Below are 144,179 nucleotides of genomic sequence, written 5' to 3' on the forward strand. Positions count from 1 at the left end.
TATCTTTCCTTCTCCAGTTTTGGAATGTCTCCTTCTGCGCAGATCTTCTGACGCAAGAAAATCTCATGTGATTGATAAGCAACTGCCCCACTCCACTCTGGGCTGATTTTTCATCAGCAAAACGAAGAGGTTGGATCAAGTGATCACTTAGGCCCCATCCTACTCTTAAATTTGGTGATTCTGATCCTGTGACAGCCTTATACACCTAAGGGACTGAACTTTTTCCTTCTACTGGTCACATATTTTCCTGCAGCCAGAGTCTTGGAGCTAACTTGGACCACGGATGATTGTAGAAAATAATAATACCTGCACAGTTTCTTAAAGTTTGTAAAATGATTTTACATGCAGTCTTTCATTTGGTCCTTAGAAAGATCCTCTCAGAAAAGAAAGTCTTACTGTCCTCATTTTACAGAGCCATGCTCAATGGGAAGCAGAACTTTCTAATCGAGCTGGGTGAAGGTAGAAGGGTCTACCTTCTATCATTGCTGCCAAATTACAACCTGAGGCTGGATGATTTCTGTCCAAGATTCTGCAGAATGAATGGTTCCTGCATAAGTAGGAGGTTGGACTAAATGACTTCTGAGACTCTCGAAAGCTTGCAGAGTACAACTTAGAGTTCTTTGTCCTAAAAAATCATTCTGGGACCCTGGTTTGCCTTGGTCTGTGAGCTGTAGAATCCTGTCATAGCTTCTTTTCTTAGAGTGCCCATTCTCAGCAAATGATGAAGCACCAACTTATTTAGAATCTGGGGACAGGAAATGTACTTTTATGGTACAAACACAGTTTTTCTTACCCATGCCCCTGAATACAACTGGTCAAATTAGTTCTAAGTCTTAAGAATGTCTCAAAAACCCTTTTCCTGCTCCGTCTCTGGTTCCCTGCCTTAGTTCAGGCCATCATCACCTCACCCACAGACTCTTCCAGTAGCTTCCTTATGGACTCAGTCTCTTCACTCTTACTTTATCCAGTATACCCTCTACAGAGCAGATAGAGCCATCTTCAGAAAGCACAATATAGCGCCATGCTCCTCTTTCTCAATAGCCCCCAACTGACCACATAAAACAGTACCAGCTCTTACCATTGCACTGAAAGCCCTGCAGCCTCATGTTCTGTGACTTCCCCCTGCTCCACACCACCCCCTTACACACCCACACAACCTTTTATGCTTCTGTAATGACAAACTATTGGTATTTTCTGCACACTGGTCTACTGTGACACATCTTTGTTGCTCTTCTTATATTCTTCCCTCTGTCTGAAATGCCTCCATTCCTTTCCAGTCTCCACCTTACATATTAGAAAAATTCCTATGTGTGTGTTTTCACACATAATAGGTTTGCCTAGGTATAACCTTTTGTGAAGCTTTCTTTTGACCTCCTCCCTAACCCACATCATCTCCTACAGTTAATCGTTCTTTCCTTCATGTTACCTGTGTGCCATTGTTATGTGTGGCTTTACTACAGCATTTGTTACACTGCACTGAAATGCAATTACTTCTGCATCTGCCTTCTCCACTGTTCTTGAGCAAGTAATACTTGTCTACAAATCCCAACACATGGCACAGTAGATCTGTTAAGAATTTGTTGAACTGATGTGACAAAAGGATCTCACAAACATGTCTATCATTTGCTATTATGTTGAACTTCGTATTATAGTGCACGTGAACACCAAGTTCTACAGTGGAAACAGGTAAACACTTGAGACTGTTCAGTAACCTTAAATTAAAAGGGACCCAGGGCTAAGAAAAAAAGACTTAGAATGGAAGGGGGGAAATTTGAACACATAAATTCCTATCACTCTTTCTGCTTTTGTCCTGAAAAGCTTCAGTCAGGAAGCTGGTCCTGAAGAACACTGAGGCTCTCGTCTTGGTCTTCCAAAATGGAAACTGAGGTCAGAAACAGAATCATTCAATTTATTCACTGAACATTTACTGAGGATATACTATGTGCAAAATATGTTGTAGCCCTGGGATAATCCCAAAGGGACATTTTGCAGCTATAGTGAAATAATATGAGTTTTAATATATGGAATCACAGTTTATTAATATGCATAAGAAGCCTCGTTGTTTAGGGTTATCCTACATTATGTACAATGATTAGAATAAACTTTATATATAATTGGAACAAAGTAACAGTTTATACATATTGAGTACTATGTTTTAGGACCTATTCTAAGCACTTCATTCATTCAATAAATATTTATTGACAACTGGGCTAGTGGAATGTCTCAAGCGGCAAGGGCACCTGTCTAAGAGTGAAGCCCTGAGTTCAAACCCTTGGTACCGCCAAAAAATATATATACATATATTTATTGACCAACTAATGTTACAGGCATTTAGGGATTCAACAATAAACAAACACAAAAACCTGTGTTCTCTAGGTGTTTACATTTTGTAGGGAAAGACACAGTAAATAAGCAGACAAAACAGAATTCCAGATGTGATAAATGATACAGAGAAATGAAAACAGAATGGAGACAGGAAGTGTTAGAGGTAAAACAAACAGGTTGTTTACTGACAGTTTTCAATGCAACTTCATTGATGATAAAATTTATATGGGGGGTAAGGATGACTTCAAGGATTTTTGTCTTAGCAAATGGACAGATAGAATTATTATTTGTTGAGATGGCAGATTGCAAAAAGGCAGCATTGGGGAGGGGGTGAGGATCAGGGGTTTAGTTTTGACTGCGTTATATTTGAGATGCCGACCAGATATCCAACTGGAGATGGAATGCAGCTAGTCAGGGAGATTGATCCAAGCTGGAGTTATAATCTGGGAGTAGCCACCATATGGATGATATTCAAAGCCATGAACCTGGAGGAAATCATAACAGAAAGTAAACACAGAAGAGCAAGGGAAAGACTAAGCACAACACTCCAGGGTACTCCAACAGTTACAGATTGGAGAACCGAGGAGAGATTGAGAATAAGTAACAGGACAGCGGGCTATCATGCAAGCCAAGTGAAGACTGTTTCAAGGAAAAGGGATGATAAATCATCCCTCTGATGGGGAAAATAAAAGAAAACCAAGAACCGATTATTGCATTTAACACATGGACATATGAGAAGCAGGTTGCCACCCACAGTAGTGTGCCATTTAGGATTCCCAACAACTCTGTGTGGTTGCTATCACTATTATTCCTGGGAGATGAAGACTGAGACACAGGAAGATAAGTAACTTGCACAAAGTCACACAGCAAAAAGGCAGCAGAATTGGCATTTGTAGTTAGGATGTGTAGTTCTGGAATATACCTTACCTGGGAAAACAACAAAATAGGAGAGAGACCTTTTGTGGGAAATGGATGGATGATAGAGAAGACTGGGAGGTTTTTGACCTGTGATTATGCCTGAGCTTTCTTTCTGTTCCTGTTGTTCAGAATAATCTGCTTCACAGCTTTTGGTTCCCAGCCAGAAATAAAAGGGACCAAGTGATTTTAAAATTCCATTTTCACAGAGACTTTTGGGACACTTGTAGCACATGACTAGCCTGGCTAGCTCAGTTGCACAGACTGCAACAATTGAAACCAGGGCGCCAATGCATCCCTCAACAAGAACAGGTCATGTTTAAAGAATAACTTTCTCTGTGGACATAGGCTAAGTTTTTGCCCTGGACAAGTATCTTAAATGCAAGTTCAATGTGATAGTTTATCTCCTAGAAAAATAATCATGCATTCTATTACCAAGGTATCAAGATCTCCGTCCTGTTCAAAAAGACATGCTATTTTGAGCAGGGCATAGTGCGCACATCCTTAATCCCAGCACTGAGGAGACTGAGGCAGGAGAATGGCAGGTTTGAGAACCACCTGGACTATAAAGTGACACTCTGTCTCAAAAAAAAAAAGATGTTATTTTCTTCTTTAGTGCTAAAGAGAGATATAGTTTTACTGCACCTACATCATCATAGGAAGGTTTCATCCTCAACAGCTCAGAGTTGAAAACTAAGATGTATATTTGGGAGAATAGAGATCTGTTTGTTAGAAAAATGAGATAGATTATATTCTGGAACCAGTCAGATGAATACTAAATCTGCACAAAGCATCATCAAAGGATCAGAGCCAACTATCCAGGGATATCTTTTAATAATTCTGGGAAAGGAAGTGTTTGAAATCAACTGTTGAGGGAACACTAACTAGTAACATGCAATCTACTAGGCTTTGGGCAGCTGATGCTGATTATTAAAAACCTCGACATCATCAGGCATGATGGCTCACACTCCTAGTCCTAACTACATGGAGGTGAAGATTGGGAGGATCATGGTTTGAGGCCAGCCCAGGCAAAAAGTTCAAGAGACCTCATATCAACCAATGGCTGGGCATATTGGTGCACACCATAAGCATAAATGGGAGGATTACTATGCAGGCAAGACTGTATTTCAAAAATATCCAAAGCAAAAGGGCTGGTAGAGTGGCTTGAGTGGTAGAGCAACCTCTTAGTGAGTTTGAGGCCATGAGTTCATCCCCAGTACCGCCAAAGCAAAACAAAACAAAAACCATCAGGTGCCAATCATAGTTTAAACTTCCAAAGTCTCACTTAATAAATTTGTTCTTCAGGTAACCACGCCCTGGAACCTGTGGCCAAATTCATTTCTACCCACATGGACTTAGGTAATGAGAAATTCATAATAAGCTTAAGATTTGATATAATTATGGGTGGTCAGTTTTAATTTTCATTCTCTAACCAAATTCACTAAAGTGTTTTGACCAAATTTGGCAATCTTTGTTAAACCTAGTTATACTTGAGATTACGTTGATGAATATTCTAAAATTCTCATGGTTAGAAACTATACTTAGCTGTCTTTTCGCATCTCACTTAAATCACAAATTTTCCACAATCCCCAAAGTCAAAATAACTATTTCTTTATTTTTGTTGTAGTACAAGTACAAGATTTCTTTCAATTCATGGGCAATATAACTTGTGGTACTACTCAATTGTCCTTTCACTCCAGGTGATATCTAAGGCTTGCTTCAGTGTCACCATCTATAATAAATGATGACTCGCAGCAGAAAGAAACATGAATTCAGACATTAGAGATGCCATGTAGTCTTTTAGGATCTACCTTACTCTACCATCACCCCAAATATTAAGAAATTATGTGTTAAGCCCTAAGATAGGTCTTGTTATTTACCTCAGATTCTTTTCAACTCCTGACCAAGTCGGGCTCAGTTAAGGTCACATCCACATTCTCCTTCTCCTCTATACAGATGTGCCATAAATAATTCCTGCCAGTTGTTCTCACTGTTCCATGAGGTCAAAGATCTGATGGTCAGACAACAACCAACCAGCCACCCAGCCACCCGGTCACTGCAAAATTTATGTATACTCAGTTTTCCCTTATTCCTTTTTAGCCAGCCTGGGTAAGGGTGGGAGGGAACAAAACAACAACAACAACAACAACAACAAAACCATGGTCCTGTAATGTAGCAACAACTTAATTTTTCTAGACAGATCCAAGGCAGGTTCTTAAAAACTGGAAAGGAAATTTGACCAACAAAAGAAACTGATCAGAAGATTGAGAACATAATATGACAGTGTGCCAATGACTGGTAGAAAGGCTTTTGACAGCTTATGAAACATTTCAAAATTATGTCCTATAAGCATTTCCCCCCTTTTTGATCACAAATAGCCCTTGAATACAAGGAGCAAAGAGACTGAGTAGTTTAAAGTCTGGACATGCCAGCAGGTAATACAATGCATACAGCCATATCCACTACCACAAAGGCTGATTTTCCCAAAACCTCCCCAGCAGTACATGAATGAAAATATGGATTTTTTCTTGCAGCACAGAGCTTAAACATAATCCTATTACTATCCTAGGCACCTATTAAACATGATTGAAACAACGCCCATTGGAAGTCCTAAAACCTTAACCACCAGTTTTACTTCTAAAATAAAGTAAACTGCCAAAGTTCTGATAAGAGTGACAATTTATATTTTAAGCAGTACAACTGGAATTTTCTATAGCTGTAGACAAAGGAATTCTTACCTAGATAAGTAGAAGAGCACCAATAAATTTAAGGTAGCTTATGCAAGTTAGGCACTAATGAATGTCATCTTCTGTTTTGTCATGAAAAAAGATCTTTCTGCTGCTAAAGGAGACTGATTTAGATTATGAATAGCTGTAGTGATTTGCAAAAATGGCTCCAGAGAGATAGAATGAGACTCCATATACTCATGGCACTTGAGGTTTCTGCCCTTTTTGTTGAAAATTAATTTGTCCTGTGGGTTATTGGATTCCAGCTCAGCCAATGTATATTGCTCAGTCATCACAAATTTACTTAAAATTTAGTGTGGCTGAAGTTCATTCAACAAGACAAAAGTCTACAGTTGAAAGCTTCTAAAAATCTTTTTAAAAAACTGGCTAGCAGTGTAATTGAAAGTGCTGGCGTTTAAGTAGGCTCAGATAATGTTTTGCAGGTATCAATATATACTATATTACTACACTAGAAATAGATTCTTCACTTGTTTTCCAAGAAAAAGCAATAGGGAGGATTTATCATCCTTTGATAAGAGGACATTTTGGTTGAAGTTTCCACATTCTGAAAACATATAAATGCCTAAATTCAGATTAGACTCTGTAATACATACCACAATATTACATTCATTCACATATTTTCTTAAATTTTAAAACAAGTATTTTTAAAGCAAACAGATTATACAACTGCTATTGCTTCCTAATCATAAAACATTACACTCAAAAAAAAAAAAAATTAAAAGTGCTCACATTCAACTCTTACCACAGGCAACTCATTTCTTACTTAGAAGGCTGCAGCCCAGAGGCCTCCAGACTGGGAGGGCCAGCATCACAAGAGTCACACTTCATTCAGCTAGAGCATCAGGGTACAGATTGCTTCCTTTTTGACAAAAGGAACACTAGTTTAGTGGCCATGCTCCTTTACCAACAAGAATGAGAGGAAAAGAAAAGGAGGTATTCTTCAAAAGGGCTATTGTGAGAAAATGTAAAGGTGACATTAAAAAAGAAAGAACTAAAAGCTAATTGTAGGAAATAGTCATTTTTAAATTAATAATTCACTTAAGGTGATTTTCCTTAATATAATCTATATTTCTTGCTTTTACACATTTAAATAATATATAACATATCAAACACACTTGTTTTCCTTTTGAAATTCTAGATGAATTTCAAGACTTATTTAAGCCAGGTGTGGTGGCTCACATCTATAATATCAGCTAACAGGGAAGTGGAGACAGAGGAAGATCACAGTTCCAGCTCTGCATTTCAACAAACAAGCCAGATTTGGTGATGCACACCTGAAATTCCAGCTATGGGGGAGGCATAGGTAGGAGGATCCCAGTCCAAAAAATAGCCTGGGCAAAAAAAGGTGAGACCCTATCTAAAAATCAACTAAAGCACAAAGGGCTAGAGGCATTGATCAAAAAGGAGCATCTGCCTAGTGAGCACAAGGCCCTGAGTTCAAACTCCAGTACTGCCAAAAATATATATATATTTAAGAGTTAAAATTACACCAGAGAACCTCAACTGTAATTAGGAACATCAAGTAGCTCCTAATTAAATTAATGATTCACAGGCAGCAGCAAACATTATTTGTTCATTTCATTTATAGAAGAAAGATTACTAGATAATAAGACTGCTTTCTATCGAAATGTTATATTACAGAGTAATCAAGAACAAAACCTAAGGGGTGGGGGGGCGGTGAACGTCTGTAAGACACAGGGCTAGGGCTATAAAGACAGAAGTAGGAGGGTGGCCTGGGCTCCAGAGCGAGTTGGAGGCCAGCCTGGACTCAAAAATTAAAATTAAAATTAAAAAACTTTCAAGAGAGTTAAACCTAACGTGAAAACATTAGTCAGATGTCATCTGATTAAGAAAGCAAATTGGGTTAGCATTTGGTGTAACTTAAGCCATAGTTTTGGACTTTTTTTGGATGGCAGGTTTTGTTTTATTTGTAAAATCTGATCTACAAATGAACTACACAACCAATAAAGTCCAAACTCTGAGAAGATCAGCACTTTGCTTGAGGTACACTCACACAAAATGAGATGCTGGTACTAACCAAATCAAGACACAATGAACTGGAAATTTCAGATTAATAATCCTCTTCCAGAGGAGAACTAAATAACTTTTATAGTTTTATCTATAGGTATTTGTTTCTCTGAAGATTTATGGTCCTCCCAACAGATATACATCTTTCACTTTCCAGATTAAAGAGAGATGATTTTAAACAGTTTTCTGACTGGCATAATCTCAAATTGCAGATGATCTCAATTTTCTAAAAAAAAAAACATGCTAAAAGTGAACTTGCAAGTCAAATGAAAATGACTTTGCGCATGTCACAAAGTGCACAGGGTCGGGGGGAGGTGGAATATCAGCATATAGCTAAACAAGTCTGACCTTCTATTACCAATCCTGAGCCCTGAGCCCTACCCTGTGTCAGCCAGATACAATCTCTACGTGTTTAACCAGGAATTAAACTCTTCATGCTGCTGCTGCTTTAATTGATTGATGCTAAAAGTTTAGAAAATATAACCTAACCAGTGATTACAAAGCGCCTTTAACCAAGCCTTCTCCTTGGAAAGCAATGGTTTCAATTGAAACTGGCAGACTACATTTTTAGGTTTCAAGCAGCTCTGTCATTCTACAAGGAATGTGTCTGCCACTTCACACGATAGCTTGAGCCGAAAGACATGTACTTTGAATCAGAGAATCAATAGAACACTTAATGGACAATTAGGAGAACAGCTGTAGGACTGTCAGAGACCCATCTGTACACAGCTCAAACAGCAAGCCTGGACAGGGCCCGGGAAACAAAGTACACTGCTCTAGGGCATTGGCCCCAGTACAAAACCTCCCTTTCAGTTCTCATTTAATGTTAATATAGTGTTCTTTTTCATTACAAATTTTAACACGTGTAGAAAATTATGGAAATTGCTTAAGCCATTTGTCAACTTATATCATGTGAATTGATCAATAAATTTCACTACTTTGTTGTTAATGTAGATAAATTTTGGCATTTAATTAAGCTCCAGCAAAAATGCGGCCACTTTTAATTTCAGCAGATGCTGTCGTTTCATTTGTAATACATAACTACAGGGGTAAATACAACCCAGTCGTGAATTATCACTAAATATTTATAGACAACATAGCAATTCAGAAAATAGACACAAAAGATTTTTACAATGAAACAATTACTGTGTACAAAATCTGATGTAGGTGGTGATGAACTCTAATAGGAGCTGTGAACAGAATCTTAATATCGTAGCTCCACAGAAGAATTACATATGTACATTTTCTCTTAGGAGCCTGCCTCTACAGATGAAGTCTCTATTCAGAAACAATTTCACATTCTTTTCAAAGAATCATTCCAGGTGGTAAAAGATAGTTTTCTAAGTTTGTGGAAGTATATGAAAATTATTAAAATTAAAAAGCTATCCCTTTATATTTCTGCCTCTCAAATTTGTTTGGACACAATTTAGGAGGCTTCTCTTTATGGGTAGAAGGAAAATTTTGTGATGCTTATTTTGCACATGATTTGAATTTGGGACAGAAGGCTGGTCAAGAGGACACTGGGGTGGGAAACAGATACAAGATGCCAGACAATGGAAAATGAACTTTTTAGGCTTCCTTCATATGGCCTGAGGGGCCCCAAGATGAAATCCTGCTCCTGACAGCCAGAAGCACCACAGTCTTACCCCTTTGTGGCATAGTCTGACATGATGAACTGCTGTATCTCATTTGAGAGGGAATAGGCTGCCTCTTGGTGATTTTGCTGGTGCCTTCAGGGAAAAGGGATTCAAAATCACATTGCCATCTCGCTGAGCTACCTTCCCACCATTGTCTCCAGGCTTCAGGAAGAGGGCTTGACCAGCTGTGCAATGACTTGTTTTCAGCAGAAAAGCAGGCCTGGGTGCTTGAGTATAAAACCTTTGTAAGCATTTAAAAAAATAAACTTTCAGAAATCAAAGCTGATTCCTCACTCCTGTTTTTACAAATGTCAAATTGGCCATCACCGCTGAGGCTGTTTGGCGCTTTCTGTGGCTCTGGCACAGCAGCACCTGGTCAGAGATGGTTCTCTAAATTCCGACTCTATTAGAGAAATTAGAATTAAGCAGCCAAAGGGAAAATGGATAGGGTCTTCTTGCCGAACCAAATTACTCATCTAAACTTCCAGCCAAAATTCTCTTTCTGGCTCACTCTCTCATGTTCATATTTCTTTTGATTCCAAAATTTAAATTTCCTAGGATCCAAAGCCTATTTTTACAACCCTAAAGAGTAGAACAGGGTGGAAGAATCTACCTCATCTCTAGCACAGTTCACGAGGAGTTTTCTCAATCTCTGAAATCAAGGTTTCCATGAAGTACTACTACAAGTGTTTTTCTGAGCCATATATATGTATGACTTTGGGGGAAAAATAAGTTATTGCTTAAGCTAAGGAAATACTGGCATTTGTTGATTTTTGTGTGGACACTGAAGAGTTAATAAAATTAAGTTATAAGATTGGTAGAAAAGCAAAAATTAAGATACTAAAAAATTGACATTGTGGTAGATTAAAGATTGTCACCAAATTCTTTGCCATTTCTCCCAGAAACAAATGAAGTCTCTTTTCCCTTCTATTGAATCTGTGCTGTTCTCATATGTTGCTTTGTTCGACAGAACATGTCAGAAATAACATTGTGCCAGATCCTAGCCCAAACCTTCACAAAGCCTGGAAACTACTATTTTTGCATTTTTCAGAGCCAACTGCTGTGCTGTAGAATTATTCAGGTTAGACTATCAAATGGTGTGAAGTCACTTGGAGAGTGGTCCTGAAAAATGAGAGGCCATTTTGAAGGTTCAAGCTGGATGAATGACTATAATTTTGCTACATGGAGCAGAAGAACCTCATAGCTGAGCACATCAACCCACAGGGTAGTGAGGAAAAACAAATCCTTCTTAGGTTAAGACAGAAGGTCTTAGGGTGACTTGTTACACAGCAATAGATAAGTGAAATTGAAATTTTATAATAAAAACCACCCTCCTTTTTCTTTTCAGATCCTGCACTCCTTTTGAAAGCATGACAGCTGGCAATCAACACCTGTTTTCCTATGTCACTTGTAGAACTGATCCAACAACAACAAAAAAACCCCAAAGAGCCAGGATACTAGTTGGAGGGAAGGGGAAGAAATATTTTTGAAAAGATGCTTAGACTAATTCTCTCTATTAGTTCCGTATTTTCCTCTCTATATAGTTTCACTCAATAGCCCAACTCTACATCCGGGCTCAAATTGGATACCAAAGGAAAGATAGTTTCTGGAATAAGAACTCCCTCCCTTTTTAAGACTGTACCCTTAAAAATCAACTAGTGACCCAATTTACTTAAATAAGGGAAGACTTTTTTAAAAAGACATCAGCAGATGCTCTGTTCTATATATGCTTTATATTAAAATTGCCAAACATAAACTCTTTAAAGTAAAATTTCTCTCAGCTAAAAAAACAAACTAGACTCCAGCAGTAGCTGTGTCATATGTAGCTGTGTAGCTTGAGCAAGTAATTTTATCTTTTTGTATTCATTTGTTTGTTTCCTCATCTATAAAAAAGAAGACATTACTTAGGCAGATAGGAAGTTCTCTTCAAGGCTTTGGTTGCTTCACAGGGCTGTCAGCTTGGGACAATGGGCTATGAGTGACCAACCACTAAAAGGAACTTTCTGTCTCCTCCAGTATCTGTGAGGTTTGAAAACTTCAAATGTTCCCTGTGGGGAATCACGAGCATGCATGCACGCATGTGTGTTGTCTTGTCTTGAGACCTGTGTGGTTTTTCCTACATCATTAAATAGCAGTGCATGACCTGTGCAGCCACTGCCTCTTAGCCTAAAAAAATAAAAAAGAAAACATTAGATTAAATGATCTTTAAGGTCCCTTGAAACTTTGCCACCTTTCAAAAATATCATTTTTTTTCAAATGGCCCCAACTCTCTCTTAATACCGTAGTATCAACTAGAAAGTCCTTCTCTGTTGCCCAAAGCAGAAATGAATATATCCTTTTTTTTTTTCATTTTTCTTTTATTATTCATATGTGCATACAAGGCTTGGTTCATTTCTCCCCCCTGCCCCCACCCCCTCCCTTACCACCCACTCCACCCCCTCCCTCTCCCCCCCTCAATACCCAGCAGAAACTATTTTGCCCTTATTTCTAATTTTGTTGTAGAGAGAGCATAAGCAATAATAGGAAGGAACAAGGGGTTTTGCTGGTTGAGATAAGGATAGCTATACAGGGCATTGACTCACATTGATTTCCTGTGTGTGGGTGTTACCTTCTAGGTTAATTCTTTTTCATCTAACCTTTTCTCTAGTACCTGTTCCTCTTTTCCTATTGGCCTCAGTTGCTTTAAGGTATCTGCTTTAGTTTCTCTGCGTTAAGGGCAACAAATGCTAGCTAGTTTTTTAGGTGTCTTACCTATCCTCACCCCTCCCTTGTGTGCTCTCGCTTTTATCATGTGCTCATAGTCCAATCCCCTTGTTGTGTTTGCCCTTGATCTAATGTCCACATATGAGGGAGAACATACGATTTTTGGTTTTTTGAGCCAGGCTACCCTCACTCAGAATGATGTTCTCCAATTCCATCCATTTACCAGCGAATGATGACATTTCGTTCTTCTTCATGGCTGCATAAAATTCCATTGTGTATAGATACCACATTTTCTTAATCCATTCGTCAGTGGTGGGGCATCTTGGCTGTTTCCATAACTTGGCTATTGTGAATAGTGCCGCAATAAACATGGGTGTGCAGGTGCCTCTGGAGTAACCTGAGTCACAGTCTTTTGGGTATATCCCCAAGAGTGATATTGCTGGATCAAATGGTAGATCGATGTCCAGCTTTTTAAGTAGCCTCCAAATTTTTTTCCAGAGTGGTTGTACTAGTTTACATTCCCACCAACAGTGTAAGAGGGTTCCTTTTTCCCCGCATCCTCGCCAACACCTGTTGTTGGTGGTGTTGATGATGGCTATTCTAACAGGGGTGAGGTGGAATCTTAGCGTGGTTTTAATTTGCATTTCCTTTATTGCTAGAGATGGGGAGCATTTTTTCATGTGTTTTTGGCCATTTGAATTTCTTCTTTTGAGAAAGTTCTGTTTAGTTCACGTGCCCATTTCTTTATTGGTTCATTAGTTTTGGGAGAATTTAGTTTTTTAAGTTCCCTGTATATTCTGGTTATCAGTCCTTTGTCTGATGTATAGTTGGCAAATATTTTCTCCCACTCTGTGGGTGTTCTCTTCAGTTTAGAGACCATTTCTTTTGATGAACAGAAGCTTTTTAGTTTTATGAGGTCCCATTTATCTATGCTATCTCTTAGGTGCTGTGCTGCTGGGGTTTCATTGAGAAAGTTCTTACCTACACCTACTAACTCCAGAGTATTTCCTACTCTTAGAAATGAATATATCCTTAACTGAACATTCTGTCCCTGAATAATTGAGATGGAGCCTCAAAATGGATACACATTCTTCTTTTCTTTCTTTCTTTCTTTCTTTCTTTTTTTTTTTTTTGTGGTACTAGGCTTGAACTCAAGGCCCCACACTTGCTAGGCAGGCCCTTTTTTGTATTGGATATTTTTTGAATATCCATTCTTCATAAAGTTCATGAGAAGTCAGTTCATGTTTTGCTTGTGGAAAAGACTTGAGAGAAACTAAGAAAGGGCTTTAATAAACATGGATGGTAATAACTTTGAAATGCATTCGTTCTTATGTCTGACATTGAAAATGCTGACAATGGAAATTATTTTTACTTTGGGTGGGTCTTCAGTGAAATCTTGTAAATATTCACTTATACATCTTTGCCTGTCATATGTAAGAAAGGAACAATATGACTCATTAATTCCACAGGCAATTTCAAAATTTACTAGTTTCAACCACTTATAGAATCAAACAGATCTGGAATTGAATCCTGAATGTATCAACTTACCAGCTGGGCATCCTTGGGCAATTTGCTTAATCTAAGTTTCAGGGTTCTTCTCTAGAAAGCAGATTTCTGTTTGTGGCATAACACTAAGACAATGCATATGAAGTGCCTAGAATAGTAAACATTGAATAAATATGTTGCATTTATAATGTGAGCTCCATGAAAGCAAGAAACTTGCCTATTTTATTCATGTTTCTTTCCCAATTGCCTCAGGATGTCTAAATAAAAGATTCTTACTCTGGTCAATTAGCTCTACCCTCTTCCCATGGCCTTGTGAGGCTGTTTACCTAATAGAGATTATTTGGTTTGAGTTTCGTTCCCTTTAATCTCCTCTGCTCACTACCAACAAGGTAAACCATCTAAAAGACAAAAAAAAGAAATCAAAGGTATAACTACTACAAAGGTCACTGACTCCTAGTAAATAAAAAGTTATAAGTAGGAATTAAAGCCAATGATGGCTCATACAGAATGGGAGAATCCCTGATCATACAGTGGGTATCTTTGGAAGTTGGGCTAACTTAAAGCCACTACATTGGCAACCTGCTTTTTATAGGTTTTTCAAACAAAGATTTTGGGTTATAGGAGATCCCTGTGAAGTAGTTTATAATTCAGTCTGACAGAGGAATAAAACAGAGATAGGTTCCAGACAATTTGCCACAGGTCAGTCAGAGACCAAACCAAAATTAGAATTCACACTGCTGAATTTCCCTGTTCATTATTCAAGTATTGACCATACTTATTTGCCTCCCATATTAAGAGAAAATCTGATCAGCATCATGAAGCAATACTATAAAACAAGGTATATAATATGTGTTCTTAATCTTCCTTCAGGGAATTCAAGCTGAATTTGCAACACGTCAAAAGAAGAAATCTTGTAAGATCCATGCACTTTCCACATATTAATTAATTTTTTTGTTTTTTGTTTTGTTTTGTTTTGTTTTTGCTACTGGGGATCCAACCCAGGGCCTTGGGCATGCTAGGCAAACACCAAACCACTGAGCTACATCTCCAGCCCAAGACCTGTGGTCTTAAAGATCAGTGATCAAAGCTTGCTCCCTGGTCTTGGGCAGCTAACCTACTGCTGCCCAGATGGAGTACACTTCCACATGAACACAGTTAAATGTGGCAAGCAATGGTTAAGGATCGGATTCTTCCGGTCCCAAACCTATGCCAAATCAGCCATCTCCAAGAACAAGGAGCCAGTACATTTGATCTCTACTTATGACAAAACCAAACAAAAAGATTCACTACAGACCAGGCTTTCTAGAATGACAGAGTTAAAACATGGCTATTTGCAAAGTTAAAGCCAATGAAGAAAGAAGTATGATAGAGCAGAAAAAGCAGAAAAGAGAGGTGGTGAAGTCTGTCAGAAAGGAGGCCAAACCACAAATACAAAAAACTGGTATTGATTACATTTTCTAAGTATTTGATACCACACAGTATGTAACATCAATTCATATCAAAACCAACTGACTATGGTCTTTTGCCACTCCTAGTCTTATATGCAGGAAGCTAGGAAATGAGTAAGTGACATAAAATGGAAAGACATAGTTTATGAGAAGTATTACCACAACTATAACTAGTGATAAACTTGAGTGTCTGTCACTCTTGTACCCAGGAATGGATATACCAAATTATCTAAGGATTTTCAGATAACTATAAATCTTTACCTTCATATCAGTATGCTTGTAGCTTTTGATGCAATTTTAAGATTCTAAGACTGGGTCTACCTAAATGTAAACAATGATAACAATTTTGGTGTTTCTTTTCTTTACAAGCTAATATTAAGAAAGTATCCTTCATTTTGTGGAGGTCAGGTTAACCACAATCAAGGTCTGTCTGTGGCTTGGGAAGAAGCTGACTTGAATAAGAGATGTGGGTTTGGTTCAAATTCCAAAGCATATCAAATAACTTTAATAGATCACTGAGAGCTGAATGCTATTTCTTGATACATTGATGTGTACATGGGCATAAAAATGTATATTTGAAGTATATTAATACAATTCTATCTCAACACATTTAATTCTTAAATGCTACATATACTTGTTTAATCTCCCATTTTAAAAGTAGAAAAGGTTAGATTATAACATCAGGTTAGCTCTCTTTGAAGCAGGTAATAATTAAGTTGATTCACTGTTGCAATTACTGTCAAATCCCCCTTAATTACCAGAGATTTTATAGCGGCTTCATTACACGTCTGCTGTAATGCATTGTGGCCCTAAGGAGAGGTGTTGCAGGAAATTCTGCATAGCATGGATAATTCTAACCTGCGGTTACAGCTTCCAGCAAAAGCTCCTGCACTGAATTTATCTTTTTTTGACATTTTCCCTGTTACTCATGCAGTTATACAGAGGTAACATTACTAAAATACCTAGCTAATTTTGAAAGTTAAAATTGATTTCTCCATAGATATTAGAAACAAAACAAAAAAAGAGAAGGATGGAAAAAGGATAAATTAGCCATCAATTATTGCTGAAAAAGCATTAAATTATGCTTAATAATGAATTCGATTGTGGCATTCAAATAGATAGTAGCTCTACACATCTATAGATCTTCTATTTCTTCTTCTTATGACGTTTTATATGATGAACAAGACAAAAATTATTAATGAATCCCAAATAGATAATCTTGCTTTTTTATTTTTCAGTGATGTCCCAACTAATTTCTGGAGGAAATAATCATTAAAATAAAAGGTCATTTTTTTAAGTTTCCCTATCACTGCTTGTTTTCATTGGAAAAATCTTTACAAATCAGAGCCTGTAAATTGAATAAAGTTCAAAACAGATAACTGAATGCCTCTCAAAGATCCCTTTTTAACCAAGGAATTTACTCCACAGAATATATTAGATTCAGAAAGGGCTGCAGTGTCAATGACACTATAGGCAGCTGTGTTAACAGTTAAGGGCCTGGCTTTGTACAGCAATACAGTTATTAAATTTCTCCAGAGACCATGACTCATTAATCAAATATTCATACATCTCTGTAAATACACACTGAACAGAGAATACCCTCAGAGCCCAGCATCCCCATACAAGTGCCCTTTCATGTACCACTGACAAAATCCTGAGAACATGTGGTCATGCTTTGCATTTCTAATGTACTATGTACTCTTCAATACTCTATTTCCTAAAAACAGAACACAAATGATCTTACTGATTGCAAGTGCTAGATGGTTACAATTAAAATTATTCCACTATTGCTTCATACCATCTTTTTTTAAAACAAGGACAGTGAACTGATTCTTCTGTTCTTTGTTTACCATCAAACAAGTAATTTTTTCCCAGGCGGATGAAGGAACCCAGGGCCATGCTCCTATTAATACAAGAATTTGTATTAGCATGAAAACAACAAATCACTACTTAAACTAGAGAGGCCAAATAACTTAACATATTAGCAGACATGAACTTGCTATATTTTGCAAAGTCCTCAGTCTGTTTTATGCCACTGGGAGTGTCCCCCCTATTGTATAATAACAAAAGGTCTTTCTCAATTGCAGCCTCTGGAAAATTGGGGTCTGAAGGCCAGGCAAAGAAAAGAAGGCTCAAAATGTCACCTCAGAAGGCTGCTAGGATCAGGCTCCTCACCTCAGGGTGGGCAGGATGTGCCACAGGAAGGAAGAGAGAAAAGGAGCATCTTACATAAACTTCCCACTAACTCCTAACTCTAACCCAGTTTCCAAAGCAATAGGGCTTGATTCCCAATGTTACTTAAATAGAAGTCTTTGCCACATGCCTCCTCATCTCTTCTTGTCCCCTCTAGCATGCTACTCAGACTGTGTCTTTACACTGTTTTCGAAAATTCTGTCAAAAAGTAGGTCTAAGACTTCCCTCCTTTGGTCTCCCTGTTTTCATCCCATTCTCCTCAGTCCTCCTCCACCACTTCATGTGTCACTTTCTCTAGCCTCTTCTAGGTCCTTTGGAACATCTAATTCAATATGGTATTGGGAAAACTAGAACAGAGTCAAGAGTGGCTTAAATCCCAGATCTGCATATAAGTTATCTTAATGTATCTGACTTCCAATTTTGTCATCTGTAAAATGGGGATGATAAAAAAAATCTTCTTCCCAGAAATTTTGTGAAGATTAAACTAAACAGTTATATTTTATCAACTATGAGTTAAGTGCCCAACTAGTGGCAATTGTTGCTATTGGTATCATCATTGCAGTCATGAATCCTCTATCTTTTCACATTGACTCAAACTTTTCTTTTTCCTGAGAATATAAATTCCCTCCTAAACTTAACCAGCATTTCCATTAAAGTTCCTCTGATTGAAGAAACTGTGCATCTCCGCTTCCAGATGCTGGCTCATGCCACCTACTTCAAACACTCAAAATGCCCCAGCCCCAGATTTCAGCCTGAGATTCTACTTTTCCTATCATTCTCCCAACCTTCTAGTTTCCAAACTTCTTCATTTTAAATCATTTGGAAATCTGTAAAGCCTATGGGACTCCTCAGAAAAAAAAATTAAAAACATAGAGTTAAAAAGAATAGTTATTAAAATATTTTTAGTCAGGCACAGTGGTTCATGTCTATAATCCCAGCTGCTAGGGAGGTGGACGCAGGGGTTCAAGGCTAGCCTGGGAAAAAAGTTTAGTGAGATCCCCATCTCAATCAGTAAAGCCAGGTATGGTGACATGTCATCCCAGCTACACAACAGGCATAAAAAGGAAGAGGAACCTGGCAAAAATGCGAGACCCTTTCAAAAAATAACTACTGCCAAAAGGGCTAGGGGATGTGGCTCAAGTGGTAGAGGGACAAGAGAGTTGAGACCCTAAGTTCAAATATATATATATAATATATATATATATTTATATTTATATTTATATTTATATTATATATATGGTTGTATATAATAGAAATGGATGATAGATTTGCTTCTTTATCAACACATTAATAAATAATACAATAAGTGCTACCATAACTTCAAAGCTATGTAAATATTTTAAGACATCTGCATAAATTACAACATAAAATATTTCTGACTCCCATTAGGAACAAAGTCATGGTTACGGCTGATACTACATTCCTAATAAAGGAAATATTATGTTTAAGTTAGATGTTAGTGAAAATAAACATCTAATTTTTTCCTTATCCAACTCATGAACCCCTAAATTCTGTTCATGGGTTCATCAGGGTAAAAATTCCTGTACTCTTTCTTAGCACCATATAAATTCACCAAGTTCATGCACAGATTTGTATCTATATAAAACGAACTATAAGAGAAGGCTTCAAAATCCTCTTCCAATGTGAAATCTTTAAAGTGTTAAAATTAAGCCTCAGTTCTTCTGGTTTCTCTACCATTTGTTTTCCCTTCAGATCACCCTTTCTTTTGTCTCTTCTAGGCATCTACTTATGTAAGTACAAATTTCAGACCAACACTCACATGTGACCTTGCCATGTTTCGTTCTAATCACGCACTCTCCATGCACATCATTGCAGGATGATGAGCACACTTGCTAAATGACAGCAGTGCTCCCCAGTGTCACAGCCAGCCACACGCACCTCAAATATGCCCTGTGGAGATAGGCCACGTACCAACCTCTTTCATGCCTATGGACCCTGACTCTGGGTCTTTGTGCTGTTTCCTATTAACTCAAATACTTATCACATCCTTGCCTGCCTTTAAATCATAATAAACTTTTAGGATTCATCTCAAATGCCACCTCTTCCATGAAGACTTTCCTAATCCCTATAACCATGTTGTCAGATATCTTTTGAAACCAAACGTAATTTTACTTTGCAGAACTTCAGTATGTTTTTTCTTGTTCTACCACATGAGGTTTTTTTTGTTTGCCTTTTTGCATCTCTTCACCATCCTTAAGTAAATTCCTGAGCTCCATAATGGAAATGACGTCATTTTTTATGTCTCCATGTATTCTGTAGAACCTTAAAGATATTCAATATTGGAACAGAATTCAGATATTTTTGGTTTTTGTTTTCTAAATCTGTATCCCCATGACAGTTCAACAATAACAAAGAAGACTTTTAAAGTCTTTTCAAATCTTAGAGAATAAAATATTGAGAACACTTTGAAAGACTAACACATACTGAGTACTTACTGTGCATCAGGCAATTTCCTGTTTTACATCTGTTTCCTCATGGAATCCTCACTACACCCTTAACTGTTACTATGCTATGGTAGCTACCGTTACCCCAGTTTATATTAGGTAAGTTGCCCAAAGACAAACTGCTGCTAAGTGATATATATAGTCACAATGTGAGCTGAACCAGGCTGACTCCACAGGTTAAGCCATTCATTATGCCATCTCCACTGTGGAATACTGGAGTTTGACAGAGAAATTAAATATCTGTTTTTCCCTAATTATAAGGATTCATAATTGTTTTTCCAGACTAGTAGCACTGAATGAACATGGAAAGCATTACTTCTGAAGCACTTGTTCTGGCTCATGCCATGGTATAATAAAATCTATCAGAATTTGATAGGTTCTTATATAACATGACCAGAGTCGTAAGAGCTGTATTTCTCATGTTTTACTTTCAAAATACTTATCTTCAGTGTTTTGGGCCAATTTTATGCTACATAAAAATTTAGTAGCGCCTTATATTTTAAAAATGAAAATTGGAAAAAATGAAAAAATTTGCAGAAATTGATAAAAGTCCTGAAATTCAAATAAAAATGCACACATCGAGAATCAATCTTGAAAAAGAACAAAGTTGGAGGATTCACACTTCCCAATTTCAAAATTTACTACAAAGTTACAGTAATCAACCATGTGGTACTTGCATAAGGATAGATAAATGTAGTTCCTGGAATCCAGGAACTACAGGTGTAGCTCAGTGGTAGTGTTTGCTTAGTATACACAAGACCCTAGGTTTAGTTCCCAGCACCAAATGAAAAAAAAGTGAATCCAGAAATAAATCCTTACATTTACGGTCAACTGATTTTTGAGAATAACGCCAACACCATTCAACAGGGAACAGAAGTCTTTTTTTTTTTTTTACAAATAGTGCTTAGACAACTGGATACTGACATGCCAAAGGATTTATCTCATTCCATAGACAAAAATCAACTCCACGTGAGTAATGGAAGAATGAATAAGGGAACTAAATGTAAGAACTAAAACTATAAAACTCTTAGAAGGAAGTATAGCTATACACCTCTATGATCTTGGATTAGGCAGTGATTTCTTAAGTATGATACCAAAGGCACAACCAAAGAAAAATTAAAAACAGAAAAACTGGACTTTGTCAAAATTAAAACCGTTTTGTGTTTCAAAGGACATCATTGTGAAAGTAAAAACAACCCAGAGAATGGGAGAAAATATTTGTAAATCATACAACTGATAATCAGAATATACAAAGAATCCTTACAACTCAGTAATAAAAAGGACCCAATTTTAAAATAAGCAAAGGATTTGAATATACATTTCTTCCAAGAGGACATAAAACTGGAAAATAAACACATGGAAAATCTGGTCAGTGAGGAAGTAGAAAAATTGGGAGTCCTATGCATTCCTGGCAGGATTATAAAATGATATGTAGCCACTTTGAAAACAGTTTAGTAGTTCTTCAAATAGTTAAACATAAAGTGTCTATATGACTATCAATTCCAACTCCTAGGTACAGACCCAGGAGAAATGAAAACATATGCCCACACTAAATTATGTTCATGAATGTTCAAAGCAGCATTATTCATAATAGCCCCAAAGCAGAAACAACCCAAATGTCCACCAATTGATGGATTTTTTTTAAATGTGGCATATCCATCTAATGGAATATTATTCGGCCACAAAAAATGAAGTGTTGACACATACGACAATGTGCATGTGTGTGGTAGAAACATTCAGAGATGGGGCCTAGTGGAAGTTAGATGTTAGGGGTAGGGAACCCTGGCCCTCCTCTTTCACTCTCTTTGCTTCCCCATGAAGTGAGTAACTTACTCCACCATGCACTCCAACATACTGCCTTGCCCCAGAGCCAAAAGCAATGGGGTCAACTGGCCTTAGACTAAAACATCCAAAACTGTGAGCTAAAATGAACCTTTCCCCTTTTCAATTATTTCAAGTATTTTGTTATAGTAACATAATGCTGACTAACTCAATTGGCTCAATAAAACTCAAAAAAAAAGATCTCAGACCTAGGTAAACATTAGACATACATAACCTAATGCCACTAAACTACTTTAAGTAGCAGGTTATGCAATTATTGGATTTTATATTATCATTTATTTTGTAAACATGTCACATAAACAGAGAAATGAAAGTGATAAAACTAGTGACAAGGAATGTTGGTCTCATATGTTCCATGATTATTATCTGCATGACAGAAATAGTCATTGGCCTCAGTGAAATGCTCAGCTATGTATTCCAATAGAAGTCAAATTTAAGTCAGTTGAATATATATTCTACTACAAAATAACAAAAGTAAAGAATATACATGAAATGCTAGAACTATATTATCAAGATCATCAAAATGAAACCTCTATGATTAAAAATAATTGGATAGTTTTGATATTGATATTTTTATATTTAAAATTCCCTGGGGCAGAATCGTCCTTAAAACATAGCTTATTAAAAACAGATGTTGTTCAATTCCTTCACATTCAATTGTCTCAAAAGTTTACAGGAACAAATTACATACAAAAATAAGAGTCTCTCTAGGTACAGACATGGGTGGCAAGCATAAAACTAGCAGAACACAGTAGGTCTGGTCTAGGAACCAGTGACGAGTCACAGGAAAGAACACCATGCAAGCCAGAGGCATAAAATAGTGCTGGTGTGTAAATTAAAATATGAGTGAATAAGTGTTTGCCCGCTCCATCAAATAGAACATGGTTAAACAAGGAGAAAGCCACATTCAACCTACCGAAGCTGTTTAGAGAATGTGAACATGAATCTAAAATAGAAGGGACTATAGAAAAATGAAAGTAACACATTGGAGCAGAAAAGGTATGGGTGGAGTTTTTCCTATGGTGTATATTTAAAATACTTAAGAAATACTTTAAATGTGTATCTCTCCATTAAAACCCTCTGTTCTAATTAGACTTCCTGACCTGAATCATTATGTAATCATCCAAATCCCAGGACTCATATTAATTATCCTGTTAATCCTAGATCTAATCTCTGAATCTTAAATTCATTAGCTATATTTTAATGCAAGCAAACTGATCAGAGCAGTGCTGAATTTAGCAAGCAATATGTAAATATTGGCAAAAGAGATGCACATTGCACAACAGGGAATAACACTCACACAACACACACTAAAACTGTGCCTCCTGGAGCTACATACCACAGCAGCCCCAACCCACTGTCTGTACTCAGTCTGTATTTATTTCCTTCCATGCCCACATCCAATTTAAAACCATCTTAATCTGCAAGCCCTTTTAACTCATATGTTTTTATCTGTATCAGTGTATTTGCCTAGACATTCAAAACTTACTGTCAATAATTCTTTCTTTTGTTTTTAGACTTCTATTTCCTTTCTTTTTCCTGTTTACAATTTTTAAAAACCATGCTTTTCTCAACTTTTATTAATTTATGCTATCTTAGTATAAAATGTTTATATTTATGATTCACTTAATTTTTAATAGTTTAAATGAAAGATAGTTCTTTATAAAACACTTCCTTTATTACGCATAGATGACAATCTTGGAAGACTGAGTTTCTAAATTTCTGGAGGAATGGTTAAAGGGTAGCACAGTAAAAAAGTAATTTTTCTATCTAATAACAAATATGTATTTTGCATATTTAACATATTTTTCTTATCATCATGAGAGAATAAGCAGAATTTTATAACTGTAGTTGTGAACGTTTTGGGCCATTGCTTGCCACCAATAATGTCAAGGAAGACTGTAAAAAAGAGAGAAGGAAATGCTAACTCAAAAAATGTGTCTGCAATACCAACTCTAAATATAATATTTTTCAAAGTTTATAGGCAAGGAGAAAGCCTTTAAATAACTATGAAAGCCACACAAAAAGGCTTAAGATTTTGAAACTGACTTAAGATTTGAAACATAAAATGATATAAAATTTATATTTTAGAATCAATAGGATGCTTCCCATTTTACCTGGTCTGAGGTTTCACCCTAGACTATCCAGTATAAATGCGCAAGTGAATAGCATTCACTGAGTTGTGACTGATCAACAATAACACTGAAGCTATAGAAGATATATCATAAATACTTATTCTAATTTTGGAAGACATTTGCTCTTCTTTTTACAGACAATAATAATTCCTTTTCTTTCCAAGAAATTGCTTCTATAACATATTCTACAAATTATCAGTTTCATTCTCATCTTTTATCTGTTGTAATAACAATATTTAGTGATATAATATTTACAAATTATTTCTTCATGATCTGCCCTTCCTCTTGTTTCCTGTTTGGGGAAAATATTCACAGAATATGTAGTCAATATTACTTAGATGTCAAATGGAAGCTACTGAAGGTGATGTGTGCTAAACCATGAAAATGAAACTTCTCCCTAGTAGAAGGAAATTAGAGAAAAAGAGAAAAACTGGGTTAGTGGGACTTAACTGGGTTAGTGTTTTCTGGCATGGAAAACAATAGGTTTCTAAATTGGATAGATTATACAAATAAGTTATTTTGCTCTTTTTTTTACTTTAATTCCTCTAAACCAAGTTGGAATCAACATATACATTTATGTTTGCCATTGGACAATGTTAGACCTAAGGTTAAGAGAACACAAAAGTGAACTAAATTTTTAATCCTCTGAAGTTATCTTCTCACTAATACAGACTTAGTGAGAGCTGGCTTAATGTAAAAACAGAAAAATGAATACCTCAGGGAAATTTTTATACATAGTTATATTATAAAGAATCTTTTCATTCACGCATTCAGCAAATGATGACTTTCCAACCTGCCTGACAGTGATTAGTATACTGACAAAAAGAGATTCAAAGTGTCAAATCTAATGAAGAAGAGACAAAAGAAACCTTCAGTATCAAAAAATCCCATCAAGAATTTTAAAAGTTCATTTCTGAAATGTTAATGGTAAAATCCAGTATCTTAATATTGATATCTAAATGGAAGACCCACCCCCACCATGATTCTAACAGGACACCAGAACCTCATCCTTTTTGATGTTTCTTTATTCCAGGTTGAGTAAGTTTACTTACTAAACTTACTGGCTCTTTGAACTTGAAATGAAATCTGTATTCAAAACAAAGTGTGAAACTAGGATATATAGTACTTCTGTTCCAAACCTAATGATCTGGTTTTGTTGCAGCCTTCCCAATAAAAATTAGCCTAAGTTTTGTCTAGTCCTCAGATGAAGTCAAATTAGTAAGTAAGCAAGATAAATGCATTGGCCTCTCTCAATTTTCATTCATGCATTCACTCACACACATATATCACTGAATATTTATATATATATATATATACTGTTATGCTAATAAATTGGTTTTAAACATTTATTCCCAATGATGTGGATGATTGTATTGTAAAATTTACTTGTTTTGTTTGTACAATCATCTGAGTACAACATTTTCAGTACAATTCAAAGCAAAGAAAGTTGCTGACTCCTCTCACTTTACCTTTGTCCAGGTGCAATTTTGTCTCATTCCAAAGTCTACTTAAAAATGACCCCTATATATGCTGAGAAAACAACAAGGCTATTCTGAAACACTGAGCTTTTATCTAGTTCTTATAAGCAAAAATTTATAATGATCCATTATAAATTTCTGATCCATTTGAAGGTACAAGTGCTCTCATTTTGATGTGTTTACTTCAAATCTGATCCTGCATATCCACAGTAAAACACAATAGCACAGATGAGATGACTGCAGCACATAAAATCCGTGCACACTGGCTTCTTCTTCCTACACAGCTCTGGCATTCTAGGAAAATTAGTATTGGACTTAATCTGTCCATATTTTATCTAAGTAAGGGAAAATTTAGATTTTAGACTATTTCAATCCAATAAACCATCCTTACTGGGAAATGTCAAACCTGATCTCTCTCATCAAGCATACTAAAGCAGTCTGCCCACCTCTGTTTCAGCTTTAAATAAATAGGGTTTTCTGATGGAAGAGATCAATGACTTTAGATGATACAAGATTTTATGTCTTTATAATAAGTCACCTTTCCACAATGAAACACAGGGGGTCCATAAAATAAGTTAGTATTTTGTTTTAAAGCAACAATACTATTTGTTTTCATTATAAATAAACAGAATTCATTGGAGATAACGACTTTTCAAATGAAAGGATTAAAATAATTCCAACATTAAAACCAAAACAAAGGCATAAATGTTCTCATATCTTTATTATTCATTTTATAATCCTGGCTTTATAACTCTTGTATTTTTATATCACAAATTTGCCTTTAAGTAACACAAAATACACATAAGGCGATTTACCTTGTGAATGGTCTCAACTCCCAAACACCACTGCACTGCTTTATACAAATAGCAAAAATCAAAGGGAAGAATATTTACTGATGTCTTTCTTGGTATTTATCATTAGATTTAGAATCTATATAAGTTGAATTCCCACAAAATTTCATTCTGAGATAGGAAGCAAACACTACTACTGTTTTAAAATTTCCTTAACCCAATTTGAATGGGCAGTTGCTATTAATAATATAACCTTTAAATATATGAAGAAAACCAATACTTATACTCACTCCTCATAGAAGGCTCAATAGCAAGCATAAGAGCAGCCATTATAAAATTATATTATTGCTAAGTACTACCTTAACTCAAAATTCCATTTATAGAATTATATGCACATCACAAGTAACAAATCCTATTTAATTACCAAGATGCACAAATCCTATTTAATTACCAAGATGCACAAATCAAAAGTGTATCCCCTGGCTACATCAAAAGCAGGAGGCTATGTAGCACTGATGACTCACTCACTGGTCTCCTGGTCACAAACAGGCTTTTGAACTAGGTTAGTCATCATAGTCTTTGAGGAGGCCAACCAAAAACCTCCAGGAGGCCAATGGACTCAGGTGGAAGACTCTGAAGACTAAAAGGCTTACAGTTAAGGTAGTGTTTCATTAGCAAATCTTACCAAAAGAGGAATGCAGCCAGAATCACTCGACATTTATTAGAAAGCAAGATTCATCAAATCATTTCTCTTTCAGAAAAATATCTTTAAACTTTTGTATTTTCAAATGTTCTCTTTTAAAAGAACATATAAAATTAAGATATTTGTAAAAAATAAACAGTTTTGAGTGTACTTGTTTCTCTTCATTTTTTTCCCATTCAAATGAGTTCTCAACAAGCACAAATGTGTTAGTTTTTAAAGTAAGACAAATTCTTCTGTGCTAAATCTTTTTAATCTTTTCTTTTCATCCTCTGAGAAAAGGTCTTCTTCATTGGATGCAGTAGATGTAAAATCATAGTCTCTGGAATGGCCATTTACAAAAGTAAACAAGGGATATTTTTCCTTAGAAGAAATTTTCAGTATCTGTAAGAGAAAGTACACAAGAATCCTTATAGATTGTAATAGTGCACATGAGGACCACACGACAAAATCTAACATTTTATCCCTGCACCTCTCATTAGCTTGTCTTGTTACATTTATTCAGTGTTTTTACTGGCTAAAAGATTAAAGTGGAGCTATAGTTTATTTATGGGTAAATACATGCTTCTTCATTAAGACTAGGTCATTAAAAATTAAGTATATGATCACTCCCACTTCCAGTTCCCACAAAGTCTTCTTGTCACATTACTTTGAAGTCATACTAAATAGTTAAATTGTAAAGAGGACATGGTGGTGCATACTTATAATCCCAACACTCCAAAGGCTGAGGTAAGAGGATCAAGAGTTTGAGGCCAACCTGGACTACGTAGCAAGACCCTCTCTCAAAAAAAGTTAAAAAAAAAAAGTCACATGATTTATCTTCTTTTGGTAGTAACAGACAATAGAACAAAATGGTAACATTGACTACGGTGAAATATTGTGAAAAGCTGTTTGTTAACCTAACACAGATAAAAGAAGCATTAAACGAGCTAGAGGGTCCATTCTAATCCCAATTCTGAAATTTACCTCAATGTGACCCTGGACAAATCACTTCACCCATCATCTATAAAATGGGCCAGAAGACATTCAATTTCCCTATTTCAGAGAACTGTTAAAAAGACCAATAGAAATAATGTAAAGTTATTTAAAATTAAGGTTGGCCTCTTCAAAGATTCCTATACTAAAAAAATAATTTGACTAAAAGATTTCTGTAATAGTAAAGTCAATGTGAAAAATCGTGTTTGCCTACTTAATAATGATCCACTCTTTATATATTACCTTCTAGAATTGTGCTATATACAAAAATAGCAAACCCTAGAATTTTATGAGGATACCTACAATCTTTATAGTTTACAAATTTGGGTTCTGATGGCACTCTGTAAAATTTTAAATCTTTCTATTAAATGAATTCTATTGAAATATTTAAACAATTTCCAAAAAATTAATAAAAACTTTAAATAAAGAATGTTTTGACAGATTTTTTTTTTTTTTGAGACAGGCTCTCACTATGTATCCCATACTGGTTTTGAATTTTTAATCCTCTGCTTTCTGAGTCCTGGGATTATAGGTGTATGTTCTTTTTTTCTTTCCTTCGGGGAAGAAAGGGGGAGCAGTGGTGAGTTTTGAACTCTGTCTGCTTCATGCTCCACCACTTGAGCCATGCCTCCAGTTTTTTTTACTTTAGTTTGGTTTTCAGGTAGGGTCTTGTGCTTTTGCCCAGGCCAGCTTCAGACCATGATCCTCCTACTTCTACCTCCTGAGTTGCTGGGATTGCAATTATAGGTATGCGCCTACCCCCCATGCCCAGCCCAGAAAGACATTTTTCTATTGGTAATTAGCACCACATAAGGATGCTGAAAAGTTTATTTGGGTTACAGAGAACACTGAAAAAATATCAACAGTGCTTACATGTATCATTAATCATGATGAGTTACATAGTTTTAAAATGGTAATTTTAGAGGTGAAACTAAATTTTCTTAAATATCAATGTTCAACCAAAGAATCATCAAATTCTTTAGATTCTCTTGAAGCATGGCTTAAATAAATAGGCAGGCCCAGAATACAGATATAATGTTAAATTAAAACTGTTCAATGAAACATTTAATATAAAATACATATTTTAGTTGCAGGGAAATGAACCATTTAAAAAAAATGAAGTACTAAAAAAGTAGAGGTGATGAAAAACAGATCTTATAATTTATATCATGCTTCTAGTTTATACACTGCTCTAATTTATTTTATTACATCCTACAAAAAAAGAAAGAACGGCAAAATGTGGAAAATAAAAATAAGAGGCAAAGAGGGCTGGCATCTGATGAATCATCTTTCATCACCAGCCAATAGTTGGAATACAGTCCAAAATTGTTTCATTTTACATTCACTTAATGTCACTTATAAAAGTCCAGTATCTAATGGGCAAGTATCCACATTACATCATTTGCAGATCAACACAGTAGCACTAACATTATAATGTCTCATTCTTTCTTTCAAGATCAAGAAAGAAGTCATTTAAGTATAAGACTAAGTTGCTCATCGATATCAGATTTAAATCTGTGCCCAGGGGAAAAAGTCAGAAACGTTTACCCTTTAATTATAAAGCATACCTACATTTTCCAAACCTTCTTGCAATATAAAAGACTTCTTATGTACAATATTTATTGATTCAAGTTTTGAGAATAATCATTCTCCCAATTTTTCTCAGTTTATTTAAAAGAATTTTAAAGACCATCAAATGAAAAAATATACTAAAGGTTTATCCAAATTAGTTAAAAACACATGTACACACAAAACCTGCACACACACATTTATAGCAGCTTTATCCATAAGTGCTAAAACTTGGGAGTAACAAAGATGTCCTTTAACAGGTGAATAAATAGTGGTCACCCAAATAATGGAACATTATTCAGTGCTAAAAAGAAATGAGCTAAAACCATCAAAAGAAACTTTAAGTACATAATGTAAAGTGGAAAAAGTCAATCTGAAAAGATCACATGCTGTATGATCTCAACGTATGACATTCTAGAAAAGGCAACACTATGGAGACAGCAGAAATATCAGTGGCAGTTGAGGATGGACACTTAGCTGGCACTACCTCCAAAGAGATCAATTACTACACTTATGGAAGGGATTTTGTGCGCAGTGGTTCAAAGGCCACCAGGTAGACTACAGACAATGACAAAAGGTGCAGTCTCTCCTTTTACAGATTGAATTCATCACAAATTTACCAAATCAAGAACTCCAGATAGGCCTTCAACCTGCAGATCATGAAAAATATGGTGGTGATCCACAGAACTCTCATAAACTGCCCACCATTACCAGAATAAAAAGTGCAGAAAGACCTCCATATTGGGAAAAAGATATAGTAAAGATGCTTGGATTACAAGCACATTCCCCTCAAGTTCACAAGAATATCTCTTCAATGAATTCCTTTCAAGTGAACTCTAAACACTTGGTAAGAATCAAGCCCCTAACTGCTGCCACAAGGACTTTCAACAGAAGAGAATATGTCAAGAGCACTGGGGAATTAGTAAAACAGTGTTAGCTAAAGCCCATGGAGCAGGAAGAAAACTACTGATGTCACAGCAGCTTCATATTAAGAAATGAAATCCTTTTTATTAGCATACACTAGTAGTACAAAGGGATTTCACTGTGATAACTGCATAGATATGTACAGTGTACTTTGAACAAATTCACTCCCTCTATAAGAAAATCATTTGTATTTTGGGCAGGGGGGAGAAATGACCCAAGCCTTGTATGCACATATGAATAATAAAACAATAAAAAAAAAAAAGAAATGTTAGACATGGAAAAAAAATCATTTGTATTTAAAGTTGATTTCATTAAAATATATTTTAAATACGCCCCCCCCAAAAAGAGATCTGTGGCTCAGAAGAGAAAAGGATGAATGGGCAGAGCAAAGATGACTTTTATGGCAGTGAAACTATTTTGTATGATACTGTAACAGTGATATGTGTCACTATATATTTGTCAAAACTCAAAACCCATGGAACGCACAACACATACAGTAAACTTTAATGTAAACTACTGACTTTGGGTGATAATGATGTGTCAATTCAAGCTCATCGATTGTAACAAATACAATACTCTGCTGTGGAATTGTTTTGTGGGGGGGTGTTTGTTTTTTGGTGGGACTGGGGTTTGAGCTCAGGGTTTCGTACTTCCAAAGCAGGTGCTCTACCACCACTTGAACCACACCTTCAGTCCATTTTGCTCTGGTTGTTTTGGAGATGGGGTTTCACAAACTATTTGCCTGGACTGGCTTCAAACTGTGATGCTCCCCATCTCAGCCTCCCAAGTAGCTAGGACTGCAGGCATGAGCCACTGGCACCCAACTTGTTGTGGAATCTTGATAGTGGGGGAGGAGGTATATGGAAACTCTACTTTCTACTTAATTTTCTTGTGATGCTAAAAACTCAAGTCCATTAAAATATATTGGTGGAGAGCTGAATAAAAGGATCAAGGAAAGCAATAACCTACTAGCATGTAAACATAATATAGAAAATAAGATGTAACTTTAAGACAAATAAAAATGGAAATGCCAAAGAAGATTTAGAAGTTATCTAGCTCACTCTCATTTTCTAAATGGAAAAATTCAGACCCAAAGGGTTCAAATGACAACATGATCACTAAAGATGACATAACAAGAGCAAGAATAACCAACTGGTAGTGAATTGCTAGAATATGTAACTTCAATGACTTATCAATGTGCCTTTCAAATATTTTACATAGTTCTGAATATCATACCAAGAATATTTTTTCAGGCTTTTTTTTCTTAAAAAAAGAATAACCACTGATTTGAAATTTTGATTCTGAAAACTATTTTAAAAAGTGAAGTTCAGTTGTCCTTTTTTTAAATAACAATGGCTGCATTGACAAAATCTTAATCTTCCCAAAATAGGTAATAAAATCTACATGAAAAATTCCAAATTAGATTATGTATATGTGATATGATATGTCACTAATTAAGACCCTATGTAAAGTAAAAACTAACATAAATTATTTAATAATTTAGGGAGGTGTTTATTATATGATCCTAAAAATAATCCTGTGTAAAAAGATGTATATAAAACTTAATCTCAAGTATGATGAAATAATTTTAAATATGTATCTTGAAAAAACTAGAAGGAAATATAGCAAAATATTAACAGTTGTCTTAAATGAAAGAATTGATTTTTTATATACATACTTTTCTTTGACAGTTACTGGGGTTTGAGTTCAGGCCAGGAACTCATCATGATCCTCCTTATTTGTGCTTCCTGAGATGATAAGCACATACACCATACCCAGCTTTTGCTGTTGAGATGGGGTCTTGCAAACTTTTTTTCTGCTGTTGAGGTGGGGTCTGTGGGCTGTAATCCTCCTAATCTTAGTTTCCCAAATAGCTTGAGATGATGATAGGCACATGTCACTGTGCCCAGCTACTAGTTGAGATGGGGTCTTGCAAACTTTTTGCCTGGGCTAGCCTTGAACTGTGATCCTCCGGATCTGTTTTCCTAGTAGCTAGGATTACAGTCATGAGCCACTGGCAGCTGGCTTCTTTTTTTATACTTCTAGTTTCCAAAACTTTTAACATGTATTTCTTCTTATAAATTAGGAAAGAGCCATTTTTTAAAAATTCAAGATAAATGAATTTACCATCTCCTACCTGATTTTCAAAAGTGACTCCAGTGGTTTGCTCCAACAACTTTAGAACAGACAAGTCTAAACTCTGTTTTATTTTAATAGCATAGCTAAAGATACACTGAAGCTGCTTTATTACCTAAAAAGCAAATTGTAGATTTCTTTCTAGAAGGTCAGATATTTTATAACACTTTTTCTATGTACTGAATTGACAGGTTTCAGAATTTACCAAGGAAAAAGCAAGAGGACAGAATTTAAGCAATTGATTCCATCACAAAGCTAATAGTTAGAAAAACAGCAAGAGACCCAGGAGATGATCTTTTCTTCTCAAAACAAAACCTTTTCCACTAGTGTCTGCCACCATTACACCTCAGTATGGAGCAACCTACACCCATGTGGTGGATGGTCACCATTACACCTCAGTATGGAGCAACCTACACCCATGTGGTGGATGGTCACTACACTGGAGATATATACAATGTAAGAGTTAGGTTCTAAAGTTAGCCCACAATGTGAAAATCAAATATAGTCAAAATCACTTTTGAAAAGCCCTTCAATTGTCTAAAGCATGGTATGCATAATCTTATGCATACAACCCTGCTCAGTAACATGTAAATGTACAATATAGAGTAACATACAGTAAACTGAGCATGGTGATGCCTATAATCCTAGCACTTGGATGGCTCAGATAGGAAAATCAAGAGTTCGAAGCCAACCTAGGCTACATATTGAGATCCTGTCTCAAAAAAAACAAAAAAGAAAATAGTGACTTATATATATTAATATACAATAAAGAGTACACACAGAAAAATATATTTTATCACTCTCTTTACTACTCAATTTTAAATCATTGTAGCCCAACTTTTAATCCTCCCTGTACTGAAAATACTCTGTTCTAGCCGTCAAATAAAAGGTCTATTATTAGCTCCTATATTCTTATTCCTATAATAATCAATACTCCTGAGCATTTCTTTCTTAAAATATCACTTCCTTTGATTTTGTAGTATTTTGCTTTCCTATTTCTCCTCCTAAACAATTCTTTTTCATCTCATCCTTCATCAACTCCACTCATTTCTGGATTTTTTATATCCCAAAATGTAGCTATTAATCAGTTATTGATCCTTTATCTCCACTATATATTAACTCATTCTATATTCTCTCCCTTAAAAAATATTGTCTGCTCTCTTAGACTAGGGGCATAGCTCAAGCAACATATGTATGTATGTATGTATTATATATATATAAAACACATACATATATAATATATAATATATATACATATATAATATGTATATAATATATATTACATATACATATATATGTATATATATATAATCTCTCAGTTTCAACCATTTCTCTGTTAGGTTTTATTATCATTTATTTTATACAGATGAAGGGAGTAAAATATTGAAGGATTAGATAACTTCTCTAAGACCACACAGCTAGTAACTGACAGAGCCAGAATTTGAGCACAGGTTATCTGGTTCTAATATGACTACTATTCTATACTGCCTCCAACATTAAGTAGAGGTACATTGCAATATCAAATCAAATTGATCACAGCAAAATAAAATGATCATTTCTTCCTTCCCAAATTAGCTCCCTTCTAGACTTCTGTATTTCCATCAATGGTAACATCATTTAAATTAATTTGTAGTAGTTTTGCATCAAGTGACAAAAAATAAAACCAGCAACAAAGGTTTAAAATACTAGGAACTGTTTTATTATCATAACAAAAAGTCTGACATTAGCTTTGTGTAATATCAAATGAACAGTTTCTACAATGTTCTTGGCCTTACCCTCCTGATCACAAGAGGGTTGATAAAATCCTAGGTATTTAGTTTGCATTCACAGCAAGGGCAAGTGGATATAAGAGCAGTGACAGCATTGCATTTACATCCCATTTCATCAGAACATTCCAGAAACTCCCAGCACACATATACTTCACTGACCAAACTGTATCTAAATAAATGGGAGACTACAAAAATGAGTATTTCTGTGAGTATACCATCACCCCAAACACAATCAGGACAAGTAACCAGTGATGTTCATATACCATTCAGAGGTGAGAACAATGATAAAAATAAGAGAATCATGTGATAAGCAAAGTCTTCTTTAGGTTGTGTGGTCAGAAAGGGCCAAGCTGAATCCTGAATAACAGCAACATGCCAGACATAAAAGCCTGGGTAAAGAGCACTCTAGGTAGAGAAATCAGTTGGTGCAAAGGCCCTAGGATGCCAGCGCATATAGCATATTCAAAGAACAGAAAGGCCATTGTGGCTTAAGGACAGAAGAATAATAGTAACAGTGGTACACAGGGTTAGATCTCACAGGTCCTGATAAGCCAAATCAACAAATAGTTCAGGCTTCATTGTTCCCTTAAATATTTAACCTCATAACCATTCTACCATAAATTTTCCATAAACTCTGTTTCTACAGAGTTTCAATGATTTCTACAGAGATTGGATGATTTTTTTATCATCCAATCACCCTTCACACTCCCTTCCTGATTATGTACTCTATCAGCCCTTAAAGTTCCATTCCAAATCCCACTGACATTATCTCAGACTGCAGCACCTATTCCCTTCTCCAAAGTCCTACACATTGATCGAGTGTAGTATAAGGACTGCTGATATGGACTATGGAACTAGGCAGTCTCAGCTCAAAACCTGGTTGATACTTATTAACCCTGGGCAAGTTACTTAACCAGACTCTCATTTTCCTTAGTTGTAAGATGTCAGTAGTGATAGCATCTATACAACAAAGATGTTGTGCAGATTAAATCAGTTAATATAAGTAAAGTACTTATAAGATTGCCTGGCATCTAATGTGTTGGCTTTATCATTATTACTGTCATTATTATTGTAATATTAGTCTTCTAGCATTTATTAAGTATACTCTTGTACAGTCACTTATCTTCAATATCCATTTCATGTCTTCCAACTAAACTATAAGTCCCTGAATAGCTTAAAAGAAACCAGAGTTCCTGTCATTAGATCCCAGAAGGAAAAAAAGACATATGAAAGAAGAATATCCTTCAGATTTTACTTGAGGAATACAGAAGGAGGAGGACCTCTAGGAAATATAATCATGAACATAAACCTAAAACACTAACGTGATTTCAAAAAGACGTTTACCAAAATAGTGATGGGCATGGGAAACTGTGTGCCACTGGAGAAAATGGAAATGTTTAGCCTAGAAGAAAAAGCAAACTTATTCTCTTACTCTGTGAGACGACAGAATAAAATTCACATGGAGGTTGATTCTAATCCAATATAAGAAAAGCTTTTTTTGTAAAACTATAGAAATGATCTAAAAATTGAGAAGACATCCATGAAACATCAGTAGTTCTCTTATTACCTGAAATAAAGATTAGGTAGCCTATTGTCTGGAATATGGATTGATGTATAAATAAGAAACTATATAATGTAGTGCACATGAGCACATATTTTTGAGTTACTATCTGAAGTTTGAATCTCAGCACTACCATTTATAAGTTGTGACCTTTGTGAAAATTACTGAACCTTTTTAAATGTAAAATTCCTAATTTGTAAAGTGAGCATAACATTACCTACCTCAGGTTTGTGTAGACTAAATGAGATAATGTATACAAAGTGCTATGCATGGTACCTGACCTATGGTGAGAACTCAACACATGTCAGCTTTTGACTGAATGATGTCTCTAGCATTCAATGCTATAATATAAACTTTGTTTTGTAACTGGAGGACAACTGGCCATATGCAATCTTTTCCCCCTAGGTTGACATTGTTTCCATAATTAAATGATTACTTTCCTATCATTCACATTTTTCCTTGCAATTTTCTGGCCTCAGACACCAACACTAGTAGGTAATATACTTATCTTTGAAAAGGAATATCTTATTTGATAATAATCACTAGGGTGGAAACAGGTGAGAAAAGGAAGGGAAAAAAGGGTGTGAGATAAAATATTCTACATCAGGCCATTTACAAGACAGAAAAGCAGAAAAGATACAACCTCAATTTACAAGATGGGAAGGAGATGTGTTGGCAGACCTAAGGAGAATGAATAAGTTCATCTTGCAGAATTTGGAAAGGAATGGTATATAAAGGTGCAGGCATTATGGAAAGCAGAGGTAAAGACAAAAAATTAAAGAAACTGATTAAAAACCTACACAGACTAGTTTTCTTCACCACCCCCAAGCCAAACCCCATATAGGAAAATATTTATTCTTTGAAAAAAATGAATAAAGATATGGATGGTGGTACATTAGGCATAGTGATGACCTCAGAAGGAACAAAAGAAACAGAAGAAAACTTTTAAAATTTCCTCAGGAAAAAGAGAAAACACATCCTTAAAAAAGAAGAGACTACTGTGCAAAAGGAATATTAGAAAAATACAAATAACACTTATAGACCTAATTTGATAACTGAAATTTAAGAAAAGTAGAAGAGTTAGAGAAAATAAGTACAAAATATGAAACATGAAAAGCAGAGGGAAAAAAGATAGAAAAATTAGAGAATTAAGAAGGTGCAACAGCTATATAATAAGTGCTCCAGAAATAAGGAACAAAGAAAACAAAAGATAGGAAATAATTTTTTTCAATTTCAAAAAAATTTTCCCAAACACAGGAAACAGGACAATCAGTGAAAGGAATATAAACTGAGACACATAAATGGAGCTTCAGAATAGTAGCTCCATTATTATGTAATAGTATTATTAATACTATTAATTATTAATAGTATTATTAAAAATAATAGTACTATTATTATGTAATAGTACATAATAATACATAATAGTACATATTTAGAGCTACTATAAACTAGGCAACAAGTCTATTTAATCTTTAATCTTCATAATGATGCTATAGAGTGGTAAATATTATTTTCATTACACAAGAAACCTCACATACAGAGAAGTTAAACAGTAAGTTCAAGGATATACAGCTATATATATGTGTGTGTGTACACACACATATACGTATATATACATTATATGTTACTATTATGTATCATAGAGTGCTGTATATTATATATAGCACATAGCATTATATATGGCATTAAATATGTATAGCATTTTATATATAATACACACACAGCAATTAGGTTGCAATTGGGATTCAAACCTGAAAACTTTTGGAGAAAAAAAAAGTTCTCATTCAGAGGAAAAGAACTCAGAATGGGATGCAGCTTAGAAACTAATTAGAAGGCTATTTCAATGTGGTATCTATACACAGTGGAATTTTATGCAGCCATGAAGAAGAACGAAATGTTATCATTTGCTGGTAAATGGATGGAATTGGAGAACATCATTCTGAGTGAGGTTAGCCTGGCCCAAAAGACCAAAATCATATGCTCTCCCTCATATGTGGACATTAGATCAAGGGCAAACATAACAAGGGGATTGGACTTTGATCACATGATAAAAGCGAGAGCACACAAGGGAGGTGAAAGGATAGGTAAGACACCTAAAAAATTAGCTTGCATTTGTTGCCCTCAGTGCAGAGAAACTAAAGCAGATACCTTAAAAGCAACTGAGGCCAATAGGAGAAGGGGACCAGGAACTGGAGAAAAGGTTAGATCAAAAAGATCTAACACACGCACAGGAAATTAATGTGAGTCAACTCCCTGTATAGCTATCCTTATCTCAACCAGCAAAAACCCTTGTTCCTTCCTATTATTGCTTATACTCTCTCTACAACAAAATTAGAAATAAGGGCAAAATAGTTTCTGCTGGGTATTGAGGGGGTGGGGGGGGATAGGGAAGGGGCGGAGTGGGTGGTAAGGGAGGGGGTGGGGGCAAGGGTGAGAAATGACCCAAGCATTGTATGCACATATGAATAATAAAAAAATAAAAATTAAAAAAAAGAAGGCTATTTCAGTTAAGGATGGTGTCTCAACAGGACAGCAGCAATGGAGTTGGTGAAAAGTGATCTGACTCTAGATACATTCTGATTGTATAATTGTGCATTGGATGTAGGAGATACAAAGGAGGTAATGATAATGACAAGGCTTTTGGCCTGAACAGACAGTACAAACTTCCCATGAACTGAGGTAAAGAAAACTATAAGTAGAACAGGTATGAGACAGATAATCAGGAGTTTGATTCTGCAAATGCACATTAGACATGCAAGGGATGTTGAATGACAGTTGGCTATATATGTATATATATACACACACACATATATATACATATATATATACATACACACACACATATACATAGTCTATAATTTGGAAAAGATGTTTGGGCTAAAGACAAGATCTTGGTTTTAGCTGACTTAGAATTGTTATTTAAAACTGTACAACTGGATGAGATCACCAAGATAAAGAAGTGATGAGAATAAAAGACTAAGCCCTAGGGTACTCCAACATTAACAGATTGGGGCCAAAGAAACTTAAGAAAAAGCAACTAATTATTGAATAGTAAAGAAACCAAGGCAGTATGGTGCCCTGGAAGTCAAGTAAAGGTGTATGAACGTGAACTAGGTGTCCACTTACATTAAATACTTCTGTTAGGACATGTGAGATGGAACCAAGATTTGACCAATGGATTTAGCATCATGGGGTCATTAGTGACTTCGCAAAGGAGTTCTGGTAGAGTGGCAGGTGAAGGCACTCAAGCGCTTGTTGACTAAATGAATGACTATACTAATGAACTACTGATTTTTTTTCCTCCTAGTCACCTAGATGTAAAACAGACTTGTCTGTGAGTGCTCCCTTTTCCTTGACCCCAAGTCCAAGTGGCTGCTTGATTTTACTAATTCTACATTCACAATTTTCTCAAATCATTTTCCTTCATCTCCAATCCCACAGCTTCTGCTCTAGTTCAGGTCTTTGATGAAGGGAATACAAACCAATAAAGAAAGGGTAGACTTTTTGATAAGGGACGCTGAAACAATCATTTATCCATGTGAGGAAAACATGTATGAGTTCTAAATGTGAAGCACAAAACTTATGGGGGAAATGTAGAATGTGTTTATGATCTTTGACTAGTAAAGTTTTCTTTAATATTAAACTTTAAAACCATAAGGAAAACAGAGTTATCAATTTGACTGTATTAAAATTAAAGACACCATTAACAAGTAAAAATAATAGCCTAGCAGAATATATTGGCAGCACATAGAGCCAACAAAGTTGTAGAATCCAGAATTATAAAGATTTTCTTCAAGTTAAAAAGTCCTACGGAAAAACAGAGAAAGCAAATGAGCAAGAAATTCACAAAAGAGAAACTGAACGGGCAATGAACTGGAGGAATGCTCACAGCACTATCAGAGAAGAATACATGCTAGAACTACAAAAAGATGCTATTTCACAGCCACGAGATTGGTTAAAGTTTTAAAGTCTGGCAATCTCAAGTGTTGTTAATAGTGAGAAGCACTGGAAATTCTTATTCTTCCTATGATCACTTTGGAGAGCATTTGACAACATCTAGCAAATCTAAAAATATGTGTACCCTATGTCCAACATTTCCATTCTAATGTATTTGCTGTATCTAATGTAATCCTAGCTAAAGTATTAGGCATACACAAAGAGTGATGTACAAGAATATTCTTTAAAATATTCTTTACAATTTAAAAATAAAATAAGCAATTTTAGGGTCTCAGAAACAAGCTCATGGCAATCAACAACAAAAAGTTTAAATAAAAAGGAATATATTGTAGAAGTGACTACTATCTAGAAAGTTTGATAACTATGCAAAGTAATATATGTTGTTTATGGATATACAATGTATGGGAATTCAGGTTAGAGTTATCAGTGGGAAGGGAAAAAAGGAATAAGACTAAAGAAAGATACTCACTTCAATTACAATGTAAGTTGTTATAAGCTCAATGGTAGAATAAAGGCATTTGTTATATTATTCTTTATATTTCTGCTTGAAATTTGAAAATTGATGTAATAAAATTAATAATTAGTATGCACTTCTTCAGCCTGGTATTCAAGTCTCTCCATAGTAATATTTTAATGTAGTTTCCTAACCTGATCTTTCACTGATTCCCATATCAGTATATCCTAAACCTTGGACACTTAACACAATCACCTTATTTTTGTTATATATTGCCATCTCTATTATGACTAAAAAATATTTTCCTTTTCATCATTTATAACTTAAGTGGCTTTGTACAGTCAATAAAAATGGGAAGTCACATGTTAAATATGCCAGTTACGATTTTTCTAATATGAGTATAAATATGTATATATTAAAATGTGTCTTAGCTTCACCTGAAAACATCATCAAGTATCACACTTTGGGTTGCAGCATCTTACACCAAGTGGCTCTCTTGGTGTACAAGACTGCTTGGGAGGCCTGTTAGAAGTGGAGGTTCCCAGGCTACACCCTTAGGGATTCTGATTCAGGTAGTCAGAAGGCAGAAATCCTGTCTGGGCATCCATCAAATTGGACTATTTGCCATTCTCTAGATGAGCTCTACAGTTTGCTTCTCCTGTACCTTCCTTCCTATTATTTCCTCAGATTGAAGTACTCCTCCCTCTCAGTAAGCCAATGGAAATTAAGCCCACATTTTAAGGCTCATCTTAAATATCACCATCACAATAAAGTACTTTGACTTGGATGTGACATCGCTCTCATTTCAACACTCTTCCTTCTCCTATCAATTTATTTCTATTTCCATATGAATGCTTACCATATTCATTGTAATATATGTCTACTTGTCTTTTTTCCTCTCCTCAAGCATAAATGTTACTTGAGGGCAGAAGCTTTATATCTTGTTCAAAAGTTCAGATTATATCTTGGTCATTTTATGCTTTGTATACAAGTTAGATGGATACTTGCTGGATTCTGCTAAACACTAAATTAATTTAATGATTCTTATTAATTTTTTAAATCACACAGCATAAAGAGAATATTAACAAAGTTTTACAAATTAAATGTGAGACTCTAGACTGCCTAACTTCATTTTCAAAATGAGAAAACTGAAGGTACAGCCTTATGTAAATACTTTTTTAAGTTGTTTTAATTTTTCAAGAGATGAAAATATCAAATTCAGATTTTAAGAAAAAAAAAACCTGCTTTACTTACAACTACCCAAGCAAAAGTAATGATCAAGTTATTAACTGACAGAGTTTTTGATACTGCTTACAAAAAGCTACTATCTTAAAAACAGCAAAGTTAATTGATTCTTATAAAATTCTCAAGTTTCAGAAGACGTTTCAGCAATTTCTCTTGCTTTAATAATGCATATATTCTTAATGCATTAAAAGCAATAATTTCTAATTATTATTCCAGAGTAAAAACCATAATAACTATTTTTAATCAGAGAACATCAATATGTAACTCATTTATAAATATGTTGTTTAATTTCGTAATAATAATCTGGTTTATTTCTATTCCAGTAGATTGCTCTGCTGTTCTAAACACACTTACTTTAAACAGAAGATAAACTAATGAAAACAGAGAAATGGGACTTAATGGAAAATGTTCTTCGACATCGAGGTGTATCACAGTGTGACCTGCATTTATATATTTTAGTAAACCCCAAGAATTATCAAACCAAAATACACAAATGTAAGCACTAATTTCAAGCATTAAAAGAAGGAAAAAATGGAGGCTACATGTTTTGCTCTGTTCACTTGGCTTTCCATGATAACAAGGAGAATGAAAAGAAGACAACTGTGAGAAATGAAAGGGTCTCACATGTCTCATTTTCTCTTCTTCTCATTTATTTTTCTGTCACATTCCAGTTAAATTTCCCTTTTTTACATGGTAGAGTAAGTAAACTAAACTTATTTTATATGAGATTTTTTCATTCTATTTTTACATTGTTAAAATATAAATTCAGCCTAGTATGTCAATTTTCTTGAATAAAATTAACAAGAAGTAAAACAGTAATAAAATTACTACTATTCCTAAGCACAAGTTAAAAATTCAAACAATGAGCTAGTATTGGTTCTACTTATAAAAAAAGGATAATCTCTAACTATTGTTACTCACAATCAGACTCCAATTATACTTACCCTAAAGGTATTTTTTTTTATTTCCTATACTAAACATAGGCTATTAAGGCTCTGTAAGTGTTTTAGCAGTACTCAAGAGCCAAAAACATGCAGAAGTTTAAAGGCAATAAGAAGTTAAATAAACCTATTTTAAAGATCCTGTACACAGAATAGATCAGACTAGACAAGCTTATTGGAAGGTAACAACACAGCTCACTTGATAAAGCAGTTCTGAGAAATCCAAAACTACCATGTCTTTAAAAAAAAAAAAAAGCAGCAGCAGCAGCACTTGGACTAACAAGAAATAATGCACAATTTGGCTTAATCAAATACTTCATTAATTTTTTTCTACCCCTAAGGGTTGCCCTTTAAAATCCTCTTCAAATAGAATATAACCTAATTGCTTGCCCAGGTCTACAGTTTGCAGGATTTTTATTTCAACAGTGCCACCTAGTGGAACAATAAATACTTTCAACTTGTTACTGGTTTCATTTGTCTTTAAAGGCTAACTCCCCAAATGAAAAGTTTTATTTTCCATCTCACAAAATTCCTAATAATATTAACATTAAAGGAGAAATTTTAGTGGGCCATGGTGGTAATCCCAGCACTCAGGAAGCTGTGGCAGGAGGATTGAGAGTTCAAGGCCAGCCTGGTCTTTATAATGAATAAGGTGACTAGCCTAGGCTACATAGGAAGAGCCTGTCTCAACAACTCTCAACCCCAATAAAGGGGCAAATTTTACAAAACATCAGAAGTTACACATTTTTTTGTCTTTTTTACAGGCTATTTATAGCAAAAATTAGGTCACTCACAAATGTTATTATATAATATTTGAAATAAGGTACCTTAGTGATTTCTTCAGAAGCTCGTTTGAAGTCCTGAACATTTCGACAGTAAAATCCTATTGTACAGCTAGGATCCATTTTTCGAAAGGACATCTTTTTGGGAGAAGGGCAGTGGAATGTCTGAAATTTTTTAAAGTTGTTTAGGATTAATTTAACTTTTCTTGATGGACTTAAGTATACACAAGAATATTATTTAAAATTTACTATCTAGCTTTCTTTCCAAACTATAAACACATTTCCAAATGATATTTTAGTTCTTTCCACTTGCCTTCTCACTCCTCTCCACACTCCCCAAAGCTTTAAAACACAAGATTCAACATTTTGTATATTTAATTCACCAAATCTCCACCTTAACTGACATTAGTGTTATTCTGCAAAAGAAAGCAAGAGTGGTATACATTTCTATGCTAACACAGAAAGGGAAGAGAAACAGTGACACTGAAATAGCATTTCTATGAAGCAGCAGTCAAGCCTATCTTGTCAGAGATCTTTTAATGCTAACAAACCTTTTCATAAGGATATCAAGGCCTTCTGAGCCAAGATACAGACTTAGGTAAATGTCCTGCACTGACAAAAACTCACCTGGCCAGTTTCAGAAATTGACAAAATTAGCATACAATTGTATACTCTTCCAACTTGCTCTTCTGATATGCTTTACTTTACGTCCTTGTCTAGTCCCAAACAAGGCACAAGGCTAAGCAAGTGAACCCACCCATCATGTCCTTGCCCTCTTTCCCCATCCTCCTATCCCTTTAAGTTCATGTCTCTAAATGGTCACAGTGTTCTACACATACAGATGGGCTAGGCACCTGTCTTACTTTCTCTACTCTTGCTGATGGAATTTCGCTACAAGTAGGGTGTGGAACCTTTAGGGAATACAAAAGAAAGAAAAGGACTATATAAAAGCTTATCATTCCAAACTTCTTGTTCTTCACCACAATAGTACAGTACTATGTTTAGAAGACACTTTTTAAAGTGCTTGAATTCTTGGATATCATGGCCTTAAAATCATTAATGTTATCAAGTTAAAAAAAAGTCTATGTAAAAATGTCGGACAAAGACTATATGTTCATATTTGTTACATCTGCATAAACTCTGTGAGGATATACAAAATTTAATGTTTGGGGAGAGGGAGAGAATTAAGCAGATGGGAGACAGATATGGGAAATTCTTCATTGTGCATTTTAGGTTTCTGAATTAAAGAATAAGTTCAATTAAGAAATAATCTAGGCTGGATTTGAATTTATAAATGTAGTATTTCCCTACATTCAATGCCTTAAAATTAAGGGACTTTAACTTGAAACTCTCAATTAAAATGTACCAAAGTAGGCCAGGTGCTATAGCTCATCCCTGTAATCCCATTTACTCGAGGCAGAGATTGGGAGGATCATGGTTCAAAGCCAGCCCAGGCAAAAAACTAGTGGAAACCCCCATCTCAACACAAAAGATGGACATGGTGATGTATGCTTGTTATTCCAGCTCATGGGAAGTCTAAGTAGGAGGATGACAGTCCAGGCCACTCTATCTCTAAAATGACTAAAGCAAGAGAAAAATGGAGGGGATGAATCAATTCAGGATACAATACATATGTACATGTAAATGTCATAATGAAACTTTCTGTATACATATCTTAAACAACAAACAAACAAGCAAACAAAAAGAATCATCAGGAATTAAAAAAAAATAACCAAAGTAGAAAGGGCTGGAGTGTAGCTCAAGTGACAGAGTACCTGCCTAGAGTTCAAACCCCAGTATTGTCTAAAAAGAAAAAAATGCAGAAAAGTATATAGACTGTCATATTTCATATTTGTTACATTCATGATGAATCAATCAAAGTCACTCTCTTTTCTCTCCTGTAGCCTGGTTACCTCATTAGTGTGCCATATTATCACCAGAGTAGATGCAAAATGCACATATTCAAGTTGCTTTTCTCTTATGAATAGTCCAACTGTATATTAGGTTCAGATCAAATAGTATGACAAGAAATATAGACCAAACAAATGAATTTTCAAAACTCTGACTTCTACAAAATATTTAACTAACACTTACTTTATATGTAAGAGCCAACCTAGCTAAACCAGAACCTCCAGGGTACTAGTCAACACAAGTATTGTCTTATTAGACTTTTCCTAATATTGTTTGACCTATTTTGTTTTCAAAGAGATTAAAGACAGGTCTGGAGAAGTAGAGAAAAGCTAAGTAAACATGTTAGGTACAATATACAGGAGTACATTAGGGTGTAAGATATTGTTCTGGATGATATTTGCAAGAAATTATTCTACATACAAGGTATCTAAAAACAGCCATGTGCCCAACTTATTCCAAACCAACAATGATGAATATTTAGTTTTTAATTACTTGAAGATAAAGAAGAGAGCCAAAAAGTTTGTATAAGGACCATTAACATATTTTTCACTCATCTAAGAAGGTGTCTTGTGCATAAATAAATGGGACCTCATAAAACTAAAAAGCTTCTGTTCATCAAAAGAAATGGTCTCTAAACTGAAGAGAACACCCACAGAGTGGGAGAAAATATTTGCCAGCTATACATCAGACAAAGGACTGATAACAGAGTATATAGGGAACTTAAAAAACTAAATTCTCCCAAAACCAATGAACCAATAAAGAAATGGGCAAGTGAACTAAACAGAACTTTCTCAAAAGAAGAAATTCAAATGGCCAAAAAACACATGAAAAAATGCTCACCATCTCTAGCCATAAAGGAAATGCAAATTAAAATCACACTAAGATTCCACCTCACCCCTGTTAGAATAGCCATCATTAGCAACACCACCAACAACAGGTGTTGGTGAGGATGAGGGGAAAAAGGAACCCTCCTACACTGTTGGTGGGAATGTAAACTAGTACAACCACTCTGGAAAAAAAATTGGGAGGCTACTTAAAACACTACATTGATCTACCATTTGATCCAGCAATACCACTCTCGGGGATATACCCAAAAGACTGTGACACAGGTTACTCCAGAGGCACCTGCACACCCATGTTTACTGCAGCACTATTCACAATAGCCAAGTTATGGAAACAGCCAAGATGCCCCACCACTGACGAATGCATTAAGAAAATGTGGTATCTATACACAATGGAATTTTATGCAGCCATGAAGAAGAATGATATGTTATCATTAGCTGGTAAATGGATGGAATTAGAGAACATCATTCTGAGTGAGGTTAGCCTGGTCCAAAAGACCCAAAATCGTATGTTCTCCCTCATATTCGGACATTAGATCAAGGGCAAACACAACAATGGGATTGGACTTTGAGCACATGATAAAAGCGAGAGCACACAAGGGAGGGGTGAGGATAGGTAAGACACCTAAAAAATTAGCTAGCATTTGTTGCCCTTAACACAGAGAAACTAAAGCAGATACCTTAAAAGCAACTGAGGCCAATAGGAAAAGGGGACCAGGAACTAGAGAAAAGGTGAGATCAAAAAGAATTAACCTAGAAGGCAACACACAGGTACAGGAAATTAATGTGAGTCAACTCCCTGTATAGCTATCCTTATCTCAACCAGCAAAAACCCTTGTTCCTTCCTATTATTGCCTATACTCTCTCTTCAACAAAATTAGAGATAAGGGCAAAATAGTTGTTTTTTTTTTTTTTTTTTTATTCATATGTGCATACAAGGCTTGGTTCATTTCTCCCCCCTGCCCCCACCCCCTCCCTTCCCCCCCCCCAATACCCAGCAGAAACTATTTTGCCCTTATTTCTAATTTTGTTGTAGAGAGAGTATAAGCAATAATAGGAAGGAACAAGGGTTTTTGCTGGTTGAGATAAGGACAGCTATACAGGGCATTGACTCACATTGATTTCCTGTGCATGGGTGTTACCTTCTAGGTTAATTCTTTTTGATCTAACCTTTTCTCTAGTACCTGTTCCCCTTTTCCTATTGGCCTCAGTTGCTTTAAGGTATCTGCTTTAGTTTCTCTGCGTTAAGGGCAACAAATGCTAGCTAGTTTTTTAGGTGTCTTACCTATCCAGGGCAAAATAGTTTATGCTGGGTATTGAGGGGGTGGGGGAGAGAGGGAGGGGGCGGAGTGGGTGGTAAGGGAGGGGGTGGGGGTAGGGGGGAGAAATGACCCAAGCCTTCTATGCACACATGAATAATAAAACAATAAAAAAAAAAGAAGGTGTCTTGTAGTATACTAAAGCACTGCTTAAAGTTTTCATGTAGGAACCAATTACTAACTAGAACAGGCTTCCTTCTATTTCACTGTATTGCCTCAATCATCATAGATAATGATAAACACCAAATTGTCATTTATGGTTATTTTGGTATCTACAAAGAACTTTTTAAAATTATTCACAAAAGCAGATATAAATCACTGATCACTGAAAACTGAAATTGCTATTTGGTTTTACTGCATAAGTACTAGAACTACAGAAAGATATTTTATATCACTTAAATTTAAAATTATGTTGCATTATTCACCAAATATTCTGAAGTCAAACTAGCATTAATTTGTAATTTAGAATCATTTCTGTTTATTGTAAAGCAAGTTAGACTTTCAAATATTTTCCCTTCAAATATTTTCCCAAGTGTCATTACAGGGCTATGTTCATTTTGTGATAATTCTTTAAGCACTGCATGTATGATTTCTCTTAATTTTTAAAAGTTTGACATTTGGTAAAAATAGCTTCTACTTTGCATACACATTTTGGGAGTGTCCACTACATACATTTGCTTCTGTGGCAATGAAATATGTTTCTGAAAAAATGGTCAAGATTTTCTTTAATAGTATAAAAACCCAATAGTAAACACTAACTTTGTATAAACTAATTGTATATACTAATATATTTATAAGATGTCACAAGAATCAAAAATTAATACAAACACATATAATCAAAGCATTTGAAACTACAAGAAGAAAGGAGTTCAACAGAAGCCTTTAGAGAGCTTAGGACAATGCTTTGTACCTAGCAAAGGCTCAACAAATGATAGCTTCAAAAGAAATAGATTGGTCTGATTTGTTTTCAAAATGTTAAAAGTTCAACTTTAGAAACTAAGAATTTAACAGTATAAGAATAATAACAAAAGTATATAATCTATTTAAATCTCTTCTTTAGTCTTAAATATTCTACTTAAAATTTCATAATCCTATTGGATTTAGGGCACTCGTTTAAAATATCAGGACCACAAACAAGAACTTACATAGAATCTAAAAGATCAAGATTTACTCTATTGACCAAAAGAAGTATTGATCAAAAATGTTGACTACAAAAATGATTTTAATAATTGAAGTATGAGGGTGGTTTTAGAATGCACATATAATATACTATATCAGTCACAAAATTTCAGTAGCATATACATATATGCTACTGTCTTGGTTACATATATATATAAACTATATATACATATTTATATATATAAACTATATATATATATATATATAACCAAGACAGCAAAGCATGGCTGATTAGTAATATAGTTAAAACATCCTTACTTGGAGCATTATAAACGTAACACATGGTGAAAGCAGAGAGTGAAATTTCATTCCTGTGCAAAGATAAATAACTTGCTATAATTTAATACACTAATAAGAAAATTAAAGGGCTATTAACCAAATAATCTAAGATAAATCTCTTCATCAAAGAAAAATGAAAAACTTATAAGAGAAATTATCCAGATAAATCAAGATATTCTGCCAGAATCTCAAAAATATAAAATCTCAAACCATTAGCGTTCTAATGTATAAAGAATAGTTCTATGCATTTAGGTTACCCAATTTCAACAAATTTTACTTTACAAAGTAAAATCTTAAATCTACTCTTCCTTTCCATTGCCACTACTGCCATGCCACTTCAAGCTTTTGTTGCCTCACTCCTGGAGGGTTGCAATGGACTCCCAATAATGAGTTGCAAACTTTCTAATTTTTTTGGCAGTCGTGGGGTTTGAACTTGGGGCCTACCCCTTGAGCCACTCTACCAGCCCTGTTTTGTAATGGGTTTTTTTGAGATAGGGTCTCTCGAACTATTTGCCCAGGCTGGCTTCAAACTGCAATCCTCCTGATATCTGTCTCCTGAGTAGCTAGGATTACAAGCATGAGCCCAGCTAACATTTCTACTCTTGACCGTGCAGACATAACCAGGATATTCACTCATCTGCCATCTATGCAAAGCCTCTCAAAGTATCAGATGGATAGTCCCTCTCTACTGGCCAAAATAATTAAAACCAATAATCTTTTGTTTTGCCTACTTTAAATAGTACTAAAATACTATGAACAATTTTCCATCTGAATTTCAAGTGTCTACTGTTTTAAGTAGTCATTTGGTCTCAGATATATTAGAGATGCAATTTAATCAGTACCACAAAACCACAATGCAGCAGAAACAGAGTTACAATGTGGTTCACATGGCACAATTCTGTGGCACCAGCCCCATTTCACTCAGTCATCTGGTAAATATTATTAAGTTCATATGCAAGATATTGTGGAAGAAGGAAGAATAAAGAAACCTGATCTCTAGCCTCAAGGTGTTTCCATTTTAGTTGAGGTAATAATTTACAAAGGATGCTAGGATGTTTTATAATGTATCTTTCTAAACCACATTTCAATCTTGAAGTTTATTTTCATAATCGATCCCTAAAAACTATTAAGTATTGATGCTAACTAGAAAGCTACTAATACAACAAAGCATTTAATCAGATTTCCAACTTGTCAAGCCCTTGAGGTATTAGTGATCTATACCATTCAAGTAATTAAAATTATTCTATAAAATCCCTTTAGTAAAAGCATCAACTAACAAAAGAAAAAAAAAAGAAACAATGTAATAATAATTACATGTCTCATCTACAAACGCTCAAATTTTCCTGAATTAAATCTTGGGTCACAAAATGAGCTATATAAGGGGAAAGAAGATAAGAAATAAAAGCTAAAAAGAAAATTTTAGAAACTCAACTAAGTTATTGAAAACTTCTTAATTAGAGGCTAAGACTTTTTTTCTTGAGGGATAGATTTAATTACTATATTAAGCAAAATAATTTAGCAGATAATCTTATTTTGTCACTCTACCTCAAGTCTATCATCTTTTCTCTTTTCTTTTCCTCTTTTTTTAAAAATATACCTAACACTTTCAATTCTTTAGCACTGTTTAGCTGTCTTTCTACAAAACTACCCAGAGGCTTAATTATTTATTTTAGTAGGGCTAAGGTAACTAACAAGTTAGTGACTAAGATAAATAAAGAAGAAGGTATATTATAAATTAAGATTCAGCAACAAAGTACTTAACCTTTGACCACTGTGTTGACTATGGTTTTATAAATCAGTAAAATATCAATTGTTAACTTGTTATTGTAATACTACAAATGCACAGCTACCTAGAACATCTTTAAATAATTAGTTTGCTTCATCTGGTAAGAAAACAATACCAGCTCTCTATACACAGTACCTCAAGAGGGAAGTCCTTTATGCTGACATCCACAAAGGATTGGCAGTAATGAGGATCCATGTAAATCAAACTGTCATCTACAAGGACAAAACAGAAGACAAGTAATTCAAAAACACCTTCTTATTACACTGCTTACAATCCAATTTCTATGTAGAACAGCTAAAAAAAATCTAGGAGACACAGCTTGCCAGACTGATATTCATTGACTGAAACATAGGTTTGCACAGGATAGATTAACTTGCATAATCAAATATGCTTGTATAAGCAGAATTTTTTATAAAGTGATGAGACTGTCATTTAATTTTTGGTGATAAAATTACTTTCACAAACACACAATTATATTCTACAGTTTGCATATGAAAAATGTAACGCACTTCTTTATTCTGACAGGAAGAACATATTGCTTGTCATTTTATCATCAACTAACACCACTAAAACTGGTAAAAAGTAAATATGTAAATAGCAACTGCCAGAATGTGGCAGCAATGTCTTCTGAAGTTTAGTGAAACCAATAAATTATGCCTTGTTTATGCAATAACTGAAATTAAACATACATTTTACAGAATCCAATTATCTCATGGACCAAATGACAAATGAATGGCTAGGGTAGGACTGATGAATGTATAAGGTACTCATTTTGCTCTGTTAATCTTCCTATTTCCACATGATCTCTTATTAACTTTCTGACTTTTAAAAGAAAACAATGAAGAAATGTATTTTACTGACTCACTAACCTTGAAATCCAGCAAAGTAATATGACTGCTTAGGTTTGCCACCAATAATTCCCACACAATATTCAAGACTTAAAACACCCTGCCAAAAAAATTGATGCAGATTTAGATGAAGACAAATGGTAATTACCTAAACAGCCAAATTCATATTAACAATTTTAGTAGTTACAAACTTTTTGCCAACTATTTATCTACTACTACTTGCCCCACATTCTGCACTCGTCTTCCTAACTGCCATCTCTTCCTTTAAAGTTACGTAATATTAATTTAACTAAGTCAAATATTCTCATCGGTACGTTGCTTAGCAACATTAGACAACTACCACAGAAAAAATAAACACATGAAAGCAATAAAATTCATGCCACAGTGAAAACGCTTGGCCTTTCAACTAGTTAGTACAGCCTCACTGTGACCAATGTAATATTCTCATCAGGCTTTTGAAATGCTAAAACTAGTTCTTAAAACCTTTTTACTGTTTTCATTGAACTTTGAGTCTCAGAACCTCAAACTGAAAAGCACTCACCTTGACAAATTATTTGTGTACTTAAACATAAAGAGTAAAACAACTTAATACAAGGAAAATGACTATTATTTTTTATTTAAACCCTGTTTATCTTACAAATCAAAAAATATCAGGGATGTTTCAATAAATTATTCAGAATGTGGCTCAGCATACTAAATATTCTAAAAAAAAACTCCATAAGTTGAGCCAAGTAACTGTGCCTTTTTTTACAAAAATAGGCTTAGTGGAGTTAATTTAAAACATTTAGAGGAATCAATCAATGTCTTATCAAAAGTTTTGCATTAATTTTGACATGTTATACAATACTAATAATGGTAAATATATGTTATAAAAGTCCAAAATTATTAAATAGTTAAACTTCCCCTCTCTTTAATGTATGTTCTAAACTCCACAGATTGTAAGTATGTATATAGATGGATCCTAACTTACAATGTTTTGACTACAAATGGTGTGAAAGCTATACACATTCATTAGAAGCCATACTTTGAATTTTGGATTTTGATATTTACCTAGGGTACCAATATATAATATGATACTCTCTTTTGAAGGTAGACAGTGGCAGTGAGCTGCAGCTCCCAGTCAGTCAGGGGGATCGTGACGGGTAGACAACAAATTCTCTATAGTATTTGTATACTGTGTTGGTCAGCTATGACGTTTGGGAGGTTTTGACTTAAAATGGGCTTACTGGAACATTACCATATTGTAAGTTGAGGAGCATCTATCAGGACAAATGTTCTTTTTCCTTTAGCAAGTAACCAAATCACAGATTTTAAAAAAACAGAAAAAAAGTAAAAATTTCCCAAGATTCTAATACCTAGAGTTCATCATTATAAACATTTGGGAGAACACCTTCTTGACATCTGTCAGTATTCCATATAATCACATACAGAATTACTAATTACATACAATTTTATATGTGTGGCATTATATGGCATATGCTATTTTGTCACTCATTATGTCATGAACATTTTTTCACATATCATATCATATCATAGGTGTTATTATATTTTATCACTACAAATGTTCTATTTTATGTAAATAAAATATGCTTTAAAACCCTTATGAATATTTAATTTGCTCTAGATTTTAACTGCTACAAATAATTCTCTGCTACTGTTTGAATGTTTTTGTTGAAAACTCAATTCCCAGTACAACAGTTTTGAGAGGTGGGACCTTTTAGAGGTGTTTAGAACACAGGGCTCCATCCTCATAAAGGGATTAATGCAACTATAAAAAGGGCTTGAAGGAAGAGGGTTCTCTCTGTCCTGCTCTTCTTCTATTTGAGTACAGGGCATGAGGACCCTCATCAAAAGCTGCCAATTTGTTCCTGGCCTTTTTAGCCTTCCCAATTGTGAAAGAATAAATGTCTGTTCATTATAAATTACCCAGTCTAAAGTATTCTGTTATAGCAGCACAAAATAGATTAAATCACCCTCTAAAGAATGACCTTGTATATTTTCAGTCTTGTAAAAATATCAGATGATTTTTTTTTTTGAAAAGGAGAGCTGCAATTGAAAAAAAAAAAGCCATATTGGATTAAGATCTTAGCTAATCTGAGCTAATTTAAAAAAAAAAAAAGATAAAATTTTACCAAAAAGACAAACATTTAATGGTAATAGAGTTATTTAACTTTAAGGATACTATTGCTTTTCCCTTAAATAAAAATCCTTAATACAGTTGGGAGGGTCTATTTGAGACAATCTGATCAGCTGAAATGAGATGTTTATGCCCTAAGGAACAAATGAGGAAGTGAAAGTTCTAAGTCTCTCATAACTGAAAAGAAAGAAATATGTAGCAAGAATCATCACTGATTCTCCTCAGAAAAAGAATGGATTCACATAATGGAAAAAAGTCTTCCATTGTTGACATCTGTATTTCCTTTGCAACAGACTAGAGCAGATTTAGCAATAAACACTTAGCAGATTAGAAGCCTGAATGCCATTACATATAAGAGGCCCTATCTTTAGAAACTTGAAACACTTTTCAGTTCCTCAAAGAGTTTCTTCAGTTATCTACAAGTGAGAATTTATTGAGCTGTATCCACAAGGCAATAAATAAGACTGAAACAATCACCCAAAGAGGAAAGTCCTAATTTATCTTGTTGAAGAAAAAGAATATATTGGATTTTCTGCATTCCAGGTCCTTAAAATATAAATAAATAGACAGAAAGATAGATAGATGGATAGGCAGGTAGATAGGTAGGTAGGTAGGTAGGTAGATAGATAGATAGATAGATAGATACATAGATACATAGATAGATAGATGACAGATAGATAAGCCTCTTGTGCTAAGAAATAATAAAGCACATGCCAAATTTCTTTCTTATAGAATATAGAAAGATGCTAGGATGGTATCATTTCCAAAATACTGTAGAATTATTTTGATTCATAAATTTTAAAATTACAACTGAATGGTGAAGTTCAGAGTATAATGTATATTGGTTTAGCAGGAAAAATTACAACTGCTGACCACATACACACAAACACACCAAAAAAAAAAAAAAAAAGAGGAACAAGAGGAGGAGGAAAAGAAAGAGAAAGAGCAGAGGAAGAGGAAGAAAAGACACTGATGATTAAAATTTCTTTTAGGACTATTATGCAACATTTAAGAAAATGTAATACCTCAAAAATCTTTACTTTGAGGGAAAATTTGAAGCACAATGTACTAATGGTTCTGCTCCCAGTTTGTTATCTGAACTTGAACATACCACTTAACTTCTATGTCTTTTCTATTTTATAAAGACAATCCGGTTCCTAGCAATTATGAGAGCAAAATGAGATAAATTTATATTGGAAAGCATTATACAAGTAAGAGTTAAGAAAGACTGATTATACAACTCCTAATATGGTAGGTACTGAGGATCATTTTAACAACTAACCATGGCTTGTTTCACTTCAATTCAAGCTCCAATGATCCACTCAAGAACATCAGGCAGTGCTGCCATCAGATGAATGGTATCAATACCACCAAAGAGCAAAGCCCTCAGCCAGATGAAACATGGCTAGAAGCCATCTGTAGCTTGTTACCAGGACAGGGCATGGCTAAAAGATCCAGTTCCGATATAACATCCATTTCTAATCTTCTCGTTATAGTTGAAAGGGAAACAGAATCATTTCAGACTTTTTGTTAGAACTCACCTAGAGATGGCAGTCCCCAAACCCTCAACACACTCAGTAGATGACTTGGTTTACAACTTTTCACCTTCCATCAATAACTGGACGAGCCCACATGTCAAACATCAAAATCCCACCTTTATTTGTTGGACTCATATGTTCTCAATATATTACAATATTGTTACTATTATAGCAAGTATGCCTTTAAAGTTTTAGTAACTATTAAGAAAATCCAGTACACCTGTTAGAAGACTTACATATATCACATATTGAAAGTAACTGCTCTAGATTTTTAGAATTAGCACAATCTAATCAATCTATGTCTACATATATATATATACATATGTCTACATATACATTTATGTTTATATATATATACACACACACACACACAGAAAGAGAGAGACAGAGAGAGACACAGAGACAGAGACAGAGAGAGAAAGAGAGACAGAGACACCAGGTTATATACACACCCATATATATGCCATGATATGCAATTAATGCTTCATTTAGGGAACAAATCGTTGCTGAATCATAAAAGACACGTCTTGGCTATATTACATTACTATATCCCATAGTACTCCATTACAAGGAAATGTCTATCTTTGGCCTTGAAAACAGACACCTAAAAAATTAGGGATTTCAATACAAACACAAGCAATATTATGAAAAACAGGTCACACTAAGGGGAGGTCACATACAAGAAAGGGAGGGTAAAAGAAGGAAATAAAGAAAGTGAATATGGTTGAATTTTCTATATAAGAATGAATATAGAATTTTAAATCTGTTGAAATTAACTAGAGAAGGTTTTAGTGCAAGAAACAGAATTATGTGCTTTGAAATAAATTTTCAGGTGGTTAATATGAAGAAAACAAAGTTGGAAAACGTCCTCACTGTCTTATTTCTGTCTATATAAATAATCTAACTTACTCCTGATACCATGGTGGCACAGGAAATAAATTATGAAATAATACAATATTAACAGAATTCAATATAGTTTCATGTTAGTTTTAAGATAAAATATAGTTTTAAAATCACAAAAGGATAATGGAATTGTAGCCACATAACAGATTTTGATTATAGCTGCATATGTGACTCCTTGATTAGCTACAAAGATTCAAAGGCTTTTCATTTTATCATACAACACTGTGCTTTTTACACACACACTCACATCTGATCTTGAAATATTTACATTAAAATCTCTAATGTGAAACTTTATAATGTACAACTGTAAAATCATCACTACTTATTTAATAGAAAAAGACTGCAAACCTTCTGTGTTTTCATATTAACTAGTAGTGCCTTAAAACACATGAGCATTTTTTCATACCTTCACAAACTCCAGGTAGTCTGTGTTAGTTCTTTCTCCACCAAGTCTAACAGGAACTAAAATAATAATAGCCTTGCCATCTGCATTACCAGAGGTCATGGAAGCATTTTGTTTATCAATTACATCACAATTGTAAACTGAGAAAAAAACATAATGAATATTATTAAATTTTCTAAAAAGTGATTTTCAGAAACATTTTTACACTAATTCCACCTCCCTCTACTGGCCAGTTATCTGATCTCTGGCATCACTATCAAAGTCTCAACAAGTTAAAAATACCTGCTTCATATATATTCAACATATACTTAATGAATAGCTACTATGTATGTCATTGGAACTTCAGCAATAGGCAAAAGAGAGAAAAATACCTGTCCCCATTCTAACAGGGGAAAACAGAAAAGAAAAAGTAAAATATAAGATGTGTCAGTTGACAACAGGTGCTTTAATGAAAAACAAAGGGAGAAAAGTAGATAGGAAGTGCTGAGGAGAAAGCACTTTTTAAATAAGGATTTCAGGGAAGGTCTTGTAATACAAAGTAAGTAAGAAACCAGGTAAATAAAGGTATTTGGGGTCAGAGCATTCCAAGTAGGAAGATCAGCAAATACAATTGCCTGAAGTCAAAAGTGTAGTTAGCATGTACTAAGAACAAGAGACCAATGTGTCTGAAGGAAAGTAAGCAAGAGGCAGGTAAAGCAACAGGAAATGAGATTGGGAGATAAAGCTACAGATTAAAGGAGAAGTCAGATTACGTGAATTCTTGAAAGCCATTGTAAAGACCAGTTTTTGAGTGAGATGGTAAGTCACTGAAAAATTTCTTAGGAAAAGAATGTTCCAATCTGACTTACATTCTGTTATGATCTGAATATGAAATGTCCCACATAGACTCATGTTGAATGCTTGGTACTTAGCTGGTAGATCTATTTTGGGAGGTAGTGGAAACTTTGGTAAGTGGGGCCTAGCTAGAGGAAGTAGGTCATTGGGGGCGTGTCTTCATACGTTACACCTGGACCATAGTGCCTTTCTCTCTGAAACTTGGTTGCCATGAGTAAAGAACCTCCTCCACCACACACTCCCACTGTCATGATGTTCTGCCCAAGCACATGGGGCCACCAATTATGGACTGAATCCCCTAAAAGTAAGAGCCAAAATAAATCTTTCTTCCTTTAAGTTGTACTCTCAAGTATTTTTGTCATAACTATACAAAAAGTAACTGCAACACACTCTAGACGGTGTTAGGAATAGAATGTACAGGCAAGAGCCAGGGCACAGGAACACAGAGAACAGTTAGAACACTACTGCAGTTATCCAGAAAGAAATGATGGTGGCTTGAATAAAGACAGTAATTGTCAAATAAATAATGGTCAAAGGATGATTATATGGAAAAGCGATCATTTCATATATTTGAGGATAAAGTAAGGACTTTCTATTAAATGTTAAGATGTGAGTGGAAAAAAATGTGTCACAGGTGACTTGCACAGTTTTGGCATAAAGAAACAGTAAGGAAATTGCCATTTACAAAGACATGGAGGAATAGAAGAGGGGAAACTCACCTTTAAACACCATCAGTTTTAGATACTTGTTAGATAAGCAAATAGAGAGGCTAAGTAGGCAGTTAGGAGAACATAAAGCCAGAGTTTGGGGAGTGGACCAGGATGGACCTTTTTGGAGTTGCCAGCATGCAGATATTCTTCTAAAGCTATGACACTGGGTGACTTCAAATCAGTATAGACAGAAAAGGAGATGAAATCCAAAGGCTGAGCCCTAAAACAACTTTACAGACCAAGGAGGTAAGGAAAACCAACAAAGAAGACTTGAAAAGAAGGGGAGAAGGAGGTAAAAGGAAAACCTGCAAAGCAGTATTCTGGAAACCAAGTAAACAAAACATTACAAGGAGAAGGAAAAGTGATCAACTGTGATAAACGCTGCTGACAGACTGCATGACATGAGGCTGAAAAGTAACCACTAGATTTAGCGAGAGGAAAAGTATTGGTAAGAGCAATTTTGGTAAAGTAGAAATAGGTATTAAGAGACAGACAGTGACTCGTTCAGAAGAAAATAGAGGACTTAGTAGAAATGAATATTTTGTTCAAAATAATTTATTTGAAACTTAATTTACACTCACATTCCCTGTCAGTTTAACCAAATGCTTCTGTTCTTCCCAGATGAGCTAATTAATAAATTCTGTGGCTTTTCTTCCAGTTCTTTCTTTTAAATCCAAATTTAGACTGAGCATCAAATTCTTCTGTTTACCAGCTTCCTATCTCCCATTGTCTGTCTAACACAAAACTACAAAAATGGCATAATGGTTCTGACTTATCAAATACTTCTTACCCTTCATCTTCACTCAATACACATTTATCGAGGGCCTTTTATTGGTGTGTTCTGTGCTAGGGGGATTCTGACTTTCAAAGAGTATCTAGCTCTTGCATTTTTCCTCCACCCCCAACACATATAAGAGTTATGACAGTTCAGTTTTGCTGCAGAGGCTTATTACAGTGGTGATTCTCAATTAAGTGATTCTGACACCTTTCCTCCTCTTCTACCATCTTAGTAATCATTGATCTACAAGGAGAAACAGATAATTTAAGGTGACATCACAAGCAACTTACAAGTGCAACATTCAACAGAAGTATTTCCAAACTGTTATAAAGGATAGAGGAAAACAGACTAATTTTGCCTAGTTAGAGTGGAAAAAGGCATAATCTTTGAGTATGTTCTTAATGAACAAGTAAGAGTTAACAGAAATATTCTAATAATAATGGGACTCCATGTAGAGGCAATAATATGAAAAAAAAGGTAATAACAGCATGCCCAAGGAATGACCATTCAGATTGACACACTTCAGCATACTAAGTATGATATAGTGTCACAAAATGATGCTGGAAATGTAGACTGGGGCTAATTATACTAGAATTGTGTACCCTATATGCCTAAGATAATGTGAAAGAAGAGTTAAGGAGAAGTCACAAGTTTTTTAATTAAGGGACATGATCAATGTCTTTTGATCAAATGGATCAAAAAGAGAAAAGGTACAGACAGGGAAATCAAGTTACGATAAAGGCATGATCTAAATCAATGAGAATAAAGCAGAAAGAATAGTTTTCGAGAACATTTTAAAAGCATGACTGGTAAGCTTTTGTTTCCTTGCTAGACACGAGTGATAAGAAAACAGTGAAGAATGAGGGGATTATACCTTCCCTATGCATGTGAAATGATACACTAGCCAAGAGAAAACAAAATAAAAATAGGTGAGATAGAGGAAAATGACCGTTTAGTTTTAAACACATTGAACTTCAAGGGCTTGGGCTTATAGAACATCTAGGGAGAGATAGGTGGAGGGACAGAAAACATAAGTTACTTCATCCTAGCTCAAGCAGGACTAGAAAGGCAGCTTTTAAAGTCCAACTGTACAGTGCATAGTCCTAAGTATTGAAATCCATGGAAATATTTTTAATTATAAAGGAAAAGAACACAAATGAGAAACAAGAAAATAAGTGGAAAATGAAATCTTTAAAAACATTAATGAGGCCTGGAGGAATGCCTCAAGCGGTAGAGTGCCTGCTTGACAATCACAAGGTCCTAAGTTTAAACACCAGTACCAAAAATAAATAAATAAAATAAAAACACTAATTAGAAGGAAATATCACTTATAGACTCTGGTTTCACTAGTCCTAATCCCATAGTCTAATAAAACCACATTAATATAAATTCTCCTTTTAACATTCTTAAACAAGAATGATAAAACTTAATAAATACTTCAAATTACACAAACCACTTACATAATGAGGAATTTTGTGCTACTTGTTTAATTAACTACTTGTAACAATTAAGACAAAGACTGATATCAGTAAAAGCACAAAACATAAATTTATTTAATGATTAGTTGTTTCAGCACATCTGTAGGCCTAATTAAGTCTTAGAGCAAATTTTATTTGCAAGACCTATTATTTGAAAAACAAGCACAGTACCTGCAAAACTTAACATGCTTATCTGAAAATTTATAACTTCATTTTCATATGGCTGTAATTATGGCTATCAGTCTCTCTTTAAAAGAAAATTAAACTTAATAAAATGCCAAACAAAAATGTATTTGGTGATCACTGTTTTCACGCTACAAACACTGGTTAGTTGTAAGAGTAACAATTTAGCCTCTTAATAGCTTTCTGTAAAAAAAGAGAAAAAAATACTTAACAGCATGAAGGGGCTTATTTTACTATATTAGGGTGCTATGATCTCTGTTTTTACCTCTCAAAAGTTTCAAAATCACAACTGCTAAGTGTTTCCCCACCATTAATTTTGTGAAAATCTGCCTTCTGAAAAGCAAATGGTACCCCAAAGCAAGGCAATAGTTAATGTGTCCATTTTAAGTGATAAAGTGAAAATTTTAGATTTGTAGATTTGTTGAAAGGAGGCACACAGTACTAAAGTCTACGCATTCTGAGTATTTACAGTTTTTTGTCAAAAGCAGTCTCCTTAGAATCATATACCTAAAGGTACTAAGGGTCTACTGTACCTTAAAAGAGACAGAAGCCTGGGAATGTGGTGCCTGCCTGTAATCCCAGCACTAGGGAGGCTGAGGCAGGGGGATCATGAGTTCCAGGATGGCCTGGGTTACACAGTGAGATCCTATCTCAAGAAAAAGAAAAGCTGGGTATGGTGGTACATGTCTGTAATCCCAGCACCCAAGAGGCAGATGCAGAAGGATTATAAATCCCAGGCCACTCTCTGGATTACATAGAGAGACCCTGTCTCAAAAAACAAAACAAACAAACAAAAGTATTTAGTAAGTGCAAGTCATGGTTTCTAACTTCAGAATCATTTACAATGTAATTGGGAAGACAGATAAGTTAAACACACAAACATAATATATACAGATAAAAATTAGATAGATTCCTTACCTGTACAGTCTTGTGCAACATAAATTGTTATTCCTTGTAAGTCAGGGTGTCTTGCTTCTTCAACAGCTTTTCTAAGAAAATAATAAGCATCATCCTGTAACAGCCTATCATTTCCAGTTGGTAACTTATGATTTAGCTTAACTGGGAAAAAAGGCATCATTTACCAGAACTTCCTATCTGACCTGTATCTCTACAGTCAAAAACTATCATCCGGCTGGGCGCTGGTGGCTCACACCTGTAATCCTAGCAACTCAGGAGACAGAGATCAGGAGGATCACAGCTGAAAGGCAGCCCCAGGCAAGTAGTTTGGGAGACCTTATCTCGAAAAACCCATCACAAAAAAGGGCTGGTGGAATGGTTCAAGGTGTAGACCCTGAGTTCAAACCCCAGTACCACAAAAAAATAAAAAAACAAAAACTTTATCATCTGAATGGTATCAGAAATTAGGGTTTTCTTTCTTGTTGTTGTTGTTTTTTGTTTATTCCCCCTGGTACTGAGAATTGAACTTAGGGCCTCCTGCTTACTAGGCAAGCACTCTACCACTTGAGCCATGCCCCCAACAGTCCTTTTGTTTTTTATCTTGTTAGTGTCTCACACCAATTTTGCCCAGAGTGGCCTCAAAGCACCTTACTCCTAGCTATGCCTCCTGAGTAGCTAGGATTCTAGGTGTCAACCACCATGTCCAGCCCCTGAAATCAGGTTAAAATTTTCAAAGGTAAGTATTACACTAAATTACTCAAAGAACACTAAAACATATGTTATAAAATACATTTTAAAAAATTCTTGAGTATTAAGCTGTACCTCTCAAACACCTGGCTACAATGAATGTTTTCTAAGCAGTGGTGTTACAATATGCTTCACATTAACCTACATGACTGGCTGGGAACGAATCACTGTACTTGTCCTCTGGAACCCTAATAAAAGTTTTGGTTTTGATTTTGGGGGGAGTTTTTTGTTGTTTTTTTTTTTTTTGGTTTTTTTGTTTTTTGTTTTTTTCTTTTTTTTTCTTTCCTTTAAACAACAGTCTGACTTTTTCCCCCTTCATTCAAAAAAAACTACATGCCTGAGGTCCTGGATTTGATCTCCAGCACCATGATGGGAAGGAGAATATTTCACCTGAACAAGTAAATTTCCTAATTCAAATCTTAGAATTCGGGCTGGTGGAGTGGCTCAAATGGTAGAGCGCCTGCCTAGCAAGTGTGAAGCCCTGAGTTCAAACCCCAGTACCACCAAAAAAAAAAAAAATCTTAGAATTCTACAGGTATCACTGCAAAATTGAAAATATATCTAAGTATAATGTTCTCAGTGGTGCACTTGTTGTGGGAAAAAATCCTATCTATAAAAGGAAATTAAACAAATGGGGGAATACAAATATTTTTAATTAATTGTATCTTGTAATTCCTTAACTTAAACTCTTGCTATGCATTTCCCATGTATTAGTATAGGAGACGAACTAGAAAAATGTAGCCCATAGGTCAAATGCAATTGGTAGCCTGGTTTTATGCACCTGAAAGCTAAGAATGGTTTTAAAGGATTAAAGGATAAAGAAGGAATAAAAGAACAAAAATGGGCATCAAAAACTTTATATGGCCTGTAAAGCCTAAAATATTTACTATTTGCCACTTTCAGAAAACATTTGCTGAGCCCTTGAACATCTTAACGGATAGAAACTATGCTTCTATGATTATGCTTTTATAAATGTCATTGAAGTTGAAATTGATAATTATTAATAATCCAATTAACAAAATAAGCAATAATTTTTCAAGTGTAAGCAATGTGGCATATTAGTATTCAAACTTATATGATTATAAGTGGAATAAATTTATCATAACATACTGTACTTAGATAACATATCGATAATTCAGTTAATAGTGATAACTTTTTAAAAATAAGTAATGTCCACATAAGCAGAATGTAAAAGCTAAAATATAGCTTTCTAAAATATAGAAATTTGATTTTCAACTTTTCTCTAACTATCTTTCAGAGTGTCAGACTCTTTACTTTTACTATGACATAATTATAATATTAATAGTCCCATATACTTACAATTCACAAGCATTTGATGTACACAAAGAAATGCTGAAAACATCAATTTTAGCTCTATTGACATTTCATTACACTATCAATGCATTACAGCCTCCATGTAACATTACCCAAAAAAACCTGTAGCACTGTACATGTCCCAAGGCTGAAAGAGATGTTAGGTTCTAGAACATTTCAATAAGAGAGTCCATGAAAACCTAGTTAGAAAGAAATCTGGATATCTGTACTACGAGGAAGAGAAGAAAAATCTGTCAGTAGGTTAATGCAGCTACAATCACAAAGCCTTGTTTGTTCCTACTAGCAAACAAGCATTCTTTTCTAAACATTCTCACACAGTTAGTGTTTAAAAGTTTGTACACATTGCAAAAATCAGTATTTCTAAGCCTGAATGAAGACCTGTCATAGATGATAGATTTTAAAACAATTTTACCTTAAAATGTGAGCAACCACAGCTGGTCCATACCAATCTCCAGCTTTTTTCCCAGACTTCTTTCCAAATTCTATTAATTGATGTAAGCCAAAAAGAGCCAAGGGGGAATCACCAAACCAGGAGACGATTTTCCTGTGATAAGTTTCATTTCGCATTTCATGATCATCAGAATATTTCCTAAGTGTTTCCTTCAGTGAAATTGCTGGAGTTTTGAGTTCTCTTTCCCCTGAAAGTGATGCTTCAAATGATGCAGTAAATTTTTTTACAGTGTGGGAAGTCCATGATTCAGAGTCTGAATTTTCAATGTTCAATGCATCAGGCCAGGTCCAAGCTACAGTAGTTTCAAAACAAGGTATTCAGATAGTTTAAATAGACAGACTAACAATTCAACTAAATTAAATATGCAGCATTTAAAGTCAGATTGGTTACTGAACTATAAAAGAAAACTAAAAACTAGAGAGAGACAGAAAGTGGATTGCAGCTGCTAATGGAGAGATACCGGGAATAACTGCCAATGGATGTAAGGTTTCTCTGGGAAACAATTAAAGATGTTCTAAAACTAGATTATGATACTGGCTGCAGAACTCTAAATATACTAAGAACCACTGAACTGTTCACTTTAGATGAATGAATTTGTGGTATATAGATTGCATCTCAATAAAGCTGCTTACCAAAAACAACCAAAACATCCAAAAAACAAAAAGCACAGTGGGCTTGGCATATAGCTCAGTGGTACCTAGCACGTGCGAGACCCTGGGTTTGATCCCCAGAATCATATTTAAAAAAAAAAAAAAAACACTTTTTCCTTGCATTATTCACACCACTCTTGAATAAACATTTTTTCTAATCTCATCAATAATCTCTACAGAGGGTTACAAAATATTTGCCATGAACTGCAGAGATATTGTCTAACACCTTAAAGAAAATCTGTACTATTCAGTAATAGCCAGATGATAGCCTAAAATGGTAAAATAAAATCCTCTTACAAATGTACACATTATGTAAAAAATGGACTAATAGAGCCAGGCATGGTGGTGCAATCCTGTAATCCCAGCACTTAGGTGTCTGAGGCAAGAGGATCACAAGTTCAAAGCTAGCCTGGGATATATAGCGAGTTCTAGGCCAGCCTTGGCTACATACCAAGGCTTATCTGGGAGGGGAAAAAAAAAAAAAAAGACTAATAGAAGAAAGGTGGCACATTTCAAAAAAATTTATGTAAGTTAATATCAATGACATTTTTGAGTGTTTAAAAGGCTAAATATGATGACCTTATTAAGAATGTCTAATCAATTTAATATAATTGATTATAGTCTTACTTATAGGGAGAAAATAAACCAGAAAAAGATTAAAGACTTAAAAAAATACTAATTCCAAAGTCACAGATATTGATTGACCTGCTCAGGATTTAATGAAGTAGAGACAGTCCAAAGAGCTACACCAGCAGGGAAAGAAATAATAACCACAAAAAATCCAAAAGCTAATAAAAGCTGAACTACCATAATTAATGATGGTGACAAGAAAAAGAGTCACATTTAACATAAAGTTTTGAAAAGAGAATCATGAATGTTTACATGGAAGACATTTATGACCCAGTTCAATAAAAATGTAATATGCTAGGCTAGTTACTTTAGGAAACATCAGGGAGGCAGAAAATTAATCTCATGGAGTTCTATGCAGTATGCAAGATGGACAAAAACACAGATTTGATTTACCTCTACCAAGAAAATGTAGTATGAGTCCTTGAGCCAACAGCATCTGGCCAGTTCTCAGTGTACAGCCCCAACCACAATCTGTTGTCAAGGCTGAGCCTTCTATTTGAGGAAACTCTTCCCTGTAGGTCAGCCATATCCTAGAAATGAAATCTTTACGAAATTCTTCTACATTTCCCGCAATTACATGGTCTTCTATTGTACATCCAGATAGTGCAGGTAATACTTTATGTTCATCTATAAAATAAAAATATAAACTATATAGTCTAAACACAGGCAAACCTCAATGGCAATAATATATTTTATTACAGTCTTAACTTATACATTATGTCACATGAGGAAAAAAGTAAAATAATCTGGGCATGGTGGCTCATGCCTATAATCCTAGGTACTCCGGAGGCAGAGATGGGGTTTGAGGTCAGCCCAAGCAAAAAGTTCATGAACCCCCATCTCAACCAGTAAAAAGCTAGGCATGAGAGACACGGTTCAGGTGGTAGAGCATTTACCTAACAAGCAAAAGACCCTAAGTTCAAACTTCAGTACAGTTGGAAAACTGGACATGGTTGCACGTACTTGTCCTCTCAGCTATGCAGAAAGCATAAACAGGAAGTTCACAGTTCAGGCTGGCCCAGACATAAATACAAGAACCTATTTGAAAAATAACTAAAAAGGAAAAAGAGCTGAGAATACTCCATTGGGTAAACCTACTATATTTTTTTCATCCACTTGCCTGCTGAAGGGCATCTGGGTTGATTCCATATTTTAGCTATTGTGAATATTGTGAATATGGACTCTCCATGCTGTTTACAACAGCAGAATAAATTTAAACGCTTGAAAGATTAAAACAGACTCAGCATTAGAAAATAATCTAACTTTCACAAAAGTGTCATAATATTAGAAATTAAATAATGGAGACAGAATCAAGTTTAAGAATCTTGTACTTATTTTTATAATTACTTCATTGTAGATGACTCAGAAGGTGGTAAATTATAGATGAAAGCCAGTTGTAGCTGAAAGCCACCACCTGTAAGAACTCAGACCTGTGAGATATCAAAATATTAACGTTCAAGTAGAAAATGAACCAAAGCAAATGAACAAAACTAGCCATTACCACAGAAAATGAGAGATGACTCCAGATAAAGTAACTTCACTAAAATCCTAATCAGAACAAAAGGGGCCACTAGAAAATTGACATGATACAGAGATATAAAGAATCAAGAATTTACATAGGAATATGATTTAGTTCATAGACTGGAAATATCAATGTGAATGCATGTCTTTATATAAAACACTGAAAATATTTGTCTGTTCTAATTCTGAAATGGCTTAGAGACATCATCATCCCACATGACTCTTCAGCTTAGATTATGGTCTCTAACGCTACTTTCTCAAGGCTCACTGGGAAATGATGATTTCACATCTGCAATGAAAAGTACAAAATGGACCTAAACACCTTGTTAGGAAAGAAAGCAAAGTTTCCAAAGACTCATTAGGTTTTGCTGAGGGATACGGAACTCAATCTTAAAAGACCTGACACTGGCCTAAGTCAAAAGGATTTGAGCATCAAAAGGAGATCACTGGCAAAAACATAATAATCTGAAAAGCCTGCAGTCCATGATAACAGAAAGAAAACAACAGCATTAACATATCTTACATGAGGCAAACAGAACATATTTCTGTTGAAGCTACAAAGAAAGTTTTCACAGGAAAGGCAATAACCTCAGGACATAGGGCTGGAGGCATGGCTCAAGTGACAGAGTGCCTGCCTAGTAAGTATGAGGCCCAGAGTTCAAACTCCAGTACCTCCAAAAAAATAAAATAACCTCAGGACATACGCTATGAACTAGAAATTTACCAGAGCAATATCAACTACTGGATTCATAAATCTCTATATTTTATGGGTTTGTTTATCCACAGAAGAGGAAAATTAATTCACCTTAACATCATACTCCCTTGTACTCTATAAAGATATTATAATTCCTTTCAACACTACTTTGTTTGCTGTGACTTCCCTTTACTATATTTACAGGAACTCCCCTTTTTTATACGTTACCTTGTTTATTGTGACCCCATTATTTTTCAAAATGTATATTTTAATCTCCTTTCAAATGCATATTTGACCTTGTTTACAGTTATTCTTGTTTTTTAATTATATTTAATTCAATTTAATTTTGTATACTTTTAAATACAAGGGTGTCCCTCCCTGTGAATATCAAAACAACTTTTGGAAAAGTGTAAGAGGGTGGTTTGCGGTTATACTTATTAGAAAAAGAGAATCCATAAAATGGATAAGAAATATGATATTTTTCTAATGGCCCAAAGATTTTTAAATTATTCAAAAATTTCTAATGTTTTATTATTAGTCTTAAAAGTATAAATACAAATTTTTATCTTCTGTTATGAATAATTTCAATTTTTTCAAAATTTACACTGATATAAAATATTAAAAATAACAAGAGGCTGGCAGAGTGGTTCAAGTGGCAGAGCACCTGCCTAGCAAGCATGAGAACCTGAGTTCAAACCTAAGTACCACCACAAAAAAAAAAAAATACATATATATAAAAATTTATAAAAATAAAAAAAATAACAAAGGGCTATGTGTGTAGCTCAATGGTAGATAGCTTGCCTAGAATGCCCAAGGCCCTGGGCTCAATTCCTGGGTCCAGGACTGACAGTGTGACTTAAATGTAGAATGCTTGCTTTGTAAGCAGGAGGCTCCGAGTTCAAGCCCCAGCACCACACAATCCCTGGGTTCATTCCTTCTTGCATGCAGATATTTTTAATAAAAAGCACATATTGTATTTCAAACAATTCTGAAAATATAGTATTTCCACAATAATTCAAGATTGTAGCCAGGCATGGTGCTACAGGCCTCAAATCCCAGTATGCGGGAGGCAGAGGCACTAGGATCAAGAGTTCAAGAGCCTGGCCTACATAGCTAAACCCTGTTGCAAAAAAAACAATGTACTGTATATGTCTACAGTGAAAAAAAATTCACATATCTATGAACAGTAGAGTTAACAATTCAGGGTAATTCATACAATGGAATATTATGCAGCAGTAATAATGAATGAGAACTCAAAAATACAACATTGAAAGCCATAATTTTTTTTTCTTTTATTATTCATATGTGCATACAAGGCTTGGGTCATTTCACCCCCCTGCCCCCACCCCCTCCCTTACCACCCACTCCACCCCCTCCCTCTTCCCCCTACCCCCTCCCTCTCCCCCTCACCCCCTCAATACCCAGCAGAAACTATTTTGCCCTTATTTCTAATTTTGTTGTAGAGAGAGTATAAGCAATAATAGGAAGGAACAAGGGTTTTTGCTGGTTGAGATAAGGATAGCTACACAGGGTACTGACTCACATTTCCTGTGCGTGGGTGTTACCTTCTAGGTTAATTCTTTTTGATCTAACCTTTTCTCTAGTTCCTGGTCCCCTTTTTCTATTGGCCTCAGTTGCTTTTAAGGTATCTGCTTTAGTTTCTCTGAGTTAAGGGCAACAAATGCTAGCTAATTTTTTAGGTGTCTTACCTATCCTCACCTCTCCCTTGTGTGCTTTCACTTTTATCATGTGCTCAAAGTCCAATCCCATTGTTGTGTTTGCCCTTGATCTAATGTCCACATATGAGGGAGAACATACGATTTTTGGTCTTTTGGGCCAGGCTAACCTCACTCAGAATGATGTTCTCCAATTCCATCCATTTACCAGCTAATGATAACATTTCGTTCTTCTTCATGGCTGCATAAAATTCCATTGTGTATAGATACCACATTTTCTTAATCCATTTGTCAGTGGTGGGGCATCTTGGCTGTGAAAGCCATAATTAATACAAAGCAAAATACAGCATGATTCCATTTATAAAAAAGAAAACACCACATAATTAAGGACACTTCAGGATGGTGGTTCTGGGGGGTGTTGAAATAGGAAGGAATATAATGAAGTAGAAGGTAGAAGTGCACGGAGATTTTTAAATTATTCAAAAATTTCTTATTTTGAGTATAGTTTTATTACTAGTCTTGAAAGTGTACATACAAGTTTCTTATCTTCTTTATGTATGAATAATTTCAGAATTTTATTTCAAAATTTAGAATAATATAAAATTATTAAAAATAACCAAGGGTTGGGAGCGTAGGTCAATGGAAGAGTGTTTGCCTAGCATGCCTAAGGCCCTTAGGTGCTGGGTTTAATCCTGAGCACCACACAAAAAACTAGTTTTAATAATAAGTAATACAAAGAGGAAAAAGTCTTTCCACTGGATTGTGTCATATCTTCTATACTTGCAACTATACAGAGAAATAGGCAAAGGTAAGGACAACACACTAAGATTAGCAAAGTGGGAATACAGACAGAATATAGGTCCTTTGCAATGATACTAAGGAACCAAATTAACCAATCTAGAGTCATCCCTACCTCAGAAGTTCTGCATGTGTATCATAATAAATCCCTATATGGTTTAAGTCATTTTGACATGAACTTTCTGCCTATTTGCATTTCATAGCATCCTTTCTGATTTGATCTCCCTTTATAGTGTTGTAATTGCCAATACTTCCTTTTTTTAATGTATCTGTTAGTTTATAGTAGTTATACAGGGGGTTTCCTGTGAAATTTCCATATATGCATACAATAGACCCTGGTTTGGTTCATCCAATCCATCGTGTTTGAGGCTAGCCCAAGCAAAAAAAGCAGGACCCTATCTCAAAAATACCCCACATAAAAAAAGGGTTGGTGGAGTGACTCAAGTGGTAGAATATCTGCCTAACAAGCATGAGGCCTTAAGTTCAAACCCCAGTACTGCCAAAAAAAAGTACATCTCAGGCAGAGTGAATTCATGAAATTCAAGAGTATTGTCAAATGGATTCATCAATCAATATTTCTGCTTTATCACAAATATCATAATGGGATTTTTTTTTTTGGCAGTGCTGGGATTAAACCCAGGTCTTTTTATTCATACTAGGCAAATGTTCTGCTGATTTACTATAAAAGATATGATAATGTGCACAGATGAAGAGGTACAAAGAGCATATATCCAGTTCAGAAAGGTACTGAAAACATGAATTTATGTCACTGTGGAGTTAAGAGTCACTACCCTTCAGCAGATGGATCTGTTCACCAACCCAGAAGCTCTCCCAATCTTGCACTTCCAAGGATTTTTATGAGGCTTCATCAAGTAGGCATGATCAATTATTAGCTCAATTTCCAGTTCCTCTCTCCTCCCCAGAGGGCTGGAATTGGAGCTGTAAATTCCAGGCCTCTAATCATGGCTTGGTCTTTCTGATGACCAGCTTCCATCCAGGAGCCCACCAAAAGTCACCACATTAAAACAAAAGACACATTCTAATTACCCAGGAAACTACAAGGGATTTAGGAGCTCTATGTCAGGAACTTAGGTCAAAGACCAAGATGCTCCTAAGTACCTCTATCATTCAGCAGATTACAGGAATTTTAGGAGCTCAGTGTCAGGAACCGAGAGCAGAAACCTGTGTATTTCTTAAGCATATATTTAGTTATAATTTTCTTGTGTTCCTTCTGGGTATGATCAATATCCTAGCTGGTATATTCTCAGTAAATAATTGCTGAAAATAATTTAATGAAATCTGGCATTTCACTAAAAAAAAAAAATCTAAGACAATAACCACTATGATTAAGTAGCTGGTAATTCCATCCTCTACCTCTCTAAAACTTGTTTGAACCAAAAATTATTCGAAATGTAGAAGTCATGTAGCCCCAAGACTTCCACTAATCCTAATAGCTTCAACTTTCAGTCCTACCTGCTTCAAGTTCTTGCAAAGATTCATGTTTTTTCATTCCAAATGCCAAATTCAACCCTTTTCCAAAAGAACTCCTCTTTTATATCATTTTTCATGAGTTCCACTGACTTTACTGAAGATCACAGGAAGTTAACAAGGGACCATCTCAATGGACATGCAGCCTCCTACTACCTTTCTGGCTCTCTCCTTTTTTCATCCCTCTCCTCATAGCCTTCTTCTTTCCTATATCCCTACAACTAGTCAAGAGCAGGTCTCCTATTTGTCTCATTCATAACCTCTGAATCAATTACTTTTCATCTCTTAGGTCCCCAAAAATCCACTTAGTTTTCTACGTATTTCTTCCAAAAGCTATATAATGCAGAAACCCTAAAAAAATTCTCATACCTTTGTACAAATTCCTTCTATCACAAATATCATTTAGAATGCTTTATGTGCACCAGACACATCACTAAACACCTATACAAAAGATGTCATTAATACTTAGGGAGATCGGTCAGGTGCTAGTGGCTCACACATGTAATCCTAGCGGCTCACACATGTAATCCTAGCTACTCAGGAGGCAAAGATCAGGAGGATTGTGGTTCTAAGCCAGCCCAGACAAATAGTTCATGAGACCCTATCTCAAAAAACCCTTCACAAAACTTGGGCTGGTGAAGTGGCTCAAGGTAAAGGCCCTGAGTTCAAGCCCCAGTACCACAAAATAAAAAAAAAAAAATTTAGGGAGACAGAATAATTTATCTAAAGTAACAATTAAAAGCAAAAAAGAGAAAAAACTCAAACCCAGATAAGCACTCCGTTGTGGCTGTCCTTTGTCTGTTAAAATATGTGTATGTATAGGTGACCTAGCTTTACATAGAATTCAAGCTCCTCCTCCATAATTTGGTCCTTTCAGAAGTATGTCCCACCAGAGCTAAAGTGGGCATCTCTCTGTTTCACTGCTATTACTTTCATCATGCCACTCTATTTACCTAAGCTGCATACTATCTACCAATTCCCTATTCATCCCTTCAAGATTATTTTGAGGACTCAGTAAGTCAAGGCATGTAACTACTTAGAATACTCCTGGCCAGAATTACTGCTCAATTAATACTGACAAGTTATTACAAGTTATTTATATGTTTTTAGAGAATTGCTGATAAATGATATTCCAAAATAAGTCAACCAAAAATGAATATACCTTGATAACATGCTTTCGCCCACTCTTTTCTCCTGTTTCTTATATCTCTTACACATATATACATTCATTTTCTCTCTCTCTCTCTCTTACACATACACACACAATCAACCAAAGATGTATAATAAAAATACCAGTGTTAGAGACACATCTTGGTTTAAATTTTTGGACAAATTATTTAACTTCTCTAAACTTCTGCCTTCACATTCATAAGGTGGAGACACCTGAATCTACCTTTTAGATTTGTAAGAATTACAAACTGGTATTCAGTTAGTGGCATAATTTTTTAAAAGGTAATTATTAAATGAATTGCATATATGTGGAAATTCAGACACATTAAATAAAGCCAACTGAGATACTGAAGCAGCCGTAAGAATTAACCGGCTGGTGGAGTAGCTCAAGCAGTAAGATTGCCTGTTTAGAAATCTTACTAAACCTTGAGTTCAAAAAACAACCATTTTAGGTTAACTAAGATAATAATTTTCATTATTATCACATACTTCAAAGTTATCAAAGAATTGATAAAGAATATTAATATATCAATTCAAATATTTACTTAGAACTCATGCTGACTGAAAGTCCAAAACTATAAGGAATATAATAAAAGATGACAAGATCTTATCCACAAGGAGCTCACATGAACAAATCCCTCTGGTAAGATATTATGTGTCAGACAAAATGGAGGTACCGAGCAGAGACACGCTGAGAAATTAAATTGAAAACAAAATCATAAAAACAGTTGAACAATGAAATTCTTCAAAGATTTTCAGATGCTTTACAAATTGACCACTTACCTTCAAATTTAAAATGGTAACATTTTCCAAGCAATAATACAGGGGAATTTCTACTAAAATATGTCTTTGTTTTCAACACCCAGCCTAAATGAAAAGAGAAAAGGTTTTGCTATGAAAAGTTTTCAAACTGAGAGTCTAGCAGTATTTTTTTTATTTAATTCTAAACCCTTAAATATCACTTGTGGATATGTATTTTTAACAAGAGTTGCAAAATATCTGAACAATCAACTAAAAATAGGGGCCATTTATGCTACTTAAGTCTTTTAGCTACATTCCATCTACTTAATTAACATAAAAAAGAAAATAATTATCTTAACTTACTTTGACAGATCACAATGTTCTTAACGGTACAAAATTAAAAAGGTAAAAATTCTACCTAACCTCTTCTCATCAAGACAACAAATATTATAAATTTTTATGTTTGTTTTTTTCCATCTAGATAACTAAAAGGCTTAAAGTATTTGAACATTCCTGGGATACAATTTAGGAAAAGAACACACAGTAGTCTACTGCTCATGATAAAAGGTTCCTAGGTAAATCTGCTCTAATTTCTTAATTTTAGCCAAACGAAGGTCTCTGAATGTGGTATATAAAACTTTCAGACATCCTAATCTCAATTTTCAACCTCCCAATCCTAAACCCCTAACTTCAGTTGCAAACTCTAATTCTTCACATTTTCTTCCTATTAAATTGTCACATCCAAGAAAAAGGTAGTATCCATCCTCATAACAGCATTAACCATTCTGAATATCCTGAAAAAAAGCATCTGCCAGCTACACTGCCAGATACTCCAAATATATAAAATTCTTGTCTGCTAATGCTCACCTTAAAAATATCTCCTACAGCAGGACATAGTGGTACATGTCTATAATCCTAGCACCCAGGAAGCATAGCAGAAGGATCACAAGTTAGAGGCCACCCTGGGCTACACAAAATCCTCTCTCTCAAAAAAAAGTATCTCCTAAAACACAAGCATATATAAATAGAAAAAAAATATATGGACCTGGGAGTTGACAGACTTAGTCTAATCTTATATAGATTACCTGCCTTTATATTTAATGAAGCTGTAACAAAAATATAAAAGGGGTAATTTTTGTGAAGATATTCATAAAGGTACTACACAAATGAAGAAAAATATGTACTTAAAATAAAGATGATACAAGTCTCTTAATTTGGTGGTAAAAGAGAATGGGAAGTCAGATACACATTAGGCTTCACTGAACTTCACTTGGATTATTGTGAGACAACAAAATAGTTGCTTAAGGTCAGTCTTTCCCCTTTCTAACAAATGTAACACATCACTGTTAAATTAAACTCCCTGTGGCTCAGCCTTTTTTGAGAGCTTCTGCTCAAAACACATCCTATTTCTCATTACTAAACAGATTTGTTATGAACTTGTGAGGCACACGAAGGACTTTCCACAGTGGGATATAAAGGATCTTTCTCACTAGCCATCTTTACTCAAGGGGGGCTTTGCCATTTGGCTCGCCAAAAACGTCTTCCCCAGTATCAGCCCAACTAAATTCTACTTATTCTGGCTCAAATATGTTCTTCTAAGCCATTTTTTTTTCTTCTCCCACTTGGATCTGGTTCTCTTCTCCTAAACTTCAATGGGAAATTGGTATTTATCTATTATATACCAGGAACTAGGCTAGGGCTTTACATATATTATGTTTTAGAAATATTATACATACTAGAATGATTCTAATCCCCAAAGCAGTAGTAACCCTCTCTCCAATAAAGGCAGTATTTCCAAAGCAAATCCTAAGAACTTAATAAAACAAGTTCAAATAAAAGAAACAACCATTAAGGAGAAATTTGTCCATTTCTCCCTGTGGTTTATCCTCTACCTACTTCTTCTTACCAAATACCCATCAATCCTTCTTCAAGAAAGGAAGGGTTGTAAATCTGACTGGTCAGAGCCGGAGGCACTGAAAGGGGCCACACTCAAAAGAGCACGTTTATAGTGCTTTACAGTTCAACCATCAATCCTAAAGTATGCATTCCCTTCTATTTGCTTCTATTTCCTATACAGATCCTGGCAGTGCCTAATCCCTCATGACAGACTGACTTCCTTTAATACTTCATAAAGTCAGGTACATAAATGAACTCAAAACTTCTCATAAGACACTGCCACTTATCTCTGTTTCTCCACAGGTATGAGGATGCTGAATCATACCAACATGTCAAAAGAATGATCTACAGATAGCCACACACAAAACAATAAAGTTGGACGTATGTCTCAATCTATGTGCAAAAATTAACTGGAAATGGATCAGAAATCTAAATACAAGGGCTAAAGCAATAAATCCCTAAGAAGGAAACTCACATATAAATGTTCATGATCTTGATCATGTTTTACTGATCATGTTCATGATCAGTAAACAACAGTTTTACTCTGACATCAAAATCACAAGTAACCAGACAAAATACAAAAACTGAACTTCCTCAAAATTAAAAAGTTTCATTTTTTTGCCTTCTAAAATTAAAAAGTTTTGTGCATCAGTGAACACTACCATAAAAATAAAAAGACAAACCATGAATGGGAGAAAATATTTTCAAATCATATATTTACTAAAGAATTTGTGTCTAGAATATATAAAGAACTCTTGAATAAACATTTCTGCAGAGAAGATATACAACTAGCCAGTAAGGTAAAAAAAGACAATGTAAGTTAAATCCACAGTGAGATTCTGCTTCACACACACTGAGATGGCGCTTATAAAAAGAAGAACAATAACAAGTTTTAGCAAGGATATGGAAAAATTCAAACCTTCGAACATTACTTACAAAAACATAAAATGGTGCAGCTGCTCTGGTAAAGTTTGCAAGTACCTCAAAAAATTTAAACTTAGAGGAGCTGGCAGAGTAGCTCAAGTAGTAGAGCTCCTGCAAGCGCAATACCCTGAATTCAACCCCGAGCATCACCAAAAAAGAAAAAGAAAAAAAAAATTAAAATTAAGAGTTAGCATATGACCCAGCAGTTCCACTGCTAGGTATAGAGCCAAGGAATTAAAAAGATAGATTCACACAAAGATTTGCACATGATGTTCATGGAAGCACTATTCATAGTAGCCAAAAAACAGAAATGACCCAAATGCACAGGTAAACAAAATGTGGAATAGCCACACAATGAGATATTTTTCAGTCATATAGAAAAATGAAGTACTGGCTACTTTGCAAGACTCTATCTCAAAAGAATAAATAAATACATAAATAAATAAAGTACTAATACATATATGCTATAACACAAATGAATCTTGAAAACTTATGCTGAGAAAAGCCAGATACAAAAGGTCAAAATGTATATGATTCCATTTATATGACATGTCCAGGGTAGTCAGATCTATAGAGACAGGAAGTAGATTGGTGGTTTCCAGGAGCTGCAGAAAGGGGAAATAGGGAGTAACTGCTAATAAACACAGGGCTGCTTTGGGGGATGGCAAAAATGCTCTAGAATTAGATATTGATGATGGTGCACTACCTTGGAATTATATTAAAAACCACTGAGTTGTACCTTTTAAAAACTGACAGTTTAAAAATCTGAATTGGGGCTGAGGGTATAGCTTAGTGGTAGAGTGCATGTTTACCATGCACAAAGCACTGGGTTCAATCCCAACACCACAAAAAATTTAAGAATTTAAAAAATTAAAATTTGAATTGTACTCTTAAAAGGGCACATTTTATAGTATATGAAATACATTTCAGCTGTTAAGAATTAATTTTCAAATCTTTCAAAATGCAATGTAACGTTAATTGCCAAGTTATGACTATCTGTATAGCTAGCTTACCATCACTTCCAGTGGACCAGAAGCCGAATGCCCATTATGTTTTACCCATATTTGCACTATTAGGGGCTTTGCTGAATTTTGTTCATTCCTATTTTATGGATATAAACTTCTTCCTATTGAAACTAGCTCTGCCTGAGTACTTCTCCATGCTTAAGGGCTTTTTCAATTCCAATAATCTTTATTAGATTTGATTGTTTGTTTGTATTTTGTTAGCCAAGAGTAACTAGGTTCAAAATGAAGGCTTGAGGGAGAAAAGTCAATGCTATCAGTCTATCAGTGCATGAACTTGATACCATCTATTTTGTGTGTTCAGAAGTCAATTTTGCCTACTCCCTGGTTTGGCGATGAGGATGCCTGAAATTGAAAAAAAATGACACTTTATCATCATCACCTGAATAAATTCTAGCTACTTCAGGATGTTAAAAAAAAAAAAAAAAGAAAGAAAGAAACTAAGCCAGGCACAGTGGCTCACATTTATAATATTAGCTATTGGGAGCTAAGATCAGGAGGGTCATGGTTTGAGGCCAGCCCAAGCAAATAGTTCACAAGACCCCATCTCAACCAATATCTGGGCATGGCAGTGTATACCTGTCATCTCACACTACATGGCAGACTGAGATCAGGAGCATCATGGTTTTAGGCCACCTCAGGCAAAAAGTTTGTGAGACCCCCTTCTAAACAGAAAAAAAAGCTAAGAATGGTGGCACATGCCTATCATCCCAGTGAACAGCAGGAAGCATAAAATAGAAGGATTGAGCTCCTGGGCAAAAGGTGAGCTCCCCTGGACCCCAAATTCCAAAATAACCAAAGCAAAAAGGGCTTGGAGGTGTGGTTCAAGCAGTAGAGTATCTGCCTACGAAGCATGAAGCCCTGAGTTCAAACTCTAGTACCACCAAAAAAAAAAATTACAGAAACCATGAGGATATCAATATACTCTATCAACTTAGGGGAAAAAAGGTACCACCTAGTATGTTTGAGTTTCTAAGCAATGTTTGTTCAGCTCTCTCTTCAGAAGATTCTTATCTATGCTGCTTACAGAAACATTTCATTCATGGTAAAGTATTTCATTCATTCTCAAGTATTTGTCAGTGACTTAAGGAAGATAACACACATCTCCAAATGCTTCATAATGTTCAAATCATGACACTCACTGTATTTCATGTTGTTCCAAGCAGATATAAATTTAGTTTTTAGCTTGTCAACTTCATCTGTTCCTGTGGCCTCCATATTCAAACGCTAAAGAAAAAGCCATCACTTGATTGCATTCTTTTGTAGAGTTTAAGCTTCCATTCTGACTTAAAGAAAAAGAAATAAGTAAAAAAAAAGTAATCAGTACACATTCTGCTAGTTACTTAGATGATTAGATAAAATTTGAAGTGAAAATGAGCAAAACAGTCTCGTTTTACAAATGGAAATCTTATAGAATATAACATTCTATAAGTATTTTATCTGTATAAAATAATGAACACCAAATATGTAAGAATAAAATTGTCACATAAAACCAAGTACTATCTCCCAGTCACTCACAACTGAATTCAACAAACCACCTTAGTTAACAGAGCTTAGCTTTGTTGCTTCTTAGGAACATGAGATATATATTATTTGGTATGAGAGGTGATTTGAAATCTTGTTAAAAATGCTGGCTATCTTCAAAGTGGAAACTTCTACTTAAATTGACGAAGTCACTACTTTCATATAAAGTCTAGATGTTCTGTCTTGTTTTTTAAATGATGGTATTTTCTACATTTCCTTCCTATCTCAATACTGAGGCATTTTTTTTTGAAAAACAGAAAGGTTTAAATTTATAACTGAAATTTTCTTTACTTTTAAAATAAGAATAAATGTAGCTCATAAGTGTGTTTCATAACTTGACTTGAGGGAAAATTGAGATGAGTGATATAATCTGATGCAGCAAAAGGTTTGCCCTTATTTGCAGTAAGTCACAGTTCACTTTTCAAGAAAAGAATGCTGCAGAGAACATTGCCCTTTTAGGGTTATAAATATCTCCTCAAAAATACTGGTACATTCATTTCTCTAACAGGCATTCTATTTTATAATATGTATTAAAAGCTACTAATTATACATATGTCTAAGGCAGGAGAAAACACGATTTACTGGAAGAGTTTAAAAAGATAATGTGTCTACAGTACAGAAAGTCCAAAAAAGTGGAACATGATGAGGCTAGCGGGTTATACAAGGGTGGGAGCATGCAGGGCCCTATAGACCAGGTTAAGAATTTTGTTCTCTATCCAAAAAGTAGCTGGTTTCAAACAGAAAGTATCAGAATCAGAGTCTGTGGGCTTGGTTTTTGGTTTGTTTTACTCTAATAGTAGCATGAAGAACAGATTAGAAAGGACAAGGATAGTGAGTTTACTACTATTGTATAGGACTAAGAAAGAATTGATACCAGCCTAGCCTCAAGCAGTAAAGGTGGACAGAAATGGATACATAAGGAAACGTGTCAAAAATTCAGTAAGTTTTGGTGATGAATGGGAAAGGTAAGGATCAGAGATCTGTCAAAGATATAACCATGCAGATGGTGCCTATAATTGAATTAGGGAACATTAGCAGAGGAGCAGGTTAAAGGAAAAAAGATCATAAAGTTGAAGTGTGTGGAATTTGAGATGTCTCTGAAAGATACAAATAGAAAATTCATTTACTTAATCATTTAATAAATTTTACCAGGCATTGTTCTAGGCACTACAGAGAACAAAGGCAATTAAATACCTGCTTTCATGTAGCTTATAGTCTAGATATATTCTGCAGATGTTAACCAGGCTGCTGGATATACATATATGTCCAACAGTTCCATAGGAACTCAAAGGAAAGATCTGGAGATTAAAATTAATTCCTCAAGTGTTGATATACAAACAAGAATTAGAGCTACTAACATGCTCCTCAAGAGCTTTGCCTTATACATTTGTACCCTCCAGCATTTGGCTCCTACCTGGTTCTTAAGGATGATATGAATGATATAGCTCTGCCCACTTACACAGCTTCCTCTCCTGTCACTCCTCACCTGCCCACATGCTGAAGCATGTGAAGATGGGGAAACAATTTGTAGAATCTGAACCTTTATGCATCAGATCACACAGGCAGGGAGTGGGTTAAGAAGAAGTACACTAAAATGTGAACAATAATTTCTCTGAGTGGTTCACATTTTTATATCATGATTATCCCCATTTTCCAAATCTTATACAAAGAACATATAGCATTTCTATAAGTGTTTCAGAGTTTATTTTTCCATCTGGAGCCAATAGAATTCGAGGTCCTGAGTTCAAACCCCAGTACCACCCAAAAATAAAAGTTTATTTTTTTAAGAGACACAAAACCTGAATCTTCTAAATCCAAAATTGTTAGGCAAGAGAAGTGCATACATGTACTTCCTTCCTATGTGAGAAAGAAAGTAGACTGCAGGGAAGACTTTGGTTCCAACAGTTCCCAACACCAGACACCAGTTAACACTCTGGATGGTCCTTAGCAAGAATGTGGAAGTCAAGATGTCCTAAAGTTGTTGTGGGAGATGAAGACAGGAAGAAATTAGGCATTTTGCATGGGAAAGTCTGCATCTTAGATAATGAGTCCTAAATAGCTGTTTTATTATTATTTTGGTTGAAACTCCTGCTACTTGGACTACTAGGTCAGAATAACTTTATTCCCGAATGTGAAACATCTAAAATGTTTTTAGAACATATCCTTAATATTACATAAGAATACATTTATCATCACTGGTTGTATTAATAAAATTATTACCTACAGCCAAACTAAAGTCAAACTATTACCAGCTTAATAATTCATGGTGGTTACTTTTCATATAACTAAAAGTGAATTCCATTCTTTCATAAAGATTGAACCAACTTTATTTCTGTACCAAAACTTTAAATTACTGTTTCTAAAACCCTTAACTTTAGAGCAAAGATTATTTTGAAAGGTGATGTTGGAAGGAATTATAAATTGAGACACTTTATAAAGAAATAACCAAAAATTCCTAATGAGATTTGCCTTACTGCATATTAAAACTCATTATAAAACTATGACAATTAAACTTTAGAGCTATTTAAATTTATTATTCTTATTAGCACAAGATGAAACTGAATAAAACATAATACAGAGTACAGAAATAAACCCAAGCATATTTAAGAATTAAGTACCTGATATGAGAGATATTTTACATCAGTGAGAAAAGATGGGAAATTTAATAAATAGTACTAGAATAATATGCTAACCTGTTTAAAAAATAAAGCTCCATGACTACCTCAATTTTAGATGAATCAAAGACCTAACTGCAAATGCAGACAGGTATGGTGGCAAATTCCTATAATCTCAGCATTTGGGACACTGAGGCAGGAGGATTGCAATTTTGAAGCCAGCCCGGGCAACATAAGCAAGTTCCAGGTCAGTCTGAGCTACATACTGAAAGTTTGTCTTAAACAAACAAACAAAAAGGCTGAGAGATGTAGCTCAGTGGTAGAGTGCTTGCATGTGTAAAGCCTTGGACTTAATCTCCAGCACAATAATAATAATAAATTTTAAAAGCAAATGGGAACACAGAGCATATGTGTTTATACTCCAGTGAAATATAGGTTTAAAAATTTCAGTCAGGTTTGGTGGTTCACTCTTATAATCCCAGTTAGTTTCTGGGAGGCAGAAATAGCAAGAGGATAGCAGTTTGAGACTAGCACAGGCAAAGTTAGTGATACTTTATCTCAATAAACAAGTCAGGCATGGTTGTACATGCCTGTAATCTCAACTAAAGTGGGAGGCTATGGTATGAGGATTGCATTCCCAGCCCAGTCCAGGCAAAGCACTAGACCCTCTCAGAAAGACAAACTAAAGCAAAAAGGGCTGAGAGTGTGGCTCAAGTAGTAGAATGCTTAACTAACAAGAGTGAGGTCCTGAGTTCAAATCCCAATATCACCAAAAAAATTTTTTTTCAAAAAATCTTGAAGTATGAAAGACCTTTCTAAGCATGGTAATATAAAACCAGAAATCAGGGCTGGTGGACTGGCTCAAGTGGTAGAGACTTGCCTAGCAAACAGGAGGTCCTGAGTTCAATCCCCAGTACTGAAAAATAAATTCATAGAAAGATGGAAGGGAGGGAAAGAGAGAAGGACGGGAGGAAGGAAGGAAGGATTAAGTAGACACACATTTGCACTCACACATGACTTGTGGCAAAAACCTCCGCTTGCCACACTGCATATTATGTGTTCGTTGCTTATGCAAAGTCATCCTAACCATCCTAAATGGAAAAAAAGAATTTAAGGATGTCAATCATTTACTTGAAGACTACAATAACAATTATTAACTATATCTGGACTGTCTTAAGTCTTGATCTTATCTGTAAGAAAAACATAATATTTACTATAGTTTGATAAATAAATGTTTAATTACATTAGGATCTCAGTAACCCAATGAGTTTAAATAAACTAGAAATGTCTGAAGTCTCCAAACTTTAAAATGCAACCTTGTCTATGAGCACATGATAAAAGCGAGAGCACACAAGGGAGGGGTGAGGATAGGTAAGACACCTAAAAAACTAGCTAGCATTTGTTGCCCTTAATGCAGAGAAACTAAAGCAGATACCTTAAAGCAACTGAGGCCAATAGGAAAAGGAGACCAGGAACTAGAGAAAAGGTTAGATTAAAAAGAATCAACCTAGAAGGTAACACCCATGCACAGGAAATCAATGTGAGTCAATGCCCTGTATAGCTATCCTTATCTCAACCAGCAAAACCCCTTGTTCCTTCCTATTATTGCTTATACTCTCTCTACAACAAAATTAGAGATAAGGGCAAAATAGTTTCTGCTGGGTATTGAGGGGGGGAGCGGGAGGGGGTGGAGTGGGTGGTAAGGGAGGGGGTGGGGGCAGGGGGGAGAAATGAACCAAGCCTTGTATGCACATATGAATAATAAAAGAAAAATGAAAAAAAAAAAAAAAAAAGAAAAAAATGCAACCTTGTAAGCTACATATTAACACAGAAGATCAAGCGATTTATCAACAAAACGTTAATAATCCCCCTAAGAACTGAAGGTTGTCAGACTCTCAGGATTAAAAAGTAATTTACAAAGCATCTAATAATTAGAAGCATTAATATTAACGATAGTTCCTGACTAGTATTTCTACCCGGTACACTCCAGGTGATCTCTCTTAACCAACAGTGCTTGTGTGGAGAAAAACAGTAAAAGAAAATATATAAATTTAAAAGACTAAAAAAAACTATCACACATTCCAAAGAATCTGATCTGCTCTGGTTTAGACTCACAGATGATGGATGATCACCCAGTCCACAGTTAACCCACAGTAATGAGATCTCCTTTACAACATCCTCCACCAACTGCACTCCCTTAGCCCTTTACTGACACTTCCAGAGCAAGGAGCTCAGTACTTGCTTAACAAGCACTGTACTAAACTGAAAACGTAATAGTTTAAATTTAAAAGTCAATAATGTTTTAAGCTGTTTATTCTTCACTAATTAACTGTGCCAGAGTATCCATATCAACTACATGATACCAGCTACCTTTATACAACTACCCTTCCTAAAAAGATATTATACAGAATCAAAATTCTGTCTCCCTATAATTTCTCCCTTTCTTGTCCTCCTTGTGTTTTCAAAAACTAATCATCCTGTTTGACAGCCCAGGCGATATTCTTTTCCACATTAAATATCTTCAATTCCTTCAATTAGAAGACATGAGTGAGTGGTAGCGGTAAGGGGAGTAGAAATGAGGAGGCAAAAGCAACAAGTTGAAATGGTAGAAATAACAATACCATACAAATATATGAAGGTGCACAGGCTAAAGGAATTCCGAATCCGAGGTTTCAGGTCTGACATCTAGGAAGACAGTGATCCTATCACCAGAAACAGGGAATTCAAGTGAAGCAGGCGATGGTTAAATGGGGAATTCCATTTAAGACATAGTGATTTTCAAGTTCAGAAGGAGTAAATATGGATAGCTTTTTCACATGTTCCATTGCATATTTACTCTAGAGCCAAGAAAAAGATGCATCTGCATTAATGAGGCTGGTAAGTACATGTCGTTTAAATACAAACATACATTCATTCAACAAGTATTTGAGTATCTACTCCTGCAAGGCACTAAAGGAGATAAAATGAGCCATGAAACTCAGTTCCTGCCCTCTCACACTAGAGAAATAAAGTGTTCTAAAAAAGAAATATTTTCCCCTTTCCAATGTGAACATTCACACATGAATAATATCACAGGGTAAAACATAGTCCCAAATGGCACTCTTCAAATACAAAGAACAAGGATACATAAATAAACCTTTCTATTCTGAAAATAGAGAAAAACACTAGACATAATACTTAGGAATTAATTAAAGTATCCTCAACAATTATGCCTATTGTTAAAGATAATGCTTGAATTGTATCATCAACCAAAAGAAAAGCATTGTTTAAAATGTTCACAAACAATTGTTTTGACTTACAAATGGAAGTGTTTGATGTCACTTTTCTTGACATTCCTAATTTTAAATAGTAATGTATCAATTGGAAAATAGAGCTACAATGTTAAATCCTTACTAATGTTAAAACTACATGCTCTTTAGCTGATATAATTGTTCTACAGTTTTCTTTAACCATAAGATTTTAAAATTTTATGTTGACTTTAGCAGTTTACAGATAACTGATTTTATAGAATCTATTAAAAAGTAGTTTTATAGAAACATAGCTATATTTTAAATTGATAATATAAGGAAAAAATAATTAAAATAACTTTTGAATTTCTACCTTAACTGTATACCTTTAGTGGTATATATCCTAAGGATATACAATGGCAAAGAAATCTTTATTTGGTGGATTTGTTGTTGAAGGTAGTTATGAGCTAATAATCTAAAATTATTTTATGTATTATGATAGATTTGATGAGTAAATATACTGATGTGTGGAAAATCCAAATTCTCTCTCTGGGAAAAAAAGGAGATACAAATATGAATTGGGTGAAGGTAAAGAGAACTCTTCAGTGCTGAATTTGAGTTGAAGGTATTCTATGAATTCATGATTTCTTTTTTAAAGTGTGTGCATGCATACTGGTGGAATTGTTCAAGTGGTAGACTGCCTGCCCAGCAAGTGTAAGGCCCTGAGTTCAAACCCCAGTACCACCAAAAAAAAAAAAAAAAAGTATGTGTGTGTGTGTCCATAAAAAGAAGAGCAATGAGCATGTTTAATGGTCAAATCTTGGTTTCTAAGCATTATTTCTCACTAAAGTGGATTTAGTGAGAAGTCACAAAGTCCTTACCAGGACTCCATGGTAAAATGACTGATTCCAGGTCTCCAGCAGGGAATGTGCCAGGTGAGCAAGGAAACATTTTATTATATGAAAGAGTAAGAAAGTATTCAAATATCAATGTAGACATATCTAAAGGCCACAGAGCCAGCTTAAAGGGACTGCCACTGCCAAATTAGAGATAATTTCATCATCACAAAAAAGGATGATAACAGATTATAACACACTGAGTAAGTACTTGAAAAAAAATAATCCTTACATATATAGTGATACCGAAAATAAAAAGAGAAAGGCATATATCTGTAATCCAGGCACTCAGGTGGCTGAGACAGGAGGACTGTGAGTTTGAGATCCACTTGGGCTATATAGTGAGAACTTGTCACGAAAAAAAAAGGGCTGGAGGCATGGCTCAAGCAGTGGAGCACCTGCTTAGCAAGTACAAAGCCCTCAGTTCAAACCCCAGTACTATAAAAATAATTTTTTTAAAAGAATAGCTTTTCTTTGGAGAAGATAGCCAGAAAACTGTAGAAGGCTTGATGAAACTGAGAAATCACTATTTGGCAATCATTGATTCAGGCAATAATTATGAATGGCTACTAAACCACTGGATGGAATGGAAAACAATATCCACATGATTAATTATTAAACACAAACAGGAAAGGTACTATTAGAATGTAGAAATCTGGTTAAACTAAATGATATTACCATCACCAATGATGAGAAAGCATCATTACAATATTCCTAATGTGATGAAATGTAAAGTTCATTAAATGACCTACATAAGAATCAAAAAACTATTTATCCTGAAACTAATTATAAGGAAACAATCAGGCATATCAATTTTGTGATGCATTCTACAAAAAAAAATTGGTCTGGACTCTTAAAAAATGAGAATGTCTTTAAAGAGAAGGAATAGGATGAACAACAGGCTAGTTGAAAAAAAACAGAGGGTTGTGGGTATAGCCCATGCCTAGTGTTTGCCTAGCATGCACAAAGCTCTGGGTTTGAATCCCAGCAAAATAAGAGAGAAACATGACAACTCAATACAACTCATGATCAGTTTTTTTAATGCTATAGTGACATTATTGCAATATTTGGAAAAATCTAGCTTTTGAATATAGGCTATTAGATAGCATCACATTGAAGTTAAAGTATTTGGGATTGCTAATGGTATAAGAATTATGTAGGAAAATGTCCTAATTATTAGAAAATGCATGAGGAAGTACTTGGGGGTGAGGTGACACAGTATCTCTACCTTACTTTCAAGTAGGTCATTAAGTAAGAAAAAATGTATATGTATATTTAAATACAGAGAGTACTTTCATACCACTTTCACTGTCATAAGCACAGCTTAAAGGAGGGAGAGTGTTAACTAATAAATCTAAGTAAGAATATACAGTGCGGGTATTTGTTGTATTGCTCTTTCAATTTTTGTATGGGTTTAAAACTTTCAAAAGAAAAAAGTTGGAAGAAAGGCAGAGTGGAAATTAAGTTGACTTTAGAGCAGCCAATTAGACTTTATAAAGCCTAACTACTTCTTCACTCTACCCATGGGGTCTAACAGGAGTGCAAAGTTCAAAAAGGTTTAACTTAATATGGAGAAAGGTAATAATGCTAGTAACATGTAATCACACACCAACCTACATTTTCTGATATAACTGTAGGCTAAACAAGGTTTGGAAGTGCTATATAATTTGCAAGATCATGCTGCTAGCAAATAACCAGAGATCTAGAATTCAATTAGTCTGACACCAAAGCCCACTTCACTAAGAAGTGTAAAATTTAACTGATTGCATTGATTAAAATCTATCAAAAATTACATAAATGAGCTGGCACTGGTGACTCACGTCTGTAATCCTAGTTACTGATGAGACAGAAATCAGGAGGATAGGGGTTCAAAGACAACCTGAGAAAACAGTTCTTGAGAACCTATCTTGAAAAACACTCAACAAAAAAAGGCCTGGCAGAGTGGCTCAAGTGGTAGAGTGCTTGCCTAGCAAGTGTGTGGCTTTGAGTTCAAGCTCTAGTACCATCAAAAAACTTACATAAATGGGGCACTTCAAAGAAAAATCAAAAGCACATCTTCACTCCTTAATGCATATTTATGTACACCAACTGAATGAAATTAGAATTTAACCAGATGCCCAATTTACTGCCAAATCCCAATCAAAGCTAAAGATGACATATAACTGTACCACTCAGTTAATATTAACATAAAGGACGTAAATATGTTACATATAGGTCCAAGACAGGTACCAACATATTTCCAAATGCTTTCATCTAGAACATCATCCCTGTTCATTCAAAGGATAAAAATAACAAAACAAACTATTCAGTTATATAAGACAAAAACCTAGGGGTAGTCAATGACATAGTCCTCTCCCTTACCTCTCACATCTAATCCAACACCAGTCCCACCTCTGAAACATCTCTGGAATCCTTCCACTCTTATGTTCACCCCTTCTTCTCCAGATCATCTCTCTTCTTCTAGGCTATTCCAACAATCTACTTACTGGCCTATCCCCATCTTTAATTTTACCTCGTCTATAAACAGTTCTTCCCCTGCATAAATATTATCAAGTCCTTTTTTAATAGCATATAGCATGATTGTAACTTTAAATTTCTTAAGAGTTTGATTTATGTCTACCTTCTCTATTACACAGTAAATTCTATGATGGTAGAGACTGTATTTATTCACTACTGTATCATAGTGGCCTAGAAGAGTGCAAAGTTAATAAATAAAAGCTAACTGACTGAAAGTATACCAAAGATTACAAATTTATTTCCAAACAGTAAAAAGTAAAAATAAAGTGGTTATAAGGCTTATAGACCATCATAAGGAATACCTTATGACATCAGTTCTAGATCACAGAACTTTACATTTTAATTCTGAAGCTGAAATGCATCTTAGAGAGTTGGCAAACTTGGTATGTTTAGTTGATAATATTTTTCTCTTAGCAATACATAAAATAATGGTGCATGTGGATTTTTAAAAGCTCATGATTTGATGAAAAAGGTGAATCTACAATTCACCCAGCCCACTCAGTTCAAACCTCATAATCTATCCTTCCTTCCAGATTGGCTACTGCCCCATCCCCAGCATTCAATAACTAACAGAGCCTACTGGTTCTTTCACCAGCTGCTCTCAAATCCATTTTCTCCACTCTCAATGTAATTACTCTATATCTAATTCCTCATTACCTCACTTCTAAGCTCTCGCTATAGTTTCATTCATTAAACATTTTTGAAAATTCAATCAAACTAAGCACCGGCTACATATATGAAGACACAAAGTGGATCATTATTTGTCACTGCCTCTAATCACTCTCCTCTATAATTAAGCCTTAGTACTTTCTTATATTTTATGCTCCACCTGGAATTACTTTTCTTCCAACTTCTACTTACACTATTATACTTCTACTTACAACTTCTACTCTATCCACTATTTAAATTTCAGATTAAACCTCACCTTTTTCATGAAATCTTTCCTACTCTTACTTTTCAACTTTAACATTTTAAAACACACAAAATCTAACATCTACTGGCTATCCCTTCTGTTTCTTGAAGGCAAAGTTTTACATCATTCATTCCACTACAATGTAAACTCTGTAAGAGCAGGGACTTCTGTTGTCTCTTGTTCACTGTTCTATCTTCAACACCTAGGAGAGCATCTGGTACATAACAGCTGCTCAGCAAATATCTGTTGAATTAATATTCCATAACTGCAGGGTAGGGAGCAAATCTTTCCAGCTGGAGTACAGTGAGCAGAGTCAAAAAGAACTGTACTAAGTAACTTAAACTCTTTTGAGTTTCAGCTTGTTCACCTATTAAGTGTAAATAGTATTCAACAGCTCACTGAGCTGTTATAATTAATGGACTTAAAAGCATCTAGTACAAAGATAAGGAAGAGAGGCTATTCTTATCAATAAATGTTTTGAGGATTTTGTTAAATAGTAATAAGTATTTAATAAATGCCTAGTAAATGAATAAAATCTCAGGAAAAATGTCAATCTGAAACTCAGGAATCTCAGAAAAAATATAAAAAGTCTGAATAATGTGTGACTTCTTATCTATTTTCCAGTAAAGAACTCCATGAGTGAATTAATTCTGCAATGTTATACATATAGCCCCAAATTATAAGATGGCTGAAACCATTTCAGATTAATTAGGAATAACCACAATTTGATAGGGTATAATTTTTAATATCTATATTTTACTCAGAGGGATATATATATTGCTTAAAGAAGAGTGATGTCAAGCATGGTGGAGACTGAGGTCTCAGCACTCAGGAGACTGAGGCAGGAGAATGGAGTGTTCAAGGCTAACCTGGGCTACAAAGTGAGCTGGAGGACAGACTGGGCTACATAGTGAGACCCTTAAACTACCCCCCACCCGCAAAAAAAAAAGAACAATTATAATCTTGCTATAAGAAACTCCATAGTGCAATAAGGGTAAAGACTTGAGAAGCTACAAACTCATTTGCGTTACATGGTGCCAAGAAAGCAAAGACAAAATTTCTGCCTATAAAATATTAGCAAATAGTACATAAAGCTGTTTACCAAAGCTACTAAATTATCCAGAAATGCTTCACAATAAAGTATCATAAATAAATTTTTTATATATTTGCATCCCACTTTACAGAAAAAGCATCCATTAAGCAGCTGTTAAACTTTTTACTAAATTATACAATTCCTTATATTGCCTACTCACTTTCTAACTTCAGTAGAGTTCTCAAATTTTTATAGCAAGGGAACAGATAATACAATTAGTATCTCAGATTACTGGACTAAATAGAAACCCTTCCCTGTCCTGGGAAAAAGCTTTAACAATTTGACCCTCGGAAAATACATGAACTTTACCTTTTAAAGCCTTTGCAATCCCTCTGGGTACTTCTAATGATCAAATTATAAATCACAAGCAAGCAAGAAGGATCACTTTCTTGTGTCTATCAGCTATCAACTGACACAAAAATCATTTCCAAAATTCCACTGGGCGTATATGGTCAGAAAACAGAAGAAAATTCCCAACTAAGTAATTCAAATATAAAGAGCTGTAAAACGAGGTATGTTCTTTAACTGGGTAGCAGTGAAACCCACGTGGGAAAATACCAAAACACACACACACACACACACACACACACACACGCCTTTGGTCATCACACACACACACACACACACGCCTTTGGTCATCACACACACACACACACACACACACGCCTTTGGTCATCACACACACACACACACACACACACACGCCTTTGGTCATCACACACACACACACACGCCTTTGGTCATCACACATACACACACACACACACACACACACACACACACGCCTTTGGTCATCGCACGTGAGATGGCATTAGAACCTCTAACCCCAAAAGTCTTCACATGTGGCTGGGACTGTAAAGGTGGGAAGACCACGCTGAGTGAATGTTAATATTCTTAATATCAGGATGGAAAGGCGTTAGCATATCCAGGCTAGTGTGTTACAGTTTGACGGAGTGACAAAGACCCTATAGGGGGAAGAAAAGGGATAGGAATGAGAAGATTGAGATCTGGGATTCGGTTCTTAACTTTTGTTTTTGTTTGCTGGCTGCTTTAAGCCGAGAGAAACGGGGCGGAGAAGCATGGGAAGGGGTCAGAGGATGGGGCTGCTCGGGGACCAAGGTTGTGCAGGAACATCTAAGAAAACCTCAAGGAAAGAGAGCTGCTCTCGGGAAGGCTTGCGGTTTGCTCTCTGCAGTCCGGGACCAGGCGAGGGGTCAGAGGACAAATGACACCAGAGAAAAGACAAGAGGGAAGCGCCAGCACTCAGAGTAGCCAGAGGGTTAGCCACAGGGTCTCCACTGAGAACAGGGCCACCCAAGAAACCCGGTCATTTGAGAACCAGAGACACCAAGTCCCAACCTTCTCGTCTCCGCTAGCCTCAAGTCGACCCCTCACCGAAAGAGAAGAACTGGAGAATTATGCAAACGTGCAGGAGCCACCGACCCGGGAAATGCTCCAGCTCCAGCAGCTGCCGCCCCAAGAGCAGCCAGCACGCGTACGCTCGGACTTCGGCGCAGCAGCCACAGGAACCGCGCGCCGCGCGACCACCGTCGTCCGAGGGACGGCGTCCCCTGCAAACCCTTCCGTCAGCCACTTCCGGGGTCCTGGAGCCTCCCAGAGGGCCGCGGCGGCAACAGCACACCGCCTGGATCTGTTTTTCCTCCTGCTCGACCTCCAACTCTTAATCACCAGCACGGCAAGTGCAGAACCGAGAGAAAGTACCCATTTGTAAGCAGTGACTCCATGAGCGATGTTACGGCTGCCTTACGTTCCGGTTGAACATTTGGACTACAACTACCGGCATGCCATGCAACATCACGCACTTGTCTGCGGCGGGAGAACTACAAGATCCAGCAGGCACAGCGCCCTCCTTCCTCACTGCTCTACCAGCTTAGACCTCTTATCTAGCCCTGCTTTGATTCAAAACAACACAAAACCCAGTATTCTCTTTTGTCCTGTTAAAAGGGTACTTCAAGCTAAGAAATAACAGGTCAGAAACATGTAAAACATCCGGGGATATCTGCACTCATTTTCCACATTCAGGTTCTTTTCAAGGATTGAAAGAGGACAGGCTTGAAGAGGCCTCACTCTTAAGAAATGTCCAGATAAATACTAAATTATTGCAAATATGTAACCCCATATCGTTCTGCAGCACCGCAGATTCTGTGGAAGCAAGGACTACCAGACCTGCTACTGAAATGCCTACGAAATGATAGTGGAAGCTAGAAGTAAGAAAATTAACAGTCTGTACTTCAGGACTGCAAGCCACATAGGAATGAAAACCTTCTAGAATACAAAACATGTTTTTCAGTTTTTAAGCTTGTTTAGTGGTTTGAATTAGGTGGTGTTTTATTTTTGAGGTAAAATCTTGCTATGGATCCCAAGCTAGGCCTGTGGCACCACACCAGGCAAATTAGTTAGTTTTTACTGTTTTCTCAGAAAAGCAGTATCTAGAGCTCTTTATTTGCCATTCACGTAGTCAATCAAAAAGGGTAGGACAAGATAACAAATGGATCATTTATCAGAGCGATCAAACAAAATAAGTGTTTCCTTTCCTGATTAGACTGTGGTTCCATATGTTGAAATACAGAACTCTTTCTGATTATTTCAAAGAGATAACATGAACCTAACAAGCCCTCTGGATGTCTTTTTAAAACTTTCATGAACTTTTGGATTATACCCAGCTATGTGGGAGGTGGAAATAGGATGGCAGTTCTTGGAATAGGGAGTGGGGGACAATAACAAGACCCTATTTCAAAAAACAAGGCAGGAGAGGTGGTTTTAGGGGCCTGTAATCCACTCACCTAGGCCGGAAGCAGAGTAGGGGCTAGGGGAGTCACTGAGCTGGCTCTGAGCAAAAGCAAGACTCTAGCTAAAAAATAAACTATAGTAAAAAAAAACAAAAAGGCTGGAGATATGACTCAAGTGGGAAAGTGCTTGCCTAGCAAGTGTGAGGTACTGAGTTCAAACTCCAGAACCACCACACACACACACAAAAAGATTTGAATTACAGGAATTGATACATTTGTTTCAGTATTTAGCATTAACAGGCTTGGATTTATAAAAATATCTATATGGTAATTATACAAAATTAAATTATGTGTATACCACAAACACTGGCTTTCTATGGGTTTATAACAAATTTTAATTGGTTAGCAAAAGGGAATGGAATACCTTTCATTTTTACATTTTCACATAGGAATCACAGAGGGACATTATATTCTATAACACTGACATGGCATCAGCTGCCATACAAACTGCTTTCCAATTTCACTGTGCTAAATTATGCAGCACAAGCAAGTAAATATTTAAAATCTATGATCATGGAAAACAATCTGCTGCTTTCCATACTCAAGCACCAAAACAATATGAATGCAGTGAGAGAGAACATTTTCACTGAGTGATTCAAAGAAAATGTTGATAAACTAAAATTAGGTTAAATGATATTCATAGGTGCTTGTAGTAAACATATAATTGTATCTACTTATTAGTGATCTTATTAAGGGAGCTTTAAAAGTATACTACATATTTGATATACACATTTCTAAAGCAATGATCAATTGTGTAAATGAACTGAGAAGAGAGTACGTATTTATGTGACAGAGTATGTTTTTTAGAGATGCTTGCAGCTGCAGCATTCAGTCATATTCTCTCCTAAATGTGTCTTTGACTCTCCATTTCAGCCAATTGCCAACCACACAAACATTAAAACTGGACAAGACGTTCATATCAGTTCAACAAACAGATGATGCATGCTACTTAGGTCAAAGCACTCTGCGCACTGTAGTTTCTGAGCTCAGCTAGCTTTGATAATTAGGAAAAGTTTTAAAGAAAAAAGAAAATCAGAGAAGATAGTTTTTGCAGAATGGGAAATAAAAAGCAAAATATGTATAACACTAGCTGAATAATCATGCATTTTATGATTGAAAGCCTATAAAGCATGGTACTTTGCCCAAAATAACTGGCTTTTAGTACATGTGGGAGTGCACAGTGATGACTAAGGCTCTGAAACTCCTTTCTTATTCAAACTATGTAGTTTGAATGTAAGCTATTTCCAATGCCCATACTTTTTAAAAATTAGTAATTCAGGTTATATGATAAAATAAAAACCAGAATATTTTATTGATCAGAATGCCACGTTCAATAACTATGAAAGAGCAATTTACTACTCAGTGTGTGTGTATGCATGTGATTTATCTTAAGTATCAAACCCTGTCTAAAATGTCATTATATCCCAGGCATATACTTTGAAAATACACCAACCATTCCAGTAACATTGATTGTGACACAGCTCCAGATTTTTATAAATAAACTTTTCATTGCTGACTTCTCTTAAATATACTTTTTATCTACTCCTTCCTAGACTTATGGAAAGATGAAGGGTCTATTTAATGTGGATTTTTTTTTTTTTGGTGGATCTGGGGTTTGTACTCAGGGTTTCACACTTGCAAAGCAAGTGCTTTACCAATTGAGCCACACCTCCAACCTGAAGTGTCTATTTAATAAAGGAATGTGTACCAGGAATGCCTTGTTGAAAATACTATATTGAGATAATTTGACCTTATGAGTTGAATAACTTGTAGACTTGTAATGGTTAAAAAATTATTTTAAAGAAAACTTGCTGAAAACTTTTCCTCCTTCCCAAGTTGCTTTATTTCCATACCCTCTACTACATCTTTAGTCTTTAGTTTGGCTGTATCTAAAATGTCCCCCAAAAGCCATGTGCTAAAAAGCTTGGTTGCCAACTGATGGACTTTTGGGAAGTAATTGGGTCATGAAAGATCTGACCTTATCAATGAGGGAAAGCCTATTGTTTGAAACTGAGACACTGGGGACTTGAAAACAAGGACAATCAGGACTCAGAAAGACTTGGAACACCAGACCAAAGTATCTGAGTGGGAGACGACCATGAGAGCAGGTTGCAGAAAGGTAGAGGGTCTGACCTTGACCTTCTGAGAAGTTTTAGCAGCAGGGGCTCAGACAGTAAAGGATGCAGTGGTCAGTGGCCCCACCCTCCCTGGTGAGTAGTAAGTCCCATCATTTGAGGATCATTGCAGAAATAGAGCAGGGAGCCCGTAACTGCCTTAGTGCTCAACCTCAGGGAGATGTCTGCCAGCTGCAGGTGTTTGCTGCCAGGTGGAATGGAGAACCCTGAACACAGGTTGTGAGACCCACAAGATTTCCCCAGCCACCTCCCTAACACAGGGTGAGGAACTTCTGATAGGATCTGAAAGCACTGAGACTGGCCTCCTGAGCTGTCTGCCCATTGCAGGTGTTTGCTTGCAGGCCAGAATGAGAGTTCTTAGCACAGGTCCTGTGAATCACACAATCTCCCCATCCTGCTCCTACTTACAGGGTAATGAACTGCTGTATGGGGTCCACAATCACCAAACCAGCAAGCAGATCACCTGAATCCCTCAGTTTTCTACCACCATTGCAGAATGTAGTGCTCTGTTTGTTTCCCCCACAATACAATGCATTTGGTGGACACCCATAAGCTTGGATGCTTTCTGCCAATGGAGCCACAAACTGAGGGGCCTGCAAACAGGTGATAACTTGCCTGGTCTATAGGCTACAAAGCTCCCTGTGGCCAGCAGTGGCTCCCAGAACACAAAGAAGGAAATCTTCTAATGTGAAAGCAGCACAAAAACAGATGACTGACTCTTGACTGGCCCCACTCTCACCCAATATAGAACATCAATCTGTATTCTAGGAACTACAAGGGACCCCAGACAGTTTTCCTTTATCTGAGTGGCTCTGGGGTCAGACCAGATGCCATGGGCACATAAACAAATGTTCACCTTCTAAGATATTCCCACAGTCCAATAGTAGAAAGTGGACTACAGTGTTGCCTGGCACTACACAGTCTTGCCTGAACACTGAGAACACTTGAACTGAAAAAGTACAGGTGATTAAACCTCCCAAACAATGACTTGGCCTCAGATGCAGAAACACAAGAAATACGAAAAAGAAAAATGAAGCAGCATGACTCCTCCAAAAGATAGCAACTCCAAAAGCACAGATTCTAATAAAAGTGAAGAGGATGAAATCCCAGGCAAAGAGTGATTATAAGAATGATCAGGGAAATTTAAAAGGACACATATAAACACCTGGATGAATTCAAAGAGATACAAGTAAACAGCTATACAAACTCAAAGAGAATGCAAACAAAGAGCTGAATAAAATAAGAAAGATAACGCAGAATGTAAAAGAGTAATTCAATAAAGATATGCACATCCTGAACAAAATTGAATTGAAATTCTGGAAATGAAAATCTCAGTAAATCAAATTTTAAAACTCAGCCAAAACCCTAGCCAATAGACTGGATCAACATGAACTAGAATATCAGAGCAGAAAACAAGATAACGGTATAGAAAGCATTCAATAAATTAATAGCAGAAAATTTCCCCAATCTCGAGAAAGACATGGTCCAGGTACAGGAGGTTTTTAGGCCATCTAACAGACAAGACCAGAAATAAATGTCCCCACATCATGTTATAGTTAAAATATTAGGCATACAGAACAAGGAAAGAGTACTGAAATCTGCAATAGAGATCTATAAAAGACCCATCAAAATTAACAGCAGATTTCTCAACAGAAGCTCTAAAAGCAAGGATGGCATAAAATAATGCACTTCAAACCCTGAAAGAAAATGTGTCAATATAGACACTGTATCTAGCAAAACTATACTTCATAAATGATGGAGAAATTAAAACCTTCCATGACAAACCAAATCAAAGGAATTCATGACCTCCAAGCCACCACGGCAAAAGATATTTAAAAGATCTACACATCGCAGAGGAAGATAAACACAACCATCAAAATACTAGAAAAAATAAATCTCACTAGATGAATAGAAAAACAAATGAAGATTAGAGAATAATCAAACACTATAAAAACAAAGTGGCAGAAATTACTATGTACCTTTCAATAAATCTGAATTTCCATGGTTTCAATCCTCCAATCAAAAAACAGACTGATAGACTGAATTAAGAAACAAGACTCAATCATTTGTTCCTTACAGAAAAATGGTTGCCTCACTGGCAAATGCAAACACAGGATTAAAGTGAAAGGGTAGAAAAAGATATTTCAAGCAAATGAAACTCAAAAAAGCAAGCAGGAGTATTTATACTCATATCTAACAATACAGACTTCAAACCAAACATGGAAGACACAAAGACGGTAACTTAATATTGATAAAGGGAACAATGCATCTGGAGGATATAACAATTATAAGTATACATGCACTCAATTTCATAAAACATACACTACTGGACATAAAAGCACAGATAGGCCTCAACACAATAACAGAGGTAACTTAGTAACCCATTCTCATCCATAAATAGGCCATCCAGGCCAAAAAAATCAATAAAGAAACTTGAGAGCTAGGTGCTGGTGGCTCACGCCTGTAATCCTACCTACTCAGGAAGCAGAGATCAGGAGGATCGCAGTTCAAAGCCAATCCAGGCCAATGGTTTTTGAGACACTATCTTGAAAATACCCATCACAAAAAAGGGCTGATGGAGTGGCTCAAGGTGAAGGCCCTGAGTTCAAGACCCAGTACCACAGAAAGAAAGAAAGAAAGAAAAAAAGAAACTTGAGATAAATAACACTATAGATCAAATGGATTTACCAGACATTGACAGAATATTCTACCCAATAGCTACAGAATGCACATTTTTCTCAAAAGCAGCCCACAGAAATTTCTCCAAAATCGAATATATTTTACGACATAATACAAGTCTTAACAAACACAAGAAAATACAAATAACCTCCTGTATTTTATCAAACCACAATGGTATAAAGCTAGAAATCAACAGCAACAGAAAATATTCAAACACATGGAAATTGAACAAGAAAGTTTTGATTAATCAGTGAATCATCAAAGAAATAAGTGAGAAATAAAAAATTTCCCGGAATCAAAAAAAATGAAAACACAACTTACCAGAACCTTTGGGACACAACACAGGCAGTGCTAAGAAGAAAGTTTATAGCTATGAGTGCCTACATTAAAAAATCAGGAAATCCTCTAATAAATACTTTAATGATGCACCTCAAGCTAATAGAAGAGTAAGAACAAACCAAACTCCAAATCAGTAGATGGAAAAAATAAATACAGATGGGGCAGAAATTAATGAAGTTGAGACTAAAAGAACAATACAAAGAATTAATGAAAAAATGAATTCTTTGAAAAGATAAATAAGATTGACAAATCATTAGCCAAATTAACCAAAAGAAAGAGGGAGAAGACCCAAATTAATAAAATCAGAGTTAAGAAACAGGATATAAGAACAAATACCAATGAAATTCAGAGGATAATTAGGGAATATTTCAAAAAACTTTTATTACAATAAACTGGAAAATCTAGAAGAAATGAATAAATATCTAGATGCAGATGACCTTCCACAATAGAACTAGAGAATATAAACCACTTAAACAGATATATAATGAGCAATGAGATTGATGAAGTAATAATTTCCCAACAAAGAAGAGCTCAAGAGCAGATGGGTTCACTGCTGAATTCTACCAGACCTTTAAAGAAGAGCTGACACCAATACTCTTCAAATAATTCCATAAAATAGGAAATGAAGGAGCACTTTTTTGTTTTAAACTCAGGGCCTCATGCTTGCCAGGGAAGCCCTCCACCACTTAAGCCACCCAACCAGCCCTTTTTTGTGTTGGGTAATTTTGAGAAAGCATCTCCCTAACTATTTGCCTGAGGCTGGTTTCCAACAGCAATTGTCCTGATCTCTTGTCTCTTGAGTAACTAGGATTATAGGCATGAGGCACCAGAGCCCAGCAAGGAGCACTTCTAATCTCATTCAACAAGCCAGTGTTATCCTAATATCATAACCAGATAAGAATACAATAAAAAAAAACCTATAGACCAATTTCCTTGATGAACTTAGATGCACAAATTCTCAATAAAATACTTGCAAACCAAATTAGGCAACACATTAAAAAGAATATACACCATCATCAATGAATATACATCATTCTAGGAATGCAAGGATACTTCAACATATGCAAATCATTAAATATAATATAGCACATAAATAGAATCAAGATAAAAATCACATGATCATCTCAGATGTAGCAAAAGCTTTTGAAAAAAATTCAAAATCTCTTCTTGATAAAACCCCCAAAGAAACTAGAAATAGTATCATACCTCAATATAATAAAGGATATATGTGACAAACCTATAACCAACATCATACTAAGTAGGAAAAAATGAGAGCCTTTTTTCTGAAATCAGGAATGATACGCTCTCCACTCTTATTTAACATAGTGCTTGAATTCTTAGGCAGAGCAATAAGACAAAAGAAAGAAAGAAAAGGAATACAAATAGGAAAGGAAGAAGTCAAATATCCCCTATTTGCTGTTGACATGAGCCTATTCTTAGAAGACTTAAAGAATCCACCAGAACATTCTTAGATTTGATAAGCATTTTCAGCACAGTAGTAGGATACAAAATCAATATACAAAAATTAGTAGATTTCGCATATATCAATATTGAAGAGGCTGGCAAAGAAATCGGGGAAATAATCCCATTCTCAATAGCACCCCCAAAATTAAATACTTATGAAGATTAAAGACCTCTATGATGAAAATTATCAAACACTTAATAGAAATTAAAGAATACACTAGAAGATGGAAAGACATCCCATCATTCATGGATTGGCAAAATTAATATTGTGAAAATGGACATATTACCAAAAGCAATCCACAGTTGGAGTTCAATCTCTAACAAAATTCTAGTGATATTCTTCCCAGAAATTGAAAAAGCAGTGGAGCATGGTGGCTCACATCTGTAATCCTAGCTACTCGGGATACAGAGATCCAGAAGGTTAAAGTATGAAGACAGCCTGGGCAAAAAACTTGCAGTCAATAAAAACTGGGCATGGTGGTACGTGTCTGGTCATCCCAACTACTAGGTAGCATTAATAGGAGGATCTCAGTCCAGGCCAGTCTGGGCATAAATGTTAGACTCTCATCTCAAAAGTAACCAAAGCAAAATGGGCCAAGGATGGCTCAGGTGCTAGAACACCTACCTAGCAAGCACAAGGTCCTGAGTTCAAATGCTAGTACCACCACCAAAAGAAAAAAGAAAAAGACATAGGAAAAACAATGCTAGAGTAAATATGAAAGCACAAACACCACCAAATAATCAAAGCAATCCTGAATAAAAAAAGCAACACTAGTGGGGCACCAGTGGCTCACGCCATAATCCTAGCGGCCTCAGGAGGCAGAGATCAAGAGAATTGCAATTCAAAGCCAACCCACGCAAATAGTTCACGAGACCATATCTCGAAAATATCTAACACAAAAGGGGCTGGTGGAGTGGCTCAAGGTATAAGCCCTGCGTTCAAACCCCAGTACCACAAAAAAAAAAAAAAAAAAAAAAAAAGAGCAATGCTGGAGGAATCACAATAACTGACCTAGAATTATACAGTCATAGTAACAAAATCAGTATGGTACCACCACAAAAAGAGACGTGTAGACCAATGGAACAGAATAGAGGACCCAGAAGTAAACCAACCATCTGATTTTCGACAAAGGTGCCAAAAACCTATGTTGATAGTCACAAAAGGCAACATACTGTATGATTCCATGTACATAACAATATTTACATAGGAAATCCATAGAGACCTAAAGCAGACTAGTGGTTTTCAGGGCTGGGGAGAAAAGAGAATACAGAATTATTGTTTGATGGGTTTCTTTTTTGAGGGTGACAAAATCTGAATTAGATAATGGTAACGACCATTCCACGTCATGAATTTACTAAATGGCACTGAGCTGTATATTTCGAAATGGTTGAAATGGTGAATGTCATGTTATGTGTATTTTCCACCATTTTTTTTTTAAGTTTTAGCAAGGATTTTTTTTTAAGTTTTAGCAAGGATTTCAATATGACAGAATAAAGTAAGGAAAAGTGAAAGAAAAGAGAGAAACATTTCCTGCTTCCCATGAAGAAAATGGGAGTAAAGATTCTTACTATTTTTTTTAAGTGACACAAAAACAAATCTATCTTCTGCTTTACATTTTGAATCTCAATGTGATATCTAGAACTTTAAAAGTTACTAAAAGAATAGTGTTAGATAATGTACGAGTAGAGTTAGATAGGTAGCCAATACATCATAGCTGAAGTAAGTGTATTATGCTATTATGCTGAAGTAAGTGGAAATTAATCCATAGGTGTTTGATTCATGACCAAAGAATAACTGTAAGTCTCTAAAAGTAGAATATGTCATTTCAGAAAAGTGACAATGATCTAGTCAATCTATTCTTTTTAATACTGATGAAGAATAGCAGTACTGTCCACACAATAGTAAAAAATTAGAAGCCAGGCGCCAGTGGCCCATGCCTATAATTCTAGACTCAGGAAGCAGAGATCAAGAGGATCACCATTCCAAGCCAGCCCGGGGAAATAGTTTGTGAGACCCTATCTCAAAAAAACCCATCACAAAAAAGGGCTGGTGGAGTGGCTCAAGGTGTAGGTCCTGAGTTCAAGCCCCAGTACTATAAAAAAAAAAAAGAAAGAAAATGATACAAGTTAGCATTTCATTAACATACTCATAATCACTTACTCTTTTTATTGTGATTCTCTGCATTAAAACAACCGATTTAAAATAGTATTGGAACTTTTCAGATGACTTAGATAAAACCTGAGGTTTTAATGATGTTCTTTTATGAAGTAAGATTCTCATAGCTAAGCAAAGTTTCAACCTTCTTGCAAATAAAAAATAGTAGTTAAATAATACTAACACGAATTCTTCATTTTTAAATGCAAACAATAACATTAAAGCTAACACTAAATTTATAAACACAAGTTCCTGGTCTTTGTGATGTGAATTCATAGTAGTATACTGAAAATTGACATTGGGCACACACTTATTGAGTCACTGATTGAATGCTTAAAGAAAAGCCTCCCTCAACCCTCCGTCAGCCTTTAGCTACCACTCTAGCTCTCTCTTCTCTGTCACATTTAATCATTTAAAAGATTTATCTTCTTTCACTGAACATCTGTATTTCTTCATAATTTAGTTTCTCAATAAAAGTAATAAATCACCATTTTATTTTTTGGGAGGAGGAGGTGTTTTGTTTTGTTTTGTTTTATTGAGATGGAGGTCTTGCTGTGTCGCCCAGGCTGGTGTCAAAGTCCTGAGCTCATGCAATCTCCTGCCTCAGCATCCAAGCAGGGGGACTTTAGAAGAGTGCCACCACACCAGCTTAAATCAAACATTTAAAAGGATATTTTATTCACTATAAGCCAAGTATTTTGAGTCTTCCTCTTTGTTGGAGAAAAAGTCAGAGCCAATGCCGGTGGCTCACACCTATAATCCTAGCTACTCAGGAGACAGCGATCAGAAGGATCACCAGCCCAGACAAATGGTTCACAAGACCCTATCTGGAAAAAACCCATCACAAAAAAGGGCTGGTGGAGTGGCTCAAGGTGTAGGTCCTAAGTTCAAACCCCAGTACCATCAAAAAAAAAAAAAAGGTCAGGCTTTGAGCCTGGTAAATCCACTAAAATTGACCCTTATTTTAAAATACATTGTATATTCTAAAACTTTAATTTTTTATGACATTAAGTTTCAACTTTATGAACTACTCCCCTCCCCCAATTCATAATGTGAGACCTGACTTTTAGTTCAAGTGATGAATTGAACTAAAATTTTTTTCCTCTTCCTGCAAACCTACTGAATTCCTTCAAGGGAAAGAGGAAGAGGGAAAGAACATTTTTAGATTTACAGGAATCTGGAATTGGGCCATGCTGAAATGTAGATTAACAGAAGGCATGTATATGAAAATACTTGCCTTACTCGCTTTCCCTGGAAAGTAGTATAAGCTAGAAGAAAAGAGCATGAGTGTGTTAAAAAATAACGTTTATGAATAGCTTATAATAACATGGTAATGTGCTTCATGTTATAACAATATGCAAAAACAACTGAATTAAAAATTACACTTTTAAAATAATCATTTCTCAGTAGTATTACTCTGTTCATGTGCTAATTTGTAGTTCTGAGGTACTCATGAGTTAGCATGTATTTGAAACAGTTGTGTTTGTGGCTGTGTAGAAAGTCTTCTAAAATGGCCTCAATGATCTCCACTTCTTTGTATGTATGTCCTTGTATAATCACCTCCCTTTTGATGCACAGATGACACGCGCAGGAATTTCGCCCGGTGCTCAGGGTTCTTGAGGAATTTCAGGTGCTCAGGGTTCTTGAGACTTCCCAGGTCTCAAAGGAATCGATGAAGGGGCCCTCAGCGTCAGAGCTAACCATGAGAGAGGAGTCAGAGGGTACCTCGATAGTAGGCTGTTTTTATCTCCATCAGGGGCATTTGTAGTTTGATGGATTCTAGGCGAGAAGAAACAAAATTGACAAGTAAGTTTAAAATGCAAGGCCCAAACATAAGCAAGAGAATAATGGCAACTATAGGCCCCAGAAAGGGTAGGAACCAAATCCTGGAGGGGAGTCAGGATTTTATTTGGTTCCATACCTGTGTAGAAACCTGAGTTTCAAGGGATTGCTCCCAGAGCCATTTAGCCTGTTGGAAAATGTAATCTGCACATTCCTCTACAATGCCTGAAGTGTTTGTATATGTGCAACAGGAAGTATTGCCCATGGCACATACCCCTCCTTGTTTAGCCAAAAGAAATCTAGGGCCAGGCAGTGGTCCATGACCATACAGGCGAGGGACGACAAAGACCTTTGCATGTCCTTAATGGAAAGGCCTACCTGGTCTGAGGTGCCCACTATTACCTTGGTTAGGTTTTTTGCAGTTACATGATTGGCAATCACCCCACAGCTGATTCCAGCTAGGACTGTAACTAATGCTTTACTTTAAAACTATTAGAGTAACCTCTCTTTTATCTTTGTGGGAAGCTGTTCCTGTTCATTAGCATTTCCCTTTCCTTCCAAATGGCTGCATCAGCATGCAGGATCAGGAAGGCATACTTAGAATCTGCATAGATGTTGACTCTGTTCTTTTGATAGTCTTAGGGCTTCTGTTAGGGCCACTAATTCTGTCAACTGAGCACTTGTATTAGGAGGAAGAGGATCTGACTTGAGGATGGCAAATTCTGTGACAACTGCAAACCCTGAATGTCTGACACCATTCTTGACAAAGGAACTGCCATCAGTGTATAATTTTAGATCTGGGTTTTTTAAGAACTGATCAGTTAAGTCAGGTCAGGCAGCATAATTTTCCATAAGTACCTTCTCACATGAGTGTTCAGGATTTCCCTCTGCCTTTGGTAGAAGGGATGCAGGATTAAGGCTCTGACAGGTCCTTAAAGTTATTTCTGTCCCTACCAGAAACTGGGCTTGGTATTTAAGTAGATGGCTGTCAGAAAGCCAAAGTTCTCTTTTTGAGTTTAAAATTCCCCCTAGGTTGTGTGGGGTATAAAGAATTAGGGGGCAGTTTAGGATAAGTTTTTGAGCTTCAGGCACTAGAAGGATTACTGCGGCCATTGCTCTGAGGCATCCTGGCCATCCCTTGGCTACCTGATCTAACTTTTTGCTTAAGTAGCCTACTGAAGCTGAGTCACCACTCCCAAGGCCACTCCTCCCTTTTCATAGACATATAATTGAAACTTGTGTTGTTCTGGGAGACCCAGGGCTGGAGCTATCATAGGGGCCTTTTTCAACTGATGGAAGGCATTTTCTGACTTGTCATCCCATTTCAATAAAGGGCTAGGTATCCTTCTGTGCTTTCTTAAGGACTTGATATAAGGGCCTGGCTAGGTCTGCATATCCCAGGATCCAAATTCTACAGTATCCTGTGACCCCCCCTAAAAAGGCCCTCAATTGCTTTAGAGTTTTAGATAGAGGAAACATCAGGATTAGATGGATTCTATCTTCTCCTAGAGCTCTCATTTCTTTCTCCAGGACAAGACCTAAATATGTAACTCTAGAATGACACAATTGGGCTTTTTCTTTAGAGATTTTATATCCTCTATCTGGTAAGAAGTTTAGTAAGTATTCAGTGGCTTGTGAAATGACAGGCTCATGAGGTCCACAGAGCAGGAGGTCATCTACACAGTGTAGCAGAGTAGCTTGTGCCAGGTCGTGGGTTAGAGCCAACCCAAAGAGGTGGGGGCTGTCTCTGAATCCCTGGGGAAGGACAGTCCAGGTGACCTGTCCAGACTTTCTTGTGGGTCCTCAAAAGCAAAGATAGGTTAACTGTTAGAGTGTAAGGGAATGCAAAAGAAGGCATCCTTTGAGTCCAGGGCAGAGTAGTAAGCAGTACCTGGAGGTATTTGGGCTAAAAGTGTATAGGAATTTGGAACTACAGGGTGGAGAGGCACTAATGCTTCATTGATCAGGCAGAGATCCTGGACTAGCCTCCATTTGTTAGGTCCCTTTCTGACACCGAGAATAGGAGACTAGGAGTATTATATGGATTGGAGCATTCTATTAGCAGTCCCTGTCTCTTTAAGTCTTTGATTATGAAAATTAGCCCCTCCTTAACTTCTGTCTTTAAAGGATATTGTTTTTTATGGGGAAACCAGGAGGGGTCCTTGAGATGAATTAGGACTGGGACAGCTGTTTGTGCCCGTCCCACAGTGTGTCCACCTGTCCACACCATGGAGTCTACTTGTTCCTCTGTTAGGGGCAAGCAAAAGTACTCTCCTGGGGGTAAAAGGAGCTGTACCCCCAATTTAGATAGAAGGTCTTGCCCTAGCAGAGGAGTAGGGGTTTCTGGGACAATTAAAAAGGAGTGACAGAAATGGAAATCTCCCCAGGAGCAGGCTAAAGACTGACTGAAATAACGTTCTGGAGGCTGGCCTAATATACCCCAAACAGTAATTTTCTTGGAGGACCTGGGTCCGGGAGAGAAAAGAATAGCTGAGATGCTGGCTCCAGTATCAATAAGAAGGCTGACCTTGTGCTTTTCAATAGTAAGTATAACCCGGGGCTCCCCTGTTTCTACAGTGGTCACAGGAGCCTGTATGGGAGGCCCCAGGACCCATAATTGGGTGGGAGGCTCTGGCCTCACTTTCCCTGGGAACTGGGGACAGTGTGCCCTCAAATGTTTTCCCTGACAAATGGGGCAGGGTCCCAGAGGTAGCTTTCTCTGGGGGCACTCCCTCTTAAAATGGCTTGCCTGTCCACATTGAAAGTATGACCTTGGGTCTGGACTTTGTCCCAGGGAAGCCTCTCTAAGCACTGTGATCAGAGCCACCTGCCATTTATCCTTTCTCTTTTCCTTTTCCAGGTCATTTATTTCTTTTTCTAAATCCCTATTATAGTATATGAATGTGGCTACACAGACCAATTGGTCTAGATCTCTGCTCCCATCAGCCACCAGTTTCTGACACTTTTTATAGCTGTGACTGCCTGATCTAGAACCCATTGTTTCTCCAGAGAAGTGAGGGTCTGTGATAGCAATAGCATTACATCTTTCCAGCTCAGTTCAAAGTTTTGGCTGACTTCTCTAAATGCCTGGATGTACTGATCCAGGTTTTCTGTGTAATTTCCTAAATCCTTTTATTTCTTTAAGTTCACTCACTCTAAAAGGAATGTGAGCCCTATCCCCTGCAGGAATTAACTGGAGGGGGTCGAGTCTTGTGGGACGATGTCTGGTGTGTGAGGTAGCTGGGTAAGGGGGGAGAGGGGGAGCTGATGGAGCATCAGATGGGTTCTTTGGCTGAAGGGAGTTTGGGGTTTTTTTCAAAGGGTTACCATGGTCTGGGTATTTAGCCTGCATTTGCTCAGCCATTCTGGGTGGTCTCTTAGGAAAAAGAACAGTTGAACATATGGAACTTCTGTCCACTTTCCCTCCTTTTTACAGAACATATCTAATTGAAGAATAGTATTATAATTAATGCTCCCTCCTTCTGGCCATCTTTCCTCATCTGCCAGAGGATACTATGGCCAAGCTTGGGTGCAGTAAAACTTGAGTCACTTTTGCTGAAGACTTTCTGGATCAAGATCTTTCCAATGTTTTAATAAGCAGGCAAGGATCCTTTCCTGGATCCTTGAGGCTTGATTCCCTATCTAAAAAAAGGGAAACAAGGGAAAATTGGTCACATTAACAGAGGTTTCTCCTTTTATCTAGGTGTCCCCAGATGAGGAGAAACTCTAGTGAGAGAGTATCCCTCTCTCCCTTGCTCCTGCCACTGCCACCTGTGGCTAAGGTCATGAAGGATTTTTAGGCATTTTGGGTGCAGCCACCCCACCAAAATGACCTTTGACCAATCTTTTATCTATTTTGACTTGCCTGTTTGTCCTGCAACCCAGGTAGGCCTGGTTCTCCTCTACCAGCTGAAGTCTTGTGATTTAAAAATAACTCTATTAAAGTAACCAAGAGGGCTTGCATGGCCAGAGGGAGGATCCCTGTAGAGGCGTGGATGGGAACTCCTGATGAAATAGACTTTTGTCCCCCTATATATCCTGTGAGGCATATATGCTTTTTATGAAAAGAGAGAGAGCATCTGAAGACTTTTGCTTTGGTAAGGGGCAAAAGCGGAGAGGACTGCGAGGTCTCTGCCTTTTAACTGTTTTTTTTTCTTTTCCCTGAGAGCAGGCTACAGAACCTGTTTAACCAGTTTAACCAGATGCTTGACGAAGACAGTTAAGCCTAAATTAGAGATTAGCACTTTCTGGTGCCGCAGGGATTTTTCTCAAACTCTGAAGAAGGAAGCCCACTGCTGTTCAGAGCAAAGTGGGTAGGGAGACACTCATCCTGAACCACTTGAGAAAGGGGAAGGAGAGACTTTGAGGATTGGGGCAAAGAGTTTCCAGGCTCAACACATGAGGGATTATTGGTCACCACTGCTGTCCAGGTTGATCCTGCCCAAGGGCAGTACTGGAGCACTAGAAGCAAGGGGTGGCCTCTACTCTTGGGACACAGAAACCATGAAAGATGCGTAAGACATCTGACTGTCTGTTTGCTGCAGACTTGGCTGGAGGGGTCTGAGACTTAGCTGCCTTTGGAGACTCAGGGTAGGTCAGAAAGTTGCATCTCCAGCCTTCGGGTGACACCAGCCAGACACCCTTATAGCTTGAAAAGAAACTTTCCTTTCCACCAGCTGTTTTCGGACTTCCTCTTACACGAGTCAGATCTTGAGAGAAAAAGAGAGAGAGAGAGAGAGAGAGAGTTTAAGGAAAGGGAAAAAAAAGCCTTGGTGCACTGAAGTCTGGCTCCACTCACGTAGCATTGGCAGTCCAGTATAACCCCCCAGCCAACACCTGAGTGCTCTCAGTTTGCCTGCTTTATGGCTATAAAGAGCTTTTCCTTAGATTCCCAAGGGAGAAACCCTCCTTGAGAGAGAGAGAAAGTGAGAGAGAGAGAGAGAAGGTCAGCCTGAGAGGTCCGCAGTAGCTAGGCATGGTGTGGGGGGAGGGGCTCTCCTGGAGAACAGACTCCATCAGAGTGCTGTATGGTCACGATCACGTTCCTAGGCAGCCTTTCCCAGTTTGGCACAACTTATACCAACCTCAGGTGATGGCTGGTCCCTTTGTGTGTCACCAAGTGTGATGCATGGATGACACACATAGGAATTTCAGGTGCTCAGGGTTCTTGAGCCTGCTCCAAGAATGAAAGCAGACTCCAGCAACAGAGGTCAGAAAGATTTTATTTATAGAGAAGAGAAGAGAAAGACTGCATAGCAGGGAATGCAGGGGGACCAGGAAACGGGTGGTCCCATGGATCAGGGTGGGGGTTGGCTTTTATAACCTTTTTCTTTGTGTATTGCCTGAGGGTGGAGATGCCTTTCAGATGCAGATGGGCGTTTTCTGGGGTAGGAGGAGTGTCTCCTTGACCTCCCTCAGTCTGTCCATCACTTTCTGTGTGGGCTGGGCCTTATGGATAGTTTCTAACAACTAGAATACAGCAACAGTGCTGAGATTTTGCTAATGGAAATGATGCAGTCTCTGATCAGATTTCCAAATCCTTTCTGTCCTACATGGAAGCATCCAGGCTGGACACATGGGTGTAATGGATTTTATTAAAAGTTAGGGAAGGAAATTACAAAAGAGACATGGTGGGACCAGGTAGAAGCAAGAAACAGAGAGTCTTTCTCTTTTCCAGGTGCTTTTTAAAACTTATGGTAACCTATGGGAAGAGAAGAACTTGGTGATTCCTAACCACCAATAATCAATGTGTGAGGAGGAGCATGGATGGTCCCTGGGCCAGGTGGAGATAACCTACACACATTTGCAATTGAAAAGGCTCAGAAAAAGAGAAAAAGGTTCAACCTGAAATATATATTCTAAGAGTCCCGAACATTCCCTATGTATAGCCTACCTCAATTTCACTTCCATGAGTAGATTTTTTAAGACTGACTTCCATCTTGCTTGCAGACTCTCCATTGCCTCCTTGGTCTACATGCTTTGAAGAAACAAGCTGCTTTTTTTTTTTTTTTGAGAAGCCCAACAAAGAACTGAGGGTGCCCATCACTGACAGCCAGTGAGGAACTAAGGCCCTCAGTCCAACACTGCAGAAGGAATTGAATCCTGTTAACAACTGAGTGAACTTGGAAGCACTTTCATCCCCAAGTCATGTCTTCAGTGAGAAGGCCTGAGGCAACACCTTGATTCAGCTTTGTCAGAGACCAGGAAGCAGAGGATTCACAAACCCCACAAAAATTGTGAAATAACTTTGTTTTTCAAGTTGGGATAGCTTGTTATGCAGAATATATAACTAATACAGTGACTGAGAAGCATTTTACAAATATTAAATATTACATATGACTCTCAAGTACATATACATATATATCTGTCTAAACATATTATGTCTAGACATAATAATAATTTATGTCTAAACATAATGATTTGTGAAGTAGGATGTACTTCTTTACATTGGCAGTGAACCATGTATTGAACAGTAAATTACAAATAGCTGGTTGAAGATATAGCTCAGTGGTAGAGCATGTGCCTAACATGTGAGACTCTGCATTTGCTCTCCATCACCACAAAAAAATAAAGTAAAAACTAAATTAAATTAACATTGTCAATACTTTTATCATTAAAAAATGTTTTAAAAGGCTTAATTAAAATTTTGAAATATTAAAATTCATTTTTTACTAGAATAACTTTTTCATTAACTAAAAATATATTTTGCCTTTGAATTTTAACAAATGAAATTAACAGTTTCAGAAGAAAAATAACTTTTTGAAAAATACTAATGTAATTTTTAAATGTATACACTTACTTTATTTTTATAAAATGTGCTTAAATATTTTTAATTTATCATTTTATTTCTCAGTTCTTTATTATACAATAGAATATAATTCATGTATAAATTTTCATTATAGTAATATACTTAATTGTTTTGCTGAAATAAAGGCAAAAGAATGAATCCTGTGGAGTCAGCATGTGTCATGAGTTGAACTATGTTCTCCACCAATATTCATAGGCTAGGATCAGGGATGTAATTCAGTGACAGAATATACACTTAGCAAGTGTGAGGCTCTGTGTTCAGTTCCCAGCATCCCCCAAAATATGTTAAAGACCTAACTTCCTGCACTTCAGACTATGGTCGTATTTGGGAATAGAGTAATTAATCACAGATTTAATTAGTTAAGGTGAAGTCATACTGAAGAAGGATGGTCTGCTACTACAGTATGACTGGTGCCCTTATAAAAAAGGAAAATTTGGACACAGACCCATTCACATATAGAGAACACCCTGTGGCAACTGAAATTAGGTTTCTACCAGGCACTACCAAGCTAGGAGATAGGCCTGGGACAGATCTTTCTCTAGCTACTTCAGAGGGAGCATGGGCCTGAAAGTGCCTTGGGTACAGACCTCAAGACTCCAGAACTGGGAGACATAATTTTTGGTTGTTTAAGCCACTCCATTTATGGTACTTTGTTAATGGCAACCATGGCAAACTAATATAGCATACAATCATTTATAAATTATGTCTTTCCTTGATTTCTAATCTAAACATTGCCAGTCCTTCACAAGATACACAGATGTACACAAAGATAATTAAGCTCAATCATCTTTGATATTTTGATGACATTGAATCCCATAAAACCATAATTTGAAAATATATTTTCAATTTGTTATTCCATAGGTATATTTTTTGTAAGGTAGGAAGATATAACGTTATCATTTCAGTTCTTACACTTAGATCTTTGATCATGTTGAGTTCCTTTGGCATATGGTATAAAGTAAGACTTCATTCTTTTACATGTGGACATTCAGCTGTCCAAGCATTATTTGTTGAAAAGGCTATTCTTCCCCTTCTAAAATGTGTAGGCATTCGTGTTCAAAATCAATTGTTCATACATTATGGAAGTATTTCTGGACTTGCAATTCTGTGCTATCCATATATATTTGTCCTTATGCCAGGGCCACATTTCTTGATTATTATAGCTTTACAGTAGATATTTTTTGTTTACGTTTTTTTCTTTTTTTTTTTTTTGGCAGCACTGGGATTTGAACTTGCTTGCTAGGCAGGCTTTCTTACCACTTGAGTCATTCCACCAGACCTTTTTTGTGATGGGTTTTTTCAAGATAGGGTCTTACAAACTATTTGCCTGGGGCTGGCTTTGAACTGTGATCCTGCTGATTTATGCCTCCAGAGTAGCTAGGATTATAGGCGTGAGCCACCAGTGCCCAGTTTACAGTAGGTTTTTAATTGGAAATATGAGTCCTCCAAATTTATTTTTCTTTTTCAAGACTATTGGCTATTCCTAATCCCTCACATTTCCATATGAAGTTTAAGATATTGTCAATTTCTGCAACAACAATAAAGAAATCAAGCAGAATTTTAATAGGAATTGCATTGAATCCATAGCTTAGTTTCAAGAGTATTGCCATATTAACAATATTAAGTCTTCCAGTTCACAAAACACTGATGTTTTTCTATTTATTTAAATCTTTTCTAACTTATTTGAATGATTTATTTTTTTTGGTTCTGAGTTTGTACTCAGACCTCAGGACCTCACAATTGCTAGGCAGGTGCTCTACTGCTTGAGCCACACCCTCAACCCCATTTTTGTAGTTTTTTGTTTGTTTGTTTGGCAGTACTGGGTTTGAACTCAGGGCTTCACACTTGGCAGGCAGCCTCTCTACCACTTGAGCCACTCCACCAGCCCCGTTTTGTAGAGGATGTTTTTAAGATAGGGTCTCTCAAACTATTGCCTTGGGCTTGTTTCAAACCATGATCCTCCAAATCTCTGCATCCTGAGTAGCGAGGATTACAGGTGTGAGCCACAAGTGCCTGGCTATTTTTGTAGTTTTTGATGCAGAAATCTTCTTTTGTTAAAATTATTCCTGAGTGTTTTATTCTTTTTTTTTTCTTTTGTGGTTCTGGGATTTGATACTGGGGCATAACACTTGCTAGGAAGGTTCACTACCACTTGAGTCACTCCACCAGCCTTGTTTTATTCTTTTTGATATTGTTATATATCAATTTTTTTCTTAGTTTTTCATTTTCAGATTGTTCATTGCTAGTATGTAGAAAAACAATTGTTGTATGTTTACCCTGTGTCTTACCACTCTGAGTACACTTATGTATTAACTCTGGTAATTTTATGAGGATTCCTAGGATTTATTTTCTGTATTCATGATCATGTTTATCTACAGATAGATAATTTAACTTTTTCTTTTCAAATCTGGGTGCCTTTTATTTCTTTTTACCTAGTTATCTTTGATAGAACCTCTGGTACAATGTTAAATAAAGGTGGCAAGAATGGTGTCCTTGTGTTCCTGATCTGAAGTGAAAACTATTTGCTGTTTAACTTTGGACAAGATACCTAACTTTGCTGTGTTTAGTATCCTCATTTTAAAATGAGAATAATTATACCTTCTTTGTAAGGTTGTTGTAAAAATTATAAGAATCAATAAAAGTACATGAAATAGCACCAAGTATATATTTTCTTATATTTACTCTTTACTAAATATTCCACATCATCATCATCATTCTTAATGTAACAGCCAAGTTAGCCAAATTTCACAGAATAATTCCTATACATGAGTATCTGTGTTACAAATTGTAACTACTATATTAAACATATTCTGTTTAATGCAAAATATATTATGAACTTGGGCTGATCAAGTGTATCCAGGTAAGTTGTTGAAAGAGTATTTGGCATAGAAACCTAATGAATTAAACATTTCAAAGAGCTGCCAGTAGATGGCTCTCTTAATTTGCAATATTATTTTCATTTCAAATTTGTGCTTTTATACACATACCATCAAAAAACCTCAAAAGAGGAGCAGGCATGGCTGGCCAAGAATTGTCTAATTGATTTGCCCATATTTTGGTAAGGTTTAACATCCATGGTAGTAAATTCACTTACATGGGTTACCTCTTTGGTTGAAAGCTCTGGGCTTTTATTTAATATTGTTATTTTTGCTGTTGTTGTTGTTTTAGGTAATACAACATAAGGGAGTGATTTCATTTGCTTCCTAGAATTTCAATTATTTTTGTCTATCATGACAGATGAATGAATGTTATTTATTTATTTAGTGATGCTGGGGATTGAGGCTAGGACCTGGCTGAGTCCAAACAAGTGTTCTACTACTGTGCTACATGTCCAGCCCTTTTTTTTTTTTTTTACATTTACTCATATGTGTATATATTGTTGGGTCACCTCTCCCCTAGCCCCCTCATCCCTTATTTTTTGAGACAAAGTCTCTCTCTATAGGCCAGACTGGCCTTGAACTTGCTATGTAGCCCAGGCTGGCCTTAAACTCATGAGCATTCTGCTTCTGCCTCCCAAATGCTAGGATTACAGGCCTATGCCATCATGACCACTTTATTTTAAAATTCTTTAATGGACAATAAATTTCAAGGTCTTCTTGTCATCCGATTTTTAAATTGTATTTTTATTAGTGCATATTAATTGTACTAAGGGGTTTTATTGTGATATTTCCATACCTGAATATAATGTGCTTTAATCAAATTCACTCCCTATATTACTTTCTTATTCCCCTTTTTTTTTACAATTTTAATGGGTTTCATTATTTCTATTTCCATATATTCACATAAAGTACTTTGACTGTATTCACCGTTATCACCATCTCCTTTCACACTTCCTTCTCCCACTGGTCCGTACCACCAACAGTCCCCCTTTTACATTCTTTTTTTTTTTTTTTCATGTCTAGATTCCACTTATGAGAGAAAGCATGCAATATTTGTCTTTCTGAGCTTGGCTTATTTTGCTTAACATTATGATTTCCAGTTCCATCCATTTCCTAATAAATGACATAATTTCATTCTTCTTTTTTTTTATAATAACTTTAGACCCATAAAGACCTTTATTTTGTTATACTGCCTTTTGTTGACACGAGTTCTTCAAATGTTCAGTGCAATTATACCTTACTCACCAAGATAGTTGTTGTTATGACAGATATAGCCACATTTACTGGATAAAACTTATGACTTATAACTGTAGAGTAGTTATTCCCGGATATGTAGGGACTAAATAGAATTAAAGAGGAGGAGATATGAAATGAAACAAAAAGATTGCTCCAAGTGGTAGGAGATCAACTGGGACCCTGAAGATATACAAGTACCTGGGTGCAAAGTGAGGTTTTTCTCCTTTTCTTTTCCCCTTCCTCCCCTGTCTCCTCCTCTCCCTCCCTCTCTTACTTCTTCCCTCTCTCTTTCTTTTTTTTTTTTTTTTTAATGTATGACACCAGTGAAGAGAGTGGCCCTCCCCTTTGGATTGGAGTAGGATGGGATGGAACTGTAAAGCCACAGGCATATTCAGGGTTTTAGAGACCGGGTTCCCTAGGACTGTGGATCCCCGTGGTGAAGATGTTCCCTTTGGGTACTCCACATCTCTTTCTCTCTCCTGAAGAACTGATATTTTGGGGATGCCCACCATATCTCTCCTCAAGTCAGGCCTCACCATGGAGATTGGACCATCCCAAAATCCTTCAGACTCAACATTGGGATGTCTCCTGGCCAATCTTGGGCTCCTCCACCTAATGCCTGATCTTAAGCCACAAAAGCTCATTTTTTCTGCAATCAGGCATGGCCCCAATACCCATTAGACAATGCCTCCAAATGACCATTTAATGGCACTTTCAATCCCATATTTTAAGGGATTTATACAATTTCTATGAGCATGCTGGTAAATGGAAGGAAATACTCTATACCCAATCCTTTTCCTATCTCCACACCAAACCCTCCCTCTGTACTTCCTGTTCCCCTGTGCAGGTTCTATTAGCCTCTAAACCAGCTTCTAAACAAACCAAATCCTCTCCCGAACCTCCTCCTTCCATATGTAAGCAGACTTCTTGTGCTGCTCACGCTGCTTGTCTCTTCCTATCTTCCTGAGGGACTTTCCTATCATGGTGTCAAGCCACTCTTTACCAAATCTGGCCTCAAGGTGATTCCAGTTCTGGGAGAGCTCATGCTCCCTCCCTGTGGGCTGAGACCAAGCCTCATGCTATGTTGGGAGAGTCCTGTTTGATTATGGCATCTAACGACTGCTTCTATTTCTGCCCTCCTGTCTAATGCCCCTTCTTCCTGAGACAGCAACCAGAGAATGAAGGTTTTGTGTTGCTGAAAGTGTTCCAGTACCAGTCAATGGGAGCGACCTAGAGGCACAGGTGATGGCTAATCCCTCAGGTGTGTGTCATGCCTCCAGGCTCTGCCTTCCCCTCTCTTACCTAAGATGTCAGGACACCTTTTCTGCTTCCTCCATGGTCTTACCATGTGTTCCTTGTCTCTGTCTGCCTTCCCCTCCCTGGGCTTACTGGGACCCTGCCTCCCATGAAAAACTTGTAGCATGGTACCTTATGACTTAAGTTATTCTAACTAGTTTTCCAGGCCTCTCAGTCTAAAGTAACTTTAAATCAGCTGCTAGGCAAAATCACTTACAAAAAAAACTGCAGCTGCCATGCTAACATCCTAACTCTGCCGCCACATGGTGAGGAGGGAAAGCAAATAGGTGTGCTCATGCACAGCAGGAGCACCTGCCATAGCTAAGAAAATCCATAGGCCAACCCAACACACATCCTAGGCCGCCAGCCACACAAGGCAGTGGCTGCAGCCCACCACCACCTCCCCTAGAATAAACGCACGCAGAGTACACAGGAAGGGGGGAGGAGCAACAGGGCACAGGATCAGGCTTAGGCAGTCAGGGTCACTTGTCCTGGGTGTGTGTGGAGGGGGTCGGTGCCTTGTGCATGCCCTGCTCCTAGCCCTACCTCACACCTCGGGGCACCAGACCCAGCCCTTATAAACCAATTGTTAGCTCAAGGTTATAGTCCCAGAAATAGCAAAATGGACATTACTGTGGTCTCTAAATTTCTCATTTAAAATTTTCTATACTTTCGACCTCAGCATAAAATTTTCCCTCCAAATATTAACACTAGTTGTCCCCTATGCTACTGTTATTGGCCCGGGATGCCCTCTGAATGCCCTTCTCTAACTTTACAGATGATTTACTCCTTTGTTAAAAAGGTAACCTTTATTAAAGAGACTGCCTTCTGTTAGCTAAAAGGCAGGATCCTAGCATTTTGTTCTTTCTAGATGGGACCTGAAGCTTCCAGTCTTCTGGCTTGTAGATGTTGGAAGTTTCATCTGAGGCCTGGCCTCAGTATGCCTTGGGTGACCAAGAGAAGTGGCCTTCACAGGGTTCCTTAAATTACAATACCATACTCCAATTAGACCTTTTCTATAGAAGAGAAAAAAGTGAACTGAGGTCCCCTATACAAATTTACTTTCATCCCAGATTGGCTCCATAATTACTATCTAGGTACTCAAACACTGGCCATTCTTTGTAAGCCACAGTATAAACACCCTCTGCCCTACCTTCTAAGCCACCCTAATATTCAGAACCTCCTAATGGGTGATTCCCCCTTCAATGGGTAATGGTAGGAAGAGGGCAAGTCTATGTCCCCTTCCAGCTATCAGATCTAAGGGAAATTTTAAAACATCTGGACAGCTATACTGATGCCAAGGCAAATACATTCAAGCCTTTATCTCTGTGATCCAAACCTTTCAATTGACATGAAAGGATATTATGCTTCTACTAGACCAGACTCTTTAGTCATTAGAAATGCAATGGGTTCTGGCCCAGGCCACTCAGGCTGGAAAAGATTACCATTTACAATAAGCCCCAATACTAGTGGCACCTGGAAATGAGGGAATAAATGTGCCTACCTACAGGGGCACAGGCAGTCACCTTGACAGATCCACACCAAAAGTGGCTGGTGATACGGCTCAAGCAGTAGAGTGCCACTTTGCAGGCATAAAGTCCTGGTTCAAGCCCCAGTACAGCCAAAGGAAAGAGAAATAAATATTTGGGGATAAGGACGTAGCTCAGTGGGAGAATGTCTGCCCAGCATGTGCAAGGCCCTGGGTTCAATTCCCCAGCATTGCTAAATAAAAAAAAAAATGATAAGGAAGATAAGTGGTGCTAATGTCACTTCAGCCATCTCATAGTGGAAGAAAGTAGTTTAACCTAGACCAGATCTCTCATTCTTCAAGTGAGGAAACTGAGGCCCAGAATGGTTCAGAGACCTGCTCACCAGTGTCAGGTGTCAATGTAAAATAACAACTTTGCTTTACAGCAATACTCTAAAGAAAATCCCGTTACCTTTCTGTAGCATCTGAAGGACACTATCAGAAAGCATACCACAGTGGACCCAGAGTCACAGATGAGAGAGGTTCTCCTCAAAGATAAATTTCTAACAGTCAGCTCCAGATATTTGTAGAAAACTCAGTCTGTGACTGAAGGAGAAAAGTCACTGGATCAACTAATACAACTAGCCATGTCTGTATACTATAACCGGGACATTACTAACAAGAGAGAAAAAGATAAGAGACATTATGACCTCATTGCTACCCCCACCTGACTGGGGCCTGCATCCTGAACTTGCTACCATGGTGGACAAGAAGGGCACTTCTGCAGAGGATGCTCAAAAGGGGGGACAGCACAGGAGACAGCCCCACTCCAACCAGGACCCTCTCCTCTCTGCAAGGTAACTACTGGAGGTCTAAGTGCCCCCGCCTCCAGATGGAAGGTGAGGTGCCACCTCCTATGGACTGATGGGTCCTGGCCCCTTGTCCACAAATCCAGTTCTTGGCATCAATGTTGAGGAGCCTCAGGGTAGCCATGATGGCAGAAAAACAAAAGATCATTTTCCTCCAAGACAGTGGAGCTCATTTCTCTGTTTTACCTTTCTCTCCCAGTCCCTGGTCCAATGACAAAAGTTATCATTCAGGGCAATTCTGGCCAGCCCCTAGAGCACTAGTTTACCAGCCTCCAGCCTGCTTTTGGGGAGACCTCCTCTTCTGTCACCCTTTCCTCATAGTTCCTGAAACTCCAGTGCCTCTGCTGGGATGGGATTTACTATCTCAATTAAAAGCTCAAATTCTTCTCCCCCCCAGGCAGATATTTCTGCTTCCCCCTCCTTCAGGAAAAAATAGATTCTATAGTGTGATAGTGTGGACTGATGAGATGAGTGTAGGGCAAGCCAGGCTGGCCCTCCCTATTCAAATAAAACTCAAAGATCCCTCACAGTTTCCACACCCAAAACAATATCCCCTCAAGCCTGAGGGACAATGAGGTCTTATGCCTATTCTCAATTCCTTAAAATAACAAGGGCTACTAATTAGTTGCTTCAGCCCCTATAATAAATCTAAAATTCTTATAAAAGTTAATTTTAAAATACAAGTTACAAAGTAAACAACTGGAAAGGATATACATAGGTACTGAATGCATTTTTTGAGAAGTTAAAGGAAAAAAGGTATGTTTTTAAATAAGAAAGGATTTGGTAAGAAGGGTTTGTCTTGAAGATTATTTCAAATATGGAAAGGAGGGATAAGGACAAACCATCAGAGGGTTTAGTATGTTGTATGAAGGTCTGAGTAAGTTTTAAAAGTGTATAATAAAAAGCTTTGGTGTGTGATAAAGTTAAAGTTGACTATAATCTAAGAGTTGCCTAAAAGATTTTTAGGGTCATGTCAAACTAAAATCAAATTCTCTATGTCTATAAAAAAACAAGGTTATCTTAATATTATTCTGCTCTGAGTAACATCTATAGAAAACTTATAGGGAAAGATTTGATCAAAGAAATTATTTGTGTTTTCTGCTGATTTTGTTAAGCTTTAAGTACTACCAAATCAGATTCATTTACATATTTGCTTATGTGTCTTAAATGACCATCTTGTAACAGTGTAGTCTCTATACTTTATCTAAATATGGTACAAACATTTACATAGTTAAAAATGTAAAGTTATATTAAAAATGAGCTAGAACTCTCTTTTATCTAAGAATGTTACATTTAAATCCTGACAGCCCCTGCCACCCACAGGTCACCTACCTATGTGTGGCCTTAAAGAGACAGATTCACTCCCTGAGTCACGAGTGCATCAACCCAATCTTCCGTTTCCCTACCCCCATACCATAAAGGCAGCTTAGAGCTTTCTTGGGAGTTACAGGATTTTACAGAATTTAGATCCCTAGATATGCAGTCCTTTAGCAGATACCTTTTATGCTCCTTCTAATCAACTTGCCTCCAACAGACCCTGTTTCTCTGGCTGACTATCTACCTTATCTTAACCTTCTCAGGGAACTTCTCAGAGAGCATGCAGACCAGATCCTGCCCCACCTTATAACAGTTTCTATTAAACCAGGGGATCTTGTTCTCCTAAAGGATCTTCTACCCTCTCCATTGGGACTTCGGTGGACCAGCCCTCATCTGGTCATTCTCACAACACCCACTGCTGTCAAGCTCAATGGGACCCCCCCAAGTGGTGACACCTCTCAAGAAACAGAAAAACAGAGAAGGGAGGTGGAAGACTCTTGGATTCCTCTAGGGAACAACATTTCACAGTGGTTCTCCTGGCCAATGCCCATCCTAACGCCTATGTTTCTTGCTCTCCTGTTCTTAAACTTCCTCCCTTGCATCATAACCAGTTGTACCTCCAGTAATATCAACCTCTCCAAAACCGTCCAGAGGACTGCTATGAGGGCCCCCACCAGGATGCAGAAGTCTGAGGATCTCACCCCATACAGCACTCCCTGCCACCAGGAAGCAGCTAAGAGGCCGAAACTTCACCCCAATTTCTGATCCTCAGCCCCTACCTCCATCATTATTAAGGAAAAAATGGGGGAATGATAGAGTAATAATGTCACCATTTCATGAATCATGGCCAAAATGGCAGCCCCTCCCCTTAACAGAAATTCCCACACTCTAAGACAGCCCCACCCCTAACAGAGACTACTGCACATGTGCTAACTTCCTTAACCTCCCCCTTCTATAAAAGCCACACCTGGCCCAGAGTCTGTGCCGTCCTTCCCAGCCATCCTGGTGGTTTGAGCTTGCCATTAAACCTTGCTCTTGGAAGTGATACTTTTCTCATGAGCTTTCTTTGTAGCGGCATTTTTCCTAACAGTGGGTGCTCTTGGACCCTTCATTTTACAGCCTAGCAATTTTCTGTTTTCTGCTCTGAGAACTGACATGTTTTGAATTCAGAATGGCAAATGGATTGAAAGAGTATAGTTGGTGTGTTTTGGGCTATAAATTATAGAAAATCTAGCCCAAAGCTGCTTAAACAATTGAGTTGACTGGTTTATATAGCTAAGCAGTTCAGAGGTAGGATGGACAATGTCATGATTTCTTTCCATTTTCCTTGCTTGATTTTTGCATTGTCAGCTTCATGGGTTAGCCCCCTTCATGGTCTCAAGACAGCTGCCAGCAATTTACATTTTCCTTTGTTCATGTTGAGCAGGAAGAGAGAACACTCCTCTCAGAGCAAAAAACTCTTACTTCCCAAATGCCCCCAACACCCATTCAATTAGGTCTCATTAGCCTAAACCAATCAGTATAGTCAAAGAAACAGATAAATTTGCTAAGGGAACTAGTAAATTCACTAATTCAATAGGAATTCACTAGCCTAATCATTACTCACTCCTGGAAATGAAAAGGAGGTTAAATCTGCTCAAATTACATGATTGAGAATAGGCAAGGGGTGTTTCCCAAAAGGAAGTCTGGGGGAGTGTTACTAAGGAGGATCAGAAATGATTGCTGGGCAGCAAACAACAGTATCCATCATGAGAGCAGATGTGAGTCAGGGAGTCAAGTTAGAAGACTGGGATGATCCAAGGGAGAGATGACAATGTTCTGGACAAGTTGAAATCAGGGAAATGGACAGATTTGAGTGGTGCTTGAGAGGTAGAAGGAACAGGACTCTATAAAGTACTTGACTGAGAAGTAGAAAAAGTGGGGGCACTAGTCAAAGAAGACTCTGAGATTAAAGTGTTCTCTGCCCAGGCTGTGATATAGTTAGCCTAAAATATTTTAAGACTTCCCATGAGTGAGAAAAATAGTCCTTTGTAGTATTTTCTAAACTTATCAGGGTTTCTTTACCTTTTAGAGTTGTCTCTTGTTCCTCTAGAGGCAGGTGTTTCTTTCTGTAGTGTACTGCTTCTCTATACCACACTTATTTGAATGTTAAGGTTATTTCTACCTTAGCTTCTTTACACGCTACACTAGGCAAACGTTTGATCATTAGTACTAACCATTGGTGAATGTGTTGAGGCTTCAAATTCTTCCAAAATAGTTATTGAAGTGTCAGAAATTAATCCATCTAGAACTGTAGACAAATTGGAACAGTTACTCCATTAACTCCATTAATGATTCCTCTTTTGCCATGTCTCATGAGAGATTCTAGATCCTTGGCTACAAAAGTAGGCACAAAATCTTTGTGTCAATTTCAGTTCCTTGCTCCCCTAGACGCAGTGGTTCAATCACCTAAGGGGACTTATGGTTCCTTCCTAGACATTGTCAAACTGAAGCTGAGAAAAAGAGATTGATAGGCTGAAGGAACAGCTCCGGGGAGAGCATTTGATTAGCATGCAAGAGGCTCTGGGTTTAACATCTGGCACGGGCAGGGCAGGAGGGGGCAGGGGAGGATTCACTTTCTTCCAAAACGACTAAACTTGAAAGATCATAATTCCAGGTTGCTTCGGCTATGTGCTCTTCATGTACTCAGATCTTCTATAGAAGGAAAGATTGGAACCATTGAAGAAAGATAAAGAGATACAAGATGTAGAAAGAGAAATAGAAAGACATAGAAATCTTGAACACTGGTAGCATTTGTAATCCTGGATCCTGCTGTCCTAGGAGAGAGATCTCATTCTGACCTTCTGTTTTGGTCATGTGCTCTAAAGCCACAAGGATCTCAAGTGCCTGGCACCTAATAGCCACTCCAAAATTAATTGTTGAGATAGAGACTTCGCTTTGGATCAAGAGAGAAGGATGGGTCAGATTTACCTGCCCATCTGAAAAATATTTTCCAGGGGAGAATTAATCATCAGGATGGTGTATGAGAACTATTTAAGAGGAGAGCTTTAACATTTTTTTCTATAGTTCTCTTTGAACGGACCCATGTTCTGATTTGGGAAATGAACAAAAGCCTCAATAGCTATAAAAAAAATTAGAAGAATGTGAGTAGCCAGACACTTGTGGCTCACGCCTATAATCCTAGCTACTCAGCAAGCAGAAATCAGAAGGATCACAGTTCAAAGCCAGCCCAGGCAAATAGTTCGGGAGACCGTATCTAAAAAGAAAAAAACCATCACAAAATAAGGTTGGTGGAGTAGCCCAAGGTGTAGGCCTTGAGTTCAAGCCCCAGGACCAAAAAAAGAATGTGAGTCACTGAATCCTCCCTTTTTCCTGAAGCTAGTTTCAATTAGGTTTATGTCATTTGTTGTCTGTGACTCTTAACCAATACATCTTACACTTTTACTTCTCACTTCTCAGACTTTATTTTCAGGAACCAATAAAGTCTTTCAAAGATTTGGGTTATAAGAATGTTTCTCATTTTGAATGTTTGCAAATGTCAAAAATAAGAAACAAACCAAATAGAGATTTACTATGTAAATTATGATAAACTCAATAAAATACTAACATGACATTTTAGTGTCTTACTTGTTGACATAGAAATTTTTTCATGATATATTGATAAATTTTTAAAACCAGATTATAAAAAAGTTGTGCAGAATTTATACACAAAAAGAGAATGTATAGTTTTTATTATACCTATGCATATATGCATATGAAGTCTGGAAAGCTATATTTCAAAATCTTCATACTTCTCCCTGGCTGGTGGAGTTTTGACTTACCTGTATTTTCTAATTATCCCACAACAAAATTGTTTCAAGTCTTTTCTTTTTTGATGTCTGTCTCTTTAGATACCTCTGAGTTTCTAGGTTTTGGTTATTTGTTTTCACAGTTTCTAAAGTTTACCCCCAGTTTCCAGTTTGTTTACAATGCAGAGAAGATGGACACAATTTTAGCCAGTTGAATAAGTCATTTCTTTCCTATTCAGATTACAAACTCCTCCTATTTCCCCAATCTTCTTCCAGATCTCTAATCAGTGCAGTGTTACTACATTAATGTAGCTGTACACAGTGTCTGGCTTATCTAATGCTTTGGCAAATACTGAAAATAATCTATGTCCCTGGGGGACACACATTATGCCTAACAATTTGATGTCCCAAATTTTCCAAAAGAGACCTGATTTCTCTCTTTCTTTGTTTTTCCACAACAAAGGTCTTTCTTTTGTTGGATTTTGACTTGCATATCCCCAGAAGATTTTTCCCATAAATAAATTTATGTATTTGAATAAAAAATCTTTTGCTAGATTATAAATCTGAATTTTTAATTTAGAAAAGATGACCACCAAAGCATCGTGTTGGAATGATTAATCCTCAGGTAGGATAATGTGATACTGATGGCCACAGCAGGGTCAGGGAAGGAGATGAATGCTGCATATATTAACAATCTAATCAGGGCTCAAATTTGGGCAACCGTAAGAATTCTTACCATAAATACTTCTGATCTTGAATTCTATTCCCATACATAAAACTAACCAGATTGTCAAAGAGGTTCAATCATCCGTATCTTGTTGCTTTCATAAACTTTTTTCTCAAATGGAATTCCAAAAATGATCTTAGAGTTTTGCTGGTTGTTCTGAGGATTAAATGAAATATTGAACATAAAAGTGATTTGAAAAGCACTTGTTTTTGCCACAATCCTTTGTTAAAATAAAATCTTACTACTAGACATTGGAAAGTGTTGGGGGGGTGGGGAAGGAGGATCGAGAGAGGTTGGATAATGGGTACCAAAACCCAATTAAATAAAATGAATAGCTGGGCACTAGTGTCTCACGCTATAATCCTAGCTACTCAGGAGGCAGGGATCAGGAGGATCACAGTTCAAAGCCAGTCTGGGCAAATAGTTTACGAAACCCTATCTCGAAAAAAACCCATCACAAAAAATGGGCTAGTGAAGTGGCTCAAGGTGTAGACCCTGAGTTCACATCCAGTACTGCAAAAAAAAGAAAGAAAGAAAAAATAAGCAATAACCCATTATATATTTTATGAAGAACTAGAAAAGAGGAGCTTCAAGATTCAAAAAATAAAGAAATAATAAGAGGATGGGAATGCTAATTACCCTGAGCTGATCAGCACAAGCTGTACACATGTATTGAAATATGACACTACACCCTATAAATATATAAAATTGTTACATGTAATAATAAATAAAATAAAACCATATTATGGAAGTTAAAAAACAAAACAGAGAAATTGGGCTGTTGAGGTTAAAGACAGTATGAAAAGCAGAAACACTTTACACAAATTTGGTATGTTATCCTTGTTTCTTCATAAGTTTATTGGAGAAAACTTAGAAAAAGAAAAAAGAGCAAAAGTCACTAACAATTCCATTACATAACAAACTATTAGGGCCAGTTATGGTGGCCTCTATTTCTAGCTACTCGGAAGGCAGAGGTAGGAGGATCTGAGGATCTGAGGCCAGTCCTGGCAAAAATGGGAGACCCTATCTGAGAAAACAAACTAAAAGTAAAAGGATTGGGAACATGGCTCAAGTGGTAGAGCACTTACCTTTCAAGTGTGAGGCTCTGAGTTCAATCCCCAGTACCACCAAACAAACCCCACAAAAAACAACACCACCAAACAACTCTTAGTGGAAACTAGGCACGGTGGTACACTCCTATAATCCCAGGACTAGGGAGGCAGAAGGCAAAAGGCAGAAGCAGGAAGATGGAGAGTTCAAGACAGCCTGAGCTATAATCCACTGTTAGTGGATGATGTTTTTCCAGACCCTAAAGAATGTCTTCAAACAAATTCAATCAGCAAAATGAAATCTATTTCCCATCTTTGCATGGGGCTGGGAAAGGTGATTTTGTGGGCCAAGAGTCAAAATGAAAAAGACACATGTCATCAGATTGAACAGTCAATGAAACACATGGCCAGAAAGAGGAGACAAAGGCCAGAGCTGCAATCCGATGATTCTGACCAAGGAGCCAGACTGGAGCAAATGAAGCACCTGGGTAACATCTAGAAACAAGACTGGAACTCCTTCGACTTGTTTTTATTGGCTAGCAGCTGTCAGTTCTTGATTCAGAGTACTTCAAAGAGTCAGGGTTATAAAAATAATTAAACTTAGAATATGGCCATTTTGTTTAATTTATGACACTGCAGTTCTGAATTTTTGACTAAAATTTTAACTGGTGTTATTTTGAATATACTTTTGAGTCTTAAGGGTAGGAGAAAGATAACATTTTGTACTTTTTTTCATTTAATTGGAATGATTTTCAAGTTTCTGCAAATATGATACTTCAGATTTTAAAACATTAAGCATTTATTGGTGAATAATGCATTTTCTTGCAAAAAATAAATGAAGTTGGATAAAGCCTTTAAAGTAAAAAAAGAAAAAAAGGATTAGGGTATTTTCTAATAGTCACTTCCTTCCCCAACTTTATTATAGCTCCAGGACAAGACAAGTACTACCACTTGCAAGGAATATGCTAAGACCCAGATAAATAGAGTTTTTCTACATCAGTTATTTAAAAACACTACTATTATTTGACCTATTTCACCCTGCCTATACCAAATCCATAAAGAGATATTAAAATATTAAAACCAGATATGAGAGACTGAAGGTGTAGCTCTCTGTTCCCTCTGCCCCACCCCCACCCCACCCCCAAAACAAAAGAAAAAGATGAGAGAAAGAGGAACCAAATGCAATTCTGATTGTTCGAGCAAAAACATTTGTCTGGAAACTTTCAACCTATACATGCAAGCTTTCAAAACCTTTATGAAACATTTGGTTATTCTAAATCCTTTATTAACCTGCTTTTTTTTTTGGCAATACTGGAGTTTGAACTCAGTGCCTCATGCTTGTTAGGTTTGCTAGGTAAACACTCTACCACTTCAGCCACTCCACCAGCCCTATTTTTGTGTTGGGTTTTTTTGAGATAGGATCTCTTGAACTATTTACCTGGGCTGCTTCGAATTGAGATCCCCTACTCCCAAACTCTGCCTCCTGACTAAGTAGGATTACAGGAATGAGCCAGTTTATCTCTTCATTATTCTAGTAAGTGCTTCCTCACCCATCCAGGCTGGCCTCAATGCTCCCCCTCTGTGTTCTCAGCACCTTGTGCATACTTTCATTGTTTCTACTTAGCACCTTTGTGATGAAATTGTAACCTGTCTCTCTGGGTAAACTCTAAGCTTCTGTATGGAAACTTAACAAACCTGTAATGAGACTGAGGTCCTCTGTAAAGTGTCCACAGTTCCCTGGGGTTTTCTTTTACAATACTTGTGGATATGATTTTTGGGATAAGATTGACAATTACCACTCTCCAGTCCTACATAACCAGAAGGACTGAGGCTTTCTTTATCAAAAAGTTTGCTCAAAGCATGTCTTTTATTTTCAAAAGGTGGTCTGAAGGAAAAATTGTAAAGAATGATGGCTGTTTCATTATTTAAAAGCAATAGTTTATATTTGTTTTGAAGGTCAAATAATTCTATAATGCTTATATTAAAAAAAAAAAAAGTTGCTGGAGGTTCAGCTTAAGTGGTAGAAAGCTCGCCTTCCAAACACAAGGCCTTGAGTTCAAACCCCAGTACCGCAAAAAAGGCAATACATTGTTCCTTCTTTTCTGCCCCCAATCCCCACTAGCCAAAGGGAACAGTCTTTCCATGGTATTAGTTGTTTCTGCTCCTACTTGCCTCTGTCTTCCTAGAGAACATTCTTGGTTTCATATCTTTAGCTTCTACTCTGGAGGATGAATATTAAATTCTCTTATAATTCACCCCATCCCATTCCCCATCACACACATTTACATCAATTCATTTCCTCATCTATGTCTCCCTATGTGATTGTATTATTCCATAACTTTAGTTTGACTTAACACGATCATACAGTGTGCAATGATACATGTCCTTTCTTGTACAATGTTTTGAGCTTTTTTTCTGGAATTAATAATCATTTATATTGTTTGCTTAGTTTTCTATGTACCTATATCTAAGTCGTCCTAAAGCATTCCCCCAGAATTATAAATTTCTGCTCACAATGTTCAAATACACCAGGTTGTTTCTTATTTTTATCATTTTCTGGTAACAGACCTCTTCAAGCCCTGTGTTTCTCTGCTCCAACAAGGACAGATTGCTCCTTAGAAATGTTCCATAGGAGTCTGAGATTGCCTTCATCCTCATCCTGGGGTTTCCCTTCTCCCTGAGTTGAGTCCCCTGTTTCCCGGATTCTGTATCTTTCTTATTTTATTCTTTTATTTTGCAGAACACATCTCCAGTAATTCCTGAGAAAGGACACATGTTGAGCGCAATTCGAAGACCACAAACATCTGCAAATGTGCATTCTGTTCTCACACTTGAAAGTTTTGCTGAATATAGAATTTTAAGTTGAAACTATTTTCCTTGGAATTCTGAAAGTATTACTCCATTGTCTTCTTGATGGAACATTGTTCTTCAAGCATCAATTATTTTTAATTCCCTTAGTTTTTGGCCTAATTATATCTATCTATCTGTCTATCTATTTACCTACCTACCGGGAAATGTTTACCAACTCCTTTTTGTCCCTAGTAAAAACTTCTTAAGAGGTATCTTACTGAGGGTCTTTTAAAATCTATTGCATTGAGCGTATAGAGGGCTCTCTCACTGCAGAAAGTCATGTCTTTCAGTTGTGGAAATTTTTCTTGAGTTTTATAATCACCTCCCCTCTGTATTTGCTAGCCTCTCTATCTGAAACTGTTAATTATTTAGATGCTGAGCTTAGTCTTTGATGTTTTTTTTAACTTTCAGTTTTTCTATCTCTTTTATTTTCATTTTATTTTTTGGTTCTACTTTCTAGAGATTTCCTCTAATTTTATCTTTTCATTCCTCCAGATACTGACCTTTGGGGGTTGAGGATTTCACAGTATGAATCAGGTTATTACCTCCCCCTTTGCCATTTCAGATTTTAACATTCCAGGTTGGAATATTTGTTCTCTCTTACTCATCTGCTCTTCTGTTCCAAATTTTACTATGTTATCTCCTCTCCAGTTCTCTTGGTCCTTCTTGGTTTACATCTTTTGGGGTCACTTTACTAGAATTTCAGGAGGAATGTGTGGTGAATGCATGTATTTAATTTACCGTGTATAATCAGAACCTTGTTTCTTGCTGTTTTCATTCTTACTATAATAATAATCACACTTCTTCTCAAAGCAGCATGAATACCTCTGAGTTACTGAAAAAGATCTCATATAAGGAAGTACCAAAAAGGAGAAGCACAAATGTTAATGTTTCATAATATTATAACATTTCTGGGCTGGAGGTGCGGCCTACCTGCTTAGCAAGCACAAGGACTAAGTTCAAACCCATACAACTGCCAAAAAAAATAAAGGTCAAAGAAATTATAACTTTGTCCAACAGTGCTGGACCCAACTCATATTGACTCACAAGCATACACGGTTTTATTTTTAGGAATTTCATGAGCCAGATTTAGAAGATTATTGAAAACTAAGTAAATTTATAATGTTCATTACAACTTACAATGAATAAATTATATCTAACAAAACTTTAATGTATAATAATAATAAAATAATACTCAAAAGTCATTACTTCCTAATAATTTTACTGTAAATGTACTACTATTTATCTTCTTAAGTTATTTACATACTTTGTATCTTTTTTGGGGAAAGGGGGCAGTACTTGGGATTGAAGCAGATGCTCTACCACTTCCACTCCCAGCCTTTTTTGTGTAGGTCATTTTTAAGGTAGGGTCTTGCTCTATGCCTGAGTTGGCCTGGACCACAATCTTCCTCTTTGTGCAACCCAGTATAGCTGGGGATGATAGATGTGTACCACTGTACCTAGGCATTGACTAAGATGGGATCTCATGAACTTTTTGCCTAGGCTGGCCTCAAACCTCATCCTCCTTATCTCCACCTCCCAAATAGCTAGAATTATGGGGAATGAGCCATTGCACCCAGCTTCTATTGTATCTTTGTGTTGGAAATATATAATGTTGTGTTACATATCTCCTCCAACTCCATGTTTAGTGAAATCATATTAGTAGCTTAAAAGTGGCAATAGTGCTAGGCATGGTGACACATACGTGTAATCCCAGCTACTTGGAAAGCTGAGGCACAAATTCAAGGACAGCCTGGGCAGCTTAGCAAGATCTTGTCACAAAAAAAGAAAAAGAAAAAAAAAAAAAAAACTAAGATCTTGTCACAAAATAAAATGAAAAAAGGCTGGGGAGGTATCTTGGTGGTCACAGGTTCATTCCCCAGTGTTGGTTAATCAATCAATCAATAAGAAAGAAGATAAAGGTAGCATCAGTGGGAATATTTACACTTATGGAAGACAGAAAACACCACAAAGGATTGGTCTTGTTCTTTTCACTGTCTAGATTAAAAGTGATGGAGAAAATGTTAATAATACTAAAAGTGTATGTCTTAGATGGTGAGTAGCACAAAAAACTGGGGAAATACTCTTTCCATATTCAAAACCTGTTATAGCATTCCATGAAGAAATCACTTAGGCATTAACAAACAAGTAACGGTCTGCCATTCCTCTTTCTTTTTTTCACTTTCATCTTACTCTTAACTTAAATGAAAACATCAACCAACATTCTGGGGAAACTCCACTCATTTGTCAGTTGTAATAGAACATAGGCCGCAGATACCAGAGTTCAGAAAAGTCAGTAAAAATCATTCTATGAGAATCAACTGGCCATAGTAGTTATACAATAAAAAGTATTATATATTATTTTCTGTAAATCATGTGGTATGCATCCTTTATATTTGTAAAACATGGTATGCACACATGTGTATATTGGTTTTCAGTTTTTTTTTGAGAACTGGTTGTTAAACATTTATCATTGCAACTCAGCCTATAATCATCTCCCTGCTACAAATTCCACGAGGGCAGTAACTCCTTCTGTTTGGTTTCACGAGACTCACACAGTTCCTATTAGCTAGAAGGTACCTCATAAATATTAATCGAACAAGTAAATGAAAGCTCAGAAACCTAGCCTTCTTCATATTTACACCTGAGAACCAGCAGATATAAAATAAGTCCTGAAAAAGCGCTTGCTGACCTGAACTGAACTGGAATCATAGCCTCCTAATGCTGAAAAAAAACCCCATGACAATCAAACACACAAGAAAAGAGTGAGACAGTTTATTTTTTCAGGCACAAGAAAGTCACATGCTTGTTTTTATGGTTGCTTTGTAAGTTAAGTCACTTGTTGCTGTTAAGTCCAAGGACAAAGCCAGGTCTCCTACTTGATAAAACAGAGCCCTGTTCATTAGAGTTTCTGTCTCTCAGTCACCAGTATTTCCTGCTGCTAGGGTTGTAAAGGAGAACTGCTATATGGCTACAAGATTTTCATTTAAGATAAATGACAAAAAACAGAATAAGGAAGAATCAGAAGAGAAGAAATAGGTAGTGTTTACTTTTTAGCGTACGTACACTATGCTCATTATAAAACCCAGACTTAAATCCGGTAGCTTAGTTTCTTTTAGCAATGCTATAAGGTAGAGATTATCCTTGTAAGTGAAGACACTGCTTAGTAGCAGCACTGATTTCAAAATCGTTCTGCCTTGAGACAAAGCCCAGTATATTTTAGTTGGACAATGTTTCTAAAACATTAGGTGTCCTTGTACCACTTTCAGAATCTAACCATATCTGCGTGCCAACCATGTTATCATTTCCTTCCTATTTTCCTTGGACCTTCCTATTTTCCTTGGCTAAATTATTATTTAGCCTAATCTTAGCCAATAATATCCATAAAATTATGGGTTGACGTGTTATATTGTTTTAATACATATATTTAAATGGATGCATACTTATTAAAATAAAATTTTTGTCTGCTTGCTATCTAAAAGTACCTTGAATACTATCAGCGGTACACATACTTCCTAAAGCCAACACAGCATCCTATGATGCTGCATATTTAACTTGTTCTGGCGTAGGGACAAGTGTAATGTTCATTTTTGTGGACTTGCTTTCAGTTTAAAGGAAATAAATCATCCTATTTTGCTGAGGGGTGGGGAGGGAGAATGACTCATGCTTCCTGAACTATTTCCCATTGTACCAAACAAATCTTCTTCCACAGTCATCGAAACCTTCCAAGCAACTGAACTGGAATTAAATTTGGCAAAAATCACTAAATACTTCCAGTGGTAGACAATTGGGGGTTTCTGCAGCAAGAAGAGAATTAAAAAAAAAATAAAATAAAACCAAATTGTTGAAAAGCACCTACATTGAGAATCACTCAGGATTCAAAAATCTAAAAAAAGCTTTCTGGCATTTGTGCTATTCCAGCTGGAGTTAATAGAATTGTTTCTATTCTTTCTTAAGTATGCTGGGGGAGAAAGCAGTTGGGTTGTCTTTCTCAGCTTTTGAGTGGGAGGAATAATACATTATCAGAGAAAACAGCAAAAGGGAAGAAAGGGAAATTTGTTGGAACTGCTGTGAAAGTAAATTCATATCTCTACAAAAGAACCTGGATTTGGTTTAGTAGATAATTCAGAATGTCATTCAATGCATTTGGGAGGAAAAAAAAATAATGACCCTCAGGAACCACAATGGCTAAGACTATAGTGGTAAACAGTGTACATTATCTTTAAAAGCTTGTGAAATGTGTATGTCCACGTTGGGAGTGTAGCTTAGTGGCAGAGTACTTGCCTAGCATGCTTAAGGTCTGATTCCATCCCCAGCACTGCAAATAAAATAAAATAAAGGATAAATGCTTACATTTTGTTCTATTTTGTTACATCTCCTTTACGACATCTTCAAGTTCCTCCACAAAATGGTTTCTAACACATATCTAATTCTCTCCTTCCCTCAAATATATTTGGGTTGCTGTACCCTGTACCTTAACTAGTCTAGATCCAGGCTCACTGGCATGGAGATGTCACCTCCATCCAGACTTTGTACTAAGATTTACATATCTTACAAGATTTGAAATCAAAGGACTATTGTCCTTTCATTTCTTAAAATGAAAAATTCCCTGTAGAATTTAGAGCTGGGAAAAGTTTCGTTTTCCTTAAAATGGAATCTTTCACAATAACTAGAACTTCATGTGTTTTCATCTTGCTTTGGCTGGCCATGCAGCTAGTAATCTAAGTGACAAATTAAATGACTTCTCATTGCCAAGGAATCATCACAAAAGAATGAGAGCTCATTTTTGCCCCCTTTCTTAGGATAGGATAGATACGACTTTACATTCCGTTTGGTAAGGGCTAGGCCTCCTTCACTCTGTTAAAAGAATATGATTTTTGAAATCTATGGTTTTGGAGACTTGCTGGATTGACCTACAGGGTGGGAATCTTCTGGTATTAAGAGGCTGGAGTAGAGAATGGCTCCAGGAGTAGGAAGAAGGGCTATAGGAGATCTTCTTGCTGTGGGAATATATTCTCTGCTTCCTCACAGCCACCTGGAAGTAGCAAGAATTGCAATGGGCAGTTTGTGTGTATCTGGGCACTGATCACTAAGATGTAAACTTGTCTCTGTAGCGAAAGTCCCAGTTGCCAAATCTGGCTCAGAGGGAGTCAATGTTACCTTCGGCAGAGGCAGTCACTTTTGAGTATATAGATTTGCACAGTGTGCACCTCACCAGCAAAGAAATGGATAAGGACTCTCTACACACTCTTTCCCACATTGGTTTTCTCTAATGTAAGCCATAAGGTTCATGGAAGGATTTATGAAGGGTAAAGTAGGGACCTTTAAAAATAACTGATAAAATTACTAGCCCTAATAGGTTCAATGGGTTTAATCTAACATGGAAAAGTAATAAAACATGGTATTTCCTTACACTTTAGTTATATTAGTTATCTATTGCTATAAAACAATATTACCACAAAAGGAGTGGCTTAAAGCATCACTAATTTATTAAAGACTGAAAACATTATTTATTCATTTATTACCTCATGTTTCCCCAAGTCATGAATCTGGGTGTGGCTTCGCACAGTCCCCTGCTTCAGGGTCTCTCACAAGACTTCCATCAGACGTTGGCTAAGGATAAACTCTTACATAAGGTCCACTCTGGAAGGAGCTTCTTGCAAGCTCCACATGGCTGTTGGCATCAGCCACTTCCTTGCATATTGTTAACTGAGGGCTCAGCCCTCTACCCTTGAGTGGAGGCCGCCTCCAGTTCCTTGCCAGGTAGGCCTTTCTGTATGGTGACGTGATTCATTAGAACCATGCAATGAGAGTCAATAGAGTTTGCTAGCAAGATCAAAGTTACAATCTTACATTATGCAGCCATACATGGGCAGCTCATTATCTTTGCCATATTCTGTTAGTTAGAAGTAAGTCACAGCTCCACCCACATTCACAGAGAGAGGGGCTTACACACAGGTATGACTACTAGGAACTGAGGAGAATTTGTGTCCATCTTTGTGTCTAAGTTGTAGAGTCATTTTATACCTGTTAATATGAAGAAGTTAATGGAAAAATAATTTAAATACAATATATTTACTCCAATGGTTGTCATATTACTATTCTTTTTTTCTCACTATTCACATTCTTCCTTTATTTATAATTTCCTATTTTATTACCCATGCCTTTAAAAATGTTTCTCAAATCTTCTGTGGAAAGAGGTGAATATGAATAAACATACTTGATATACTTAATATAAAAGTAACCATTTTATTAGAGGGGAAGAAGATAGGTCCTAAAGTATGTAATATGTAATAAAATGAGGAAAAAATGAATTTCTGCTAAACAGTTATGAAAAGATTTTCTGTGATTTTCAACTTTGCTCATAGTAAGAGAAATGCAAGTTCAAACTCACTGATACACAAATTGTTATCTATCATATTGTCAGAATATTTGCCCGTTGGTGAGGCTTGTAAAAAAAACAGATAAGAAACAAATAAACATAAACTACCATGTTAGATTTACATTGATAGATGCATGAAGAAAATTAAAGTAGAACACAGAGTTGGAGTGACAATATTGATATTTTTTATCTAGGGTGCTTTAAATAGCCTTTCCGAGGAGATGTTTGTGCAGAAACCTAAAGAAGTGGAGAGTAGGCTTGCAAATGTCTAAATAAAAGGTTGTTTCAGAAAAATATTAGCACAAAAGCTCAGAAATAGGAACAAGATTTAAAGGACAGGAAGAAGGCCAATGCATGCAGCTGAAGCACAGTAGCAGGGAGAAAAATGATGGGAAATAAAGTTAGAGAGGTGGCCAGGGGTCAGACGCTCTAGGGCTCTATAGACTACAGTAGAAAAAAATTTTCACTCTGTATAACAAGGCCATTTGTGGTTTAAGAACAGGAAAGTGATATAATAGGATTTAAAGTTTCGAAACAGTCACTGTGGTCACCATGACAAATGGGGGCTGGGAAAGGATTGGGCAAGACTGGAAGCAGAGAAACCAGTGAGAAGATCTGGATACCTACCAATAGTCAGATGGAACTCACAATTTCTAAGGTTGCTCTTCCTCAACCCACCCACCCCCATTCTTTCCCAGCTTAGTAATGGCTCCGCCATTCTCCAAGTCTCATACTTCCCACATCTTCGATCAATAAAGTCCCTTGACTTTATCTAAAGAATGCCAAAATCCATCCTCTCCTTCTCTACTTGCCCCACTCTTCATCCAAGGTACTTTCAGCTCACATCCAGACAGCCATATCTATCCTCTCTGCCTCTACTTTCAACCTCTACAATCCATTATTCTCCATATGGAACCACATTTTATATTTTCTTTTGGAAATATAAATCAAATAATGACACTTATCTGCTAAAACTTTAAGGATTTCCTTGACTATCTGGAGTACACCAACATTTCCCTATCGGTTCTAAGGAACTGTTACATGATCTGATTCAAGGCTATCTCAAACTCCTTTCATGTAGGTTGCAGGCAGAATATTGGCCCTACAGTCTATATCCCCTGGTGATTAAGCTGTTATATGGCAAAAGGGAGATTACCTGCACCTCTAAAAGTGAAGGCAAAAAGGGAGGTCTGAGAAATTCAAAACACAGGAAAGATTTGGCCTCCCTTTCCTTGCTTTGAAGATGAAGGAAGAAGGCCATGATCCAAAGAGTGTGGGCAGCCTTTAAAAGCTGAGAACACTCCCAGTAGGTAGCCAGCAAGGGAATGGGGGACTTCCAGCTTTCATTCATTGGTAATGAACTGAATTCTGCCAATAGCCTAAACAACCTTGGAAGTGGATTCTCCCCTACAGCCTCCATATAAAAGCCCAGGCTGGCCAGCACCTTGTTTTCAGCCTTGTGAAATCTTAAGCAGAAAGCTCCGTCTAGCCCACCTAGACTTCTAACCTATAGAACTTGAGTTAGTAGGTGGATGCTGTTTTAACTTTGTAGTAAACTTACTATGCTGCAACAGATAACTAATAAGATTCAACTTTCTCTTTTTCTCTTGCTCACTGTGTTTTACCACACAGATCTCATCTCTTCTTCAAATAAGGCAAGCTGAGTTGCTCCAATCTGTAATCCCTACTCCTAGGAAATTGGTGATTGGAAGAATCAAGGTTCAAGGCCAGTCTGGTATCTGAAAAATAACTAAAGCAAAAAAGGGGTGGGGTTGTGGTTCAAGTGGTAAAGCACTTGCCTAGCAAGTATGATGCCTGGAGTTCAAAACCTCAGTGTTTTCAAACAAAAAGCCAAACTTTATACTGTCTCAGAATCTTTGCATTTAGAGCCCCTTTTCCTGAAATACTCTAGTCATGACTGAATCCTTCTCATTTTTCGAGTAGCCTATCTTAAGTAGCATATTCCTAATTTAGCATCCTAACTCCCCATTTATTTTCTTCCTACTGTTAGTAGATAGCTCTTACTATGCACTTACCATGTGGCATATACAGTTCCAAGCACTTTACATGGATACATTCATTTAATCCTCACAATAACACCATGAAGTTATAAAGTAAATGTTATTATTAACTCCATTTACAGATGAGGAAACAGAAGCATGGAGTTTAAGACACTTGCAAAAATCATGCAGCTGCTAAACAGTAGAACGGATGTTTGAACGTGAGCAGTCAAATTCCAGAGTCTATGGCTTTGAAACTATATTTCTTAAACAGCATGTATCACAATCTAAACTTGCCTTGTTTTTTATTTACTTATTTATTGCCTCTCTCTTCCTTCACATTCTGACTAGTATGTAAGTTTCTTGCAAGTAGAGATCTTATTGTCCTGTTTACACATAACTACTTGACAAATATTTTTGAATGAGTAAATGCTTATTCACATTTTTCAGATGAGGAAAGTGCTACCAGAAAAGTTGAGCAACTTGTCCAAAGTGACAATTTGTATGTCTCTGTTACCAATGACTGGGCCATCTCTTCCCTGTGCCCCCACCAGACTTCTTGATTTTATTGTACCCCATAAAGTTCAGAGCCTCTTTCTTTTTTCCTTCTATTCTTCCTTCCTTCCTTCTTTCCTTCCTTCCTTCCTTCTTCCCTCCTTCCTTCCTTCCTTCTTTCCTTCCTTCCCTCCTTCCTTCCTGGTACTAAGGAGGGCTAAATTTAGGATTAGGAAAAATTCAGGATTCATAAAACATATATGACTTAATACTGTATTTCAGGTTAAACATTCTTCTCTTTCTACGAGCCTTTTTAACTGCAAATGTGTGTAGGTTATTGGGGGGGATGTGGGAAGAAGGACACTCAAACTACCTCCATTTTAGCCCAGGGACCACCCATGCCCCTCCCCACTCATCAATTATTGGTGGTTAGGAATCACCAGGTTCTTCCCTTCCCATAGGTTAGCATAGGTTTTAAAAACACCTGGAAAGAAAAAGATGCTCTCTCTGCTTCCAGCATCCATCTATCCCCACCGTGGCCTTTTGTCACTTTCTCCACAAATCTCTAAAAAACTCCATTACTACACCCATGTGTCCTGCCTGAATGCTTCCACATGGGACACCAAGAGTTTGGAAAGGAAATCTTCTGATCAGAGACTGCATCCACAACAGCAGTACTGGGATTGATTTGAACTCAGGGCTTCACGCTTGCTAGCCAGGCACTCTACCACTTGAGCCACTATACCAGCTCCAGAGCCTATTTCTTAAAAGGAGAAAAAGAGTGGGTGTGAAAAATACTCACCAATAAGCTACCAAGGAAGCCAAATTCCTAAGCTTAACAGAGAAGACCCTACATGAATTGAATGCTATCAAGCCAGCATTTCCTTCTGCCTCCTCCCTTATAATAAGCCTGTGTTCTAGCCACACTAAAGTATAGAGCCAAGTTTGTTCCTGATGTCTTTTTCATTAGAAGTAATAATGATCAATTATCCACTGTCTTACTATGTAACATTGCTCCAGTGTATGAGTACAGTTTTCCTCAATCATCAAAGTGATTCATCCAAAATTGTTTATTGGAAAATATTGTGACATTCTCATATGACAAGCTCATTCTTGTCACTATCACATTTCATTTTATGTTTTTCTGTTTTCACTGTGGGGCACTTCCCTCTGTGGCATATTCTGGGTCAGAAAAGTCTGTCTTATGACCCTCAACTGCTTCTGTCTACCTATAATCCCAATACACACCAGCCTCTCTGCCTCTGAGGGGTTAGTCTTCCCTGGCCACAACATGTAATAACTTTTTCTACTTCCTTTTCTTCCCACACTAGTTTCTCTTTGGTTGGCATAAGTGGCCCTTCCTACCTTTGAAAACCCAAATTACAATGGGTTTTAGAGAAAGCTCTCTGCCCCCTCTGAATATTGTCTTTCCTTGCGGTAGACCTCTGTCTACCATTTTGCTATAGATAGTCATCAGTGTTCAAGGTCTCACAGGGGACTCTATTGACTCAAAACAACACAGTAAAGCCAAGATTCTAGCCTGCAAAACACTTCCTCAATAGCCTGACATGAAACAAAGACAATCACACTGAGACATTTGACCCAGGCTGCACGAGTCCATGGAAGTTAATTGTTTGGTGATTTCCTGTACTTGAAACACAAATGCTTCCTTTTCCAATAATAGACTCACTGAAGTCTCAATGCCAGGAAATTAGGGCCTTCAAGGGCAGCTTGTATGCAGATAACACTTAGGGGTAACTTAAATTGGAAGGTTTTCAGGATTAAAATGTGTTTCATAAAGGATCTACAGGCCCTCTCAGTTTGAGGACTCTTGATTATGGTTCTCAGTACTTCTGGAGGGGCTGTGGCCCTGCTACCAATGATTCCTTGATTTTATTGCGCTCCATAGAGTTTAGAGCCTATTTCTTAAAAGGCAAAAAAGAATGGGTGTGGATAGTGTATGAGTATAAGCTACAAGAAGTCCAAATTCATAAGCATAATACAGAAGACCCTTCATGAATTGGATTTCAACTAGCAAGCCAACGTTTTCTTCAGCTTCTCCCTTATAATGATCCCGAGTTCTAGCCATGCTAAATTATTCTACACTTTTCAGAACATTCTTTGCTTTCCCATACCTTCCCTTCTCTACATCTGCCTGAGAATGTCCTTTTACTTCTCTGCCTGGTTGACTCTTAGTCATTCTTCAAGATGACATCTTTTATTAGGCTTGTCTCCTCTTCTGTGTAAGAAAACCAATCTTTCTATTAAAGTATATTTCACCCTCTTAGATTACTTAAAAATCCTCAGGTCACCATTGTAGGTGATTTGCATTGTTTAAAGGGATCCTGTTTCTTCTTCTGGATTCTTGTACAGCCCTGTTGCCCACAAAAATTGCCTGCCAAATTACCTGTCCTAACCCATTCCCAAAGCTTTTTAGCCAATCGAGAAAGACTGTGAACCTTTGACCTGGACAAATCCCAGGTGAGGGGCAGGTACAACTGCATCAGGGTTATAAGGAGGAGCCACGGTTGGCCATTTTGTTCCCATGTGTCCGTTCAGCTTGTACCCTTTTGATCAAAAGAAATTACCTTGTCAAGATTTTCTGTCTCTCATGTGTCTGTTTTCAGCACCAGAGTTAATTACAACATCTGTAGTCCTAAAATCATTACCACAGCCCAAGGTCTCAAAACTTTCTTGTCTGAATAGCTGTTGACAACCTACATTCTCTAGATCTCCAGTATTGAAAGACTTCAGATCCAGTTTCCACTCACCAGTTAGAGCACTTTGCCAGTGTTGAGCATTTTCCTCATATTTCTTCTTTCAAGAAATGTCTGTTCAGATTCTTTGCCCATTTTAAAATTTGTTTTCTTGCTATTGAGTTGTTTGAGTTCCTGATGTATCTTGAATTTTCGCCACTTACCAGATATGTGTCTTGAATATATTTTCTCCCAATCTGTGGGGTGTCCCTTTATTTCTTTATTGCTTCTTTTGCTGTGCAGAAGCTTTTCAGTTTGGTGCAATCTGATTTGTCTGTTTTTGCTTAGCTGCCTGTGCTTCTGGAGTCCTCTCTAATAAAATTTCTACACTAATGTAGTGGAACTTTTTCCCTATGTTTTCTTCTAGTCGCTTTACAATTTTAGGTTTTATGCTTCTTTCATTCATTTTTGGTTGATTTTTACATATAGAGTGAGAGAGTCCAACTTCATTTTTCTATATTATGACTACACACTTTTCCCAGCACCATTTATTGAAGCGTCTGTCCTTCAGACGCTTTGGAAAAAATCAATTGACAATATACACTTGAGTCTATTTCTGGGCTTTCTATCTTGTTCTACTTGTTGATATGTTTGTTCTTATGCTGCTTTGTGTCATGCTGCTTTGGTTACAACAGCTTTCTAATAAACACTGAAGTCAGGGACTATGATGCCTCCAGTTTTGTTCTCATTGCTCAAGATGTCTTCAGCTAATCAGCATCTTTTCTGCTTTTTCCATATAAACTTTATGATTGTTTTTTCTCTTTTTGTGGAAAATGACATTGGAATTTTGATAGGAACTTCATTGTATCTATAGAGCACTTTGGGTAGTAGGGGCATTTTAACAATATTTTTCTGATCCATGACCATTGTATTTAATTGTCTCTTCCTTCCTCAATGTTTTGTAGTTTTTAGTGTACAAATCTTTCACTTCCTTGGTTAAATTTACTCCTACATATTTAATTTTTTATTATAAATTTTTTATTCAGATACATTCATTGTACAGGCAGGATTCGTAGTGACAATTCCAATTAGACTTATACACCCTACTTAAAGCAGTTGCAAGAGGTTATTTAGTTCTCTCTCATACAGAATATTTCATTTTTTGATGCTATTATAAATGGGATTGCTTTCTTAATTTCCTTTTCAGATGGTTTGTTAGTGTATTGAAATGTTACTGATCTTTGTATGTTGAATTTGCAATCTGAACCTTTATTGAATTTGTTTTTGGTGGTATCTTTAAGATTTTCTATATAAAAATTCATGTCATCAGCAGAGATAATTATACTTCTTCCTTCCAAATGAGGACACATTTTATTTCTTTTTCTTGCCTAATTGCCCTAGCTAGGACTTCAGTACTATACTGAATTGAGTGGTGTGAGTAGGCAACCTTGTCTTGTTCCTGATCTTATAGGAAAGCCTTTCACCTTTTCACCATTGAGAGTTACCATAGCTGTGAGCTTGTCATACATGGCTTTTATTGTGTTTAGGTACATTCTTTCCATACTTATTTTTGAAAGTTTTTTTTAAACATGAAGGGAGGTTGACTTTTAACAAATACTTTTCTGCATCTGTGGTTTTTGTCTTTCGTTTTGTTTATATGTTGTACCATATCTATTGATTTATATATGCTGAACCACACTTATATCCCCAGGATGAATCCCATTTGATCATGGTAAAGGATTTTTTCTTTTTTTTTCTTTTATTATTCATATGTGCATACAAGGCTTGGATCATTTCTCCCCCCTGCCCCCACCCCCTCCCTTACCACCCACTCCGCCCCTTCCCTCTCCCCCCCCACCCCCTCAATACCCAGCAGAAACTATTTTGCCCTTATTTCTAATTTTGTTGTAGAGAGAGTATAAGCAATAATAGGAAGGAACAAGGGTTTTTGCTGGTTGAGATAAGGATAGCTATACAGGGCATTGACTCACATTGATTTCCTGTGCGTGTGTGTTACCTTCTAGGTTAATTCTTTTTGATCTCACCTTTTCTCTAGTTCCTGGTCCCCTTTTCCTATTGGCCTCAGTTGCTTTTAAGGTATCTGCTTTAGTTCTCTGTGTTAAGGGCAACAAATGATAGCTAATTTTTTAGGTGTCTTACCTTTCCTCACCCCTAAAGGATTTTTTCAATGTGCTGTTCAATTTCATTTGTCATTGCTGTTCATTTTATGTTGCTGAGGATTTTTGCATCTGTGTTCCTCATGAATATTGGCCTGTAGTTTTCTTTTCTTTTAGTACCCTCATCTGGCTTTAGTATTTGGATAACCTCATAAAATGAGTTTGGAAGTATTTCTTCTTCTCCAATTTTTTTGCAGACTTTCAGAAGAATTGGTATTGTTCTTGAAATGTTGGTTAGGATTCAGCAGTGAAACCATTAGGTCTTGGGCTTTTCTTGGGCTTTTTCTTTTGACAGGAGATTTTTTATTACTGATTCAATCTTCTTACTTGTTATTGGTCTGTTCATATTTCTACTTTCTCCTGATTCAGTCTTAGGAAATTGCATGTTTCTAGGAATTCATCCATTTCTTTTAGGTTATCCAATTTGTTGGTGCATAGTTGTTTACAGTTGTCTCTTGTGATCCTTTATATTTCTGTGATATTAGTTATAATAGCTCCTCTTTCATTTCTGATTTTGAATCTTTTTCCTTCTTTCTCTGTTCCTCCCTCCCTCCCTTCCTTCTTCTCTCTCTCTCTGTTTAACTAAAAGCTTATCAATTTTAACTTTTCAAAGGCCAATGCTTAGTTTCATAATTTCTGGTTTTTCTGCTCAATCTTTGTTATTTTTGTCCTTCTGCCTTATTACTTGAGTTTGGGCTTAGTTTGTTCTTTTTCTAGTTCCTTGAGGTGTTACATTAGTTTGCTTATATAATATCTTTTTTTTAAATGGGCACATAATAATTATAAATATTTATGTGGTACAGTATATTACTTCAATATAGGTATATATTATATGGTGATCAAATTAGGATAATTAGCATATCATCTCAATAATCTTTCTTCTTTTTGGATGTAGACATTTATTGCTACCAACTCTCTTCTCAGAACTGCTTTTGCTGCATCCCATATGCTTTGTTTCCAATTTCATCTGGGAGTTCTGATGTTGGGTACATATATATTTATATTATTACATATTCTTGGTGAATTGATACTTTTATCATTGTATAATGATCTTCTTGGTCTCTTTTCATAATTTTTAAGTTACTCTATTTTTTCTAATGTAAGTACAGCTACTCCTACTCTTTTTTTGGTTTCTATTCACAAGGAATTCTTTTTTCTATCCCTTCACTTTCAGTTTCTGTGTCCTTAAAGGTGAAGTGAGTCTCCAGTAGGCAGAATATAGTTAGGTATATTTTTTAAGTCCATTCAGCCATTCAATTCCTTTTGATAGGAGAATTTGATTGATTCACATTCTAAGTAATTATTGATGAGTAAGGATTTGTTATTGCCGTTTTATTCATTGTCTTTTGGTTACTTTGTAGATACTTTGTTCCTCTCTTCTTCACTTGCTGGCTCTCTTTATGGCTTCATTATTTTCTATAGTGGTGTATTTTGAATCCTTTGTGATTATCTAGTATGTATTTTCCTTTTGTGGCTACCATGAGGTTTACATAAGCTGAAACCAGAGTTTTGGACCCAAGACCAAACTCCTGAGATTCCATATGCCAGGTCCAGCTACCAGCCCCTCAATGCCAAATAAAGGGGCACAGTGAAGGCAGAGAGAGGAGGTTCATTACCTGCATCATGATGCTGTGGGCAGAGGAAGAGTAAGCACTCAAATCATCTTCAGCCATCTTCAGGGTACAGACATGAGCTACAGGCATAAGTAGACAAAAGAACTAGGGGCAGGGCACAAAGGTGTGCATAGTTAAACAGTCCCAGTCACAGGTGTATTCTGGTTGACTAAATCTCAGTCCAAGGGTTCCCAGAGGGATTCCAGAGTTGTTATCTGGAGCTAGGCAGGTGGTCCATCCAAAGGAGAGTCTATTGTTGGGAGTAGTTTTGGTTCTTTGTCATAAAGATGTTATTTATCATTCCTGTCCTTCCTTGATTCCAAGGTGGTTGCAAGGTGACTGCAGAGAGAGTGGCTCAGAGCAAAGACAAGTAAAAAATGGAGGAGAGATGCCAAGCTTCTCCTGTTTTTAGTTAATTCATGGGACTGAGTAAGGAGTCAGTGCTCTTCAGCTAAAGCATGTTGAGCGCCTCTTATATAACAACCGACTATTTTAATCTGATGACAACTTTGATCACTTGCACTAAATCTACACTTTTACTCCCCTGCATAATTTGTTTTTGTTGACATATTTTGTATCTTTTATAGCTTGTGTCCCTTAACAAGTTTTTATGGCTATAATTACTTTTAATAGTTTTGCCTTTTAATCTTTATACTACAGATATGCTACCATTGCAGCACGAGTATTTTGAGTTTCACAATAGACTTATTTTACCAGTGAGTTTTATATTTTCTGTTACTACTTAGTGATCTTTTACTTTGGCTTGAAGGAATCCTTTTAGCATTTCTTGTAAGGTCTAGTGGTGATAAGTTCCACCAGTTTTTGTTTGAGAACTTTTTATTTCCCTTTTATTTTAAGGGCAGGATTGCTAGTTATAGTATTCTTGGCTGGTAATCTTTTCTTTGAACTTTTTCATTATGTCATCCAATTCCCTTCTAGCCTATACAGTTTGTTTAAAATATGCTGATAATATTACATGTAAGTGACATTTATATAACAAGTAAGTTTTCCCTTGCAGCTTTCAGTAGTCTCGCTTTCACTTTCAATAATGTTTACAATGTGTTTTGTTGTGAGTCTCTAGATTCATTCTTTTAGGTCTTCATTGAACTTCCTGGATATGGAGTTCTATGTCCTTCCCTAGACTTGAGAAATTCTGTACTATTATTTCTTTGATTATGTTTACTTTCTCTCTCTCTCTTTTCCTTCTGATACATACATACTGCACATATTCTACATAATGTAAGTCCCTTAGGCTGTCCTTACTCTCTTTCATTCTTTTTACTTTTGTTCTTCACATTGCTCTTAGTCCTGTCTAAAAGTTCACTAATCCTTTTTCCTGTTTCATCTAGTTCATGTATTCTTCAGCTTGTTGTTGACTTTACCCAT

The 144,179-nt window shown here is 36.4% G+C and overlaps 1 protein-coding gene, 1 long non-coding RNA gene and 1 pseudogene across 15 annotated transcripts; 1 reads left to right on the forward strand and 2 right to left on the reverse strand.

Annotated features, from left to right (window-relative positions):
• Positions 1–12,153: 12,153 nt before the first annotated feature.
• Positions 12,154–15,081, reverse strand: LOC141424921 (uncharacterized). Its single transcript, XR_012449874.1, has 3 exons — positions 14,188–15,081; positions 13,904–14,009; positions 12,154–13,779 (listed from the first exon to the last, which is right to left on the reverse strand). It is a non-coding gene; the product is annotated as an uncharacterized lncRNA (long non-coding RNA).
• An 11,043-nt stretch (positions 15,082–26,124) lies between these two features.
• On the reverse strand, positions 26,125–91,558 carry Atg4c (autophagy related 4C cysteine peptidase). 14 transcript variants are annotated; one of them, XM_074079897.1, is made up of 14 exons: positions 90,089–90,360; positions 83,755–83,970; positions 82,145–82,224; positions 80,363–80,490; positions 78,137–78,276; positions 73,195–73,278; positions 65,458–65,691; positions 63,746–64,076; positions 61,273–61,343; positions 56,375–56,511; positions 51,412–51,490; positions 50,678–50,754; positions 43,272–43,391; positions 26,125–27,297 (listed from the first exon to the last, which is right to left on the reverse strand). In XM_074079897.1, exons 5-14 carry the CDS (start codon positions 78,210–78,212, stop codon positions 27,130–27,132), a joined length of 1,377 nt encoding a protein of 458 aa, XP_073935998.1. In that variant the 5' UTR covers positions 78,213–78,276; positions 80,363–80,490; positions 82,145–82,224; positions 83,755–83,970; positions 90,089–90,360; the 3' UTR covers positions 26,125–27,129. The 14 variants fall into 14 exon arrangements, with proteins under 14 accessions (XP_073935998.1, XP_073936001.1, XP_073935997.1 ...); XM_074079900.1 differs by lacking the exons at positions 83,755–83,970; positions 90,089–90,360 and adding an exon at positions 91,223–91,558; XM_074079896.1 differs by lacking the exons at positions 83,755–83,970; positions 90,089–90,360 and adding an exon at positions 91,175–91,558.
• Positions 29,971–30,427, forward strand: LOC109686133 (large ribosomal subunit protein uL30m-like; annotated as a pseudogene).
• Positions 91,559–144,179: the final 52,621 nt, after the last annotated feature.

The sequence above is a fragment of the Castor canadensis genome, chromosome 7, assembly GCF_047511655.1.
Source record: "Castor canadensis chromosome 7, mCasCan1.hap1v2, whole genome shotgun sequence".
In the NCBI taxonomy this organism is placed as follows: domain Eukaryota; kingdom Metazoa; phylum Chordata; class Mammalia; order Rodentia; family Castoridae; genus Castor; species Castor canadensis.

Coding starts and splice junctions, on each gene's coding strand:
- Atg4c (XM_020163301.2), bottom strand. CDS start 78,212: ATGGAGGCCACAGGAACAGATGAAGTTGACAAGCTAAAAACTAAATTT. Junction 50,755..51,411: donor TTACTTTGCTGGATTTCAAG/GTTAGTGAGTCA, acceptor TTGTCCTTGTAG/ATGACAGTTTGATTTACATG. Junction 43,392..50,677: donor TAAAGGACTTCCCTCTTGAG/GTACTGTGTATA, acceptor AAAAAATTTCAG/ACATTCCACTGCCCTTCTCC.